This window comes from Tetrao urogallus (genome assembly GCF_951394365.1).
Source record: "Tetrao urogallus genome assembly, chromosome: 6".
NCBI lineage: Eukaryota > Metazoa > Chordata > Aves > Galliformes > Phasianidae > Tetrao > Tetrao urogallus.
In genome coordinates, this window is record NC_136819.1 from 17,106,623 (window position 1) to 17,217,389 (window position 110,767).

General features: G+C 59.7%; 18 protein-coding genes across 19 annotated transcripts; 8 read left to right on the top strand and 10 right to left on the bottom strand.

Moving 5' to 3' along the window:
* Nucleotides 1-17,442: 17,442 nt before the first annotated feature.
* Nucleotides 17,443-18,039, bottom strand: SELENOH (selenoprotein H; the record flags this gene model as incomplete). The annotated part of the gene is made up of 3 exons (XM_079536968.1): nucleotides 17,443-17,587; nucleotides 17,673-17,818; nucleotides 17,897-18,039. The coding sequence occupies 3 exons, from the start codon at nucleotides 18,037-18,039 to the stop codon at nucleotides 17,487-17,489; spliced, it is 390 nt and encodes a 129-aa protein (XP_079393094.1). The 3' UTR covers nucleotides 17,443-17,486.
* Nucleotides 18,040-18,469: 430 nt separating this feature from the next.
* On the bottom strand, nucleotides 18,470-20,497 carry TMX2 (thioredoxin related transmembrane protein 2; the record flags this gene model as incomplete). The annotated part of the gene is given in 8 exon segments (XM_079537309.1): nucleotides 18,470-18,616; nucleotides 18,753-18,944; nucleotides 18,948-19,032; nucleotides 19,119-19,225; nucleotides 19,314-19,390; nucleotides 19,664-19,777; nucleotides 19,922-19,982; nucleotides 20,309-20,497. Coding segments are annotated over 8 exon segments (972 nt in total).
* A 245-nt stretch (nucleotides 20,498-20,742) lies between these two features.
* Nucleotides 20,743-22,033, top strand: MED19 (mediator complex subunit 19). Its single transcript, XM_079536772.1, has 5 exons — nucleotides 20,743-20,950; nucleotides 21,113-21,369; nucleotides 21,438-21,534; nucleotides 21,608-21,702; nucleotides 21,848-22,033. Exons 1-5 carry the CDS (start codon nucleotides 20,755-20,757, stop codon nucleotides 21,914-21,916), a joined length of 714 nt encoding a protein of 237 aa, XP_079392898.1. The 5' UTR covers nucleotides 20,743-20,754; the 3' UTR covers nucleotides 21,917-22,033.
* A 1,951-nt stretch (nucleotides 22,034-23,984) lies between these two features.
* ZDHHC5 (zDHHC palmitoyltransferase 5) lies at nucleotides 23,985-32,833 on the bottom strand (the record flags this gene model as incomplete). 2 transcript variants are annotated; one of them, XM_079537232.1, is made up of 11 exons in its annotated part: nucleotides 23,985-24,150; nucleotides 24,456-25,339; nucleotides 25,498-25,610; nucleotides 26,354-26,477; nucleotides 26,900-27,032; nucleotides 27,136-27,227; nucleotides 27,752-27,854; nucleotides 28,072-28,241; nucleotides 28,364-28,521; nucleotides 28,958-29,079; nucleotides 32,730-32,833. In XM_079537232.1, 11 exons carry the CDS (start codon nucleotides 32,831-32,833, stop codon nucleotides 23,985-23,987), a joined length of 2,169 nt encoding a protein of 722 aa, XP_079393358.1. The 2 variants fall into 2 exon arrangements, with proteins under 2 accessions (XP_079393358.1, XP_079393357.1); XM_079537231.1 differs by having other exon boundaries at nucleotides 26,828-27,032.
* Nucleotides 32,834-40,385: 7,552 nt separating this feature from the next.
* CLP1 (cleavage factor polyribonucleotide kinase subunit 1) lies at nucleotides 40,386-42,226 on the bottom strand (the record flags this gene model as incomplete). The annotated part of the gene is made up of 2 exons (XM_079537202.1): nucleotides 40,386-41,057; nucleotides 41,621-42,226. 2 exons carry the CDS (start codon nucleotides 42,224-42,226, stop codon nucleotides 40,386-40,388), a joined length of 1,278 nt encoding a protein of 425 aa, XP_079393328.1.
* Nucleotides 42,227-43,199: 973 nt separating this feature from the next.
* Nucleotides 43,200-44,373, top strand: YPEL4 (yippee like 4; the record flags this gene model as incomplete). The annotated part of the gene is made up of 4 exons (XM_079537322.1): nucleotides 43,200-43,391; nucleotides 43,748-43,791; nucleotides 43,920-44,028; nucleotides 44,284-44,373. 4 exons carry the CDS (start codon nucleotides 43,200-43,202, stop codon nucleotides 44,371-44,373), a joined length of 435 nt encoding a protein of 144 aa, XP_079393448.1.
* Nucleotides 44,374-45,058: 685 nt separating this feature from the next.
* On the bottom strand, nucleotides 45,059-48,061 carry SERPING1 (serpin family G member 1; the record flags this gene model as incomplete). The annotated part of the gene is made up of 8 exons (XM_079537420.1): nucleotides 45,059-45,309; nucleotides 45,668-45,887; nucleotides 46,062-46,204; nucleotides 46,352-46,555; nucleotides 46,627-46,764; nucleotides 46,850-47,348; nucleotides 47,426-47,495; nucleotides 47,994-48,061. Coding segments are annotated over 8 exons (1,593 nt in total), but the record flags the coding sequence as incomplete, so codon positions are not given.
* A 9-nt stretch (nucleotides 48,062-48,070) lies between these two features.
* Nucleotides 48,071-49,299, top strand: UBE2L6 (ubiquitin conjugating enzyme E2 L6; the record flags this gene model as incomplete). Its single annotated transcript, XM_079537421.1, has 4 exons — nucleotides 48,071-48,199; nucleotides 48,500-48,589; nucleotides 48,880-49,066; nucleotides 49,136-49,299. The coding sequence occupies 4 exons, from the start codon at nucleotides 48,071-48,073 to the stop codon at nucleotides 49,297-49,299; spliced, it is 570 nt and encodes a 189-aa protein (XP_079393547.1).
* A 166-nt stretch (nucleotides 49,300-49,465) lies between these two features.
* SMTNL1 (smoothelin like 1) lies at nucleotides 49,466-52,344 on the bottom strand (the record flags this gene model as incomplete). The annotated part of the gene is made up of 9 exons (XM_079537402.1): nucleotides 49,466-49,610; nucleotides 49,685-49,836; nucleotides 49,918-50,020; nucleotides 50,302-50,418; nucleotides 50,559-50,592; nucleotides 50,860-51,037; nucleotides 51,253-51,405; nucleotides 51,580-51,855; nucleotides 52,063-52,344. 9 exons carry the CDS (start codon nucleotides 52,342-52,344, stop codon nucleotides 49,466-49,468), a joined length of 1,440 nt encoding a protein of 479 aa, XP_079393528.1.
* Nucleotides 52,345-53,700: 1,356 nt separating this feature from the next.
* TIMM10 (translocase of inner mitochondrial membrane 10) lies at nucleotides 53,701-54,162 on the top strand (the record flags this gene model as incomplete). The annotated part of the gene is made up of 2 exons (XM_079536779.1): nucleotides 53,701-53,777; nucleotides 53,961-54,162. Exons 1-2 carry the CDS (start codon nucleotides 53,707-53,709, stop codon nucleotides 54,160-54,162), a joined length of 273 nt encoding a protein of 90 aa, XP_079392905.1. The 5' UTR covers nucleotides 53,701-53,706.
* A 1,170-nt stretch (nucleotides 54,163-55,332) lies between these two features.
* RTN4RL2 (reticulon 4 receptor like 2) lies at nucleotides 55,333-58,713 on the bottom strand (the record flags this gene model as incomplete). Its single annotated transcript, XM_079537422.1, has 3 exons — nucleotides 55,333-56,064; nucleotides 56,714-57,198; nucleotides 58,680-58,713. 3 exons carry the CDS (start codon nucleotides 58,711-58,713, stop codon nucleotides 55,333-55,335), a joined length of 1,251 nt encoding a protein of 416 aa, XP_079393548.1.
* A 3,622-nt stretch (nucleotides 58,714-62,335) lies between these two features.
* SLC43A3 (solute carrier family 43 member 3) lies at nucleotides 62,336-67,020 on the top strand (the record flags this gene model as incomplete). The annotated part of the gene is made up of 12 exons (XM_079537423.1): nucleotides 62,336-62,522; nucleotides 62,813-62,942; nucleotides 63,365-63,411; nucleotides 63,486-63,562; nucleotides 63,655-63,747; nucleotides 63,918-64,057; nucleotides 64,766-64,872; nucleotides 65,134-65,289; nucleotides 65,373-65,486; nucleotides 65,870-66,056; nucleotides 66,281-66,404; nucleotides 66,841-67,020. The coding sequence occupies 12 exons, from the start codon at nucleotides 62,336-62,338 to the stop codon at nucleotides 66,994-66,996; spliced, it is 1,518 nt and encodes a 505-aa protein (XP_079393549.1). The 3' UTR covers nucleotides 66,997-67,020.
* Nucleotides 67,021-67,333: 313 nt separating this feature from the next.
* On the bottom strand, nucleotides 67,334-67,909 carry LOC306947962 (bone marrow proteoglycan-like; the record flags this gene model as incomplete). Its single annotated transcript, XM_079537424.1, is given in 4 exon segments — nucleotides 67,334-67,392; nucleotides 67,569-67,680; nucleotides 67,752-67,801; nucleotides 67,804-67,909. Coding segments are annotated over 4 exon segments (327 nt in total).
* A 2,308-nt stretch (nucleotides 67,910-70,217) lies between these two features.
* P2RX3 (purinergic receptor P2X 3) lies at nucleotides 70,218-73,108 on the bottom strand (the record flags this gene model as incomplete). The annotated part of the gene is made up of 10 exons (XM_079536688.1): nucleotides 70,218-70,442; nucleotides 70,662-70,727; nucleotides 70,810-70,903; nucleotides 70,979-71,115; nucleotides 71,457-71,598; nucleotides 71,668-71,745; nucleotides 71,824-72,053; nucleotides 72,124-72,195; nucleotides 72,321-72,456; nucleotides 72,969-73,108. The coding sequence occupies 10 exons, from the start codon at nucleotides 73,106-73,108 to the stop codon at nucleotides 70,218-70,220; spliced, it is 1,320 nt and encodes a 439-aa protein (XP_079392814.1).
* A 1,538-nt stretch (nucleotides 73,109-74,646) lies between these two features.
* On the top strand, nucleotides 74,647-81,599 carry SSRP1 (structure specific recognition protein 1; the record flags this gene model as incomplete). The annotated part of the gene is made up of 16 exons (XM_079536747.1): nucleotides 74,647-74,700; nucleotides 75,443-75,628; nucleotides 75,917-76,022; nucleotides 76,648-76,838; nucleotides 76,914-77,144; nucleotides 77,228-77,331; nucleotides 77,461-77,589; nucleotides 77,940-78,161; nucleotides 78,372-78,444; nucleotides 78,929-79,067; nucleotides 79,198-79,243; nucleotides 79,791-79,914; nucleotides 80,441-80,611; nucleotides 80,897-80,988; nucleotides 81,160-81,343; nucleotides 81,531-81,599. 16 exons carry the CDS (start codon nucleotides 74,647-74,649, stop codon nucleotides 81,597-81,599), a joined length of 2,121 nt encoding a protein of 706 aa, XP_079392873.1.
* A 2,543-nt stretch (nucleotides 81,600-84,142) lies between these two features.
* Nucleotides 84,143-92,955, top strand: TNKS1BP1 (tankyrase 1 binding protein 1; the record flags this gene model as incomplete). The annotated part of the gene is made up of 10 exons (XM_079536763.1): nucleotides 84,143-84,227; nucleotides 84,339-84,984; nucleotides 85,756-85,828; nucleotides 86,708-87,976; nucleotides 88,437-90,490; nucleotides 90,997-91,330; nucleotides 91,557-91,689; nucleotides 91,778-91,917; nucleotides 92,106-92,272; nucleotides 92,895-92,955. 10 exons carry the CDS (start codon nucleotides 84,143-84,145, stop codon nucleotides 92,953-92,955), a joined length of 4,962 nt encoding a protein of 1,653 aa, XP_079392889.1.
* Nucleotides 92,956-96,153: 3,198 nt separating this feature from the next.
* APLNR (apelin receptor) lies at nucleotides 96,154-97,392 on the top strand (the record flags this gene model as incomplete). The annotated part of the gene is made up of 1 exon (XM_079536864.1): nucleotides 96,154-97,392. The coding sequence occupies one exon, from the start codon at nucleotides 96,154-96,156 to the stop codon at nucleotides 97,264-97,266; it is 1,113 nt and encodes a 370-aa protein (XP_079392990.1). The 3' UTR covers nucleotides 97,267-97,392.
* Nucleotides 97,393-102,904: 5,512 nt separating this feature from the next.
* LRRC55 (leucine rich repeat containing 55) lies at nucleotides 102,905-103,856 on the bottom strand (the record flags this gene model as incomplete). Its single annotated transcript, XM_079537200.1, has 2 exons — nucleotides 102,905-103,140; nucleotides 103,214-103,856. 2 exons carry the CDS (start codon nucleotides 103,854-103,856, stop codon nucleotides 102,905-102,907), a joined length of 879 nt encoding a protein of 292 aa, XP_079393326.1.
* Between the last annotated feature and the right edge of the window lie 6,911 nt (nucleotides 103,857-110,767).

The following is a 110,767-nucleotide window of genomic DNA, read 5'->3' on the forward strand; positions in this document are numbered from 1 at the left end:
ACACCCCTCCATCCATGGTTGGCATCCATCTGAATTGATGGGGGATGCAGCTCCACAGCCTCCAGGGCCACCACACTGGATCTCAGTGACAGCTCCCTCAGTCACAGAACAAGGCTGCAGGACCCAACCCCACAGCCATGCTACAGAGGCTGTAGCAGGACAGTGCTTGCAGTCCCAGGAGACTCAGCCAGCAGGTGCCTAGGCTTCCCCAGGAGCATGGGAAGGTCATATCACACACCCTATGCCTATACAGAGTACCCAAGACCTCAGCCAGAACGACCGCTGGCAGGTGGAAGAGCACTCATTTCCAGCACAGCATCTCACTAAGCTATTTAGAAGGGAGAAACAGCCCCGACAGAAAAAGGTCTCCTGCACAGTACAACCTCCCTCAGGCAACCGTGCCGGAGGAGTTTGCCATTACAGGAAGGTAAGGCCCCACACAGCCAGCAATGCCACTCAGGCCCACGTCCCCACCTCCACACATCCCCTGGGTGCACAGCCAAGAGAATGTGGATGCTAACAATGGAACTCGAAGGGCCATTAAGTGAGCCAGATAAGGGGCTGGAGCAGCCATGAGGCTGTTTCCTTCCTGTCCCTTCCACAGGGAGTAAACACACAGCAGCGGGGGAAGGAACACAGGACTGGTCCCTCACCCACTCTCTTTGCTCCCTTGCACTCACAAACATCCACCCCAGCAGAAGCTACAGCACAGCCCTTCCCCACCACCGGCTGCCACTCACACACCCCAAACAGCAACCCAGCCACACGCCTTCCCAGCTGCTGAGGGTCAGTCCCAGATCTCTGCCTTCCGCCAACTTCCTGCTGACTCCCATACCGCAATCTTGGGGAGCAGCTCCCTGGGCACAGCACAACCCTTTGCTTGCTATCCACGGCAATTCAGGGCTACAGCCATCTTCAGTTTGAGACATGGAGCAGGAGGGAAGAGGAGGAAGCAAGCTGCCTGTGACAGCTCCAAGCTGAGTAAGCTGCATCCCACAAAACAAAGGATGAAATTCCAGGGATTGCTTTGCACCCATCTCCCCCTCCTCATGCCCCGCCTCTGAAGATACAACTACACAGAGCATTTTTCCGAAGCCAGACCATGACCATCTTTGAGGACGGCTGCATGAAAGCCTTTTCATCATGAGAGGCACTTTCTGACACACCCATTACTTAAAAAACCCAGCAAGCCAAAAATATTTCAGCTAGTTTGATTCAGGGCAAAGCTAAAAAGCCTGAAGACAAAGCACATCCCCAAGCAGCTCCTACCCCAGGGCACAAGGAACACCACAGTACTCACCTCACAGCCCCCAGGGACCAATGCATGCACCCAGAAAGCCTGACATCCCGGTCCTTCTGGCCTCGTTTTCCCACTTCCCAGTGCTGGGCCAGATCTGTGCTGCACTCTGAGCTCCTGAAATCAATCTTCAACAGAGATGCACAGTGCTGAAGAGCCCAGTGGAAGAACGCTGGATATTCTTCCTAAACGCTTCTGCTCCCAACTCTTGGGATGGTTACCTGCCCCAAGACCAAATACTTCACCTGTGAAAATAACTCTGAGGGCCCAATCACAGCCATACCCACATGGAGTTCACCTGTATCCTACTCTGCTGGAGGAGGGAGTTCAAGCTTTGAGGGCTCCTCACCAGCAAAGGCTCCTGTCGGCCAGGGAGACTGACCCTGAGCTGGCAGACAGAACAGGACACCACGGGCAGAGCACAGACAAGATCCTACAGATAACACACAGCAGGCTTGACAAGCACCACCTGCTGCAGTGCATAAAGCAACTCAAGCATAAAGCCCCTCTGCTGGGTTTTCACAAGGACCTGTTCCCCCTCTTCCAGGATGGATGCAGTTAAGCCCACTCCCTCAACACTGTGGATTTTTTGGGCAAAGCACAAGCCAGGCACCTGCAAAGCCAGAAGCCACCTGCACCATGTCAGCCCTGCACAGCTCCCTGCTAGGAGGTGCACGTACAGCCCTCATTACAGCACAGAGGGAGTCAGCGTCACAGCAGCTCGGGCTGCCATTCCCCACCCACAGCAGCTTTCCTGGCTGTTGGCGCTCCTCACGCACCTGTTCCACAGGACAAGGTTTGTTCTCATCACACGACACTGCCTGCAGCTTCAGGCAGAAGCAGAGCTGCCTCCCCCTCCAGCAGGACAGTCCCTTGCCCAGTGCTGGGTCACAGGGCTGGAGGAGACGTGGCAGGGACAGCAGGGCTGAGGGCAGGCAGGCCTGCCAGGCACGCTGCCTCAACTACTAGACAAGAAAAATGGCAACATCGCCCCAGTAATTAGCCTTGCCCTATCCATTTGAGGGGCTCAGAGCCAGCTGGCTGCCTGCCCTTCAGCAGGGAACACGGACAACTCTCAGTACCAGGACCCTGCCCTCTCTGGGGAGGAAGAAACAAACTCTCCGGGTTCCATCTACCTATTGCAATGTACCTAGTAAAAACAGAAGCCCCATCAATAATTGAAGCCTGCAATTGCCTGAGCTCTCACAGTGCATTACATTTGATGCTCTGCACTGGTTCACATCCCTACTAATTCACCACAGGCTCCCGGTCAGTCTCAATTAGCTAAAAAATAAATGAACCAATATCTCTGGATTCTTTCCACACCCAGGCTCAGAGAGCCACGTGCAGCCCTCACACTGCACAGGGAGGCAAGCACCAACGCCAGTCAAGGTGCAGTAGGGCAGCACTGTTTGAGGTTCAGCTCATGGCTTCTCTACCTCAAACACGTGGAAGGGGATCACTATCAGGAGAACACAACCTTCTGGATGCACTTCCAAAACCATAATAGCCCATAGCCCACCCTGAGAATAGGCACAGGCAAGCAGTATGGCTGACCTACAGCTCCCACACGTGAGGAGTGCCTCGTCCAAAGCAGATCTTATCCAGCAGCCTGGAGGTTGCAGAGGACACGGAAGGGACTTTGGACAGGCTGCTACCCATGCAAGAAGCCCAGTCACCATCCCAGGAGCTACTTGTGCTGACAGGGCCACTCCCTGCCCCATGGGCAGCCCAGCCCACACCACCAGGCCCTGGCAAGAGTTGGGGAAGGAGGAACCACGACACGAGGAGCAGCCAAGATGAAGAGAGCCACTCAATACTCATAGCACACAGCTTGTCCAACCAGCAGCATGATGGCAGCCCAGACTGCCTCGCTTAACTGCCACAAGGGCTGCAGTCCCTGTTAGGAAAGCTTCCCTTGCAGAGGGAGTTACCTGTAGGGATGCAAGCAGACACAATAGCAGGCCGTATAAGGGAAAGGGCCAGCAGCCAAGGCAGGATGATAAGAGGGGAGAGATAAGAGCAGGGTGGGGCCTGCACACCAGGCTGGAGTGAGGAAGCAGACGTGGCACACACCCCCACTATCACCCCCCCAAAAGAAAAGGGCAGGAATGCACGATATAGATCAAGTTCCAAGGACCAGCCTGGACAAAGAGGTTGGGAAATGCAGTGGGCTACCCTCTGGCAGGAGACAGGCCCCACCAGGAACAGGGCAGACGTTCAGTGACTTCTGCTGCCCAAGGGAGCAAAGAGCTGGGCTCAGCACACACAGGCAAATCAGGGTTGCCCCCGGGGAAGGAGAAAGGAACAGCACGAGACTGGCCACAGAAAGAAAGGGCTGGCCACAGAGAGCAAGGCTTGTTCTGTTGGTATGTCAGCAATCCAGCCCCGGGGCAGCTGTCCGGGGGTGCTCCACAGGGTGGGGGCTGCCACACTCTAAAGCCACTGTCCCACCCAGGCAGGGTAAGACCTTTAGGTAGGCTCAGAAAGGTGGGCCCAGGGAGCCCCTTCCTGTCAGCAACACCCAGCACATCACCCTAAGGGCCCCCCTCCCACACGTCCCCCACGTGCCCAAGGACAGCAGGAAGGCAGGGGCCTGCAGCCCCTGTGCTGAGCTCCCATCCCAGCCCCCCGGCCCAGGGGTTTCACATGTTGGGAGCCCTTTAGCAGCACAAAGGCAGCTCTCTCCTCTCTGTGGGAATTTGCAGCTGAGCGCTCCACAGGGACAAAGGGATTTCACAGGCACATCCACAGCCGGCCAGCCTCCCTCCCCCCGGCGTTCCCGCTTCCTGTCACAGTAGCACCAGACCTCAGGGGCACAGCAACAAACAAACACCAAGTGCCGGATTCTGGGAACGGGGCCAGAGCATTCCTGGGGCAGGCTGCACTCCCGGCGGCCAGCAGGCTCCTGGGCCCCGCAGGGAAGGGGTAGTCCCCAGCTCCCCACCAGGGCAGCTCCCAGGCTCCGTGCCTTGCTCTAGGGACAGCAGCCACCAAGATAAAGGACACAGAAGCCCCCAGACAAGCAGGTTGCTCCCAAACCTCAAGTTCTGCACCCCAGCTCCAGCCACCCTGCTCCATGCCACCACATCTCTGGCCTTCACTCCACCTCTCCCTACACCCACCACCAGGCTGAACTTTCACATTCAGCCGCCTCTCTCCCACAGGCAAAGCAAACACCAGCCTGGCACTGCTCAGATAAGAGCTGTACTACAGAGCTGAGGGAGCAAAGTCCCTTCTCAATTAAATCTGAGGTTGCAGCATGGCAGGAGCTGCCCCCACCAAACCCAAACAGATGGGCAAGGGCACAGCACCCACCTGGGAGCTCACATCTACTGCTGGCTGCCTCCAAGCAGGAAGATGCAGCAGAGAGAGCAGCAGCATCAGGAACCCTCCCATCCAGCTGCAGGCACAAGCATCCACGGTCAGCAAAGCCCAGAGCAAACAGCACACCTCAGTACCAGACCAGCAATTAGACAGGGGGATTTCACTCCTTTCCTAAGGCAGAGCTCTCTCTACAGCCATCCTTTCCCCTTCCCAACAAAGCCACTTGAGATCATTTCCTCTTCCAACACCTGCAGCCTCCACATGGCTTACTCATGCCTGAGGGCTGACCAGGGCACAAAGGCACAGGGGGCTGGGACTAACACAGAACTGCCCTGACAGCACTGCACACCAGAAGGGTACTGCATCTGGCTTGTCCAGAGAGTGCCAGCCCCACCAGGAATTCCAAAGTCACGAAGGAACAAAGAAGATGGAGAAGAACAGGAGCACAAAATCCCCCACCCAGACTCATAAACAGTCTCCCTGTCCACCCTAACAGACACCCAGACGCAAAGGCAGCCTCCTTTCTTTTCTGCCCATCCCACACACAAATCCACAGCCAGGTCGGTCACACACCTCTCCCCACAGAGAGCAAACAAGCAGGCAGTGAGCTCATACTTGGGGAGGGAGCGGCATGCAGGGTATCTCCAAGATGGCCCCATAGCAGCAGCAGGACGTCCTCCCCTCACTCTGAACAGCCTCAGCTCCTGGGCAGGCAGTGGGCTGAGTCACAGCACCCATCAGCCGGGGCTGGGCAGGAGGATGCAGCCAACAAAAGCCCAGCTCCATTCAGCATGACCTCATCAGATGCCCCCGCTCCCTAATTGCATGTATGCATCAACTCCAAGTGAATTTAGAGGACCCTGCCAAGAGAAGTAATAAATGGGTGAAGGAAAACCACGGGGGAAGCATCCTACCCCAGCCCGCAGCTCAAGCTGCTCCCCAGCACTACATTTGGCTGCAGATCCCCTTAGCCCGCTTGCCGAGAGGCAGCATCCCAGGCTCCTGCACCATCCAAGGGGAAGGAAACTTGCATTTCCTGGTCAGACGGGAAATGACATCGTGGCTTCCCTTTCCCGTAAGCTTCTAAACACCACGTCCTGCCAAGGGCTGCTCCCCACTACCCTGACATATCACACAGGCTGGGACAAGGCACGGGCACAGACATCCCAACAGCCAGCTCAGCGTAAACGGGCCCACTCCCCACGGGATGCATCCTACCTCCAGGGACCATGTCCTCACCTATCAAACATAGCGGCTACACACTCCCGCCTGGGGCAGCGAGCATCTCACAAGCAAAAGGCAGCAGGTGCCACGTCCCAGCCTCAAGGATCCTCCCATGGGGACACAACCGTGCCCAGAAGGCTCTGAAGATGGGCTCAGTATTTGCAGAGCTGAGGAGGCAACAGCACCATAACCCTGCAGGACACCTGTTTGCCGAGACTCTGCAGCGCATCCAGGCCGTCCCCTGCTCCCCTAGCAGCTCCTGTGAGCATCAGGCAAGGCCATCTCCCCCCCACCACTCCCCACACGCACACCTTGAAGCAACTCAGCCTGCCTGGAGCCAGGCACGGCAAACAGCTGCGCGTGCAGCAACATGCTTGGAAGAATGCGTTACTCCACTGGGCAAGGGGCCTGCCAGGAACACGCAAACATGGTGACCCACCCTCCTAGGTCGGAAAAACTCGTCTTTGCAGTTCACCACGCTCCCTCCCGCCTGGTGCAGCTACCCACGCTGCCCGGTGAGAGCCAGCACCGCTTCCCTGGCTTGCCAGGCCAGTGCTGGGAGCATTGCTGAGGAGGCAGCCCAGATACAAGAGCAAATCTGAAGCCCAGGCACCGCGTAAAAGGGAGCGAGAAGAACATTCATCATCTGAGGACAGAGAGACACCTTCCTCCTCTTGGCCTGGGTGGAATCAGTTCTCCATATTCATTTCCTCTGAGACTACCGTGCTCGTAGGAGAGATCCTACCTGCCTCACCCCAAATAATTGGTCTCTACCAGCAATTCTGCACTTGCATAAGTGGCATGAGAGCAGCTCATCCCCCAGCTGCTCTCCAGCCCTCGCTCAGAAGCTGACACAGGTGAGGCCCATACCTTCCAGGCTGCCCACACCAGGGCCAGGCCAGTAGCAGGAAGGCAGTGAACTTTGTGCAGTGTTCACTGCAACTGGGGCCAACGCCCATAGGAATAGGAGCCATCAGAGCCAGAACAGAGACATGATAGCAGCTCATGCCCTTGCATAGGAGCCCAGCAAGCTGCTGCTGCCACCAACCCATCCTGAGGTCACCTACATTCTAGAAGAGCACAGAGATCCACAGCAGCACTCAACTAGGCTGCAGGAGAGCCAGTCCAAGGGCTCACTCTTCCATCCTGCTTGCTCAGCTCCCTTCAGCCTCTGACTTCCTTGGCCGAGCTTAGAAAGAAACCTCCAGCCCACATTGCTGAGCTAGGGCACCCACATGCCTCCTGACACAACTCCAGCACCCCACAACCACAGAGCCACCCCCTCCTTCTGCCTCACCAACAGGCCAGGCTGTGGTTTCACAACCTGTTTAGGCCACGCAAGCAGAAGAAATCCTGCTCTCATCAGCACAAGCATCTGAGTAACCAACTGTTTAGAATCACACGTACAGAGGAAAGAAGTGCTCAGCCCAGACCAGACCCCAACCCACACAGCCACAAACATTTCTGCAGTGGATAGAGGCCAGAGTGCTGTGGCATGAGGTCAGCGTGGAGCTGCAGCACACAAGGTAGAGGCCAGAGGACAAACCATCCAGGTGTCAGCCCCTCTGCCTCCAACCCCTGGAGGGTGGCTGGTCTCTCAGAAGGGAAAGGAAGCGTGGAACCTGCTGCCAGCTCACTACCACCTCCCTGAGCCACGTGCACCAGAAGCACATCAGGCATTGCACCACCAGCCTCTACCTTAACAAGAACACAGAGGGAAAAGACAGGCATTCCAGTAAGGGCTGTAGATCCCAGCACCACACCTGGCATCTTGCGGTGCTTAGTCACCAGCTTCCCTCCGCACCCCACCAGCCATCTCACCCCACCGTGCCGGGTGGTTTAGATATGGGCCACAATGAGGAAGTAGTACCACATGCTGGGAAAACTGCTTCCTCTGTAAAGAAATAAAGCAGGGAGATATACTGCACTATACTTCGGTGCAGGAGGACCTCTCCACACCCAGGTGACATAGAAGCATGAGTACAGCAGTCACCCCACATTGGTCCATTCCTATGTACCAGTTAGTGGACAAGGAAGGCAGTGGGACACAGCAGCTCTCCTGACTGGAAGGTGGGCAGCACAGCAATAGACATGAGACACACAGGAGACAGACACACTCATGATCCAACACTCGTCAACCAGCTGCCACGAGCCCCCAGGACAGGAAAAGGCCAAGCCTGAAGAAACAGTGCTGTGTCCTTCCCACCCTCAGCAGCCCCCTGCACAAGAGCAGGAGCCAACAGAAGGCTCAAGTCACCTCGGGGAACTCCAGCACTTTGTTCTGCAGCCTGCAGATCCAGCCCCTTCCCAGCAGCCTCACATCGAGGCACATTCCTGCATGCTGTGCCAGAGGACAACTTCCTCCACCAGCCAAGCCCTGTGTCACATACAGAACTCTGAGGCTGCCTGAATCACTCGACAGGTTTAGATTTTGTCACCACAACCAGGCAACACCTGTTGCTTTTTATGGACCCAAATCAATTCTGCGGTTCTGCTCCTTGTCAGAAACAGAGCTGAGGCAGCGAGAATAGCACAGTGCAGTGACCTGTGTCTGTAGGGAAAGGAGGGAGCTCTGTGCATCCAGCCTGAAAAGGACAGGCAGGCAGCATGATCATTGCAGGGCAGCTGGGGAGAGAAACAGGAATGCTCAAATAGCACTGTCCTCTAAAGTTGCAGATGCCACTCAGAGAACCCAACAACCTTCCAGGCATAGTCCAAGCCAATCCTTCTGGGTGCCCTAAACACACCCCTTGGATCAAGGCCTAATCTCAAGAGCAGAAACAGTAAGAGGCAATCCAGCAACAGAGCTGGGCCTTCCTCCCAACTCCCAGCCCACCCCAGGAAAAAAAGGACCATGAAGACTCTTGAATGCAGTGATGCAGGGTAGCCTTGTTGGATGAGAGGTACTGACCCCACTGTGGCCAAGGCAAACCCAAAGCTACACAGCACTGAGCCTCTCCACCCTCCCACCCTTTCAGGAAGGCAAAACACACAGTCCCAGCAAGGGCTACATACCACAAGACAGTTGTCTGCACACAACACAGGTTCAGTCAAATTCAGTTTAAGAACAGCTTTAAAAAAAAAAAAAAAAAAAAAACCAGCTGCCCCCTTCTTTTTTTTCCCCCTATTAAAGTGTGTGAGTAAATCTGGACAAGCCAGAGAGCCTCTGGGAAATGTGGGTGCTGTCCTTCCCTGTTGTCAACAGCAAGCCCTGTACTGTCAGACAGCAGCGTGCAGCAGGTACCAGGAACAGGAGCAGAACAACAGCAAGGCCCACAGCCAACACAGACCAACCCTCATCCTGTATCACCACGTCCAGGACAAGGCACGGACAAAAGAGGCTGGCACATGAACTGCAGTCCCCGGCCCACTGCAATCCTAGACCAAGTTAGTGCCAAGTTTCAGCTCCTTCCCCACACCAAGCTGAGGACAGTCTTACTTCCAGTTCCACAGTGAGAGAGGACACAAAAGGAACCACCACATCAGCAGCTGTACTCGGCTCCATGCACCAGGTGCTGCCCCTAAATGCCCAGCAGCTGAGCAGGAGAGCCCTCCACAAGGCACAACTGACCCGGGAGGGGATCACCCAGCAGGGCAGGGAAAGGTCTGTCCCCATAGCACCAACCACACAGCCCAGCTAGGCAGCAGGACCTTCCCAGAGCAGGAGCCACCACTCGGAGACCCACCCCTCCTCAACAATCAGAGGAAGCTCAGCCGTTCCCACTCCCTCACTGGAGGCTCAGAGGATACAACAGAACCACTGGCAGTCCTCCCACGGACAAGCACCCGGACTTGAGTGCAGTCACCCCAAGTTCAGACTCCGCTCCGCAGCGCTCCGAGGAGCGGCACCGCGGAAGGTCGGCGGCCTCTCGCACAAAGGCACGAGACGGCCAGCTGACAGGAATCGCGGGGCTGCCCGCAGGGCCCGGACCAGGCTGCAGGAAGGCCGTCCCCGTTCGGCAGCGGCTCGGTGCCACCTGCCAGCCCGCGGCTCCGCCGCACGTCGCTTTTCGTCGTCGGGAGAGCAGAGGCGCGCTGCCGAACGGAGCCGCCTGGAAGAAGGGAACTGCCGCACCCGCCCCGCGCCCTTACCCTCCCCAGCCACCGGAGTCCCCTCCCGCTAGAACAAAGGCGCAGACGAGGAGAAGGACACGGCAAGACTCCGCTGCCAGCACGCGGGGGGGCGGCTCGGGCCCCGCGCCCTGCCCCAGCCCGCCCTCCTCCCGCACAAAGGCAGGGCGAGGGCCGCGGATCTCGTTTGCATCGGCCGCCAACCCGCCGCGCCTGTCGGGCCAGCTCCCCGCGCCGCTGGCACGCCGGCGCCCTTTGTTGTGCGGCCCCGGCATCGGCGACACGCGCGGCTCGGCCCGGCCCCCGGCGGGGCGCGGGGCAGCAGCGCGGGGCCGCGCCGCGACTATCTCCTTCGTCCTCCCCCCGCCGCGCACCTCGGGGCGCTCCCCGGCACCGACGGCGTGGCCCTCGCCCGGCACCGGCCCACGCCCCGCGAGGCACGGCCGGGCCCCACCTCGGTCCCCCTCCCTCAGTAAACGACGGGACGCCGCGAGCGGGACTCACCGTGGCCGGGCTCCTCGGGGACAGGGGGCGGTCCCGCCCCGCGGCCGCCCGGCCCGCTCCGGCGGGAGAGGAGCGGCGGGACGAAGGGCTCGAGACGCGAGGAGCCCCGCCGAGGGGCGACCCGGAGCAGCGGCCGTCCGGGTCGAGAGAACGCAGCGCAAGCGGGGCAGCAGAGGGTCGGGCCGGGCTTCGCCACCGCCGCTCCGTGCGCCCCGCACCGCTCCCGCACCTAAAATGGAAGTTGGTCCGGCGGGGCGGGGGCGGGCCGGGCTCCGGGTACCGCCCCCGGCGTCGGCGCGCCGCGGCCAATGGCGGTAGCGCGGAGCGGCGCCCGGCGCGGTAATGGCGGCCGTGCGAGGGGGGGCGGGACGGAGCGGCACGGAGGAAGCGGCTCGGGGTGGGGGTCCGCGGCACAGCCCCGTGAGCGCGCCGCCTGGGAAGGCTTCCGGAGGCCGATCCTCCCGGTAAAGCTTCCGGCTGCCGCGGGGTCGCGTTCCCCCGGCCTGAGCTCCCGTCCCGGCCGAGCCACGGCTGCGGGGACTCTGCCCCCGCCGTGCCGGGGAGCCGCCCGTCCTCGCTACGGGAGGAAACGCCGCTCACCTGCGAGAAGCCGGGATGGAGACTGGGGGTCCTCTGCCTCGCCTCTGGTCTGGGACCGGCGGGACTGGGGCGCTGGGGAGGATCTGCCCGCTCCCGACTGCCGAATTGCTAAGCGAGATAATGACAAGAGGAAAAGGATTGCCGAATGGTTTGGGTGGGGACAGGTGATTTCAGGGGTAAATATGCACGGCGCGGTTGGGCAAGGAGAGGTGGGGGAGCCGATAACCGCCTGCAGATGTTTGGGGAAGGTAATCCCCCAGCCGGGGGCGGGGTTTGCTCAGAGCAAAAAAAGCATAATGAAGAGCAATGGGATTAAACGAGTGAGAGGGACGCGTTTAGTGAGATTACGGGGCGGCAGACCCCCAGACCCTCCCTGTCGCTGGATCAGTAAACAGATCATTCGGTTCGCTGGCTGCAAGGAGCGCAGCAGGCACGGGACAGCAGCTCCTGCCTCTGCAACGAGCGGGAGGCTCCTCTGCTCCCAGCGCAGACACCTTTGCTCAGCCCGGGCGGGGCCCCTTAGCCGTGTGACTTAAGAACCGAGCCTTTGCCCTCTGGAGGAGCAGGGGAGCCAGGCAGCACGCTCGGCACTGGCCGGGTGGCTGCCATCGCACGGACAGAAGGTAGGTGGTCACCAGTACTACAGCCTGGGGCAGACTTCCGGCGTGCCTGATATGTTGCTGCATTCCAATCCCGTATTCCGATCAGCCCAGAGATTTTACAGCCTTTAAAGTCTTTAGTGAGTTTCTTCAAAGATGAAATGCGCTGCTGCGAACACGCCTATGCCAGCTCTGAATTGGAGCTGGAGTCGTGTCGCTTTGAAGCCGGGTGAGCGCCTCATGTCCCGAGGGCTACGGGGCTGAGCTGGGCAGGGTCTAAAAGCATGCTGTCAGCTCCAGCTCCTCATTCAGCAGTGCCCGGCAGCAGCCAGGACACCCAGTAATGTGTGCTCGCTTCTGAAGGAGGATTGTACCCTGATCCCTGGGCTCGGGCAGCAGACAGTGCTCTTGTTTAAATGTAAGTATTGTGGCGGATGAGTCCGTCCTGCTGCTTCCCGGGAAGAAAGATGGGTTACTAACATGGGTAAATTTGCCCTTTTACAGTAATTGGGCGTAATAACATCTTATGCATCCCCTTTCATCCTACAGTGCTGTTGATGCCTTCTCCAGACAAAACGCCCAAACAAGGCAGCTACCACCGGAACAGAGTAAGACAACTTGTTTATCAGACAGAGGAATGCTCCTCAGCAGCACGGGGCAGGAGGAAGAGGGAGCTGCCGTCTGCAGGCCCAGCGTGGGCAGTTCAGAGATGGTCTGCATTGTTCTACATCAGGATAACAAGGCACTTCCGCAGCCCCTTTCCTGTGGGAATCCCAACAGGTTGTTGTCCTCCCCCTGCAGGAAGGGAAGCGTAGCACCAGGGGGCTGAAACATCCCATCTGTCAGATGTCTGCACTAAGCAGTATGTTCTTCTCTTCACCTTTGGTGCTTTTCCTAGTCTTGGGTGCCAGCCTTCACCTCTTCAGCTTTCCCTTCCATGGTAGATGCAAGCAACATGCAAGATACCTCCTAAGAATAGAGAAATGAGACAGCTCAACGCTGCAATTTAGTAACAGAAGTAAAAGGGGACGTTAATGGAAAACAATTGCAGCTCTGATTAAGACCCAAGATAGGAATTTCCCTTCTCTGTAAGAAATCAGCTCAGAATCTGCTGACTGGGAGACTCGAGAAAGGATATGACTAGCTCAGCGGCAGGATCTCTCTTCCTATAAACTGTGGAGCAAACCAGGATAACCAACTTGCACTTAGACTGTGTCAGACAGGCTGACCTCGCCTTCCTTCTACAGTGAGACCTACAGGGAGATGAACCTTGCCAGACTGATTCACTGAGCCCTTCCAGGTCTGCGCACAGCTATCCACTGGGACAAGCACAGGAGAAGGCAAAGCAAGGGCCAGGCTGGGGCACAACACCGTGCTTTTTAGGACCCTGTTTCTGCAGGTCTCTATCCACAGAGAATAAGGTTTGAGAAGGAAGGAAGGTGCAGGTGCATGCTGGGACCTCATCCTAGTCTGGCTTTGGGCATAAATGGAGTGACTGCTGCCAGTGGTGAAGGTCACTTCTGCACAGATACAGCCCCAGCCAGCAATTTCTGAGCACCTAAAGGAGAGAACCACGCTCTCGCAGTTTGCTGGCAAGATGCAGCCAGCAAATTCTGGCAGTGAATGTGGATGCTGGTATAGAAAGAGAGGATCCTGTCAATGGGACAAAAGGGTGTTGGTGCTTTTTTCCAGTGCGGGCTATTTGGCTTTGAGTACGAGTAAGAATTGCACTAATAAAATGCCTCTTTTGTGTGCAGACTCTATCTGCAGTGGAAGTGTTTGCTGGTATCACCAGATCCAGTATCTATCACCAGTATCAGTAACTTTTCAAGGGCAGACAAGGCCATGGTAGGAGGAGGGGCGGGGGAGGCAGCACTAGGGGCTGCTGGGGCTGAGGAGAGGACTTCTGCATGACAGGGATCAGTGTTGCCCCTGCAAAACACTAAAAATGCCTCAAAGCAAAGGGCCTGCCACCTGGGCCAGGTCCAGGGCTTTGTGTTGCTAGTTCTGTGGGTCTATCAGGACAGAGAATCCTTCTGACACACAGGGAACGAGTGCAACTAAAGAGGCCTGCATCAGCTTTTCCACCACCCAGACCACTCACGTACTCTCCTTTGTTTCCAGGAAATGTGATTTCCACTCTTTCCCAGAGCTGCTGCTGGGCTCCCTGTCTCAGCCACTGTCACAAGACACACAGCAGTTTGTAAGATCGCTGTGGTCTGAACGGGACTGCCTGTTCAAAACATTGGCTTCCCATCTCCCACAGTGGGCCCAAGAGGCAGAGGGCTGTTTGTGCCACGCTCTGCATGAAAAGCACTTTCTGTGGGCTGGAACAGATCACACGGTAAGAGTGGACTTTGCCCTTTAACGCTTTGCTTTCCTCCTCCCTGTCCTGCACCAGTAGTAGAACGCACAAGAGCTGTTTTGCACACTGTAACTAATGCCCGTGAATGCCTCTTTGTCCATCCTGCGTCACCTGCAGCCTGATCCTTGTCAGCTCATGAGCCCGGAGAGCCTTCAAAGCTGTCTGCCAGCCAGCAGAATGCCAGGATGCATTCTTACCTTTCACTTTGAGTGTGTCCAAGGACTGGGACAGATCCAGATCACTTGCCCTTTTATCACTCCTGCTCCTGGGATGGCCTCAGGAGAGGGAAGAGTGCTCCGCACTGAGTGACAGAGAGGGAAGAGCCCAGCTTTGCCTTGGCCACCGCCCTGATGAGCAAGCACCGCAGCACCACCAGCTTGTTCCTCCAGCAAAGGAGACAGGTGATATCAAGTCCTGCCTCTGAGTCAGCAAGAAGCATGCAGTGAAGATACAGCCTTCTCCTGTAACTGGGATTTTGCCTCACCTGCTGATCAGCTGCCTGGTCACAAGAGGAAGTCCTCTGATATCAGCGTCTTGGAATTTTTTAATTTAGCTTTGTCCTGGCTCCATGGCTTTCCTTTGACTTCTGTGCCCCGGTCGGCTCAGCCAGCTGAAAAGCACTTTCCACAGCTGATGTCCTCCCACTTGCAGGCTCTCTCTGCTTACACCTTAGGCTTGCCTGCTGAGGAGTCTCTTTCTCACTGCCACAGCTCTAGCATGGTCCAGGCACAGTACAAAGCATCGCAGAGCAGCAGGGAAGGCTAAGAGCATATTCTAAAATTCATATAGGCCCCTAAATCAATAACCGTATCCATCTGTCCCCAGTGAATTCAAGCTTTTCAAGTTACAGCTTCAATTACTATAATTTCAAAAGATTGCAGTGGGCAGAGGAGTACAGTTCTCTTTTTTCTATTTTTATGAGCATATGATAGCACTCTGATATGAAATTACGTGTTTTACTGTTTCCCTTGGTATGTACAGCTGGACACAAAGCCACCCGAGGTCAGTGGAAAGACTGCCACCAACCTCAGAGCCTCTGGCTTAGACCCATAATTACTTTCTTTTATGGTTTGTTCCAGTTCTGCACCCTTACATGTCGAAACACAGGAAAACCCATCTGTAAAGCCACAGGGGATGATACCACGTTTAACTAGTTGCAGAAAGCTTTGTAGGTTTAAAATCTACAGCACCATTTTGATTCTTGTTCTTCTGCAGCCCTTGAAACTTCCACCCACTTTGGTTGTTTGTGAGGACAGGCAGTATCTCCAGGCTATGGGCTAGGATCATTACAGCTCTTGGTAGCGTGTGTGTGTGGAGTGATTGACGCAGATGTTTTTACAATGGATGCTTTATAAAACAGCAAAAAGCATTTCCAATTCTCTAAGCAGACAGCATCGTTTGCACGAAGGCCACTTTCCAAAACACCCATCCTCAATCCTCCCCTTTCAGCCCAGTGTTTATCTGTACGCCTGTCTCCCCCGGAGGCATCAGCAGGCCGTGCCAGTGCTGTTTCTCACACACACACCCAAAACAAGGCCGTGAGCCGATGGACTCAAGTGTCACCACGACAGTGGCAGCTTCTTTGCAGCCAGCACACATCCTGCTCGCTGACCTGTTGCTTGTGTACCCAAACCCCGCTCTTCCTGGGGAGGCAGGACGGGCTAACTCAGGTAACCAACACCAGTGTGGGAGCGGTACAAGGTGCCACATCGCAGTGGTAGCTTTAAGATGGCGCAGTCTGGGACGGGCGCTTTCCCTGCGTCCAGTCTTCACACCCCGGAATCTCCGCAACCCGTCCCTTCAGCCCCAGCTCGCCCGGAACACAGCCCACCACAGCCCGGCCCCCGCCATTTTCCCCACTCACCCTCAGCGGCCACCAGCACCTCCTGCGCGACCTTCCCGCCTAATTTCCCGCCGCGCTGCGATTGGTCAGGATTGGCCAATAGCGGAGATGTTGCTGGGCAGAACACGGAGGAGCGAAGCGTCAAGGCGGGAGGCGCGCATGTGCGGCAGGACCGAATCGCATGAGTGAGCTGTCGCCCTTACCGTCGCGTGCGGGCGCGCTAGGCCAAGCCCAGCGGCTCCGCACGCGAAGCCTCGCGCCCCGTTCCCTCTCTCCGCGACGCCGGACCCCGGCGACGACCTCCAGCACCCACAGGGGCAGGTAAGCGGCGCAGCGGTCGTCCCGACACCCCGGGCCCGGTTGGGAGAAGGCCGTGCGGCTTCGCCTCAGAGTCGGCGCGGCGGGCGCCCCCTGCCGGCCGAGAGCACGTGGGAGGTGCGGCGCCGTCACCGCCGCCGCAGGGATGCCGTCGGGCTGTTCGCCGGCCGCTCCCAGGCTGCAGTACCGCAGCTCCCGCTTGCTCCGCGCCGCCTTCCTGCGCCTGCACCAGCAGCAGCAGCGAGCGGACGTCTTCTGCGACGTGCTCCTGCGGGCCGAAGGTGAGCGAGCGGCTCCCTCTGTGGCTGCGAGAGCCGCCCCGAGGACTCCCTCGCCGTCCCCGAGGAAGGCCGGGCCGGCCGCAGCCACGCGTTCCTTGCAGGGGAGGTGGTGGCCGCGCACTGCTGCGTGCTGGCGGTGTGGAGCCCGTTCTTCATGGAGCGCCTGGCCCGCCAGCCGCCCCACGCGGGGCGCCGCGTGGTGCTGGAGCTCGGGGGGCTGAAGATCGCGACGCTGCGCAAAGTGGTACGCTTCCTGTACACGGCCGAGCTGGAGGCCTCCCGGGAGGAGGTGCGGGACGTGCTGGCGGCCGCCCGCCGGCTTCGCGTGGCCGTGCTCGAGTCGCTGCAGCTTCGGGAGGACGACCTGGTGCAGCCCGGGCGCCGCTGGCAGCTCGACCGCAGCTGTCTGCGCGGCCTCGGGTCCGGCGGCGTTCCCCTAGGGGACGCTCCCCGAGAACGGCCGCTCCCTCCAGACACTGTGGGTCCGGCCCGCCCCGTGGGGCGGCTGAAACTGAGGAGGATGGAAGGCCGACGCGGCTGGGAGGTGGTGCAGGACGGGCAGTTCTCTCTGGAGCCCCTCACCGTGGAGACCCGAACGGTAACAGAGCCGTGGCTGCCACAGGCTGCCGGTGGGCTGCCGGAAGACAACCTGGAGGAGGTGGATGTGGGGACAGAGCAGCCGTGTTTGCCCCCCGGCACCGCGTATGTCTATCCAAGCCCCTCTTCCGAGTCAGATGGGGAGGTGGATGTCATTGGCTAGGGGAGCTGCTAACGCCTGCCTCCCCCAGACCAAAAGATCGCAGCATCCTGCGTCGGTTGTCGCTGAAATAAAGCACTAGAGCTGCATGACGGAGTCGCAGAGCTTTATTGGGGAAATAGCGCTGGTTAGCGTCTGCGGGCCGCCGGACTCCGGCGTTTCAGCGGAGGAGCTGCGGGGTCGGAGGCGATACTGGGGGCGGTGCCCCCACTTGGTGCCGCCTCTTCATAGGCGCTCGCTCCGTGAGGCCGCTCCCGGCGTGCCGTTGTCCGTGCCGCTCGCGCTCTGTGCCCGCCGCCTCTAGGCCAGGCTGCTCCGCAGAGCCTCCACCACGGCCGCGGGCTCGGGGAACTTCAGCTTGCGGGGCGGCCCCTTCCCGATGCCGCTCCACAGCTGCACGGCTGCGGGTGGACGCGGGCAGGGGTCAGGGCCGCCGGGATGCACCACCACCACCACCACCTCCTCCTCACGGCCCCGCCTACTTACTGCTGCCGTCTTCCTTCACCAGGGACACCTCGAAGCTGTTCCTGCGGGGCTGCCGCGGGTTGATCTCTACGGCCAGGGCGGCCACGGCCCCGCGCAGGGCCTCGCTCAGCGCCGCCGCGTTGCGCCCGTACACGCGTCAGCTACGGCTGCGGGAGGCGGAAATCAGAGGGGCGCGCGAAGCCGCAGTCCCGGGGAGGGGGACTCACCTACCGGCGCTCACCTACCAGTGTTCGATGACGACGCGGGGGCCGCCGGCGTCCCCGGGGCTGCTCTCGGCCTTGCCGCGGGGCCGCTTCTCGGGGGGATCCGCCTGCGCCTCCGGCTCGGCCGGGCGCCGCTTGGCGCGTTTCCTGCCGCCCGGAGCCATTCCGCGTCCCGCTCCCGCCGCCACGTGCCGCTCTCCGCCGCCGCGCTGCGGGGTGCCGCAACGGTGCTGCGCGCGGGCTCCGTTCCCCGGCGCTTCCGCCGAGGGAGCCAATCAGCACACAGGACGCTGGAGGCAGCCCCGCCCCCCGCCTGGTGGCCAACCCGCGGGCAGAGGCACGGAGCGGACACGGGGGCGCGCACAGAACGTTTATTGTCAGCCAAAGAATACGCGCAAAGCGCAGGCCCGGCTCCTGGCTCTACCCTTCCCAGGAACCGGCGGGGCCGAAGACTAGCATGGGCCCCGGCCAGAACGAGCAGAGGGAGCGGCGGCCCCCGGGCTCAGTGCTACGTGCAGGGCCCCCCGCCGGCACTGCCTGGTCCCCAGCCGCAGGGTATGGTGGAGTGGTGACAGGTGAGAATGTGGGCAGTTCCTACTTCTCTTTCTTAGTCTCCCCATTGGCAAGGCCAGCTGCTGCTTGCCCCTCGGGTAGCTCCTCGGAGCCTTCATCCCGTGGCTTTGACTGCTTCTTGGCTTTCTGGTAGAGCTCATTGAGGTTGAACTCCCGGATCACATTCTCCTGCAGCCAGAGCACAGCATTAGTAACAGCAATGACCTCCTGCTAGCCCCCATTTTCCATGGTGCCTGTGAGGAGACGCTGAGCACATCCTTATCCTCTGGGTGTGGGCTGGAACATCCTTCTGCCCCTTACATACCTCAGAGAAGGTCCAGGAAACGGCCCGGCCCTTCTTGTCAATCTGTGGGCGACGCATGATCTCTGTCCCACCCTGGAAGAGGATGAGGGTGGGCAGCTGCTTGGTGAGGGGTGAGGTGCTCACCTTGTACCTGCAGGAGTAGGGCAAGAGGCAGACAATGACACCAATGCATTTGGAAGGCCTGGTGCTACCCTACCATCTCGACCCCACAGACCTGGTGCTGACATCTGTGTATCGGCCGACATCCACCTTCCCAAAATGCAGCCCCGAGCAGTTGTACCTGGGAGGTAGAACACGACTCTGAGTGCCGTGAGTGACTGCTGGGCTGGGGACGACTCACCAAGGCCTCGAACAGGCATCACTCACTTGAGAGAGAGGTCAGCAAAGATGGGGGCAAAGGACTGGCACTCACTGGACCAGTTGGCAAAGAACTCAACAATCCATGTCACCCGCTTGTCCCGTTCCAGCTCCTCCTGCCACAGGGCCGTGTGGATCAACAAGAGATGGTAGGCGGGGAACCCAGCACCCCATGCCAACCCACACTGGGCAGATGATACTCACGTCTATGGTCTTATCACTGAAGTACTTGATATACTCAGGTCCCATGTAAAGGGGCGGCTTGCAGGTCATCAGGAACACTGCAACAACAGCAGCCCTGAGTCCAGTGCCCACTTAGAGAAAGGCTCTGCCCCCCTTTTCCCCACTTCTGAAACATCCAAAAGACCCAGGCCTACTCTGGGGGAGGCTCCTCCTTCCCCAGTACAGTCTGTATGACTACAAAGAGCACCAATAGCACAAGGCAAGATGGTTCCAGCCCCATCTCAGGCAGCTGATGCACAGGATGGGCCAAGACAAGGCCTGCCAGGAGCACTGCTGTATTGTGGATCCCCCCACTTCCCCACAGGTCTCACCAATGCAGAGCGTGAGGTAGAGCAGGCCCATGCGGATGTCAAGACGGAAGAAGAGGATAGCATTGGCTACTTTGCTGAACATGAAGATGTTCCCAATGTGCTGCTCCACAGTGACTGGGAAGGAGGAAAGAAGTCAGAGATGGGGCCGTGTCTCCTTTTTCTCTCTCTCATCCCCTGCCCCCACCCGTTTCCTCTGTTCCTCCACAGTACAAAGTTTGCAGGTTCCCTCCACACCCCCTCAGCGCAGCCCCCACTCACTGGAGCGCCTGTTCTTCATCATCACGATGGCACTGAGGAACATGAGGATCTCCACCTCCCGCTGCACAGGAGAGAAATGCTGTGAGCAGAGTACCCTGAGAACCACGGCCAGCACCCCGGGGACAGCCGATCAGCCCCGCAGCACAGCCAAGGCCGGACTGCCCTCCCCTGTTCGGAGCGCTCTCTGCACAAGGACGAGCAGCCACACCGGGCCGCGCCGGCCTCCAGCCTCCACCTCCCCTCCATAACCGAGCCGGAGCTGCACACAGAGGGGCCGCCGCTGCGCCACCCAGCGCCGGCGACGCCCGAGGAGCCCCGGGCACGGGACGGCCGGGCAGGGCGGTGCCAGGCGGCCGGCAGACCAGCGCCGTCGGCAGGACTGCTCACCCAGTCGAAGTCGCAGGGGTTGCCATCCTCCCGCTGCGAGGGCAGCCCGCGGCACAGCGGCGGGACCTTACGGACGAGCAGGAAGGCAGTAGCGAGCAACGCAGACAGAGGATAGTAGGGCCGCGCCAGCCAGCGGCACAACCCCGGCACCGAGTAGAGCAGCGCCAGCAGCGGGGCCAGCACCGCCATCTTGTCCTCCGGCGACCGTCCGCCGCCTTCTCATTGGGCGGACTGCCCGCACGTCTGCGCGGGGCGGGACGTCCTCCCCGCAGGCCAATCGTGAGCGGCAGCGGCGAGAACTCTCAGCGCCGCGGACCAATGACGGGGAAAGAGAGAAGCGGCCAATTGAAAGGCTGAACCCGCGTCTCCCTTAGCAACGGGGGCGGTGCCCGGCCAATCGGCGCGCGGCGGGGGCGGGGCGGCCCCACGCGGGGCAGGCCGGGAAGATGGAGAACTTCTCGGCGCTGTTCGGCGGGGCCGAGCCGCCGCCCGCCACCGCAGCCGCAGCCCTGGGCTTCGGGCCCGCCAAAGCGGCGGGAGCAGGGGCCGCGCCGCCTCCCGCCGCCGCCGTGCCGCCGCCGGGCGAGGACGCGGCCCGCAAGGCCGCCTCCGGCCCCTTCTATCTGCTGCGGGAGCTGCCAGGTGCGGGCCGGGCCGCGGGAGGGGCGGGCCGCGGCGTGACGGGTGGCGCGCGGGGCCAATGAGAAGAGAGGGTGCGGGCGGGAGGCGCGGAATGACAGCTCGCGGGGCCAATGGGCGCGTGAGGCCGGGGCGCAGGGCGCTGAGGGGCCCGTCCGCCCGCAGGCAGCACGGAGCTGACGGGCAGCACCAACCTGATCACGCACTACAACCTGGAGCACGCCTACAACAAGTTCTGCGGCAAGAAGGTGAAGGAGAAGCTCAGTAACTTCCTCCCTGACTTGCCCGGCATGATCGACCTGCCCGGCTCCCACGACAACAGCAGCCTACGCTCCCTCATCGAGAAGCCGCCCATCTGCGGCAGCTCCTTCACGCCCCTTACCGGCACCATGCTGACCGGCTTCCGCCTGCACGCTGGCCCGGTGAGCGCCTGGGGAGGGCCGGGGGGGTTGGGGGTAAGGTGAGGACCCTCTGACCTCAGCCCCTGCAGCTGCCGGAGCAGTGCCGCCTGATGCACATCCAGCCGCCCAAGAAGAAGAACAAGCACAAGCACAAGCAGAGCCGCACGCAGGACCCCGTCCCTCCAGGTAGGACTCTGCCCTGCAGGCCATATGCCCTGCTAACTCTGCACCACACTCATCCCGCCTCTGCTTCCTGTAGAAACCCCCTCGGACTCAGACCACAAGAAAAAGAAGAAGAAGAAAGAGGAGGATCCAGAGCGGAAAAGGAAGAAGAAGGAAAAAAAGAAAAAAAAGGTAGGTTGGGAGCCGGCGTGCTGCTCCACTCTGCCTGCCCCAGCCCTGTGCCAGGCTGTAGTTGGGCAGCTCCATGCATTTGGCTCCAGCAGTGCTTGGCACCACCGCAGTTTCACAAGGCCTCATGCCTATCCTTCTTCTGCAGAACCGACACAGCCCCGAGCACCCAGGGGTGGGCAGCTCGCAGGCCAGCAGCAGCAGCAGCCTACGGTGAGGCTGCACTGTGCCACTCAATGGAGCTTCCAGCCCCAGCTGCCTGCTGTGGACTCATCCCTCTCACAGAGCGCAGCGGGGAAGTGTGGGCAGTCGTGGCCCCCACTTGCAGAGAGCATGGCCCTACAACCCCCCTGCCTGCACTGTGTGGCCGATGGGGACCTGTTGACACGGACAATGCTGGAATGGGGGTTCCTACCATTGGCCTCTTATACCTAAACAACATGGTGCATTGGGATCTCTCTTTTTTATTCACCTTTTAATTAAAGTCTGCTCTGAGGAAGAGCTGGTGCCAGTGGCGGCTCTGACTGTTGGCCAACGGGGCAGGGCAAGGAGCAGAGGCCTTGGCTCAGCCCCATCATACTCCAGCCCTTGCAGCTTTCTGGGCTGTGAAGAGAAGGGGGCAGGAGGACACAAGTGACCTTGGTACAGCACTGTGTTCCCCAGGGCTGCCCCTGTGGGGCTCCCACAGAAGAGCCAGAGCCTCACTGAGTCCTGGGACATATTCCTGCTTAGTGCCCTGATAGCTCCACTTACCTACACTGCAGTAGGAGCGCTGTGCCCCAAAGTGTCCTGAGGAAGCTCATCCCAGCTGCGAGGCCAAAGGCGCTGTGGCAGCCCTGTGAGGCTGGGCCCAGCTCTCCTCGGCCCCCTTCCTTTCCACTCCAGAGGAGGAAGGTAAAGCAGAAAAATGAAGGACAGGAGCCTTCAGGGAATCCTCCATCCCTGGACACCACACAAAGCACACGCATGCCCGCTGAGGTGGCTCATTAAATATCCTTTTATTCCTCGTTTTTAAAATGGCTAATAATAATAATAATAAAAAAAAAAAACAATGGCATGGCTCTGCGGAGGCCACAGGAGAGATATTGCCATAGAGAAAGAGTCAAGTAGTGCGTGAAGTTGCGTGGGCCCGGTGCAGGGTGGGCTCCCCAGCAGGGTTGGGGGTGGGGGGGCAGCACTGGGCTCCTTGGCTGCATTTTTGGCATGTGATGAGAAAATATTGCTTGACAGGGGATGTGCCTCACTGGCCTTCCTCTTCCCCAAATGGAAATTAAAACAACCACCTGACAGTCAGAAAAACTGATCGCCCATTAAAAAAAAAAAAAAATTAAAAATAATAATAATAAAAAAACAAACCCTGGGGAAAACACTTAAAAAAAAAAAAAAAAAAAAAAAAAAAAAAAAAAAAAAGAACCAAAATATATAGCAAAATCTGCAGGTGCAGAAAGGTGCAGCTCTCACCTGCTCCTGCACACCAGCAGCTCCCCCGGCCATCGCCTGCTTCACACCACCTCTGTAGCCATTGGGGAGAAGCCAGGCACAGTGGCTCCAAATCCAAGCACACAGGAGGGGAGCCTGCGGCCTGATAGATCCTAGCAGGGGGCTTCAGGATCCCCCAAGTCCCAACATGGCATCGGCACCCCATGACCCCCAGGCGCCAGGAGCCCCTGAGTGTATCCCCCTTCTCATCCCTTGAGCACAGGGGCCCTGGCCATGGATCCTGCAAGACGGTGGCTCAGGTGGGGAAGGGGAATGGGTGGTTTCTTCCTCTCTCTGGGTAAGATATATAATTTCTGCTTTTTTTTTTCTTTTTTTTTTTCTTTTTTTTTTTAATATTTATATTTATATATATAGATATTTATATATACACACACCTGGTAACTCAGAAAGAGAAAAAAAATAGAATCCGTAACAATAATAATAAAAAAAAGTTATTCTGGTTTAAAAACAATCCATTCCTACCACGCTAGGCGAGCGATTGATTGCACAAGGCCCACAAGTGGCTGCCCGGCCAACGGTGGCAGGGCGCGAGGCTGCGGGACACGGCCCCCCCATGGCCTCCACACCTGGCCAGGGCAGCATCCCTGCCCCACACAGTCCTGCCGGGGTGTGAGTCAGCTCCTGAGTCCCAGGGAGGGGTGGAAAAAGGGAGAAAAAAGCCCTGGGGCTTCCAGCCCATCTCCTCATCCCCGTCGGCTGGGGGCTGCAGAGCGTCCGTGCCCATGGAGCCCTCTGGTGCCAGCGGGTGCCCAGCCAGGAGGTGAGCGGGCGAGCGGCTCTGCCCCTCATACTGAGATCTCGTACGTGGTGCCCCCCACGCCAGAAACCTTCTTGACTCCTCCACGCGTGGGGCTGCTGACAGGCACGGATCCCGAGCCGGGGGTGGCCGAGCTCAGGCTCTTGGGTTGCCCATTGGACTTGCTGTAGGATGTTCTCATCTGCATCTCGTCTCTGGGGAGGGAAGCAAGCACACGGGGTGAGCAGGTGAGCACAGGGATGGAGTGGCAAAGCACGGGGCACAGGGCAGTGGGAAAGGGGAGAGTAGGATCCCAGCACAGCTGTGCGAAGATGCAGCCCTGCCCTCCCCAAGGATACAAGGCAGACAAGCATCCCTCAAGCCCACCAAGAAGCCCGTGAAGTCTCCTAGGGACAGCACCAGCTCTGTGCCAGCAGGACTCAACCCCCAGCCCTCCCCGCACCCCCCCAGCGAGGAGCTGCAGTGCACGCCCTGTGGGGCAGACAGTGGCAAAACTCACTTTGGTGCCAGTAACGGCTGCAAGGCCACCTCCTCGGTCTCGGGGACGCTGGCCTGAGACGCTGCTGGTTTTTGGCTGCTGTAAGACACAGATTTGCCCAAGTGGGGGGCAGCGGGCTGCTCAGGTGAGCCCAGGGAGCGCACCCGCAGCGCGTGGGAGGGCTCAGGCTTGCCAAAGCGGGGAGGGGCCGGGCGGGTGAGCGGATTCTTGCCCAGAGGCGAGCGCTTCGAATCGTCCGAGGAAGAGCTGGTGCGGGGGGCATGGCTGGAGCCTGGCGTCGACTGGATGCCCGAGTCTGCCAGCCCAGCATCGTCCTCCCTGCCCGCTACGGGAGGCTGCTGAAGCAGTTTCTCCCGCTCCTGGATGGAAGCCACGATGTGGCGGGAGAGATTGTCATAGCGCACGGGTGAGGGCTCGCGGGGTGGCACATGCTTGGGTGAGACGGCGGCAGCAAAGCGGCCGTGCAGGTCGGTCTCTCGCTGCTGGGCGATGCGGGCCGAGAGGAAGGGTGATGTGTAGCCCACCGGTGGGTCGGGCTCGGGGCCGGCCTGCACCGACTCGAAGTCGGGGCTGTCGGAAGGTGTGAGCAGGCTGTCATACGACAGGCTCCCGTTGCGTGTCTGGTTCACCAGGCTCTTGTAGGAGGTGGAGGTGGTGCCCTCGGAGCGGATGGACTGCAGGTGGCCCAGTTCAAAGCCCGTGCCCTGAGCCGACTTGAGGCTGGAGGAGCGGGAGCCACTGGACAGCGGGTCGAAGGGAAAGCCTTTGCCAAAGGTGGGCGAGCGGAAGCTCTCAGGCTCCAGGCTCGGCTCTGAGCGGTAGCTGGGCTTGCGGCCGCCTTCGCCAATGGAGTTGGGCTCCTTCAGGCTGTTTACTCGGCTCAGCTGTGGGACAGGAACAGAGCAGTCACTCCTGGGAACATAGGGGCCCCCAAAACTCTTAACGCCCACCCCGAACCCACCACCCAGAAAGCCACAGCAAAGAGCACAAAAGCAGCCCCGTAAGAGTGCTGCCTGTCAGCCAGCCACGTGCACAGCTTTACCTTGGCGCTGGTGGAATGGGGCAGGGCAGCTGAGCTGCTGCTGCTGCTGTATCCAGGCTGGTAGTTGTACATGGTGGGTGTCGGGGGGCTGTCCTTGCCTAGCAAGCTGCTGTCTGCAGGCAGGGGAAGAGAGAAAGACACTCACACGTGTGGCCACTAATGCAAACGCTGCGCGGAGTCCTCCCTCCCTTCCCCAGAACCGGCTCTGAGCCTTAGGAGGACAGACCGTGGAGGTGGAGGTGAGAGGAACAGGCTGGGGGAGAGCGCTCCAGGAATGGATGAAATGGAGCGGGATGGAAAATGGGTCCCCACAGCACAGTGTTTCAGGCAGGCACTTCTCTGTCCCTGTAGCGGCCCTGTTCACATCCCACCTCTCTTGCAAAGCCAACACAGGTGTTTCTGAGCACCATTTCGCTGGCGCTCAGGGAAGCAGGGCATGCAAGTCACGCAGGCTGCAACAAACAAACTTTGCCACCAAGCCAAGCCTGCCATTCCTTCTCCTCCATCCTGGCTGCGCTCCTGTGCCCATCTACAGCACAACAGCCCTTAAGCCTGCCCACAGCATCTCAGTGGCTCAGGACAAGCACCTTGCTGCCAAGCAGTGGTCTCAGCTTGGCTTCCTGCTCTTTTCCAATAGATTAGAGCCGGCTGGAAGCATCCCACAGGCTTCTCCAATCACAAGGGCTGCGTGTAGCAGCCCGGAGACGTGGGTGCACCCTGCTCCACAATGCGGCGGTGCTGACGTGCTTCAGGTCTACCCTGCAGCCTGTTCCTGCGGCCCTGGCTCCTGGTCTGCCGGGCACAGCCCCGGGCTTCCCTCCCAGCGGCTGGCTGGGACCCTGCATGCCCTCCTTACCCTCGTTGGTGGCCAGGGTTAAGTGTGTCCTCAGGCCCGTGTAGCGGCTGAGGTCTGGCTTAGGTGGGGGTGGCGGTTCGGCATCAGCAGACTGGCTCTCCGTCACCTCCAGGCTTCCTTTGGACTGCAGAGACAAAGCGCAAAGGGTCAGCAGGGCACCGAGGCCTCAGCCCTCCCCTTAGCAGGCAGGGGGCATGCAGTGGTGTCATGTCTCTTGGTGCCCCTGGGCCTGTCCAACATCCTGAGTGCTCGAGGGCAGCACATGCCCTATGTGCTGGGAAGTGCCGTGGAAAGGGAAACCTCCAAACAATGCTGCAAGGGTGAAAAACGGGATAGGGAAGGGCAATGGAGTATGCAAAGCCTCATGTGGTCACTGCCACATGGGAGGGATGTAATTTCTATCCCCAGGGGACACAGAACAGGACAACACGGAGGAGGTGGAACATGACAAGGCTCACTCGGTTCTTTACTCACGGATGCAGGCTTGCACCCCTGGGCTCCACGCAGGACCCCAACGTGGGAAGTGCTAATTCCCCCCTTCCTCACCTTCGTCCTCTTCAGCTCTGTCTGGATACCATTGTCCATGATCTTGACAGTGATTTGGCCATCTGACACATCGGGCCGCAGGAAGGGGGGTCTCACCAGCACCGTCTGCTCAGCCCTTGGGCGCCCCAGGTACCTGCCAGAACCCAGGGAGAGAGGGCAGAGAATGTGGTGAAGGCCCATAGCTGGGGGTGCTTATGTTGGGTATTGGAGGGCTGGAGAGGCACCACCACACTTACCTGGGGGCTGGGGAGCTACACAGGACCCGGCTCACATTCTTACAGCAACCATTAGTGAAGGGGTTGACGCCACCTCGGAACTTGCCTGTCACCTGCGAGGTGGGGAGCATCACATCGGTGTGGGTGGCAGCCACAGGAGGTCTCCGGTCCACCCCCCACCCTCAGCAATGCCAACTGGGTCAGGGCGCTCAGGATGTGACCAGCACAATTGTTGAGTAGTGCCAAGGATGGAGACTCCCCCATTTCCAGGCCCCTGTTCCAGTGTTGGGACTATTCTCATGGAACAGGTGTTTCCCTAATGTCTAATTGGAAACCGCCTTGGTTCAAGCTGCACCATTGCTTCCTGCACTTCCACTGCCCATTCTTAAGGGCCTGCTGGGCTCCTTCTTACCCATGACCACTCCTCAAATAGCAGCAGTGGGATCCCATTTCTCCAGGCTGCACAAATGAGGTCAGCTCAAACTCCTCTCGCACACTGATGGCACTCCTCCCTCAACTATCTTGCCAGAAATCCCTTGCTCAATCCACCCTAGGTCTATCTTGTGGAAGCAATCCCCAGAAGCCATCCCAATGGTCTGACACCAGCTAAGCACCCCACATCAGCTAGTACACATACCTGCTCGTTGGTAGTGCGGCCCCTTGCCACAAGCACCACGTGGAACCCAGTAAGGCCAGCGACAGGAATGAAAAACAAGCTGGCCACACACATCACAGCCATACTGCCGGCGGGCAGCTAAGGAATATGCTGGAGAAACAGGTAGCTGTAAATGTCCCTGTTCGTTGCAGGGAACTAGGACTAGATGACCTCTAAGATCCCTCCCACTTCCAACGACCCTACGAATATCACAGCTCTGCTCCACCACATACACCCCCCAGCCCCACAACACTGTTCCCCCTCCAGCCTCTTCCTGAGCCTTCTGGGAACGCAGAGGATACGTGACGGCCATGCGGACACCAGAGAGCTCTGCCTGGTAGAGGACATAAAGCAGACCAAAGCCGAACACCCCCATGATGTGTGTAGTGAGCGACAGCAGGAAGAGGAAGAAGTAACGGTAATTGCGTCGCCCGATGCAGTTGTTCACCCAGGGGCAGTGATGGTCAAACTCCTGTTGGTGGGGAGAAGACAGTGAGGGGTTTGGCTGGCAGCGCTCTGTGCCTGCACGAGGATTTTTGGGACTGATGGCTCAGCTCTGTGCCAAAATGCAGAGGCACCCCGGCAGCTGCTCACCTCCACACAGTTGTCGCAGACGCTGCAGTGGGAGCAGCGCGGTGGCCGGTAGAAGCGGCAGGTCGCACACCATTTCATGCGCACCTGAATGCCCTTGATCTCCACTGTCTTATAAAGCGGAGCTCGGAAGTCATCTTCCTTATCCTCATCTTCTTCAGCTAGCGGAGAACACAAGCACAGACACATGCTGGGACAGGGGGGAGATGTGTCCTCAAATCCCAGCTGGCCTTCTTCCCTCCCCACCTGGAAATGCCCAGCAAAACCCTCCTCTGTCCCACCACAACCCCCCTAGGCTGTCCCAGGGATCATTAAATAAAGGTAAAAAAGGTCGTGCCCCAAAACCACAGCACCCATCTGAGCCCAAGGCAGCCCATATGAGGTGCTGGGACTTATGCAACTTTCACCACTTGATCCTACCAACCGGCAGGGCCGTGAACCCAGAGCAACCTCCTAGCAGCATCTGTCACCATCTGATCCCATCCAGACAGGGCAAGGAGAGCTCTTCCCAAGTACTCTGGGATCAGGGAATCCTCTTTCCTCCTGAGGAAGGAACTAGTTCTATCTCAGGTGATTCACAAACTGGGTCACACTTACCTCGTGGGAATATGCCTGGGTCCATGAAGGTGGCCATGCTGAAGTTGGCCAGCACGAAGAGGAAGACGACAGCATTGTAGATGGGAATGACTGGGGAGACGTAGAGGCTGAGCCAGGGGCACCTGCAGACACAAAGGCTTTGTGACACCTGTCCTACAGGCAGTTCCTTGGGCACTGCAGGGCCAGGCTTCTCTGCTGCATCTGGCAATGGTCACAACAGCCCTCCAGGAATGGTCACAACAGCCCCCTCCTGCAGGGGGGCTTCCGGAATGGCAAGGCCGTTCTGCCAGCTTTGGGGGCACCCCAAGTGCATCAGCCATCCCCGTGGACCTGCCCAGGGGTATCTATGCAAAAAGTGCTCCAGCAGTCAACCGAGGCACAACACACGTCCCTTCTTAGTGGTGGCAAGAACAGGCAGAGCCAGTCAGACTGGCAGTGCCACGTGGGCTGCAAGAAGCTGCACTGGCATGGGGACACAGGATGGATTTTGCTTCCTTAGTGACACCCTTCCCTTGTCTCATCAGCGAGCATGAGTAGCATTTGGGGATCCCACAAGGGGACACAAAACCAGCAGCCTCGAGCCTGAACCCAGACGGGAGCTGCTGTCTGAGGCGCCCACTGCCCCAGCTGGCACCCAGCTCCTTCACAGGGCTGGGAGCAGGGTAGGAGCACCATCCCCACCGCCCTGCCCAGGCTGGGTGCAGGCTGAGGGCAGTGGGCTTCCCCCTCAGAGGCGCCAGCGTAATTCTCTAATCTGCTTTGCTGCTGGGAGTTTAATCCCGTGGATCTAGGGCAGCATCTGTCCCTCTCTTTCCCCCCACAGTGATAAACACAGATGGATTTAGGCGGTGAGTGCAGAGGGGGCAGAGCGCAGTGCTGGGCGAGCAGGGCGACATATGGTGTCAGCACTGTAATCCAGCACAGCCCTCCAGCAGGGAGCGGCGAAGGTGCACGTGCTGCCCCATCCCTCCTCCGCCACCACGCTGCCACGCAGCTGGGAGAAGCAGTCACACTGTGGGTCCCACTGCACGGCGTGGCTGGTAGGAACGCCGTCTGGGAGCACAGCACTGTGATGGCAGCCTCACCTTGGGCGATGCCTCCATGCCTTGGCCTATCTGCGATGGCATTGCCACTGCAGCTCGAGGAGCTCTCGGGGGCAAGGAGCGGCTCCTGCAGCCACGCAACAGCAGCCACACTGGCCTGGTCTCCTGGGGCAGCTGGCCCTGCTGTGCAGCCTGAGATCCAGTGGGACGGGTCTGTGCAGAGGGCAAGCTGTAGGGCGCATGGGAAGGGAAGGAGCCTCCATTTTGAGCAGCCCCAAGCTCTCGGGCAGGAGCATCATTACTCCAAGGGCAGACCTGCCAGCTCCATGCTGCCCTTCAATGGCAGATTGAATGTCAGCCTTTGGGAAGGAGAAGTGACTGTAGAAGGTGCTGAGCGCCCTGGGACCAGCCCACAACCCCAGGCCTTATCGGGCATTGCTGGATACCCGCAGCACAATGGGAGAGCTGCCAGAGGCTGTGCCCAGTGGACTTTGGGACTGAGCAGCAGGCCCAGGCTGTGCAGCCATCTCAGCACCACGTCCCTGCCTTCTGCTCTCCACAACAGACACGGCAGGAATGCGTGTCCCATCACAGCACAGGGCTGCCCCCTGCTCTACGCATGTCCCAGAGGGCCCAGAGAGCTGGCTCTCAGAGCTCAGGCGTGGAGCACACCCATCTCAAAGAGCTGTTGAGACTTGTCCCTGGCAGCACATGAGAGAACTCAGGGAACCCAGCAGTCTCGGCCTGCCACAACCTGAGTCACAGCCCAACTGAAGCAGGCTGTGCTGCTCCTCCCCTCTGCAGGCTCATCTGTAGCCCCTCACCCCGCAAACACGTCCCCAGCCCCGTGAGTTCTGCACGAGGTCAACTCCTTTAAAACAGAGCGTGCTACGAGGAACCAGACCCAGGCAAGAGAAGAGGCGTGGGATGGACTAACTGATCCCCAGGGGAATTCCAGTCCGGAACCAGCAGTGTCCAAGCCACCGAGCCAGGCTCATCCTTCGAGATGGGAACACCTCTGCCCCTGCCAGATCTCACTCAACAACACAAACCTCAGTCCAACCACTATGCGTTCTAATGAAATTAATGTGCTCATTCCTGGCCCATAGACACCAACCCTACGTCAGGATGGACCAGAAGGAACAAGCCTGGCTGATATACCAGAAACAATGCTAGAGAGAGGCACACAAGAAGAGCCTTTCAGGAGCAGGGCACAGAATACCACCAGTTCCATGAGCTCAAGCTTTGTGCAAACTTTTTCTCCATTCCTTCCTTCCCCGCTCTAGCAGTTTCACAGGAACAGCCCTGTGACTGCTACAAGCACAGAGCAATGCCCTCCCAGCCCTGCCAAACAACCTGTGTGAAAGCATGCTGTGCTTTGCCACTCTGCTGGAGATTTAAATTGGTGTTTTAAAGTAGGTTAAATAACATCCACTGACCTACAATTAACGCGACTCTGCCCAGGTGTTCCTGCTCTGAACAAACCTGCTCGGCAGCACACAGCCTGACCGCAGCTGTTCCTTACACTGATAAGCAGCTCCCAGCAGCCCCATAGCTTGCAGCTGGCACTGCAGGGTGGCAGCAGCCAGGAACAGGTCTGTGGGGCACGGCTGCCCCTGTTCGTTGTGTCCTCATGGCAGTGCAATGAAAGGAGGGCACTCGTCACCCCGAGAGCAGCATCAGGCACACCCGCTCTCTCTTCTCCTCCAGTTCTCTGCATTGGTAGCACAAAACCTGCTGCTTTTTGCAGCCCAAAGTAGCAGAATCTCCCTCGACAGCCTCCAAGCTGCCAAAGCACCGGGCTGATGGATGTCCTGGGTCTTGGCTTGGGTAAACCCTGCTGAATGACAGCACCAGCTGCCTGGAAGGAGTAAATCACATCAGCTCTGTCCTCTGGTCCTCAAATTACTCTTTTATTGCCCAGTTGCTGCCACGTGTTAAAGCTGCAGTGACCTTCCAACCACTAAGAGCTGTGTTTGAGGGAGCGGCAGCAAATCATGGGGCAACAGGATGCCATGCTGGGGTAAAGACACTGCCACAAACACAGGCTTCCCCCGGGTGCTGGCCTCAGGCCCTGCTGGCTCATAGGCAGACCAGCTCCTCCAGGCTCTCTCCAGAAACACCAGACCCTCCCCATTTCCTCAAGCTGACACCAACAGCGGCAAGAGATGCACGCAGGGGTCAGGGTGCTTCTCCTTCAACCTTTCCTTTGTGGCTCAAAAATTGGTTACAAAACTCTGAAGAATAACAGAGACTGCCCTTGTCTGACAAACCACTTCGGAGAGCTCCAAAGGAGAAAATTATCTCTGTCATTTTCCCCATACAGGTCACAAGCTAATTCCCAGCCCAGATGGGGCTGAGAACTGCCAGCGAGACGAGCGAGTTATGCAAACATCCGAAGGCAGCAGTGAAGTGTCTGCCAGGAGCAGAAGCTGAACAGTGGTGAGGTGCCTCGCTGTCCGCCACAGCAGCTCCCGTCTCTGTTTTGCCTCATGGGAAAATCAAGCAAAATTCAGCTGGCATTGAACCACTCCAATGGACTGCTGCAGAGGGTGCTGCAGTGCTTTCACACCCTACATCTGTCCCACAGTGTGACAGCTTACCCGCTATGCTAGCTCTGCCACCAGAAAAACCCTGCTTAGTCCCTGCCCTGCTCCCATCGCCCAGCATCACACCCCCAACACCTCCCCCTGCCCTCGTTGCTCTTTGGCCAAGCGACTGGGACTCACGTGAAGGCAAAGAAGAGGGTGGTGGCTCCCACTAGGAAGATGGCAGCAGCTGAAACCGGAACGTATTTGCTGGGTTTGAACCTCTTTCCAGATGCTGCTGGCATGTTGGAGCTCTGGTGGGGAATCTGCCCTGCAGCATAGCCCAGGCCCAGCTGGAGTCAAAGCAAGGCGAGAAGGGCAGGGGAGACGGAAGGGGCCAAAGCACAACCCAAGCCTCCTGGGTCACTCCTGGAGCAGGCTCTGAGCAGAGCAGGCTGTCTGCAGAAGTCCACTGCGGTCTCCGGAGCAAGAGGCCCTGAGGAGTCCACGCTACTCTCTGCCTTGCGAGAGTTCAGGGGTGCAGGGAGGGAGACTTAAAACCATTAAAAAATTCAGCACAGAGAACTGGATTGGATTTAAAACAGCTGTTGGAGCAGGAATGCTGAGAGCCCTTGAGAGCATGCAAAAAGCAGCTCCCCGTACAGCTTGCAGCAGCCACCAGACACGAAGGTAAGCTTTCCGTGCTGGGACAGGAGCAAGGCAAGAAGCACAATGCGTGAGAGCACCCTGGGAAAGAGCAAGATAGCGGTAAACTTCTTGCAAAAAGCCACTCAGGGAAACCACTTCTCCTTTTCAATCTGATATCCACAGCCCCCTCCGGCCGCTGTCTCACAAGCGATCTGCCCAGCTTCCTTGCAGCGCTGCTGTGCCTCCTCCTCCTCCTCCCCGGAGGCGGTACAGAAGCACTCTCCCTGATTTCACCAGAATCTAGGCTGGCTGCCTGGCGGTGGCCATTTAATTTTATTTATTTCTCTTTGACTGTTAAAGCCGAGGAACAGCTGGTGCAAGGTTGAGCTGTAAATCCTTTCTTTGAGAGGGGGGCTGGAGGGGAAGGTCCAGTGGATTGTGCGTTTTCACCCTCTTCCTACTTGTTCCTTTCTCCTGACCCTCTGGGCCTTTCCACAGGCTTCGCTGCCACTCAGTTGTTGCGAATCAACAGGAATTGCACCAAATCTTCACTGTGGCAACCATTCCTGAGCAGCACAGCAGCAGAGATCTGAAGGAACGCTTTCAGGGAGGGCTTTTATACCCCCAAAAGACAAGTGACGGTGGAAGCAATGCTGAAGAAGTCTGTACCGCCCATGGCCCAAGCAGTGTGGGGGCAGGTCTCAGTACATTCCAAACCACTCCATTTTTACTGAATGGAGGGGAGGTAAAGTTGCTCTTCATTAATCCATTTGTTCGCTCAAAAAACTCAGGAGCATTGAGAATGCCACACCTCACCTAGAAAAAGAGGACAGAAATAAATTAACAAGAAAACGATCATGTAAAAATACTGAAACACCACCAAGCTGTCCAGAACAGTGAGAATGCATTTATGTGAGGAAGGAAACAATCAGGAAGATGCACAACCCTGTTGCGGGTGACTTCCAAGCCCAGCTCTCACAGCCCGATGCCACAGCCCAAGGCCTGTCACATAGCATCGGCGTCCCTCATCACATCTGCAAACCTGCAGTGAGAGGAGGCTGTAATTAGCAAAGATCCAGCCAGCCACCTCACAGCCCAGCCCTGAGGCCCTCTGCACTCCATTCACTGCAGAGAAACCCGAACTAAGCAACATACCCAGGACTGCACAGGAAATCTACGCTGAGCCTGGAACAAGATTAGGGACCATAAGACTGCTTGCCTTGTACCTTTCTACAGTTGTAACTCCAGTTCTAATGCTGCGAAACGCCTGCTGCCTCGAGGAGAAGGGGCTAATCAGAGGCTTACAGAGTCAATATTTGGGTGGAGACAGCAGGAGGAAGAGGCAGCTGGAATCTCATCCTCTTCCCCCTGAGGGCACAAAGCAGAGAAGCCTGTGGAGAACACTAGGGAAGGGATTCTGAGGGCCAGGTTCCCACCTTTGATGGCTTTATGGTGCCCTCAAGAGTGTCACCGGATTGACAGCAAGGGTGTAGGTGGGAGTGTCAGATTGCTGCGAGGCAAAACATAGGGGAGAATGTACCTTCCTGAGAACTGAAGGAGGCACCAACCAGCCCCAAGCACACTTGAACCCGCTGCAGCTCAGGGAAGAGCTGGGCACAGCTTCTATTTCACTGACTGTTACTGCTAGAGCCCCTGCTGGGCCATTTGTCACATACTCAGTGCCTCGGTGTTCCATCATGAGGTCTCCATCACCCCACTGACCCCCAGATACAGAGCCATAATGACCCTCTCCTCCTCCCAAATCTTTTTCTTAGGGCTAGATGGAAATTCCGAATGCTGACCAAGCACTCACGCAGGCTGAGAGAACTGTGGCACAAAATTAAGGACACAAGTAGTTAATGACAAGAACTTACTAGGCTTAGATAACTCAGTCCCGATGCAAGGCGTCAGCCAGCGGGGCTGACTAACCGAGGCACCACTCCCACTGCAAAAGGCCCTTCTTTCGCAGAAACTTTTGAAACCAACTTTTTGGCTTTGTGATCGAGAGAGAGGAAAGCCAGCACAGCACAACAGGAGCGCAGTGCCCCAAATCTGCTGGCTGAAAGCCCTGCTCTCACCTCCGGGCAGCCGGCCGCAGCGGCTCTGCGGGTGGGCGGGCAGCAGTCCTGGAGATAGGCTACCCCCAAGTTGAAAGATGACATCACTGCTAATTGCTTTAGCAGAAACCATCTGTTAACGTGCTCCTCAGCTGTAACAGGACACCCCAGCCCTTTGAAAGGCTCCGCCATGAGAACAGCCACACCTCAAATCCAAACAGATACTCGCAGATTTAAGTTTGCCCCCATGCTACTCCTCACCTCTCCATCCCATTCCTTACGCAGAGCCATCTCCTTGTCCAAAACACTGTCCACAAACATTCCCCTTGAAGCCTGCCCCAGTTCAAGGTCCTGCTCAGCTCCAACCCTTTCCAAGGCACCTCCTAATGACAGGTGCATACATTAAAGGGCTCCAACTCCTCTCACAGGGAGAGTCGGCACACGGTGGCATTTGCAAAGGTCCACGTGAGAGCTCAGCTCAGTGCAGAAAGGAACATCAGGCAGCGCTGGAGCGAGCTCCCCACATCAGTGCAAGAGTAAAGACAGAAATACAGAACATCCCGAGTTGAAAGGGACCCAAAAGAATCACTGAGTCCAACTCCTAGCTCCAAAACTCAAGCCCTATGTTTGAAAGTATTGTCCAAAGGCTCCTTGAGTTCTGGCAGCTTGGGTCTATGAGCACTGCCACGGGGAGTCTGTTCCAGTGCCCAGACACACACTGGTGAAGAATCTTCTCTTTATGTGCAAACTACAGCTTGGGCACCTGCATGTCCTGACCACCAGGCAAGAGGTCCAACCCTCCTGCAGCCTGGAATATTTGGTTGACATCTGAAATGCTGTGTGGCATGGCACTGCAGGCTGGTATCTCAGCTGTGTAATTTTAAAGTATCTTCTTCTCTTTTCTCGGGGCTAAACGATAGCAACACTTGACCGTTTCTGTCACTTACCCTGATATCCTGGAGTAACACAAACCTGTTTGCAGGATCCACCCTGCCTTTCCACAAATTATACCGATTCAGACCACATTCACACCAACTTCCCCAAACAGACAATCTCTTACTATACCTCTTCTCCAGCAGTCCTGCAATCTGCCCACTCCCAACCTCTCCTTTCCCCTTCCAAACCTTTTATCCTCACTGCAACTCACCTGAGGAACGTATGTGCTCTACTCCCATCCTGATCCTTTCTCTGCCGCTTCCAGCCCAGCAGCTCCTCCCTTCCACACTTCTCAGGACCTGCCCTACTCCTTCCTCCTCCCAGTCAAGCTTTACTAGGCTTGTGTGTCACAGATTACTCCATTTTCCCTCTCCTCTGGTGTTTCTACCTGTTTTCCCAACCCTAGCACCTCTTCCTCTGCCGTGCTGTTTTTCCCCCGGTTCCTCTTATCCAGCACAACCCCAGGCTTCCCACTCCCAAAGGAGAGTCTAGGGTTCACAAGTCAGCCACTGCCTTACTGATACTCCCGTCCCACAGATGGCTTTACTGCCTGGCAAGGGCTCAGCTGCTCCCTGAGCTTGTCCCATTGCCCCAGTTTCCCCGCACCCGTATTCTCATTCCCCATTTACGTACTTCCATTCACTTGAGGGGCTAACTTCCATCTCCCCACGCCTCAGTTTCTGAGGACTTTACTTAATCCTCCTTTCCTTTCCTCAGGATATTTCTAAATGCCACCACTGCCACCTTCCACTTCTTTTTCAGTGCACACTGCCTTTTCTTCAGCTGAGAACCTGAAGAGTCTGACTCCGGTTTCCACTTCTGCCAGCACTCACTCCTTGAAGCGCTGTGCTCTTCCTGTCCTTCCCACCATTTCCCCATCTCATCGCTTTCCAGAAACCCATCCACATACAGCCTGAACAGTCTGTGTTGCTTTGGGGCTTGATCTTTCCAAAGAATCAGATGGGACAAGGAAACACTCCTCACCATGCTCCACGCTGCCAACAAGCAGTTCCTCTAAGCTCTCCCAGCCCCGAAGAAGGAAGCGCACACCTCAACGTGACAAGGTTCCCCGACACTGCCTTTCGTCACCACGCAGGGAAAGGAGCTGGCACAGAGCAGAGAGAGTTCACTCTCAGTTATGAGCTCCAGCGGTGCGTCAGCTGCCTCCCTGCCCCAAACCAGTCCTGTTGAGTTTCCCCTGCACGGGTCAAACAGACAAACAATTCCTTCCGAGTGATGCAAGTCCCAGTCAGGGCAGATCTGGGACGACACAAAGACAAGATGTACTCTACCCGTTCCCACCTTGTTTTCACTGCCTGCACCCAAGACCTGCACGGAGCAGGTGGCCCCAGGGCTGGCTCTGTAGTCCGGAGCCTTGGCACCTTCTATTCACGGGATGAGAAACATGTCCCAGCCAGCTCCCCTCAGCACTGGGCTCACTGCACAAACCCCACACAGCAAGAAGCCAAGAGGTATTCGTGAAACACAGACAACAGCCCAGGCAGCAGTTGCTGAGATGCAGGCAACAAGGGAAAGCAAAACCATCAGAGCAGGCAGCCAGCACGGCTGGCAGCCCCTCAGTGCTTATCTCTGGCCTTGCTTACATTGCTCCTGTTCCTCCCCTGCCCATCTCAGCGGTTTACACGGGATTAGCCCCATTTTGCGGACAAAGCAGGGAAGAACAGCATCTCATCCAATGTGTCCGCACCTTCCTGGATGCACAAACCCAGCCCTCCCACCACCAGTGCCCACAGGCAGCAGCGAGCAGAAGAAACAAGGGGTGCAGCAGGAGAAGGGTGAACGCCCCAAAAAGCCTTGTCTAAAATCTCCCGTTGGAGACCTTTACTCCACCCAGTTACCTCCTGCCTGACCTCAGGAACCATGAGAACAAAGTCCTCTGCTAAGGAACAACGCCTCGCTGGAGGTGATGATTAGATTAAGCCCGCTAAGTTGATCAACCTCCTCACTTCGATCTAGACAAGGCTGTAGTCATGTTTTATAGCCTAGAAAAGATCAGTGCAGGAAGGATGATCCCACAAACAACCCAATTCAGATATGTAGCAGATCAAAACGTGGAAGCTGGGGAGAAATCACATCCTCGGGAGCCACCAGCAAACGACACCAGGAAGGCAGAATCTCTCCCCCTAAACCAGCGAGACGAGCAGGGTACAACGGTGAGATTTTGCTCTCATCTCAAGGAGATGCAACAGAATCCTCAGCTGCAATAACTTGGGATTAACACATTTCACATTGATAATTTGGAGCTGCTTAGCAGTAGCCAGGCTGAACACCTGCCAGCACAGCCCATTACATCACCAACACCGGAGAACGTTGTGTGGAAGTGTGTTTCGAGGAGGAATTTCACTCTGGATAAGGCAGCAGCACATGGGCCAGGGCTCTGAACCCAGAGAGCAGCCTTCAACTTCTGCTCACTGACAGGCCACAAGAACCAAACCCCGACACAGGCTTTTTAAAACTGAAGTTGACGAGATGTTCTCAGAAGTACCGTCAGCACAAGGAGAGCCCCAGCTCCAGATGAGAGCCTGCAGGAAGGCTCTGTGCTGCAGGCCGCCGCTGTGCTGGTGTCCACTCCTCAAACACAAACCCTGCCCACCCTCACAGCACTCAGGAGCATGAATGCATTCTGTTATCCCACCGTCCAGCCTCCGTGCCTGCCTAAATTCCCCAGCAGCACCATCCAGCCCTCCAAAGCAGCTCTGGGCTCCCAGCACCAGAAGGACATGGGGCTGTCAGAGGGAAAGCCTCACGGATGCTGAAAGCTACGAGGAGATGGGCTCAGTCAGCCTGGAGAAGAGAAAGCTCTGGGGGAGCTCGCCGTGGCTTTCCAGCACACAAAAAGGCTACGGGAAAGCTGGGGAGGGGCTTTCACAAGGACAGAGAGTGAATGAACGGTAATAGCTTTAAATTAAAAGAGGGGGGCTCTGAATTAAGTATAAGGAGGAAAATCTTTACTCACAGGGCAGTGATGCACCGGCACAGCTACCCAGAGAGCTGTGGGTGCCCCATCCCTGGAGGCGCCCCAGGCCGGGCCGGATGGGCCCCGGGCAGTCTCACCAGGCTGCTACCGAGCGTCCCTGCCTATGAAGGGGGTGGAACCGGATGGGCCGTAAGGCCCGCTGCCCCCGGCCGTGCTATCGCTCCGCGGCCCCACGGGCACGGAAGGACGCGGCGAACTCACGGAGACGCCGCGCGGAGCCGGATCGGCGCTGCGCCCGGGCCCAGGAGGAAGCGGCTCCCGCCTCGCCTCGCCATGCCGCACCACCGGCGGGGCGGAGGCCGCGGGCCGGCGGGGCTCCGGGCGCCGCGGAGAGGCCGCGCTGCCAGGCGGCGGGCGGGGGCTCGGAGGCGGTCCCGGGGCAGAACGCAGCCGGGGCTCCGGGGCCCTACGGCTACCGGGGGCGGGGAAGGGCCAGCAGCCCTGGGAGGAGGCGGGCGCGACGGGAGAGGGAGCGAGGAGGCCCCGCGGTACTCACCGGCACGCTACGGCGCGGCCCGGGCGGCGCCCAACGCTACCGGGCACGAAGCGGCGGCGGCGCTCGGCGGCTGGGCACGACGTCAGAGCTGCGCCTGCGCGCCCCGCCCCGTCGGCCGCGCGTCCCGCCCGCCGCTCCTCATTGGTCGCCGTCTGGGGAACAGCCTGGAAGGAGCGAGGAAGGGCGCGGCGCGCATGCGTGAAACGGGAAGTGGCCGTGCGCATGCGTCATCAGGAGGGTGGGCGCACGTGCACCGCAGACCGCATGCGCGGCGCTTCCTGCGCCCGGAGGGGATCTGAGCGCTGTGTGCTGCGGGGCGAACCCGTGGGACGAGACAGGAGCCCAGCCCAGCCCGTGCGTGTCCGCGGAGCGGAGGAAAAGGAGCGTCTTCCGCCCTGCTTCGCTTTGACCGATGGTCTTCCTGTGATAGGCCTGGGGTTCCTGTTCAGCATCCACGGGGGTGGGTGGTCGGCACCCGGGGCCAATCCCTCCATCCTGCAGCCGAGACAAAAAGCAGGAAGCACCACGGAGCCAAAGGGCAGTGAGATTTAATAACAAACTTTACAAAAAGATAAAAACGAGAGGCAGCCTCCTGTGCCGCTGGCACAAGGGCACAAACCCAGGGCCTGAAAGCTGCTGGGCAAAGCAAGCGCTGGGCTACACGCATGGACATCCCCATGTGTCCCCTCTGCCCAGGACTCCCTGCCCCATCCCTGCTGGAACTACTTCAGGTCCATGAAGCGGATGTCCATGATGAGAAGGAAGTTCTTTGGCAGTGGGCGAGGGGCAGGTGAGAGCACAGTGAACACCTGGCGTTCCAGGTCTACCCCAGTGACCACAATGAAGCCAGCCACACTGGTCTCTGAGATGTTGTCATCGGGGCTGTCGGCCATGCTGACGCTCAGCAGGTGGTGCACCATGTCCCGCCCTGGCGTCACCGGCACCAGCTTCAACTGGTTGTCCTCCTGCGACATGCCCAGTGGCAGGCAGGAGTCAGGGATGGTGGGAGCCCCTACCTTGTAGATCTTAACATCAGAGAATTTGACGTCAAAGGCGTGGGGGTAGAAGCAGCCCCGGAAGCCATAGAAATATTCCCTGATGCGGTCATCTCGGCACTCCCGCCGGAAGTCCTTGGAGCGCTCCACCACCCCGCCAGATTTGGGGAGCAAAACAGTGCGCACAAAGTGGGGCAGGTCCCTCTTAAGCTCATTGTAGAGCCGCTCCTGGTCCAGCACCACCACCACATCTACCTCAAAAGCTGAGGCAGCATGCACCAGAGCCTGGTAGCCCGAGCCCTTCACCCAGCCGCATGTGTTGATGACGCAGCCACTGACCGATGCACGGCGGTTCACTTCACATCGCTGGTTGAAGACATCAGCCAGGCGGGATGTGATCTGCAGGCAGATATTGGAACATGAGGATAAAGTACATGGAGTTGAGAGGGATGTTTCTGTTCCCAAAAGACATCAACACAGCTGGAGGCCATGTGATGAGGACCTGTCCAATGACAGGCAATGCTCCTAACTCACTCAGCAGGTTTATTTAGTGCTAAGAGGCAGAGGCAATGCCTGGGCCATGGGAAGCCACTTTGGCTGAAATCCTTCCTTGCCCACCCTTCAGTGATAGCCATAAAGGGGCAGCAGCCACATTCAGTGCTGAAGCTGTCCATAAAGCACGTTAAATGAGTGCATCGGGGCTGAGGGCAACCTTCAGCCAAAAAAGGGGCTTCTAGCCATCACCAAACTGCAGGCAGAGGACACGAGGCATTTGGGCCAGCTTTTTACCCTTCATGTTTTTTTGGACCTCAGTGCTTAACTCAGTACTGCACCATGGTTTTATAGAACAATAGGACTAGCTGGGCAATCCCTAACTTACAGGGGCAGGCAGGACTCCTTGGAGGCTCCACCCTGCTCCAAGCAAGGCCAACCACAAGATGATAGGGACTCCATGCACTCACCTTGTTGTAAAGTTTGATGTTTGTGCCAGGTGTGGTGGAGCCAAAGTGGTAGACCAGCGGAGCTTGCAGGGAGAAGCCCTCCTCCACATCAGCCGGCCGCTCGATGTAGAGGGCACCCATGGTGCCAGGGATGGAGACAGAGCCCTGCCCCACGTCCAGCTCCACAAAGGTGGGCCGGCGCCCCAGGCGTACAGCATAATTCAGCAGCAGGCGGCACACAGTCGACTTGCCCACATCAGTGGGGCCCACCACCATGACACGGGGCCCCCGCTCGTCCTCGCGCTCTGCCTGCCTCCGCATCTGCTCCAGGGCCGTGTGAGTGTTGAGGTAGAGCAGCATAGGCGTGTCCTTGGAGACGTATGCCACCTCGGTGCGCCCACTGAGCTGCACGGTGCAGCCGTGCCAGGTGAAGACGGCCACCTTTGCACCAGCGTCAAAGGTGAACTTCTTGTTGCGGGTCAGCTCGGTGCCAAACACCTCAGCCATGCCGGTGAGCAGCTCCATCTGCACCGTCTGCGAGGCCTCCACTTCGAAACGCAGCTCTGTCTCCCGCTCCAGCTCGAACTTCGCCACCTGCTTCTTCTCATCACCGCCATCGTCCGCCATCGCGGGCCCGGCCCGATCCTACCGCCCACCGCGGTAGGGCTGGACCCTGAGCCCGGGGCCTGGCAACCGTCAGTACCTGACAGCGCCTACAGCTGTTCCGCGCGCCTACCGGGACTCCGGCAGGGCTGTCGCGTTTCCGTTACGTCACGGAGCGCGACGGAAGTAACGTCAGGCAAACGCCGGAGGTGAGGTCAGAGCGCTGCCCGCACGCCCGCTCCATCAGCGGGAGCGCGTGGGGCGTTGCCGTGGCAGCCGCGCGGGGCGTGCTGGGAGATGCAGTCGGGGCCTGCTGCGGTGTGCCGCTCCCCGGGCTCCCCGGTGTTCGTCCGCGTCTCATCTGCACAGCAGCTACTGGGGCACCGTGGCCACGGCCTCTCCCCCTTTCACTGCCCCCGGCCCCGCTACGTGCCACGGGCACGCCGCGAGCTGCGCTCCCCTCCCGCCCCGGACTCGCTGCAGCCGCCCCGGGGTCCCTCGGCAGCGCGCGGGAGCCGGTAGAGCGCCCGCAGCTTGGTCCCGGGGGCAGCGGTGACGTAGTGCTGCCGGGCGGTGACGTCTCGGCGCGGGGTGCGGGCGGTGACGTCGAGCAATGAGTCACGGCGCCGTGATGCAGTCTCCGGGCGTGCGGCGCTCCCCTCCCTTCCCCCCCACCCCCTCCGCGGCCGCCTGGTGCCCCCGCCCCGCACCGGCACCGGCACCGGGGACAGCGGCAGCGGGGACAACGGCAGGCGGTGAGCGGAGGGACGCGGGGGGAGGGGGGGGGGGAACTACGGCGGTGCCGGGAGGCACGGCGCTGCCCCCTCCTCACCCCATCCCGCTTAACCATTCGCAGGCCGCCCCCCCTTACCGCCCGCTTCTCGTCCGGGGGACCCTTGGGCAGCCGCGCTCCACCCCCCGTCCCGGAGGGACAACGGCTCTCAGCACGCTGCTGCGCTGCTTCTTCCCCTGCGAGCGGCTGTGCGGGGGCTGCACCATGCCCCCCGCACCCCCGCGGCCCCCCGGGGCCCTGCCACCGGCCGTACTCCCCGCCCGCCGCCACCGGGTCCCTGCCACCACTCGTCTGCCTCCCCGGACCTTTCACAGCTACCTACCGCGCTCCCACCGCACCTACAGCTGCGTACACTGCCGTGCACACCTGGCCAGGCACGAGGAGCTCATCTCCAAGGTGCCCCCTCTGCGCCCGCGTCACCTCCCCGGGGCCCTGGTGTGGCCATCTTCCCCTCTGCGGTGTCCCTGGGAAATAGTGAGGGTCTCCCCAGGGTGTCCCCAGGGTAGTTGTGTCTGTCCTTTCTGCGTTGTCCCCTCTATGCTGTCCCCCCATGCTGTCTCCTCCTCCACAGCATCCCCTCTGCAGTGTCCCCTCCATGGTGTCCTGAGAGTGCCAGGTATCCCCCTGTGCCCATACTCCCCACAGTGTCCCCATGACAGAAAGTCTTTCCCTGCGCTGGCATGGTGGTGATGGAGGAGGGGAGTAAGGGAGGCACAGAGGACGCTGGGTTGAGTCATGCTGTGTCCCTGCAGTCCTTCCAGGGCAGCCATGGCCGTGCCTACCTGTTCAACTCTGTGTGAGTACTGCGGTGGGGGATGGGATGCTGGGAGGGGGGAGTGGGGTGAGCTATCATCACTATCACTTGTCCTGGAGAAGGTTGAAGGAACATCCCCAGACGTGCCCACAGCACCCTGTCTGGTGCAGGGTTAATGTGGGCTGTGGCCCGGCCGAACAGCGCCTGCTGCTCACCGGGCTTCACTCTGTGGCTGACATCTTCTGCGAGAACTGCAAAACCACCCTGGGCTGGAAATACGTGAGTGCCCCTGGCACCCCCAACCTGGGATTGGGCATCACACTGGCACCCCAATCCCTTGGCCTGGGCATCCCAAAGACATAATATGGGCACTCTGAGCCCACGGCACCGCAAATCCCACTTGGTTACCCAAAGCCCTGCTGCAGCCCACTGTGCAGGCACCCCAAACCCACAATAGTTGCCCTGGGACCCCAAATCCGTAGCACATGTCCTGTGACCTGGGCCCTGAGGGGGCTCAGGCTGCTATCCCCACAGGAGCAGGCGTTCGAGAGCAGCCAGAAGTACAAGGAGGGGAAGTTCATCATCGAGATGTCGCACATGGTCAAGGAGAACGGCTGGGATTGAGCAGCATGGGAGGGACACCACAATGGCACCTACCCTGGCAGGCACCTGGCATTGGACAACTGACATGGGCCCTCCCCACTTTGCTCTCCAGGGAGGGCACTCCATGCCAGCCTGTGCCACCTGCTGGGGTGAGGGCATGGGGCCCGTCACCAGCACACAGAGGCTGCGGGCAGCTTTTCTAGTGGAATAAAAGATTTTTGTAGGAAGGCGTCAAGTGTCACTTTGGAGTGCCAGGGGGAGGTGGCAACGCCAGGGGGACAGCAGCTGGCACACCAGCAGCAATAGTGTTCCCCCTCCAACAGGAGCCAGTCAGTGACTCAGAGCTTTTATTGGGGCCTCAGACCAAGAGCTGATGGAGGAAACAGAGGCACAGGAGCTGCTGGGGCGCCAGGAGCACCCAATGCTCCAATGCCCCAATGGGGGCAGAGGATTTGGGAGGTGTGGGAGGATTTGGGCAGAGGTGTGGGAGGGAGAAGGGAGAAAAAGATGTGGATGAATGGTTGTTGGAAGAGGGAAAGATGGTGTGAAGAGGGAAGGAAGGGGGGAGAAGAGGCTGAGAAGATATAGAGAAGCAGGGAGGGAGGAATGGGAAGAGGGAGAGAGAAGTGGAAGGAGGAAGAAGAGAATGCAGATAGGGACAAGAGAAGGAGGGAGGGAAGAAATGGAGTGAAGGAAGGGGCAGGCATCAGGCCTGGGGGTCACTAAGGCGTCCCATGAAGAGGGGGATGGCGTTGCCTTCATCCCAGAGCACGAAGAGGAAGGGCTGCAAAGCCTCTAGCTGCAGAGCCGTGCGGGCCACCGAGGTGGCCATGGCACCCGCTGCCTCCACGCCTTTCTCGTCCAGCGTCAGCACAGCCCGGTGTTGCACTGCATCCACTGCCACCTCCGGGCCCCGTGCCAGCCCACACAGCTCCGCATCCAGGAACAGCCCAAAGTCTGCAGCAACCAGACACAGTGCCATTGCCGTGGCATGGAGACAGCAGGGGGTGGGAGCATTGGGAACAAGGGGAAACCAAAAGACACCAGGAACAAATGGGGAATGGCAAACAGCAGGGGATACAAAGGGATGTAGGGGACATGGAGGATACTGGAGCCACTGGGGCCACCAGAGAACCAATGGACACAGGTATACGAAAACACCAGAAACACGGGGGACACTGATGTCACTGGGGGCACTGAAGTTGCAGGGGAAAGGTGCAGGTGACTTACTGCAGGGAGTGATGTCATCATCTGTCAACTTATGTGCAGTAGGTGACATCACTCCAGCACAGGCAGGGATGGGGGGACGCCTTACCCATGTCATGCACGTTGGCCACCACATCCATGGCGAGGTCGAGGTGCAGGCGTGGCAGGGCCACGGTAGTAGGGCGTGTGGGGGTGTTGGCTGCCCTCTGCAGCAGTGCCAGGAAGGTGGGGGGGTCCAGCGCTCGCTCCACAGCCCCCAGGGCCTCCGGAGGTCCCCGTGGCACCAGTACCACCAAGCTCAGCCCCCCACTAAGCTCCAGCCGCCCCACCTGCAGTGTGACATCATAGCCTGGCGTCCTCATTCAGTGCCATGGGAGCGATGCCATAGCCTGGCTTCCCATCAGTGCTCCAGGGATGACATCATCACCTGACACGTCCCTTCCATGCCACAGCAATGACATCATGCTGTGACATCATGCTCCACAAGCACAGGGATGCAGTACCTGGACCTGCAGGTGGGAGTCTGTGAAGGATGCCACAGGGTACTTCTTGCTGGTCATGGTGAGCACGTCCACTGGCAGGTGCCCATGGCGCATGAAGGGCAGCAGCATCGTATGCTTGGTCTTGAATGGCTTTTGCCACCGGGCTGCAGGGACACAGTGCCCATGGGGTGGGGTGTTGTGGGGCTGAGGGCCACCAGGGGATGGAGAAATGGAGGTTGGTAGATCCCAAGGTGGCTCCCAAGGTGGATCTCAGGGCAGATCCTGGATACACCCTGGGAACTGTGCCATACCCTGGAAGTGGACAGCACTGAGCAGCACTAGGCGAGGCTCATCAGGCAGCTGAGACAGCAGATGGGGCACAAGCCCGCGTGTGGCCTTGTGCACCCATTCATTGATGCGTTGCAAGTCCAGGCTCTCGTTACCACTCAGCTCCCGTGGCCTGGCCTCGTAGAATTGCCATGACTCATTCAAGAAGCGGGGTCGGAGGTGGAGGTCTGCATGGTAGTATGGATGATGTCACCCCCTTGCCCACCCCACTGTTCCTCCCTGCTAGTGTCTGTCTTACCTGGGTGGTGGAAGATCTCTGTGGCAGAGAGCAGCCCTGGCACGTTGGCAAGCTGCCGCAGGGCGCCGTGCACGCAGGTCAGCCCTGGCCGGTACCCCAGGATGGCAGCCAGGCGCTGCTGGGTCTCACCGCGGGCACCTGAGGACAATGGTGAGGCTTAGAGGGGCCTGGCAGCCGGGAAGGCTGTGGGTGTATGGGCTACACCCCATGGAGAGCCCCTCACCCAGCAGGAGGTGTGACAGCCCTAGGGCCACGTTGAGGGGGGAGAAGAGCAGGTTGGTGTCGGGTTTGGCAGACTCCGCCATGTGCTTGTAGAAGCGTAGGGCAAAGGTGCCCAGCGCCTTGGCCACCTCCTCCTTCTGCTCCCTCGTTGGTGCTCTGCAGGTCTCACTTGGCTCTTCGTCCCCAGGGCATGGTGGGGTGACTGTGCCTGGAGAGCTGCTGGGAGGACCCGTGGTGGTCCCAGGCTCAGATGTGGTCGTGCTTCCGCCAGCAGCAGTGTCAGGCTCCTCGGGTGCTGCCACAAATTCCGCAGGGCCCAGAGGCTGCAAGGCCTCCAACACAGCATTCAGGCTGGGTTCCGATGTGGAACTGGACACAGGCTGGGTTGGTGTCCCTGTGTCCCCTGATGGGCTTGTGGTAGGACGTAGGATCACCATGCGTGCTGGCTGCAGTCTGATTGGCTTCATCCTTCTGGAAGGAGTGGTATCCAGCATGGACACCTGGGCAGGGGGACACCGGTGAGGGTGGGCAGGGGGCACCTGGCTGCAGGGAGTCCACGTCCCCGTGCCACGCTTACCGGGGTGACAGTGGCTGTGACCGTGGCCACCAGGCACACCAGCAGCAGGCAGAGCTTCATGGTGAGCAACCTGGTGGGCAAGCATTGGTCAAACCATCAGCTGGACACCCAGTAACCCCCATTCACTCCCAACACCCCTTGGCACTCAGCATCCCTTTCCCCACACACACAAACTACACACCCTCAGCACCAGGAGCTCCCTGCACGACACCCCCACCCGCCCCGTGGGATAGAGGGGCAGCACCCCGGGCCCACCTGGTGCCCGTCTGGTCGCTCCCCAAGAGTCCGGCCGGCCGCAGGGGGGAACTGGCCGGAGCCAGGCCTGCCTGGTTAAAGATTAAGGAGGGCGGGAGGCCATAGAGGCTTCCCGTAAATCAGCCGGAAGGTGCCTGGGGGCCAGGCTTGGCGGGGGCCCCCGGCTGAAGCGCGGCTCCCGGCACCATACGGCCCAGCCCTGCGACCCGCCCCGCGCTGGAGGGCCTGCCCCCCCCCCATCGCCACGGCTCTCACCGCCCAACCTGCCCCCGCCCACCCGCTCTGCCCTCGGGGAGGGGCCGCAGCCTCTCGCCCCGCCCCTCCCAGAAAGAGCGGCCCCGGGGCGTCCCAACCAGCAGCGGCGGCACCGGGCCCCGGACATCGGTGACCATGAGCAGGCGGCTCGCTATGGTGCGTGGGGCGCGGGGTCAGCGGAGGGGACACCCCGCTGTCGGCACCCAGCCCGGGGGGCCGGACCGGGACAGCGGAGTCGTGAGCGTGTCGGGGCGCGGAGACCCGGTGGGGGCGGCAGTACTCGGGGCGGGGGGCGCGTGCACGTGCACGGGTAGCGCCGTGCGACGGGAACGGATGCCAACAGCGGGGCGCGCAGCACCCTGTGCGGCGGTTCCGCTTTCGTTTCCTCGACGGGGACCGCGCGGCGAGGCGGCGTGTAGCGGAGGGTGAGACCGGCCGTTTGGGGGCGGGGCCGGGTGGTTGACACAGCCCATTGGAGGGGACCACGGACCGCCCCGCCCCGGGGCTGAGCCTGGAGGCGTGTCCTCACTGAGGCTCCGCCCCCTAACCGGAGCCCGCCCACAGGAGCTGGAGGAGGTGCGGCGCTGGGGCGGCGTCAGCGACCTGCACTTGGTGGACCGTGACGTGCTGCGCTGGAGGGGACTGCTGCTGCCTGTGGGCACGAGGGGGCTGGGGCACGGGGCTATGGGGCGTCCTTGGGGGAAGGGGGATGGGAGGGGTACAGGGGCACAGGGAGGTCCCAGGGGTCGTGGGGGGGTGCCCTGGGGGACATGGAGGGAGTCCTTGCTGGGGCAAGCTTGGGGGCCTTCCCTAGGAGGCATCGTGCAGGGTGGGACAGGGACGTGGAGGGACTCACTCTGGGGGAGGGCATGGGGCAGGGCAGCCAGGGAGGGTGTGCCCCTGTAGGGCAGCTGGAGGCTGAAGCACTCTCAATGCCGCTGCAGAACAATCCCCCCTACAACGCCGGTGCCTTTCGTTTCGAGCTGGCCTTCTCCCCACATCACCCCCTTGTGCCTCCTCGTGTCAAGCTTCTCACCAGCATCCACCACCCCGGTGTGGGCCGTGATGGCACCGTGTGCCAGCCCCTCACTTCCCCCGAGAAGTGGAAGCCCATCACCTGTGCCACGCATGGTGGGTGCTGGGGGCTGGGGTGGGGGGCACAGCAAGCACCGTTGCTGATGCCTCCCCTGTGTCCCACAGTGCTGCAGGACCTGCTGCTGCTGCTCGACAACCCCAGCACCGAGCGGGTGCTGCGCCCTGAGCTGGCCCGTGAGCTGAGCGAGAGGCCTGAGGCCTTCCTGCACCAGGCAGAGGAGCACACCCGTCGCTATGCCGAGCCGCGCCCTGACACCCCCGGGCCCTGAGCCCTCACCTCAGTGCCACTTGTCCTGTACATAAAGCTCCCACCTCAATCCCGTGATCCCTCTGCATGATGCTGTCCACACGAGAGATGAGGCACCACGGCATGGCACTGCAAACCTTTACTCCTAGGGGCTGGGGGACAAAGTGGGGAATGGGTCTGGCGGGGCCTCAGCGCTTCTTGGTCTTCACTAGCCCCTTGGCCACCAAGCTGCGGTACAGCTCCTGCACGTAGGTATAGATGCACTTGGCGTCCGGCACCGTCAGCCGCAGCATGTCTTCCACCTCCAGCAGCTGGGCACAGTCGACACGCTCCCTGCAGGACTGGCATCACCAGGGCTGCCCCACAGGTGGACATGGGCATAGGGATGAGGACAGGAACACACTCACTCTGCGGTGCTGAAGGCCAGGGTGAAGTTACGCCGGCGGTCCTGGGGCTCCAGGCTGCCATAGTCAAAGGCATCGGGGAAGAAGCTGTGGATGAGGGCGCAGAAGGCCAGGCCGCTGCTCCAGCTCCCTGAGAAGTTCTGGATGTCCACATGCTGTGTGGGTGGATAAGCAGGAAGGGGGAGGGATCAGGACACTGCTGGCCCTCTGCCAGCCTCCAGTCCCCCACTACTCACCTGGTAGCCACGTGTCCTGGCACGGCACCACTCCAGCAGCATGGCCTTCACCGAGCCCGTGGCCCCCACACGCTTCAGGTGTGGGGCTGGGCCTGTGGCTGCCCTGTAGCCAAGTCAGTGATCCCATTGGTGCATATTCCCCAGGGGCTCACCACTGGGCAGCGCTATCCTCAGTGTCCCATCTCCCTCTCAATGTCTCCCCATCGCCCCATGCCCCCAGCTGTCCACTGTCCCATATCTCTCATTGTCCCTTGGCTTTCCCATTCCCCCCAGCACCCCATGCCCTCCAGCCACCCCACTGACCATGTTCCTCCACTGCCTCCCGTTGTCCCCTGGCCTCCCCACTGTCCTCATCGCACCCTGACCTCCCCAGGCCCCACTCACCCCCCAAACTTCTCCAGGATGGCACTCCGTCCATATGCCCGGCTGCTCACTCGTGGCCGCCCCACAGATGCCACCCGGGGGGGCACCCGTCCTCGTGGCCCCACTGCAGACACACCACTGGGAACACAGGGGTGGTGGCTGTGAGCAGGGATAGGGTCACCACTGTGGATATCACCTATGAGAACAGGGTATGGGGATGCCAGCAGCGGGGCAGGGCTATGGGGCAGCCCCGGTGCTGGTTGCTCTTCTGTTCTCACCTCTCAGTACCTCTTGAGCCCTCAGTGCTACCAGCTGCAGGGGAGAACAGAGGAGTCAGTAGGATGAAAGGGGGCATCCAGAATAAAACTACCTCCCTGGGGCAGCCATAGTGCCTGGGGGCACTGCAGAGAGTCCCAAATGGGGCAGATGGGACTGAGAACAGAGGGACTCTACAGAGTATATGGGGATCTGTAAGGGGACTCTGGGAGAGAGCCCACCTTGCCCCCTGTTCCTCATCCCATTCCCTTTCCTGCCTCCCCTGCCCTGGAAGGGGATTCCTGTGCCCACTGTAGCCCTTACCTGTGGGGGATGTGGGGGACACAGGAGGCGAAGGAGATGTGGGAGATACGGGGAACGTGGGAGACACAGGGGAGGCAGGGGAGAGTGGGGTGGTGGGGCTGGCGGCCCCCTCCGTGGGCGAGCAGGGGGAGAACTCAGGCCACAGCTCATCATCCTCATCCTGCAGCCAGGTGGGCTCCTGTGGACACAGGCATGGTGGCTGCACAGCTGTACCACCATCTCACTGCTGCCATCCATCCCGCTGCCGCCACTTTACACTCCAACCCACCCGTACCCTGTGCCACCCCCAGCCCCAACTGTGCCACTCAACCCACAGCGGTGCCACCCCCACCCCACCAGTGCCACCCAGTACCCAGCCCCTGGCAGTGTCACCCCAGTCGTGCCCCCTCTCACCTGCCGGCCTTGGGTGCTGCCCGCTGCCTCCGGCCTGGGCCCGGGCTCGGCCTCCTCCTGTGGCACTGCACTGCCTCTGGCCTGCCCTTCAGCCTCGTGCTCAGCAGCCTGCCCTGCTGCGGGCTCCTTGCCAGCATCCTCTGCAATCTCAGCCTCACTCCCAGAAACCCCTGCTGCCTTGGCTTCATTCCCAGCATCCTTTGCAGCCTCCCCCTTAGCCTCGCTCCCAGCATCCTTTGCAGCCTCCCCCTTAGCCTCGCTCCCAGCATCCTTTGCAGCCTCCCCCTTAGCCTCGCTCCCAGCATCCTTTGCAGCCTCCCCCTTAGCCTCGCTCCCAGCATCCTTTGCAGCCTCCCCCTTAACCTCGCTCCCAGCATCCTTTGCAGCCTCCCCCTTAGCCTCACTCCCAGCATCCTTTGCAGCCTCCCCTTTAACCTCGCTCCCAGCATCCTTTGCAGCCTCCCCCTTAGCCTCGCTCCCAGCATCCTTTGCAGCCTCCCCCTTAGCCTCGCTCCCAGCATCCTTTGCAGCCTCCCCCTTAGCTTCGCTCCCAGCATCCTTTGCAGCCTCCCCCTTAACCTCGCTCCCAGCATCCTTTGCAACCTCCTCCTTATCCTTGCTCCCAGCATCCTTTGCAGCCTCCTCCTTAGCTTTGCTCTCAGCATCTTTTGCAGCCTCCTCAGCCTCACTCCCAGCATCCTTTGCAGCCTCCCCCTTAACCTCACTCCCAGCATCCCTTGCATCCTCCTCTTTAGCCTCACTACCAGCATCTCCCATTATGTTGGCCTCACTCCCAGCATTCCCTGTTACCTCCCCCTTAGCATCACTCCCATAATCCTTCGCTGCTTCTACCTTAGCCTCACTCCCAGCATTCTCTGCTGCCTCCCCCTTGCCCTCACTCCCCACATCCCCTGCAGCTTCCCCTCCAGCCCCTCCTTCAGCTCTGCCAGCCTCTCCCTGCCCCTCTTGTGCCACGCTTTCCCTGCTGTCCCCCCCCACCATCCCCTCTGTGGGCCCTGTTGATGTCTGTGCGACGTCACCCAGGGCTGTGTCACTCGGGGCGGGGGCTCCACCACTTGCTGGGGACTCCATGCTCCTACTGTGGGCTGCAGGGCTGTCACTGAGGTGTCCACTGTGCCTTCATCCCGTGCCTCCACCCCATGCAATCTCATTGCCCTTCCTTTGCCCCCCAGTGTTCCTCCTGCCTGCCCACCCCAGCCACCCCAACACAGCCCCCAGTCCCCATCCCATCCCTATTATGTATCCCAGACCCCTCTCTGCCACCCCTCAGCCCATCCCATTCACCCCAAGCCACTCCCCACACCCCTGTCCCATCCCCAGCCCCTCCTGCCCCCCTGCACACCCCAACCCAACCCATTCCCCATCCTGATTTCTCTTCTGCCCCGTCCCAGCTTCTCCAGCTCAGTCCCAATTCCACAACCCGCTCCCTATTCCCAACTCCGAGCCTCCTCCCTCCCCCCCATCCCGTCCTATCCTCGTTTCCCACCCCCAAACCCCGACGCCCCCCACACCCCTCCGGCGCCCCGCAGCCCGGCTCACCGCGCTCCGCTCGCCCCGCGGCCGTGTGACTGCCGCAGGTGCCGCCTTCAGTCAGATTTGACGGGGCGGGCCGGGGGCCGGAGGGGGGCACCGCAGGGAGGGGAGGGGACGGGAGGGGGGGGGCGTGGGAGGCCGGGCGGGGCCTGGGGACGGGGGACTGCAGGATGGCACGGGCACAAGGGGGACACAGGGACATGGGGGAAGGTGAGACCTCGGGTACACGTAGGACACGGGGGGACACGTGCACATGGGGGCACGGGGGGACTTGGAGGCGTCACAGGTGGGGGGGATGTGAGAAACACAAGCGCACAAGGGGACATGGAGGGACACAAGGGGGGGGACACGAGAGACAGGCACATGGAGGAGATGGGTGACACGCGTGAGACACGAAGGAACACGAGGGACACTTATATATGGTAGAGAAGGGTGACATGAGGAACACAAGGTGCACTGATCCAGGGGAGACACTTGGGGGAAAATAAGAGACGCGATCACACAGAGGGGCACGGGAACACAGACGCATAGCAGGCACCGACACACGAGGGCAGAGACGTGCCGGCAGATCCACGGGGACACGCGGAGGTCACGCGTGGGCCGGGCCGGACCCGCTACAGGCCGTGCCCCCAGCTCGGCTGTCCCCGCCCATTGCCGCTGCTGCTCCCACCCCTTTGGGGCGAATTGCGGCCAAAGCGCGCGGCCGCTCCACTCTGCGCCGCGCTCCTCGCCGCCCCGCCCCCTCCCCCCCCCGCGTCCTATCAGCGCCGGGGACTCGCTGCTGTCCCGCCCCCACCCGTCTCCGATTGGTCGAGACCGGCGGCGGGGCGGAGCGGCTGAGCGTGTGGGCGGAAGCGCGCGTCCCACGTGCATCCTGCGGGAGCCCGGTCCGGGAGCGCCATGGACCCGCTGCGGGCCCAGCAGCTGGCGGCCGAGCTGGAGGTGGACATGATGGCCGACATGTACAACCGGTGCGCGGCGTGAGGGGCCGGGGCGGGGCCCGGGGGAGTGCCCGTGGGCGGGAGGTGCTGGGAGTGCGAGAGGCGGGGGGGTGTCGCGGGTGGAGGCGGCGGGGGCTTTGCGGATGCTGGGGATGGGGAGGGTACTGTGGGTGCCGGGCAGAACTGTTGGGGTGTGACAGTGTTGCCCTGCAGGATGACGCAGGCGTGCCACCTCAAATGCGTGCCCCCCCACTACAAGGAGGCGGAGCTGTCGAAGGGCGAGAGCGTGTGCCTGGACCGCTGCGTGGCCAAGTACCTGGATGTCCACGAGCGGATGGGCAAGAAGCTGACGGAGTTGTCGCTGCAGGACGAGGAGCTCCTCAAGCGCATGCAGCAGGGCACTGGCACCGCCTGAGCCCTTCCTTTCAGACCCCCCCTTCCCACCACACCAATAAACTGGAGGAGGCTCTGGGCCAGTTGTCTGTTTCCCTGGGTCCCCCAAACCCATTTGTGGTGCTGTGTCAGGGGCTGCCCCGCTAACCTGCTCGTGTTCCCCAACACTGGATGTGCTGCTGGGACAACCTTGCATGGGGCCCGGCTGCCATATGCACCTCCTGGAGGGGGGGCACCCCGGGCTGCCTGCCATGCCCACGTCAGCCTCAGAGATAGGCTGGGACCTTCCTTATCCCTTATGGGGTGGGGACAGGGCTGTGCCCCTCAGAGAGAGCTTGCTGGGAGGACATTGGGGAATACCTGGAGAAATGGCCACAAAGGAACACTTGCAGATGGGACAGTGAGAAAACACCACACCTCTATAGGGACTGTTACTGGGACAGTCACATAAGGATATCTGGTATGGACAGCTGGAGAGGGACAATGCCCTTTCCACCCCTGGAAAGGGACCACACAGAGACACCCACACGGGGACACGTAGGGGGAGACACATGGATGGAGGCAACCCTGGAGCTGTGCATACAGATACGCACGCGTGCAGGGACACCGGGCAAGGAAGACCTGCACAGGGTTGCTAAATAGGAACACCCAGAGAGACCCCAGCCTGGGGGTGGGCACTGTGTGTCCATCCATCTGTACACATGCAGTGCGCCTGTGCCGGCACGTCCCTGGGGCTGGCTGGAAGTGGGTCAGGCTGTGCGCACACTCGCTGTCCTCACAGCTCGTGGGTCGCATTACGCCCCACCGTGTGCCTGTCGTGCAAACAGGGGGTGTGTGAGGTGCTGCAGGCGTGACAACGGGGTGGCGTTGCCGGGTGTAACGTCGGTGTGTCCGTCCATCGGTGCCGCAGCGAGCGGTGCGTGCGCCCTGGGGCCCTGCAGCCAGCAGCAGCGGTGCCGGGGCCATCAATATTTCACGAGGAAAAAGCGCCGTGACCTGGAAAGCCAGCTCCGCAGCCGCCGGGCCCCACGCTCCCAAAATAAGACCATTTTTAATAAAGAATTCCCAACCGCGCGGTGCCTGCGTGGGTTCTTTTCACTCGGGACGGGTGGGAGCAGAGTCCTGGGGACACCTCCTGTCCCCGAGCACCTCGGGAGGACCTGAGAGGGGTCCAGAGGCCCCCCGGTCGGGCTCAGAGATGGGGTAGGAGCAGGCCCAGCAGGGACAGTAGGGTGGGGGCCGGGCGGGGGGCCGCAGCCACAGGGGTGTCCCCGGGGGGGCCGCGGGAGTCACGGGATGGAGGGGGTGGCCGGGGCTGGGAGCCCCGCAGGTCGTGAGGCGGCAGCCCGTCGCGGTAGAAGGCGGAAGGCGGTGCGGCAGGCAGGGTGCCGGGGCGGCCTAGCGCCCGCCCCGGGGTGCCCACCACGGCCACGGCCCCACCACCACCACCACCCCCGTCGCTGTCATCCTCATCTTTGCCTTCATCCTCCTCCTCATCCTCCTCGGGGCAGCCATCGAAGTCACGGGGCCGCAGGTGCCGCAGGTCGGTGCCGCGGCGGTGAGGGGGGCTGGCGCAGGGCACGGGCGAGCTGGAGACGCGAGTGCGGCGAAACCAGGCCCAGAGCGGGCGCGCACGGCAGTCGCAGGCCCAGGGGTTGGCGTTGAGGCGGAGGAACTGCAGGGCGGGCAGCGCGGCCAGCGGGTCCCCGGGCAGAGCCACCAGGCTGTTGTTGAACAGGTAGAGGATGGTGAGGCGGGCCAGGCCGTGGAAGGCGCGGCGGTGCACGGTGGCCAGGCGGTTGGCGTGCAGCAGCAGGCGGTCCAGGCTGGGCAGCCCACGGAAAACGCCCTCGGACAGAGCTCGCAGCCGGTTGCCGTGCAGGAAGAGATGGCTCAGGTTGGCCAAATCGGCAAAGAGATCGTCCTGTGGGGAGCAGGTAAGGGACCGGGTGGGTGATCCCATCCCTGCAGGCATAACCCAGCACCTTGATCGCCATCCCAACTCCATATTGCCACCTAACGCCCTGTATCACGTCTGTAACTCATGGATGTCACCCTGACCTCTGCCCTAAGGCCGTCACTGTCCATCGCTCTGTTGGACAGACAGTGCCAAGAGTCCTCCGCCATGCCCCCGTCTTTCTGGTGCCACCCATCACCCTGCCCCATATCCTGACCTCAAGGGTATCATCACCAAGAGCTCTTCTGTATGACAGGTATCACCACCTTGCCTCATGCCCCTGCTCCACAGGCAGCATACATCTCCCTGCCTCACGGTCCTGCTCCACAGTATCATCCTTTCCTTGCCCCATGGGCATCACCCATCACCTCTTCCATGGGTATAACCAGAGCTCTCTTTCATGTCTCTGCCTCATGGCCACCGCACTGCCCTGTGTCTCTGCACCTTGAATATCACCCACCACCCTGCACTGTTACTGTCTGAGATGTGTCCCACGCCCATGCCTGCAAGCACTGCCCACCACACCCTCAGTGGCATCCCCCATATTCTCCCCAGGGACACCCCATAGCCCTGCCACACAGGGCTGTCTTAGGACCCAGTCCAGCCCATGTCAGACCTGGAGGTAGAGCAGCCCGTTCTCCTGCAGGTAGAGGTACTGGAGGCTGTGGAGGCCACGGAAGATGGCGCTGGGAAGGCTGGCCAGCTGGCACCGGTAGAGGTGCAGGGCCTGGAGGCGCCGGAGGCCATGGAAGGTATCAGGTGCCAAGACACGGAGGTGCGGGTTGTCACCCAGGTCGAGCTCCTCGAGGGCGGGCAGGTGGCGGAAAGTGCCCGGCTGGATGGAGGAGATGTTGTTGGAGTAGAGCCAGAGGGTGACAGTGCTGGGCCCGAAGGTGCCCGCCCGCAGCGCCCTGATGACGTTGTTCTGCAGGAAGAGGCGGCGGGCGCCAGGCGGGAGCCCCGCGGGCACTGAGGAGAAGTTGTTGGCCTGGCAGCTGACGGTGGGCGGCGAGACGTAGCAGGTGCAGAGCGCAGGGCAGGCGGGCGACCCACCGGGCACCCACGCCAGCGCTGCCAGCAGCAGGGCCGCCAGGTGCCCGCCTGCGGGCACAGCGGGGCGTCAGCCCGAGGCTCGACCTGGGGCATTGCCCCTGCATCCCTGGCCCAGCCCCATGCACCCACCGCCCCACACAGGCCCTCCCCAGCAACCCCATGGAGAACACCCCAAGGGGTACTGGCTGCCACCAGGCTCTAGGAACCCCCCCCAGAACCATCCTCATCCCACCTGGCTGTTCCCATGGAGCCAGGAGCTCTGGGAGCTCTACAGGGCTATGTCCACCCCATATGGTCATGGCCATGGCCATCCCTTAAGGTCAGGCATTCCAAGAGCTCTACAGGGTCACATACATCCCATGTAGTCACGCTCTCCTAGGGACCCCTAGGGCTACGACATAAGGTCAAAGATCCCGTAAGAAGCCAGTAGGGGAATGCACCATTCAACACGGCCATGCCTATCCTATAAGGCCAGGATCCCATGGTAGCCCTCGGGGGACACACACACCCCACATGACACTACCCACCCCGTTGGGTCCAGCACCTCACGGGGATTTGCGCTCCAAAGAGCTTCCATGGCTTTGCCCCTTGTGATCTCCCCGTGTTCCCCTGGGGCCGTACTCCCATGGGACCCCCTCAAGGGAGGGAGGGGGAAGGCTGCGCCCCCCACGCGCGTCCCCGACAGCGGGGCGGGGCGGAGCCACGTGCGCGCGTGCAGCGGCCACGTGCGGGGCGGTGCGCGCGTGGGCGCGGGCTGACGCGCTCCCCGGTGACACGCGCCGCCGCCGCTCCGGGTGTTCGCGCCCCCGCCCCCCCCTTCTTTCTTCCTCATCTCTTCCCCCCCCCCCCCCCCCTCCGCCTTCCCAGTGCCCTGCGCTGCAACCCGAGCGCCTCATCCATAATTCAGCCCGGCCTGGCTCGGGCTCCACGGCCCGCTGCGGAGGGAGGGAGGCGGCCCCCCCCGATGCTCGGCGGCGGGGATGGGGATGGGGGGGGGGACGCACGGAGGCGTCCGGCGCAGCTGCTCGGCGCCGCCCCCCTCCCCCGGCGCCCCGTGCCGGCGTGCGCCCCCCGGCGCCCCCCTCCCGCGCCCCATCTGTCACTCCCCCCTCGCCGCGGGCTGACTCAGTTCGGAGCTGAAGTCACCGGCTCCCGGGCTCCGCTCCCCGCGCAACCGCCCCCCCACTCGCAGGGTCCCGCTGCCGGCTCCACCCCTCCCCCCCCCCCCCCCCCACCTCCTACAGCGCCCCGCACCGTCCCCGCTTCCCCTTTGCCCCGCTGCAGCGACCCTAAGGAGCATCCACCCGCGGGGCTTTGTGGCACCGCGCACCCTTTGCGCCGCACTGTGCGCCCCGAGGGCAGCGCGCACCCCGCACCGCGCGCCCCGTTAACCCCGCAGCGCTCTGTGCGCTGCCCCGGGGCAGCCGCTGCGTCCCGAAGGCAGCGCCGCGGGTGCCGGGACCCCCGCCCCGCCCCGTCCCGCCGCGGGGGGGTCTCGGGGCCGTGCCCCCGGCCCGCCCCACGCCTACCTCGGGGCAGGTCCCGAGCCGTCGGGGGCCGCATGGCGGGACCGGGCCGGGCGCTCAGGCGCTGCCCGCTGCACGTCGGCTCATGGCCGGTGCCGGGGTTGGGGGGGGTGCGCGCCCCTTACCCCCCGCTGCGCCGCCGGGAGGAGGAGCGGCAGCCGCCGCCCCGGGGCATGGCACGGGTGGGCTCGGCTCGGCTCTACCCGCGGCTCCCGGAGGGGCTGAGCCCTGCCCGGCGCCGCGCCTTATCCCGGGGCGGCCGCGCTCCGCCCCTCGCCGCCGGTCCCGCCGCTTAACCCTTCCTCGGCCGGGCCGGGCCGTCCCGCTCCGCGCGTGGGGGAACTCCACGGAGGATCGCGGCGCTCCTGCGGAATGTGTGGGAACGAGGTCTACCCACGGGGACGCCCCGCAGCGCGTCCCCAGGGACCGGCGGAGCGTCTCGCAGAGGACGCGAGACCTCCTAGCAGCTCCCACTTGGGACGCGGGGACTCGCGCGTGGGGCCGTGAGCCCGGGGGAGCGAGCTGCGGGGAAGCCCTCCTTGCATGTCTGGACCCTCGCGGGGTTGCTGTGTCCTCGCGGGTGGCGGACACCTCGGCAGGGGCGTTCGTGCCCGTGGATGGGACAGAGGGGCGATCGCGAGTGGGCGCCGAGGCGGCACCCCTCGCCCCTCACCCACGCGGGACCGCGACGCTGTCCGCGGTGCCGGAGCGGGCGCTGTCCGCGGTGCTGGGCTCGGGGCGGGGGGCGGGGGGTCTCCGCGGAGGGAGCGGCGGCGCGGGGAGCCCACGGAGCGCGGGTGGGGAGGGGCTCGCGTGGCCGTGCCAGGCTGCGGCGGCACAATCTGGCACCCGCCGTGTTTGCGGTGCCGTCTCCGGCGCGGCTCCCGGCGAGCGAAATATCACAAGCTGGAGAGACAGACGCTGGCGGGGAGCGGTGGGCGTTGCGGGCGGCACGGGGCTGACTCAGGGGCCGCCATCCGCTCGCTGTCCCCCGCGATGTTCCTCGGTCCCACTGTGCCATAGCTGTCCCTATTCTATGGGTCCAATGGGTCTGGGCAAAGTGACAGAGGTGCTGGGGCCTGCGGCGCTGGGCACCTCCAGCGTTGGTCCTTTACTTGCATCCACCCACCCGGGGTATGGCATGGGGGTGTGGGATAGACCCTTAAGCCCCTGGCAGGTCCTAGGAAGGCAATGGCACCAAGATGCGGGTGGAAAGAGATGGGCGATGAGATGGGAGCAAGGATGGTGGAGGGTGGTGGAAAAGAGATGGATGGATGGAAAAAAAGGAATGATGGATGGGGAGGTGGGGGTGAAGGCATGGGTTATGTGAGGGTGGCAGTGAAAGAGTGAAGGCCAGATGATGAGCAGATGTTGAGCAGGTGTAGGGTTGGGTGGGTGAGGAGCAGGATGGAAGGATGGATGGATGGATGGATGGATGGATGGATGGATGGATGGATGGATGGATGGATGGATGGATGGATGGATGGATGGAATGGGACAGATGGGCAGGAGGCAGGCAGATGGATGGGTGGATGGCTGTGCAGCTGAGTGGCAGGTTGCAGGGTGGCCAGCGCCTGCCAGCAGGGATGAATGGACGGGTGAAGGGATGAATGGGGCCGTGGGGGTGGTGGTACCGGGGGAGGACGGACAGACGGATGGGAGGGAGGGTAGCGAAGGACACGGGGCTGGCGGGTCGGTCACGCGACTAAGGATGGACCCCAAGTTCGGGGGTCGTAGTCCCGGTGACCCCCCGGCAGTTCCTGGCCCGCCCCGCCCCCGCCGACGCCCCGGAGGCCGCGTAGTTTTCTCCGCTCCGCCTCCCGCCTAGAAGGACGAGCGGGCGCTGCCGAGGTGACGGTAAGCGTGCAGTCCTCGGAACGAGCCGAGCCGGGCCGGGCCACGGGGCTCAGCCTCATCCGGGCTGGTCGCATCCCCGCCCCGCCGGGCCGAACAAGGGCGGAGCCGCTGCGATGCCACTCCCGGCGGATGCGGGCGGGCGGCTCCGCGCCCAGCAGGGCCGAACCGGGCCGGGCCAGGAGAGCGGCGGCCGGGATGCTCGAGAGGGCGGTGGGGCGTGCCGGTAGCGGGTGCCCCGAGCCCGACAGCGACCCTGAGCGGCGGGGCGGGGCGGGGCGGTCCCGGGGATCCAGGAAGACTGCGGGTCGCGGTGGAAGCAGAGGTGCTCGGGCCGGAGCGTGAGATGCTCGCGGCGGTGTCGGGACTGCGTGGGGCCGAACCTGGGGGCTACGTGTGCTCCCTCCACCACGTGCGTGCCTCACCATGTGCGCGCCCGCATGGCTGCGGGAAGTTCCAGTCGCGGGGGCTGTCAGGGCCGCCTGCTGCGTCATGGGGCTGCGTCTTCGCCCAGTCCTGGGCACCCGCACCCCTCCCCGGAAGCTGACGGGGCCGGGAGGGCTCCAGGTCCACTGGATGGGGCAGGAGTGCGCTCAGCATCCTGCAGCCCAGCCATACAGCAGCTCCTACAGAAGCTCCGTCTCCTTCCTGGGGAGACCGGTGGCACACAGCGGTGGCGCCAGGCAGGCAGCATTCCTCTTTGCCACAGATCTCCTGTGCCACCCCGGCTCGCGCCCCCCAGCCCGCAACCTCTGCTGGGACAGCTATATATAGTGCAACCCCCCCCCCCCCCCCACCCCCCGACCTCGGGGCTGAGCCATTGCCATCTGCCCAGGTTAATCTTTAGCCATCCGCCCGTCCCCTGTCCAACTAATGAGGCCTCATTAGCAGCCATTACAGTGGCTGCAGGGCTGCTGGTGTCACCAGCAGGACCTGGTGTTATGGTGATGCTGTGGTGCAGGTGTGGGTGGTGGCAAGTGCTGGGGCTTCAGTGTGGTGTGTGGGGACATGACCTTGGTGCCTGTGGCAGCCAGCTGCAGGTCCCTTGTTTGACACTGGTAGAATGTGCTGGGTTCCCCACCAGTGTCTCACTGCACCCAGGGCCTGTGATTGGGTTCCCAGGGAGGTGCCAGTGTCCCCAAAGGGTGTGTCAGCATGCCTGGCACCGTTGGAGGTTCCCTGGGGATATGTTGTTGTCGCCAGGGGGTATGTGCCATTGTTCCCAAGGTGCGTGCCGGGGTGCCTCGTAGGATGCAGGTGTGTGCATCAGGCCCCTGGGGGTGTGTCATTGTCCCCAGGTGCTGTGGTCCTAGCAACAGTGCCAGCACCCCCAGGGCTGTGCCTCCACGCTGCGAGTTGTACAGCATTCTCAGAAATGCACCAGATCGGTGTGCCAGGCCCCGGGGGGTCACGCTTACGGAGGTTGCAGGTCCCCAGGACTGAGTGCTGCAGGGAGATAAGGAGGTGGGAGGGAGAACAGTTCTTTGCCTATCTGGCGCCAGCAGCCCTGCCCTCCCCCCCCAGTGATCCCAGCAGAAAGTGCACATTGCAGCCGTGTGCCTCAGGCACCCCACACAGGGATTCAGACCAGGGTCCAAACTCTGCTGCTGCAGTGGCACCAGGGTAACAGGTGGGTGTCAGTGGGGGGGGGCTGCCCAGGGGACAAGGGATGGAGTAGGGGCCCGGGTTGGCCTTTGTCCAGGTGGTTGGTCACATGCGAAAATGAGGGACTGTGTGGAGAGGGAGGGCTGTGACTTCCCCAACTTGTCCCCCCGCAGAAGCAGCAGAGCCCCGTGCCTGACAGCATGGCGAGGGGTGCGGGGCGAGCCAAGAAGCTGGGCACTCTGCTCTCAGGGCTGCTGGAGTGCGGTGCTTTCTGCGGCATCATCTTTGGCTGGGCCTCCCTCGTCTACGTCCTCAAGAACCTGGGCTACTTTAGGCAGTGGTGCGAGTCCTCGGCCAGCCTCAACCCCAATGGGACGCTGCATCCCGGTACGGCCCCGGTGTCACCATCCCTATCAGTGCTGAGTCCTTGTCCCTGGTGTCCTGGGGGGGCCCTGTTCCTACTGGTGTCCTGGGGGTGCCTCCCATGTTCCTACTGTGTGGTGCACTTCGGTGCCCTGGGTTCCTGCTGTCATTCCTGTATCCCCACTGCCCCAGTGCCCATTATTCCCACTGGCTCCCTGCTTTTCCTGTCCCCAGTGCTGCCCCTTTTCCCCACTCCCCCCATGCCCATGTCCCCTGTGCTGGTGCTCCTGTCCCCACCGATGGCTGCCTTGCAGACTGCAGCGGGCAGGATGAGCAGTTCTCCTTGGTCTTCACTATCGGCTCCTTCATGAACAACTTCATGACTCTCCCCATGGGCTACGTCTTCGACCGCTTTGGCACTGCTGTTGCCCGCCTCATCGCCATGTGAGTGCTGTGGGGGGTGGCAGAGGAACACGTGTGGGTGCTGGGGATGGAGGACCCTTTAGTTGGGTGCTGACGCAGGGCTGGGGGAGTGTTATCGGGAGCAGGGTGGTTATCGGGGCTCCCAGGTAGGGTGGGACTGGTGGAGCCCTGCTCACACGGGGGGGAGGGAGGTGGGGGGCAGCAGTGTTTGTTTCCCAGTGCCACCAAATGTCCCCAGTGTGTCCTTCGTTGCCTACAACCCCCTGGATGCTCTTATTCCCCACTGATGTCCCCAGGGCACCCCTGCAACTGTAGAGCCAGCCTCTTCCCCACATTCCTCCACCTCAGAGGTGCCACATGAGGCCAGTGGTGGGATGCTGGGGTGTTGGAGCACAGGGGTGGGGATCCTGTGCCCCCTTGTGAACACTGTCCCCATGTTTCAGCACCCTCTACACTGGTGGGACCCTGCTCGTTGCCTTCTCCACGCCAGGTGAGACCCACACAGATGTGGGGTGCCCCTACCCCACCCATGTCCCTTGAACCCACTGACACCTGTGTCCCCAGACCTAGCAGTGCTGCTCTTCCCGGCTATGTCAATGCTGTCGGTGGGCGGCATTCTCCTCATCCTCACCAACATGCAGGTGGGAGGCGTCTGAACCCTCACCCCACAGCTTGGGCACCCTGCCTGGCGATGGGGACACTGACAGCATTATGGGGGGGTTCTGTGTGCCAGGTGGGGAACCTCTTTGGGAAGTACCGCTCCATCATCATCACCCTCTACAACGGGGCCTTTGACTCCTCGTCTGCCATATTCCTCATTATCAAGGTGGGCATGGGGTGGGGAACACTGCAGGCACCAGAGTTGCCTGTTCACAGCACAGGCACTGAGGTGGGCTGAGGACAGACAGGGGCACAGCTGGGGTCTGACATCTGTGGTGGCCCTGTGCAGAGACCAGTGGCCAGCATGGCATAGTGGCAACCTGTATATATCCCCAGGTGCTGCATGAGCACGGACTGTCCCTGCGGACCATGTTTCTCTTCATGGCAGCCTGCAGCGCCTGGCACCTGCTGCGCACCATCTTCCTCATGCCCCGCATGCACATCCCTTACCCGCTGCCACCTGCCTACAACTATGGGTAAGGGAGGCCCTGCCCTGCCTGTGCTCCCAGGATGGCAAAACCCATCCCTTAGGAGGTGGTGGTGCCCATCCTGTGGGTGATGGTCATGGGGTCCATTCCACAGGTGGTGGTGGTGGTCATGGCTCCCATCTCTTGGGTGGTGGTCATGGCACCCATCCCGTGGGTGGTGATGGTAGTCATGGTGTCCATCTTTTGGGTGGTGGTGGTCATGGTGTCCATCTTTTGGGTGGTGGTGGTCATGGTGCCCATCTTTTGGGTGGTGGTTGTGGTTATGGCACCCATCTCTTGGGTGGTGGTGGTCATGGTGCCTATCCTGTGGGTGGTGGTCATGGCGCCCATCCTATGGGTTGTGGTGGTGGTTATGGCACCCATCTCTTGGGTGGTGGTGGTCATGGTGCCTATCCTGTGGGTGGTGGTCATGGCGCCCATCCTATGGGTTGTGGTGGTGGTTATGGCACCCATCTCTTGGGTGGTGGTGGTCATGGTGCCTATCCTGTGGGTGGTGGTCATGGCGCCCATCCTATGGGTTGTGGTGGTGGTTATGGCACCCATCTCTTGGGTGGTGGTGGTCATGGTGCCTATCCTGTGGGTGGTGGTCATGGCGCCCATCCCATGGGTTGTGGTGGTCACGGTGCCCATCCTGCGAGTGGAGGTGGTGGTAGCACTGGGATGCTGTGGTGGTTGACAAGGCGAGTGGTGCTGTAGGCTGTCATGCCCGGGGCGCTCCCAGTCGTACCGCACCTACGAGGAGAAGCGCCCGCCGGAGGATGATGGGCCGGAGGAAGTGCCCCTGGAACCCAGTGCCCCAAAAGGTGGGGGAGAACTAGGGCTGGGACTATTGGCAAAGGCATGGGTGGGCGTGGCCATGCGTGTGATGGGTGCTGGGAAGTGGGGTGCTGGGATGTGGGTGGTACACAATCATCTGAGCTGTTGGCGCATGGGTTGGGTGGGGGTTCTTGGTACCACGAGACCCAGTGGATGGATGTGTCAACTGTGGTGGGGACATTTGGGAAATACGCGTGGCCACGTGTTGTAGGCGTAGTCAGCCTGATGGATGCATTTGTTCTGTGCAGGCAATGCAGCTGTGGAGCCCTTCTGGCCCTGTGTGCTCTCATGGCTCTTCATGTGGCACGTGGTGTGGCTCTCAGTCATGCAGCTGCGCCACTACCTCTTCATTGGTACCCTCAACCCACTGCTCGACCACCTGGCCTTTGGCAATGAACACCTGGGTAGGGCATGGTGGCTGGGGGGCACAGTGAGCCAGGCAGGGGGCTGGGAATCGGCCCTCTGCACTGACCCTGCCTCTTCACAGTGAGCATCTACACCAACGCCTTCGCCTTCACCCAGCTCTGTGGGGTGCTCTGCGCTCCCTGGAACGGCCTCATTCTCGACTGCCACAAGCGGAACAAGGCCCACCGTGCTGAGGGTAACTGTCCCTATCCCCCCATCCCTCTCTTGGCGCACTGGAGCTGCAAATGTCCCCAACCCCGCTCTGCCTGGGACATGCTACCACCATGCTCTGACCCTGCTATGCCTGTAGTTGTGCCCCCATAAAGCTCTGACCCCCCGCTGTGCCAATGGATGTGTCGCTACAATGGCTGGATCCCACCACATCCATGAACATGTCCCCACCACGCTTTGACCCCGTGAACAGGTCCCCACAATGTCCTTATCCCACCGTTTCCACAAAAGTGTCCCCATGATGCCCCAACCCCACCGTGCCCATGCATCTGACCGTAGCAGTCCCTGTTCTTCCCGCTCTACCTGGGGACATGTCCCCACTGTGCCCTAATCTTGCCATGCCTGCAGGAGCCCAGGGGGCACTGGCTGACCTACGGGCATCCGTGCCATCACTGGTGTTGACGGTGACGCAGTGCGTGCTATTCTCCATCTGTGCTGCCGTGCCTATCCTGCCTGTGCAGTTTGTCACATTCGTGCTCCAGGTGATCAGCCGCTCCTTCCTCTACGGGGGCAACGCCGCCTTCCTGGCCATCGCGTGAGTCCTGTGCACCTTGATGTTGGTGGTGGCAGGGGACAGAGTGGTGATGGCAGGGGAGGGAGCAGTGGGGACGTTAGTGGGTAATAAAGCAATAGTGAGGTCAGGGTGGAGGGGGACAGTACAACGGTGACAGGGGATGGTGGTAAAGGAGGGGGTGGTGGCGTGAGGGTGGAGGTGGCATGGTGATGGGCACAGTGGTGACACGCAGGTTGTTCTGGCAGGTTTCCTCCACAGCACTTTGGGAAGCTCTATGGGCTGGCCATGGCCCTGTCAGCGCTGGTGGCCCTGCTGCAGTATCCCTGCATTGCTCTGGTGCATGGAGTGCTGCAGGGGGACCCTTTCTATGTGAGTGCTCCCCACAGCCTATGGATACCCCATAGCCCAGGGGGGACAGTTCCATGGTGGGGTGGTGGTCAGGGTCCGTGGGTGAAAGGAGGTCCCAGTGCCAGTTTGGATGGGACTCCTCCCCCACGTGGGGTTGGAAACAGCAGACAATGAGAAGATGGAGTATATAGTCCATGGCAGGATGGGGCTTATGCTATGGGGGGATGGAGGGCCTGATCTAAGTTTGGGTGGGGATGCTGGCCTATGAAGGGCAGGAGGTTCTGCCCCGTGGTAGCCTGGGGGCACGCTGTGCTGGGGAGAGATGCTAGTCTGTAGTACCATGGTGTGGTTTGCTACTCCAGCACAGGCAGCCTTTAGGGGGCTGAGGAGCTGGCCCCTTGTCTGTTTGGGATCAGCCCCTGGTCCCATGCCCTCAACACCCATCACTCCACCACAGATGAACGTGGGGCTCATCGCTGTGGTGCTGCTGGCCTACGTCAGTCCTGTGGTGGTGGCCCGTGAATGCCGGCGGCGTGCCAAGGATCTGGAGGCTGCCTCAAGTCCCCTGGAGGCTTCCGCAAGTGCCGAGACCCCTGCCCAGACACCCCATTGAGCCCTGCACTACCATCCAGCTTTTTTCTACTGGACTTTGGGGGAGGGATGGGACTGTGCCGGGGGGCACACTGAGGGGTGGGTGTGCTTGGGATAGAATAAATATTCCAAAGCCTCTGCCTGTGGTGCTGCTCCCACCCAGTGCCCCACACCCTTGGAGCTTCTCCAGTATCTGCTGTGGGGTTGAGCCCCATTCTGCCTCCAGTCTCCCCCCGGCCCTAAAACACATGGACATGGGGCCTCAAGGCAGTTTGTGAGGCACTTTACTGGGACAGTGACATGGGCCACTGTGAGTCCATGGGCACTGGGGAGCCATGGCAGGGCCCCCGGGCACTCTCTCAGTGCTGACAGAGGAACAAGTGCAGCAGGAAGCAGGCTCTACTTCTCCAGAGCCCATCTATGGACAGGACCCATTGTCAGGGACACAGGGAGACCCACAGACTCCCTGTCCCCATGCCCCATCTCAGTGTCCCATGTCTGGTGACACACTCCCAGTACCTGTCCCCACTAAATGCCCCCCCACCCATTGCTCTCAGCACCAGAGCCTGTGCCCTGGTGCAGGGCTGTGCTTACCTTTGGGGTTGAACACGGTGCAGGTTCTGTACCATTGGCAGGGCTGCCTGCTGGCCCAGTTTGCATAGTTCCAGGAGCTCAGGTCCTGCCAGGATGTCTTCCATGACCCACCCTGTGGCAGCGGGGCTCAGCATCCTGCACCCACCCCTGGCCAAGCCCTGGATGCCTGCTGAGTCCTGTTACCTTGCAACTGGTGACAGCCCTGATCCAGAGGTAGGTGTAAGTGGCTGCAGCTTCCTCAGCAGTTCGCTAGTGGCTGTGATGTGCAACGAGGCCAGCTGTCCCTTGTATATGTCCTGGCAGTAGGTCTGAAGGGCACAGATGACACTGGCAGTGCCCATGGAAGCCTGGCATCCTGCTGACCTCCCCATCCCTCTCAGCTGGGCACGCTTGTAGGTGCGCAGTGCCTTCACCACCACAAAGCACCTCTTCTCTGCCTGCAGGTACCTCCACAGTGTGCCAGGAGGCTGAGGGTAGGGACAGGCTGGAGTGTCCCCTCTGGCCCCTCACCAACCCCAGTGCCCCGAGACTGGGGACAGGGGTGTCCTTGAGCTGTTCCCATTGTGTCCCTAGTGGTCCCCGAGCTACTCACTGGGGCAGAGGGCAGAAGCCATGCCCAGCAGGATCAGGACAAGGAGCAGGGCAGGCTACATTGTGGGGAGCTGTGGGGACATGGCAGGCCTGGAGGATCTCTTGCCCCATGGACCTGCGTTCCCTGGGATCATCTCAGGAGAGCCCTTGGCCAGCCCTGATGGTCCTCATGGCACCTGGTCTCCCATGCTACTCCATGTCCTTTGTCTCCTCTGGTGTCTCCAGCACCAGCCCTACCCCTCCCTCCCAGCCCTCAGTCCCATCACTCCTGAGTCTCTGACCCCCATCATCCTCAGTGCCACCCATTCCCCATGTCCCTCCTGCCACCCCCAGCCCTCAGCCACCCCTATGTCCCTCATGCTCTGCAGCCTCTTGCCATTCCTGGGGCCACATGTGGTTCTGTGCCACCCATGCCATCATGCACCTCCCACCACATCCCCAGGGCATCACAGAACTGCATATACCAGATTCAGGGCTGTCTTTCCCCTGTTCCCCAGCTCCAGCCCAGCAGCACAGGGCTGTGTCCCCAGTGCCATCCCTGTTCCTGTCCCTGCTCCTCACCTTGGGGCTCAGAGCTTCTGCCTGCCTTGGCCCTTATAGGGATGCTGGAGTCACATGTCCCCTGCAGCCTTGCACCACCCCAGCCCTGGCCCAAGCCACCAACTGCCATAGGGTGGCCTGGAGGTACACAAGGGGTCAGGGGGCCCAGATGCCATTATCCTTTAGGGTGGTCCTGTGCCCATTATTCAGCCACCTCATCTCCTACCATGACCCCTTTCCAATGCTGCCTGTTCCCTGCCACCCCATCCCCAAGCACTGCCACCCTGCCCCACAACCCCGCTACTCCTTGGGGCACAGGACCATCACAGAATGGTCAGGAAAGTGGTTGTGCCCCTTTAGAAGGGGGCAGTGGTTTGCCCAACAGCCCAAAGTACCAATTTGCCATTGCAGTAAGGATGCTGCTGTCTTGTGCCCAAGTTAGGGGCATGGAGGGTCTGCATTCCCAGGCACAGCAGCATCTGGTGCATGTTAGTGACATCTCCCTGTGGGCTCAGGGCATGGCAAGACACAGAAACAGAGGCACAGGGCTGCCCCAGTGGATGGTGGCATCTGGAGCCAATAGCAGCCATGGGCTGCCATGGGCTCCAAAACTGCAGAGGGAGGAAGTGACCTTGGACAAGCTGCCAAACTGTACCTGGTTTCCCTCAGGCCACCCCATGGCAGTTAGTGGCTTGGGGTTGCAGTGGAACTGGGGCAGTGCACAGTGATAGGGGACATGTGGTTCCAGCATGTGTTCGGAGGCAAAGGGAAGATGCTGGGGGCTGCAGTGGGATCTTGTGGTGGTAGAGACTGCTTCCCCCATCCCAGGTCACCTCATGTCTCCTGCACCCATTAGAGCCCCCCACCCATTAACTACACACACAGAGGGCACAGGCGTGGGGCTGCACACCAAGGCTTTATTGGGGTGAAGGTTCTCTGCATCCCCTCGGCCGGTTCTGAGGTGAGCCTGAAGGTACTGCTCTTCTCTGCCACTCCTGTGCTGCCTCCATGGCTCCCAGCTCCCTGTGCCACCCTATGTCCCTCACGTCCCTGCATCCCCACCATCGCTCCTGACTCTCACCCCCAGCCCTTGACCCCTTTGTCACCCCTAGGCCCCTGGTGCCCATCCCCACTGCTACCCATTCCTGGTGTTCCCACAGCTACCCCCTGGTCCTCACCCACCCCCATGCCAATCTCAGCAGCTTGGGGCTGTGTCCCCCCACTGTCCCCATTCCTGCTCCTCACCTTGGGGCGGGGGGCTTTGCATGCTGTGGCCTTATAGAAGCACGGGAACACGTTACACTCACACCCCATACACCTCCCCTGTCCCGTCCAAGTGACAGTGTGGGTAAGGAGTAGGACTGGGGGGCTCTGGAGAGGAGAGATCATGGGGCCAAATGCAGACAGGGACTGCGCCATGGCACCCAGAGCTAGAGGCCCAGGGAGAAGGTGCCTGAGTCAGTGGACTGCTTCTCCCGGCTCTGGTCCCCCAGGGCTCCTGGCACACAGCCTGTGGGGCTAGCAGGGGCTGGGGGCACACTGGCTTCTGGCACCTGTGGGACAGGGGATGGACATGAGGTCACTCCCTGTTCCATAGCCGTGGAACCCAGGGTGCTTAGGGGCTCTGGGATTGTCCCTCCATAGGGTACCCAGCAGCCAACTGACCTCCTCAAACTTGCGGGCCTTGTAGTGCTCGGCGCCCTTCAGGAAGTTGAGCAGGATGATATCGCACAGCACCGTGCCCTAGGGGGCAACAGTAATGGGGAAGGGGCTGCGGGGTGCCTCCAACACCCCACAGACCTCCAGGAATTAGGCTGCCATCACCTTTTCCATCACCCTGCTTTGTGGCAGTGGGATTTCCCTCCATCCTCCTTCCCACCGCTTTTGGGCATCACCATGGCCCTCAGCCCTACGGCTGTGGGTTACCTGCTTGCCCCAGGGCTGAGGACTGCCTCAACTCACCACGCCGATGGAGGTGAAGGCAGCTACCGTGTTGATGAGGGTGGGCACAATGCCAAATTTCCCAGCCTGCGGGAAGGCAGAGGGCTGAGTCGGCACGGCCTCCACCTATGGCACCCATAGGTCCCTGGGATGCTGTGTCCATACGCACGTTGCCATACACCAACACGTCGAAGCGGATGCCGAAGGCCTTGGTGAGGGTGCGCAGCTCGGTGCCGTTGTGCCCACGATAGTACCGTGCGTGCCTGCGTGGGACACGGCCGCCTGGCACCCCATGCTCTGCAGCTGTCCCCACGGCAGGCAGCCACACGTGGCCCTACCTGAAGTTGTAGCCAGGGGAGCCGGGGCTGTGCTGGGTGACACTGTCCAAGCGAGTGAAGGAGTAGCGGGGCAGGCACAGCTCCCAGGCGCGGTCCAGGTCGCACACCCAGCCGATCTTGATGCCCAGCACCCCGCCCTGCCCAGCCGGCCGTGAGGGCAATGCGTCCTGTGCCACGTGGCCCCGTGTCCCTCCATCCATGTCCCACGTCCCCGTGTCCTTGTAATACTATTTTCCCATGTCCTACATCCCTGCATCCCCACGGCTCACATTGCCACATCCCCACATCGCAAGCCACCATACTATGTTCCCACACCCCATGTCCCCCATTCCCACATTCATGAACACCACATCCCAGGTGCCCTAAAACTCAAGTCACTACATCCCTTACCCTGTTGTCCTCACATCCCCTGTCCCCGTGTCCCGCATCCCCTTGTTCTCATGCCCTGCATCCCACATCCTTTGTGTCCCCAGCTCACAGTGGCAGCCAGCGAGGCGAAGTCCTGTCCGGCAAAGCGTGCCACGTCGCCCAGCCGCAGGATGGGGCACAGCGGCTGCTGCTCGGGATGGAAGCGGCAGCGCTGCAGCTCTCCCGCACTGACCTGGGGGGGCAGGTTGGCCCTGGGGGGGCACATGGCTGTGAGCCTCCAGCAGTGAGAACCCACCCTGCGTCCCCGCAGTGCCACTCACTTCTCGAAGCCAAACAGCGGGAAGCGGATGCTGTTCTTGATGAAGAGGGTGAAGTTTTCAGCCTCCAGCATCACAGGGCTGTGGGGAAAGAGGTGGTGGTCCTGAACGGGGCAGGGGGCACAGTGTTTTTCCCCCCTCCCGCTGCTGCACACTCACACATCGACGGTGTCCACCTCGGGTGGGCACCAGCCCCGGATCTCACAGGTGTGCAGGGTCACATTGTAGGGGACGCAGCGTCCCGTCAGCACCCCTGTGGCAGTAATGCGGGTGGGCTCAAACTCCATGGTTTTTGGGATCCCCATCCCCCTCCAAAACTCACCACTGCCTGTGGTGCGGCCCTTCCCCTGACAGTCACGGTTGGATGCACACCGGTATGCGGCTTCACTCTGCGGAGAGGGGGGGTCAGTGGGTCAGAGGACACCGGTGCCCCCCATGCCACCCCCTGTGTCCCCATACCTCCGGGCAGATGCCCTGCTCCTGATTCTCCGTCAGGATCTGCTTGGTGACCACCACGAACACCGAAGTGCCCTGCGGTGATGGGGACACTATGTCACCACCACACCCCCACTCCCAACCCCGTGCCACTTGGGGATTATCGGGTTTATTTGAGATGAGGCTAGGAGGGCTCGGAGGGGTTTCCCACTGTCTCCTGCCTGTGGGGGGGTGACGTAGTCAGCTGTGTCCAGGACGCGGTTGCCATACTTCCCGATGCCCTTCACTTTGGTCACCACCGAGGACTCGATGACAGTGTCCCGCACCTGGTAGGCCTTCTCATGCAGGAACACCCAGCTGGTGGGTGGAGGGGTCAGCTGTGGGGACAGCCGGCTGGCTCCCTGCCACCTGCAGCCAGTCCTCCTGCCACCAGTCCTCTGACAGCCACTTGTCACCCGTCTGTGTCACTCCCTGGGGTTTAGCATGCTCCTCAGCACCCATCCCTACCTCTCCTCTCCATCATCCATGCCAACAGCCACCCTCCCATCGCCTGCCCCTTGTGTCAGCCTGATGTCCCCATCACAGACATGCTGCCAGCCACTTGCTGTCACCTGTCTCTCTCTGCCTGTAGCTGTCATCACTTCTCACAGCCCGGTTCCCACCCCCACTCCAGCGGGCAGCTGCCATTCCCATGACACCCTCCTGACCCCACATCATGCACCCACCCAGTGTCCCCTCTTGGTGTCACCCTCCCGGTCCCCAGCTTGTCACCATAGCATCAGGGATGCTATGTAGACTGGGAGCATGTTCTGCCGAGGGGTGGGGAACACCAGCAGAGGAGCGGGGTCCCGTTGGGGGGGGTCTCTCACCCGATGAAGTAGGAGAGGATGAGGAGCTGCACGACCCGGTTGACGACGCCCACCACCCAGCTCTTCACCACCACCGACTTGGTGGTCTCGTAGGAGAAGAAATCGGCCAGGCAGCGGGGCTGGAGGCGCGGGGGGGGCATGGGCAGCCGGACGGGGGCACGAGCAGGGGCTCTGCAAGGATACGGGCAGGGATAGAGGCAGTGGGAAGGGATAGAGGCAGGGAGCAGGTCAGGGATACAGGCAGCGGGCAGGGATGCGGGCAGATAGAGGCAGGGATGCGGGGATGTGGGCAGGGATGCGGGCGGGGTGGTGCAGAGGCAGAGGGGTGGGCACAGGACGGAGGGAGGGGGAGGGGGTGCAGGGGGAGATGGAGGGAGGGGGCATGGCTGGAAGGAGGAGGGAGGGGAGGGAAGACGTGGATGGGGGGAGGGGTGCGAGAGGCGACCTCGAGGAGGGCCCCCGGGCGGCGATCCTGCATGGGGTAGCCCCTCTCTGGGGCGCCCTGGGGGATGCTTTGGGCCCTCGGCACTTGGGGTGCTTCCATTTTGGGAGCGGGCCGCGCTGGGGGCGCAGTATGTGTGACTCTCGATTTTAGGGGTGCCCCACACTCGGGGTGCTCCCATTCTGGGCGTCCTCTGTGCTTGCGGACCCCGTGTTTGCCACCTCACGGTGTTTGGAGGTGTCCCATACCGGTGTGCTCTTTTTGAGGGTTCCCCTTGACGAGGGGTGTCCCATTTTGGGATGCGCCCCACTTCGGAGTGCCTTTTTTGGGGCGTACCCCACGTCGGGGCGCCATGTGCTGGGCAGAGCCGCCCTAACCCCCCGCCGCGGTGACGTCATGGGGATCACCCAGCGTCGGCCAATGGGGAGCAGCCCCCCCACTTCCCGGCTGGAGGCCTCCCGCCTCTCTGTGGTGCCAGGTGAGAGAGACCGTCGCTTCGGGGAGCGGCCGCTCTAGCCTGCCCACTTTCCACTCCGCTGCCTCTATGCCGAGGAAAGCGCCGCTCGCCTTTAGCCTCAGTCCTCCACGGCGCTCCATCGCGAGGCTCGTGCCGACGCGGCCGGGTCCTCCCTCCCCCCGCGATGGCTCCCAGAGAGGCCGGGCGGCGGCGCTTCTCTATGGCGGAAGTGGGGGCGGGTTCCGGCGGCGGCGCGGGAGGCGGTTGGGGGGGGGGAGGCGGCTTCGCGCGAGGTTCGTGTTGCGCAGGCGGGAAAAGCGGTGGCGGTGCGGGGGGGGGGGGGGGCGGGAGCGAATTTGGGGGGCTGGAGGGGGGACAGAGAAAGGGGGGTTTTGGGGGGGTGATTTCGGGGGGGGTGATGTGGGGGTTGGGGGTAGCTGGTGGGAGCGTGGGGGTGACGGATGGGGGCGTGGGGCCTAGGGAGAGGGGTGGTGGAGACTGTGGGGGGCTGCCAGGGCCTCGTTGTACCCCTTCCCACCGGGACGTGGCAGCCCGGGAAGCGGCGACCCCGGGGAGCCCCGGGAGAGGCTTGATGGGGGGACGTGTTCTTGTGGGATCACGTTCCTCAGGGGGGGTTCACCTCCCCGTGCTCACTCTCGTTCCCCCTTCTCCCTATCCCCCAGCACCTCGCTGCTTGGTGGCAGCAGGGCATGCCGGCCTCGGTGGGGAGCTGAACTCCGGCCTCCTCCTGCCTGCCTGCGAGCCCAGCCCCCTTCGTCATGGCTGACACACTGGAGTTCAACGAGATCTACCAGGAGGTGAAGGGATCCATGGTGAGCAGCACCAGGGGCAGCTCAGTGCTGGGGGCAGCTATCTGGGGTGCTGCCCGATGCCAGAAGTGCTCACCCCCATCTCATGGGCTGGAGGCACGCGGTGCTGTGCGGCTCTGAGGCCTGGTCTCAGCTGTACGCCCAGGGGTGCTGCAGTATGCCCCCCCATCCCTGCAGCTCTTCCACTGCCTCATCCTGGCAGAGCATGTTTTGCTGAGCTCAACTGGAAATGGGAGCTGAGGCGCCTTGTTTCCAGAGCTGAAGCATTTTGGAGCATCAACAGGGGCTTTTAGTAGCAGCCTGTTGCGGAGCTAGCGAGGTTGTGGTTGGGAACGTGTCCAGGGGAAGGAATGCCAGCTGCAAGCGTTCACCCTTTTATGCAGTAGCTACTGCTGGGCAGCTGGGTGCTGTAAATCAGCCTGTTCCGGTGCTTGGGGGTGGGCAGTGTCATGCTGCAGTGATGTTGAGGATTTCTGGGTCACCCTGTGGCATTTGGGAGATTGTTCCTAAATGCCCAATGGAGCTCTGGTACCGGGGCTGCTGGCAACCTGGCTGCCCGAATCCCAGCGGAGGGTGATAAGGAGTGCATGGAGAACAGAAACTGTTGGGTGGTTGGGGAGTTCACTTCGTGTCCCCTGGGAGAGCTTAGCAGCTGTCTGTGCTGTGTGGAAGTTCCCCACCTTGGGCTGCTCCCCTCCATGTGCGTGGGGTGAGCTGCCTGTACCTCACACCTACCTCCCACCAGAATGATGGCCGGCTGCGGCTGAGCCGCCAGGGCGTCATCTTCAAGAACAGCAAGACGGGGAAGGTGGACAACATCCAGGCCTCAGAGTTGGCAGAGGGTGTGTGGCGGCGTGTGGCACTCGGTCACGGCCTCAAGCTTCTCACCAAGAACGGCCATGTCTACAAATATGATGGTTTCCGGGAATCGGTGAGTCCGTGCCATCTCTGACTGTTGCCTGAGCCATGTTGACCATCCTTTTTTCAGGTAGCTTGTGCTACAGTCTCTTTGCTTGTCCTGTATCAGGCCATGCTGCCTGCAGGATCTGCCAGATCTCACAAAGCTGATCTCCTTGCCTTTAACAGCAGCCGTTGTCTGTTTTTCTCATCATGTACTGCGGGCAAGGTCCCAGTTACGGGCTCTGGGCCGTGCTGATGTATACATGGCAGTCTCTGATGAGCATTCTCTGTTTCTCTGTTCCTTCCCACCTCATCGCAGGAGTTTGATAAGCTCTCAGATTTCTTCAAGGCACACTATCGTCTGGAGCTGGCCGAGAAGGACCTGTGTGTGAAGGGTTGGAACTGGGGCACGGTGAGGTTCGGAGGTGAGTTGCGGTAAGACAGGAACAGGCCAGTGGTGCTGCTGCTTGGGCAAGGGAATCTGTGCTGTGTGTAGGCCAAGGTGGTGGGGCTGGGTGGGAATCTGATGGCTGGGTCAGTGTCGTTATCCCACCAGCACCCAGCTGCTGACAGCTTTAGATGCTCCTCTGGGAAACTGCCCCGTTTTTAGTGCTGATACAACATGGATGTTGGTCATCCTAGGAAAGCAGGAGATACTTGCAGGCAGCACAGCATGTTCAGCGGGGTAGGCAGAAAATGTTCAACATAAAAGAGAAGTCTGCATGGGAGGTGTGAGCATCTAATAGAGCCTTCCAAATTCCTCAGGGAGCCAGAAGAGCTGGTGGATGTTCCTCCCTGGTCTGAGAGAGAAGGAAGAGCGGAATAAACAGCCTTTTTGTTTTTGATCAATATAATTCTCTGGAACTATAGCTGAGAGGAGAAAGCCTAGAGATTTGTGTGGAGAACATGGGAAGGGAGGGAGAGGGGAGGCATTTCTGGGTTTTGAGAGAAGAGCGATGATGCTGCTGGAGCGTGGATCTAGGATGGAACTCACTGTGGGTCTGCGCAGCAGGGTGGACCTCAGGTTTTTATCCCTTCCACCTGCTGTAGGGCAGCTTCTCTCCTTTGACATCGGGGAGCAGCCGGTGTTTGAGATCCCCCTCAGCAATGTCTCCCAGTGCACGACGGGCAAGAACGAAGTGACGCTGGAGTTCCACCAGAATGATGACGCTGAGGTCTCACTCATGGAGGTTCGCTTCTACGTGCCCCCTACCCAGGAGGATGGTGTTGACCCTGTGGAGGTGAGTGAGGCACAGTGAGGCACACTAGTTGGGTGCCCTCACCTAGTGCCTGACCACAACTCCCTCTCCTTGTAGGCCTTTGCTCAGAATGTCCTCTCCAAGGCGGATGTGATCCAGGCAACTGGTGATGCCATCTGCATCTTCCGGGAGCTGCAGTGTTTGACGCCTCGTGGGCGATACGACATCCGCATCTACCCCACCTTCCTGCACCTCCATGGCAAAACCTTTGACTACAAAATCCCCTATACTACCGTGCTGCGCCTCTTCCTGCTCCCACACAAGGACCAACGGCAAATGTTCTTTGTGGTGAGGAGGGGTGGAGTTGTCCTCCCTTTCTCAGGAAATTGTTTCGAAGGATTTTGGGTCCTCACCTCCTCTTCTGTTTTCAGATTAGCCTGGATCCACCGATAAAGCAGGGCCAGACCCGCTACCACTTCCTTATCCTGCTTTTCTCCAAGGATGAAGACATCTCACTGACCCTCAACATGAATGAGTGAGTTCTTCTCGCCAGCCAACTTCCTTGACTCCTTCCCTGGACCTGGGTGTTGCGGGGAGAACTAGTGCATGTATTGAATCTCTTTGGTCCTTGTTCTTGTCATTATCCTCTATTTCTGCCACGCAGGGAAGAGGTGGAGAAACGCTTCGAGGGGCGGCTCACTAAGAACATGTCAGGCTCCCTCTATGAGATGGTCAGCCGAGTTATGAAGGCACTGGTGAACCGCAAGATCACTGTGCCTGGCAACTTCCAGGGGTGAGGCATTGTTGTTGCTTCTGGCTGGGTGAGGAAGTGTGGGACCTTCCTACACTAAGGGTGCGCGTGGAGGTAGGGGGAGAGGTAAAGTGAGCCTTGTCATCCCTAGGACAGGAGATTCTTCTTGTTTTTATGGTCTCAGGCCAGCTGCTTGAGATCCCCTCTTGCCTTGGATAGCAGGACCAACATCTCTTTTTCTATAGTCAGGGTGAGGGGGTTTTGCAAGAATTTTACCCCATGCAAGCAGGAGCAGTTGGTGGACTTATCTAAGCTGCTATCTCACTGGGGATGTGCAGAGGGAGGGGTGTTTGCTCCCCACTGGTGTAACATAGCAGTGTTTGCCCTCACAGACACTCTGGAGCCCAGTGCATCACCTGCTCCTACAAGGCCAGCTCAGGACTTCTCTACCCACTGGAGCGTGGTTTCATCTATGTTCACAAGCCGCCGGTGCACATCCGCTTTGATGAGATCTCCTTTGTCAACTTTGCCCGTGGGACCACCACCACCCGCTCCTTCGACTTCGAGATCGAGACCAAGCAGGGCACACAGTACACCTTCAGCAGTATAGAGAGGTGGGCACAGAGTGAGCTCTTACTGTAACGTTGGGCTGTTCTCTGTCCTGCAGTGCAGCTCCATTGCCCCTGTGTCCTCTGTGTTGGTCACACACGGTGGATCTTTACTGATGTAACAAGGTGATCGTTCTGCTCGCTGTGTTGAGAATGCACAGTGGGTGCCAGCAAGCTGGATCCCACCTGTCCCTGACCACCCCATCTCTCCTGCAGGGAGGAGTACGGGAAGCTCTTTGATTTTGTCAATGCCAAGAAGCTGAACATCAAGAACCGAGGCCTCAAGGAGGTATCTGCTGCACAGGGCTGGTTCTCTGTGCCCTGCTGGAATTACTGGCCTGCAGGCTGGGGTGGGGAGATGACTGGGACCTTTTTTCTTCTCTCCAAAATTTTGCTGCTTTTTTTCCTTTTATTTTTTTTCACCTTTCTTTTCTTTCCTTACCGTTGTAGAGGAAAAAGGTCCGTGCGATACCCCTTCCTCTTTCTCTTCTTCCTCCTCCTGGTGCAGGTTTCCTCTGCATGGCTGTGTTGGTCTCTGACTAAACCTAGTAATTGCAGCATGATTTGCAAGAGGGGCCCCCACCTAACTCAAGTAACATCTTTGGGGAACCTTTCCTGCCCCTCTCTCTGCATCCCTGATGAGGAGACAGGGAGACAGATGGGACACTGTGTGTTTCCCAGGCTGGCCATGCATGCGTGTAGTTTCTAGAGAATGGACTGTATGCAGATGTGGGGAGCATGGAGAGCAGCTCTTACTCTGGTCCCTCCTGCAGGGTATGAAGCAGAGCTACGATGAATATGCTGACTCTGATGAGGACCAGCACGACGCCTACCTGGAGAGGATGAAGGAGGAGGGCAAGATCCGGGAGGAGAACGCCAATGATAGCAGCGATGGGTCTGGAGAGGAGACAGGTTCGTGCTGGGGCTGCATCTGAGCCCCCACTGCCTGAGGGGCTGCCTGGTACGCTCAGGCTACTTCCTCGGGTTGAATCCTGCTGCGTTCCTTGGTTGTCCATCTTCACCTCACACTCTGTCCTTGCAGATGAGTCATTCAACCCCGGGGAAGAGGATGATGATGTGGCTGAAGAGTGAGTAGGGGCTGGGACCGGACTCTTAACTATGGGCAGCTTTTGGAAGATGCCATGTGTGGGCACTGTGTGGGGTGGGATGGGGCTGTGAGAATGCTGAGGAGTGCATCTGATGCAGACAGTATCGTTGTGAATGGCCTTGTAAGTGGGTGCACTTCTGGTCTGTCTCTCGAGTTCTCTTGATGAGAACTGCAGTCTGAACAAGTGCTCAGGGGCGTCATGTGTGCTGATGGGAGTCAGGTTCAGCACAAGAGGAGGGGTGGATCTTGGTGCAGTTCAGCAGTGAGGCGTTGCAAATGCCTAAAGTTTACGGGAACTCAAAACGATCAGCCATGTTCGTGGAAGGAGAGTCCCCTGAGGGCTGTTAAGCGCGAACAGAGCGGTTTCAGCTCAGGAAGTCTCCGAACTGCAGGTTGCTGGAGGATGGGAGAGTTCAGGGGCAAGTCCTGCTATGTGCTTGTCACTGCCACAACTCCCCTCACCTCCTGCTTCATCTTGCTGGAGTAGAGATCTTGAGCTTTCCCTGAAACCAGGTCACTTCACACAGGTTTGACAGCAATGCCTCGGCCAGCTCCTCCAGTGGGGACGGTGACAGTGACCGAGGTGAGAAGAAGCCAGCCAAGAAGGCCAAGATAGTCAAAGACCGCAAGCCCCGCAAGAAGCAGGTGGAGGTGAGAAGTTGCTGCTGGTAGAGTTGTGGAGATCAGGGCTCACTGCCCTTGGAATGTGCATTGCTTTTCCCTTGTTTGGAGCAATACCACAGGAGATCCTGGTCACAGCACATCAGCTGAGCTGCTTCCCATTAGCCTTCTGCTGTGGTCTGATCCGATCCTACCACTTCACAGTGCTTTGCCCAGTTTGGGTTTGTCCAAGCCTGGCTCTTCTGCTTCCTGCAGGCTTTTCTTCATCCTGCAAATGAGTCTAGATTGAAACTCTTCCAAAGGATATAGTGGTGTCTGAGCCTGGCAGTACCTTCTGATTGTTGGAGGACTTGCCCCCCACAGGTCCTCCATGTCCTCTCCACCTACTCTATGGGTGCTTTCACTTTTTTATGTGTGTGAGCTGACAACCCATCTCCCTCATTAAGTAGCTGAATAATTACTTATGGGATGCAGGAGGCATCATCTTGGGGTAACCCTAAGTCTTCAGTGTGTGGGGTATTTCAAGTCTTGGTTCTTTCTGTTCCCTGCTTTCTAGAGCAAGAAAGGCAAAGACCCCAATGCTCCCAAGAGACCCATGTCGGCTTACATGCTTTGGCTGAATGCCAACCGAGAGAAGATCAAGTCAGACCATCCTGGTATCAGCATCACAGACCTGTCCAAGAAGGCTGGGGAGCTCTGGAAAGCCATGTCTAAGGAGAAGAAAGAGGTGGGTTGCTCTGCTAGTGAGGACTGCTAAGCCAGATTTAGGAAGGAAAGGTGGATGTCAGGAGGCCTGGGATGCTCTTGCTTGGATCTTGCTGCTCCATTAACAGATCAGGAAAGGAGGTTGGCAGTGGGGAGCTGTCACCTCTGAGCTGGTGAGCTGTTGTGTGAGCATGGTCTCCAGGTGGTCAGGGACATGGGTGGAGATGGTGTTGGACTCAGGTGATGCAGAGGCTCATGTTGGCGGATGGTGCGGGAACAAAGCGCCACTAACCTGCTTTTGCTGCAGGAATGGGATCGCAAGGCAGAAGATGCCAAGAGGGATTATGAGAAGGCCATGAAAGAGTACAGCGTGGGCAACAAGTCAGAGAGCTCCAAGATGTGAGTGTGCTACGTGGACAAGGGGACGTGGCACGGCTTCACTGGAATCTGTCTGTCCTTAGCTGTTGTGGTGGCTGGGCCTCTCCAGGGCTGGGGGGTTGTGAGATGGGACCAGTGCACTGTCAGCAAGGTAATGCTTCTGTCTCTTCCACCCTCCCAACACATGCATAGGGAGAGGTCTAAAAAGAAGAAGAAGAAGCAGGAGAAACAGATGAAAGGGAAAATGGAGAAGAAGGGTGCTGCCTCCAAGTCTTCGTCCTCCACCAAGTCCTCTGCCAAGAATATGAGTGAGAGCTTCAAGAGCAAGGAATTTGTCTCCAGCGATGAGAGCTCCTCTGCAGAGAGCAAGAAGGAGGTAGTAGGGCTGTTTGGTGGTGGGCTTCACTCATTTACCTCATCCTTACAGGCATGTGCTCCTCTTGATAGTATGCACATCCAGTCTTGCAGTGGAGGACTGAGTTTAGTCTTTGCTATAGGTACAGGAGTAGGTGGAGATGAGCTGCTCTGCCTCTACTGTCCTGACTTCCTGTTTCTTTCCACAGGACTCAGACGATGAGAGAGGCGCCAGCCCGGCCCAAAGCTCAGAGGATTCTGCGTCTGGCTCGGATTAGTGCTGTCCCCGCTGGCTCCAGGCTGGTTCCCAGATCAGCGTGAGGACCGGGTGGGCCGGCCCGCAGGAGGGGGCCTGGTCTTGGGCTCTGGCTGGCTCCGAACCTGCTTGGCCGCCCTTCCTTCTACCCCTGCTGCCAGGTGAGGGGAGGCACTGGAGTGGGGCAGGAGGGTGCCCAGACTCACTGCCTGAGCCCTTCCCCTCAATGCCTGGCTACAGAGCGAGGCCCCGTGGAGGGGAGGCCCAGGAGGAGCCTCAGTCCCACCTCTGCCCTGTTTCTCATCAATTTATTTTTTTTAAATACTCGGGTTTGTTTTGGTCTCTTTTTTTCTTTTTGTATTTTGGGTCCGTTCACATGGCAACTCGGATTGAATAAAAAACACCCGCGGCGGGAGTGAGTGTGGGTGCGGAGGCAGGGGGTGGACTGGGCTCCCCTTCCCCCGAGGCACACGGGGTGCTGGGATGCCTTCCTCCCAGCATTGCCTTTCTCCCGGCATCGCCTCGGCCTCCTTGAACCACAGCCAGGGGCTGAGCTCACTCGCAGCCCATCCATTAGCAGCCCGAGCCCCTCCTGCGGGCTCCCTAATCCTGTTACAGCTCCATCAGCCTCCTAATGGAGGCCCGGCGGTCGATCCTGATGCCGTGCGGATGTTCTCTGCTCCCTGGAGTGTTGCACCGTGGCTGGGGGTGTCAGGTGGGGGGGGGGGGCAGGCGGCCCCAATCCCCATTCCATCAGCGTTCCCGCTTGACCCCGGCACGGCGGCCTGGCTGCGAGTCAATCGCCGCAGGGGAAGGGGAGAGGGGCGAGGGGCGAGGCCTGGCTGCTCGCTCCAGAGCGTAGGGCCACACGTAGGTCAGCGCGGGTTTGTGGGGCCGCCGCACCCCGGGGGCGCCACAGGCCGGGGGTCCCCTCTAGCAACCTCACAGTGGCGCACGTGGGGCCCGAGCGGCCCGCAGCTCGATGGTAGGTGGAGGTGCCACGCGGCGCCGCTCTAGTTCGCCGCTCTCGCTGGTCGGCGGAGGCGGTGGCTCGGCCACGTGGGGTGGGCGCGGCCCGTGGGGGGCGCGGTCGGTGGGGAGGGGGGCGAGGCCAGCGCTCATGAATATGCAGCGGCAGCGGCGGCGGGTGAGCGCGGGTAGGGCGCGGGGTCACGGCGGGAGCGCTCCACGGGGTACGGTACCGGAGCCGGGGGGGAGGGGCGACGGGCGCGTGGGTGGGGTTATCCGAGCACGCGGGTAGCGGTGGGGCTCGGGGTCCTTGAGGCCGCCGAGGCCGTCCTGCTCGCCGGGGCCGAAGCTTGGGCTGCGGAGTGCACAACGGCCGCCTCGGCCTCCCTGCGGCCCCTCGTCGTAAATCGAGCGGGGGGCTCCGTTGCCATGGCAGCGCGCCTAGGCCCGCCCGGCCACTCGAGCGGGGGCTGCGTTACCGTGGCAACGCGCGCAGGCCCCGGAGGATGGAAGGGGGGAGGGGGCACCCCTCTCTCCCTTCCCCCTTCCAGCCCCGTTCCACTCCCCTCTCCCCCCCCAACCCCCCCGCTTCCCTTCGCCTCGTCACCGAGCGGGGCCTCGTCAGCATCCCGGGGCTGCCAAGGGGTTGGGAAACAGCCTCGGCGGGGGGAGGAGGGGCGGGGGTGGGGGGGGATGGCTTCCAGATGTGCCCCCTCCGGTGCTGTTTGGCCGGGGCGGGGAGTCCAGAGGGAGAGGGGGCCGAATGGGGGGGGTGGGGGGGAAACGAAAGGGGGACCCCGCGCCGCGAGTGGGAAGGGAGGGAGCGGGGAGGAGGCGAGGGGAAGGCAGGGCAGGGCCGCGAGGAGGAGGAGGAGGCACGAGCGAGTTTTTCCTGTCCCCGCAGCGCCAGTGAGTCACGGGAGCCGTGCGGCCACGCCAAACCGGGCCTGGGGATCGCGGCCCGCGCCCCTCCAGCCCCCCGTCCCGGCCATGAGGCGGCTGCGGGGCAGGTGAGGGGGAAGATGACCCTGTAGGGCCCGACGGGGCTGGGGATTGGGGCGTGGGAGCGGGCTGCTGCTGGCAGACTGGGACGGTGAGGGCTGACGTGGTGTGTTGAGGACTTCCGTGAGGCAACGGGCAGCTGGTGGTGGGGGCCGGCTCAGGTGTTGGACGCGGGGTCGGTGAGGGTCTGGCACGGCCTTTTGGGAGGCTCGCTGCATGCGGAAGCCAGCCCGGGTAAATGGGGCTGGGATACACGTGTCTACTGAGGTGTGCAAGGGACCTGCACGGTGTGTGCTGTGGCCGGGCGCTGCCGGCGGGCTGGGGCAGTGTACAAAGGGTGGTGCGGCCACACGGAGGCTTGGCGGTGAGATAGTGGGTTGGCACGGTGTGTAACGCTGGTATGAGCGAGTGGGAAGCCAGCACCACGATGCAGCACGCTGCATGTACGGCAGAGACTGAGGGTGTGAGGGTGAATGGGGCGGTGGGTCCCAGAGGACAGGGTGGACTAATGTTTTTCAGTGACAGTTCTCCCCTCTCTCTTCCGCAGGGGCTGACTGCACGCTGAGTCTGCTGAGCGTTAGCTCCAGCTTCACCATGGCCTCCCAGCCCCAGTCCCTGCACCCTCCGTTGCCCTGTGCCTCTGGGGGGGCCGGACTGGTGGCTGGAAGCCCTGAGAAAGGTGAGAACTCCCCAGACCTGTTCACGTGTGTTTTTACCCCAGAGTGAGACGTCTCCAGGGGCTGTTGCGTTTCTCCAACTCTCCATGTTTCTCCTCATCTCTCTCCCACAGGCAGTCCTCGCCCCAAGCCTCCTGTCCGGCCCAAGCCCCGTGTGCTGCCCAAGCCGGCCGTGCCTGCCAAACCCTGCCTGCCTCACCCTCCACCAGCACCGCGACACTCTCGTCCCGAGCTGCCCTCAGCAGAGAAGATAAACCGCCTGGCAGGACCCCAGCCATACAGTGGGGGCGGCTCTGGGGTGGCCCTCAGACGCCCCTCTTTCACCATCAAGTCACCTGAGACCCCTAACGGGAAGGGGCTCCCATGCCCACCAGTTTTGAGTCCTGAAGACTCGTGTTCAGCTGCCAGTGATGAGGTGCCCCTGGCCCCATCGACACCGTCCCGCAAAGGTCCGGCTCCCTTTAAGGTGACGCCAGTGCCTGTGGCAACCAAGATGGAGCGATTTCCAGGCACCACCGTGGAGGAGATTCTGGCCAAAATGGACAGCAAGGAGGGTCCGGGAAGCCCTGACCGGGCCCGCCTCTCTCCCTTTTGCCCCGATTCTTCCTCTCGCTTTGGCTCCAAGACCTTCACTGCCTTCCGGAGACGCCCTAGTGGGGAGGCAGATGGAGACTCCCCTGGTGAAGCCCGCCAACTGCTCCAGCAGGCTGAGGGAGAGCTGGGGACAGGGGGTGACAGATACCCGATGGTAGAGACGAGGTGAGGAGCAGAAGATCGATCCCAAGGATGGGGACTCATGTGGAAGGCATTAGTGGGCAGTTCTAGGGATGGAAATTAATGGAGCTGGAGGGGACCTGAGGTCTGGTCACCAGCACAAGGCTGCTGTTCCTCCTAACCAACAGTGCCTTGAGCTGCCTTCGTGGGAAGGCTTGGTCACCCGCGACAGCTCTGGTGGTTTATTAAAACCACAAGAATGGGCTGGCCCAGCTGAGGAACTGCCTCCATGCTTGCAGCCGTCTGGGGCTGGAACCTTGCCAGGCAGCACTCCACTGCCCAAGCACGGAATAACAGGGGGTTACTGCCCCTGGGAAATGTTCCCCCCTTTTCCCCACTCTCTCTATTTTATTTTTACTAGTCTGCTCCAGAGCAGAGAGGCCTCAGATCTGTGGGACTCCCGGCTGCAGGATGGGCTGGTTGAAAGCCAGCACTTGGCTGTGCTCCCTAAAGCTGGGCACCTCTGGGAGCGGGGCAGGGGCTATTTTAAACCAGAGTGTGAGAAACTTGCACTCCAAAGGATGAAAAACTTTCCAGAAAAGGGGTTGTAGCTGATTTGCCTTTGCAATCCTAACCTACCTGATAATTCAGGGCCTGTTTCGAATGCCCCTTACAGAGAGTTAAGGGCTGATTGTGGTCCTCGTCCAAATCCTTCTGCGGCCAGAGCCGGATGGTCTGGGGTTGGGAGGTGCGTGCTTGTGGGAGGAAGAACGGGGCGCACACCATGTTTACCCCCTGCCTGTTTTTCTCTGGCAGCAGCTCCTCCCCAGCCGGCCCGAGCTGTGCCGGGGACCCCTGTGGACTCCGGAGGCCACCATCTCCCCCTGACGTGAGTTCTCGCCGCACCCTCCTGCGTCGCGGCCGCTCCACTCCTGGGCTCTCTCCTTCGGGGCTCTCCTGTCTCCTCCGGGGCTCCCTCTCTGCGGGGTGCGTGTCTCTCCTCTCTCCTTCGGGTGCCAACTGCTCTGGGGAAGGCGGGTGACTCCACTGCAACCCCATCTCCCTCACTGGGTGCCCAGGTGCTGGGCTGGGCTCTTGGAACAAGAAGCTGAGTTTCAGTTCTGGTGCCGAGGTGGGGACAGGGAGAAGCCGTGAGTCACCAGCTGAGATTTGGTGACGGGCAGGTATGTGGTAGGCGGGCCCATTCCACTTCCCTGCCATGCCCCCTCCCCATGCTCTGGAGTGATGACAGAGACACTAAAGGTGGCAGGACTGCTGTGGAGAATTAACCCTTAACAGCTCTAGTTAGGGTTCGGCCCACCCTTGTCAGGGTGATGCTGGTATGTCTTGAGGGTGCCCAGGCCCATGCGGAGAAGATTATTAGGGTGGTGGTATTTTTATTTCTTCTTGCTTCAGTTCTTCCTCTCCATATCTGTCTCTGCACGTTGATGGTTGGCGGGCACCAACAGGGCTGCTGAGGTAGAGGAGCAGGGCTCTGGGCACTGCTTGGCCTTGCCCCGAAGGGCATGCAGCTGGAATGGGAACTTCTGGGAGCTGCCGAGGCTGCGTCACACAGGAAGCAGCTCTGGTGCTGGCAGGATGTGCGGGCACCTCTTGTCCACAGGGCTTAGGGGAGATGGGGCTAGGGACTATGATTGTCACCGTACGTTGGAGCTGTGCTGGCAGAGAGGGGCTGAGAACTGTGGCTGGGTGATGCCTGGGAGGTTCCCCTTGAGTGACATGACTCTCCTCCCTGTTCTTTTTCCAGCTCTCCTCTCTCCAGCTTGGACCTCCCGGCTCCCCAAGATCCCCTGCTTGCCCACCTCCAGGAGCTCCTTTCCAGCCTGCTGAGCCTTCTGCCTCAGCCCCTGGTTCCCCTGATGCCCCCCCAGAGCTGCTGGCCCCTGGATCCCCGACCATGGCCCCTGAATCCCCTGAATCTCCAGCTCAGCCTCCGACTGAGGAGCTCTTGGCCACCTCCATCCAGGCTCCAGGTGCTCCCTCATCTGTGGTTGAGCCTTGGCTTGGTGCCTCCCGCTCCCCAGGCTCCCCACACACCCCCAGCGAGGGATCCCCCACTCCTGCCAGCCCCTCCACATTGGGCACACCCCAGCTACCCCCTAGAGCCACCTGCCCCCCTGGCTCTCCCGAGTCTGCCACCGAGCCTGAGCCCTCACCTCCCCCGAGCCCACCCCCTGAGCTCCCTGCTAGAGCTTCTCGCCCTCCAGGCTCCCCTGGGGGTCCCGATGACTCCCCTGTGTCCTCTCGGACTCCTGAAGGTCCTGATTTCAGCCTTTCTCCCTCAAGCAGAGACTCAGGGCTGCGACGCTCATCAGAGGGGGTGCTGCGGCCCCCTCCCAGTGAAGGGCAGGGCATGGGGTTGCTGGGGGGTTCACTGGGTGCCCTGCCCCAGCCTGGAGACCTGCCAGCAGAGCACTTGCTGAGCGGCGAGTCCAGTTGGAGCCTTTCCCAGTCCTTTGAGTGGACGTTCCCCACACGGGGGGTGAGGGGGCTGCCATCCCCACCCAGGTCCCCCATCCAGGAGGCAGCTGACTCGGGGCTGTCTGAAGAGGATGAGTCAGACAGGGAGGGTGCAGCCACTGGATCCCATGGGGACAGCGGGAACACAGATGGGCCTGGCCCTGCAATGACCGTCGGCTGGGGAGCAGAGGGGGCTCCATGCCCGGGGGGTCCTGTGGCTCAACAAGAGGCTGAGAGCTCGGAAGAGGAGGAGGGAGAAGAGGCAGATCTGAACAGCACCGAGCTCCACATAGTGGAGCCTAGCTTGGACCCAGCTGAGCCTGAGCCCCCTGTCAAGGCTGCCCCATCAGATCCAGCCCCCACCGAAGCTGACGCCTCCTGGGAGCCAGCGGGCGACTCTCCTGCAAGCCTGCAGGGCCTCGGTGGGCCGGGCCAGGATGAAGGCTCCTCAAAGGGCCCTGATGCCCACACCGACCCACGCTGGCTGACCGAGCTGCTGGCATCACCTAGGGCCCGCACATCAGGACGTGACCCTCTGAAGGCCGAGGAGCAGGAGGTGAGGGAGCGCGAGGCTCCGTGGCACCAAGGGTTAACGGCACGTTGCGTGCAGCGGTGCGGTTGCGCGCCTTTCGGTGCAGCAGAGCTGTCTGACGAGTTGGGTGGAGGCTGAGCAGGAGCGTGCGGTGCCTACGGGGAGAACTGGGGTGGGGCGGGGAGCTGTGTGCGCACTGGAGAACCATGGCTGGTGAGTCGGGGACCACGGCCATCCTCCGGAGGCTGCTGGCCAACCTGGAGCTGCGGGATGAGCTGGAGAGGGCTCAAAGTGCTGCGGGGTCAGAAGGACCCTGGGCAGGCACAGTGGCTGTGAGTACAGGCAGCTCACGAGGCTGGGGGGTGAGCAGTGGGACCTGACTTCCCTTTGGAGAGGATTATCCTTGGATATTCCCCAATCCTTTTCAGACTATCCTCTGCAGTGTTTCTCTAACCCTTTCTCCTCTTTGACTCTCTTTCTCCAGGGCTTGCTTGGCTGGTCACGGAAGGACCTGTGCAGTGAATTTGGCATTGGGAGATCTCAGCAGGCCGGTGCTTTTGACTGGAGCCATAAGGCTGTGGCCAGACAGGGGGACTGGCCTGGTGAGATGGAGCAGGATCAAAAGTTTAGGACCAACTCAAGCAGGAACAACAGCTGCAGTATCAGTGATATGAACCAGCAGGATAGAGCCTTTGCTGCTGCTGAAAGGGACTGGAGCAGCAATTACAAAGGGACAGAGCTGATGGGGGATACGAGGCTTGGCAGCAGTGACTGGCCCAAATCTCATGGTCCGGGGGAAAGCTGCCTGCAGGATCAAGACTTCAGCAAACCCACATGGGGCACTGGGTATGGCTTGGACAGCGCAGGCAACAGAGAGGAGGTCAGCTCCGGGAAGGCTGAATGGAGCAGTCCCTACAGCGTGGGACATGGCCAGCAGCAGGACAAGGAGCTGAGCTCCAGGCAGCCCGGCTGGGCTGGCAAATACGGCTCTGGGGACCTGGAGACTCACAGTGGGGATTCTGCACCTGTGTGGTCTAGTGAATATGGCACTGGTGATGCTGGCATCAAGGACAGGGAGGTCACCTCGGACTGGACCAGTAAATACAGTAGCAGGGATGCTGAGACCAAGGACAAGGATTTTACTCTAGGCTGGGCTGGCAGATCCAGCACAGGGGAAGCTGAGACCCCGGACAAAGAGTTTTGCTCCAGCAGGTCGGCTTGGGATGGCAAATACAGTACCAGAGACATGGAGAGCCAAGACAGGGAGTTCAGCCCCAGCAGACCAGCCTGGTCTGGTGAATACAGCACCCACGACATGGAGAGCCAAGACAGAGAATTCAGCCCCAGCAGATTGGCTGAGGCCAGCGAATACAGCAGCAGGGACATGGAGATCCAGGACAGGGAGTTTAGCCCCAGCAGGCCAGCCTGTGCTGAAGAGCACAGCACCAGTGATGTGGAGAGCCAGGACAGAGAGTTCACCAGCAGCAGACCCACCTGGCACAGTGAGTACACCAGCAGGGACATGGAGAGCCAGGACAGAGAGTTCAGCCCCAGCAGACCAGCCTGCACCAATGAATACAGCACCAGCGACACGGAGATCCAAGACAGGGAGTTCAATCCCAGCAGACCCACCTGGCACAGTGAGTACAGCAGCAGGGACATGGAGAGCCAGGATAGGGAGTTCAGCCCCAACAGACCAGCTGAAGCCAGTGAGAACAGCGCCAGGGATGTGGAGACCAAAGACAGGGAGCTCAAATCCAAAAAACCGGCCTGGGATGATGAATACATCACCAAGAACATGGAGAGCCAGGACAGGGAGTTTGGCCCCAGCAGGTCTGTCTGGGCCAGTGATTACGACTCCATGAACACCACCAGAAAGGGAGAATTTAGTTCTAGCAGGCTGAGCTGGGCTGGTGAATGCAGCATTGGCCAAAACGAACTGGCTAACGCTTTTGGCGTCAGAAAAGAAGACTTGCCTGGCTTGTGTGCCCCCAGTTGCCCAGGCCAGGAATCCAGCTGGGGGAGCACTGACCAGCAGGAGAGCGGCACCAGGGACTGGGCTGAAGAGCTGCGCCTTGGAGGAGCTGAACACCAAAATCAGTTTGGTATCATTGGGACAGAGCGAGGGTCCGATCTCTCCAGCACTGCAGCGTCAGCAGACAGCCCGATGTCCTGGGCAAACAAAATGAGGTCTGAGGTCCCACAGGAGCCCCGGCAGCCCCTGGCAGACTGGCACAGCGATCTCTCCTTCAGCACCTCAGGTTTTTCTGATAAAGTTGATGAGGGTGAACCAGGCCAAATGGCCTGGGATGAGGGCCTGGCACCTGTGAGCAGTTCTGCCCAGCCCCAGCAAGCCAAGGTGGAGGAACCAGGCTGGAGCCAGGACCTGGAGGAAGCTGGCTGGAGCGAGAAGCTGCGTGAGGCTGAGGCCAGGCACCAAGAGTGGGCCAGTGCCTTTGGGGCCCGCTGTGCTGCCAGGAGCCAGGACTTCAGTGCTGGGGAGCCGAGCCTGGGAGGTGATGGCGGTTCAGCAGATGGGTAAGGAGGGTACGGCTGGTGGGGATGGAGTCTGGGAGGTGCTGTTGTTCCCTTGGCCTCCTGAGAAATTGGCAGAATGAGCCCCATGCCTTTATCTTACTGAGATCTGGGGAACCCCACGCTCTAATTTCAGCCATGCTTGAGCTGGGGATTTCCAAAACGATAAATTCCCACAAGCTCCCAGAATGCAAGGATGCCAGGAGGAAAAAGGCAAAACTCCTGCTGGCCTGAAGAAGGCCCCAGCCTGGTTAACATGTTGTGGGTGATTCCCTGCCAGTCTTAAGGGGAATTTCCCAGAATTGCCACCCCCTTGGTGTGGATCTCACTTGGCCTTTCGCAGTGGAGAGGGAGAGTCCCAGACACCTGAGTTCTGTCTCTGACTCACCCACATTCACAGGAACAGTGTTTGGCCTTCCCTGTGCCTTAGTTTCCCCTGAGGGCTGTCAGAGGGAAATTAGGAGAGATTTGGGGCTGGACAAACTTTGTCCTCTTGTCTTCCCCACCAGAAGCCCTGAAAACATCCATCTCTCAGACTCCAGCCCACCACTGAGTGATGATGTTGTGGCCGAGCCTGCAGCTGCTCAGTCCCCCTGGGGTGAATCAGCTGACCCACTGCTGAGAACAGACCCCATGGAGCAGCAGGACCTGCCTGAGCTGGCTGCTGCCCCTCTGCCACCAGAGGCTGCTGGTGAGACCCCAGAAACGGAGACCGAAGAGATCCCTTCAGACCACCCAGATGGGAAGAGAACAGTGAGCTGGGAGGAAAAGAGGCTCTCTGCGAGTGTCTCGCAGCCCGAGGGACTTCTGGACCTCTCTGGTCAGGATTTCACCTTTCTCGAGGTGAGTGGGGAGGATGGAGCTTCTGACTTCCTCCTTCTGTACTGAGGGAGCCCAATGGTCGGGGGAATGCAGACAGAGGCTGCAGATGCAAGGCCACCCTGTACTACAGGAAGGTAGCCACCATGAGAGATCCATAGAAAACAGTGGAATGAATGAGTGGGTGGATGGATTGGGGACCCTGAAACTCCCCTTTGCTGGGCACTGAGCTGTCCCCTGGGCTTTGCAGGACACAGAGGTTCTGGACAGTACCATGTACCGCAGCAAGGCCAACCTGGGCCGCAAACGAAGGCACCGGGCACCTGTTCTCCGCCCCGGGGCCACTTCAGAGGGGGACAGCTGGATCTTCCAGGATTCCACAGGTGAGAGCCTGCAGGACAGTGACAACAGGATAGTGGGGTGGGGTGGTGTGCTCTTAGAGATGTCTCATAGTGATGCTGTCCCCCACAGAGCCTCGTCCAGCCCGCGCAGCAGCATCCTCCGATGAGGAGGCAGCAGAAGAACCCAAGAGCCGGCGGGTGCGAGCGTCCCCGTCGGGCAAGGGTGTCAAGGTGCCACTCTTCCCTGGCCTTACCACGTCTGCCCTCAAGGTAGGGCCTACTGGAACCCCAGGCAAGCAGATGGAAGGGACGTGATTTCTAAAGGGTGGGGAGGAACAGGCAGGTTGAAGGACAGTCCAAGGCAGGCAGCATGGAGAGGGAGGGAGAGGATGCAGTGGAAGGATTTGAGGATGGTGGGGGGTGAGAGCACTGTGTGCCCATCTGACTTCACCTCCCAGGCCAAGCTGAGGGGCCGAAACCGCTCTGCTGAGGAAGGGGCATCGCCAGTGGACAGCAAGGCAACCCCCACAAAGGATCCCCATGTGCAGCGCTCCAAGTCCTGCAAGATCCCTGGCCTGAGTGGGAAACCCCTGGCGCTGCCCCCTAAGCCTGAGAAGTCTTCAGGGTGAGTGCTGGGCTCAAGGAACAGTTGTGATGATGCTGGGTGGATATGCCGGGTTGGGGGTTGGTGTAGGACTACGGACATGCTGGGGACACTGGGGTGCTTGTGGGTTGTGAAGGAGTGGGCAGAATTGAAGTCTCAGAGGCACTGTGAACAGCGATGCAATGTTGGTGGGATGGTTGGAAGTACTGGGGGCTGTGCTCAAGTTCTGCAGCTGCTGGCTCTGAGGAACCATGTGCTCCAGGCTGGTATTTCTGGTGCTGGCAGTTAGCCGGAGGCTGGGCTGGACCTTGAGACTGGAGCTGGGAGCTGGAAGTGAGGCTTACTGGGACCGGCATTCCCAAGCCCTGTTGCCTGGGAGAGCCGGGCTGCTCCACCCTAAACAGTGCTTGGGCCGAAGCCCTTAAAGCCACAGCTAACTCAGCTGCAGCTCAGTTCCCTTCGCACTCTCCTTGCCTTTCTTGGGCTGCATGGTCCCTCTGGGGAATGCAGCCCTCTCCAGGAGGATCATCTTGGCTTGATCTGGATCTGAGCCCCCAGAGCATTGGGAGAAGCCCTTGGGGCAATGGGTGTATTTCTGGGGGCTTTGGCACTGTGGTGTCAGCGCCTGTTTGGATCTGTGCAGGTCAGACGCCTCCCCACCCCACTGGCTGCAAGCGCTGAAGCTGAAAAAGAAGAAATCGTGAGCTGATCTCATGGGGTGAGTGCCAGCAGTTATGCTGCAGCTGGGATGAGGGCTCAAGGGGATGTTCCTCCAGCTCTGGATCACCCCTAGAGCTGACACTTCCTCCCTGGCCCTCACCATACCTTCTCCTTCCCCATGTCTCTTTCAGGCTCGCTCTCCTGTCCACACGTTCTAGGAGGCTGATGGCTGGCATCCCCAGGATCAGGCTCCCTCTTCCCTCTAGCAGGACACACACACACATCTATGCACTTTGTATGATGCTCGCAGGGTTCCCACCCCACTCTTGTCCCTCCCCACTCCCATTTCCCCAGAGTTCCTCTTCCTCAGCGTCCCCCCTCTTCCTCATGTCCCCTGGGGGCTGGAGGTGGTCACAAAGGCCCCTCCCTTCCCTGACCTCCCCCTGCTCTCCTATCACCCTCCAGACAAAGAGCAGCAGGTCATTATTTTGGTGCCACTTGACAGGACAATAAAACTTTGTTGGTTGGTTTGGTGGGGTCTTGGTTCTTCTGTAAGATCCTTGGTTCTAAGTCCCCCACCCCCTCCCCCTCCGAAAGGAGGTGTACCCATGGAACATTGGGGGAACCTGGTGTAAGGACTGCCACCAGGAGGAGCTCTCTGCTCTCTGTCCGCAGCTGGAATATAGGTAGGTTGCAATTGTGCTTGTGGGATGCATGGTGCCACCCTTGCTTTGTTCACTGTCCCCATGTCCCTGCTGCTTGCCTGGATAACAGAAATGCAGTGGGAGTACAAAAGCATTCCTGCACACGGGGACTGTGCACAGGGCCAAGGTAGATGTGCTCATGCAAAGCAGTTGCAGCACCCGCCCCGCTGGTGATGTGCACTCATCCCTGGCTCCTGTGCTCGCCCTTTCTCCAAACTGTGCCCCAAGGCCCTTCTGCCTCTTCCATGTCTGCCTCCCTGCTGTGGGAGCTGGTGCTGGGTGTTGTGGTTACTCTGAGGAGGAGTGGGGACAGCTCCTGGTCCCAAACCTTCCTGGCAAGCTGAGCAACCCCAGGCAAGCCTGTGCCAGACTCCACCCAACCTGGGAGCTGAGCTGGCTGATTCCACGTTCTGCCATAGGGCTGGGCTTTCTTTCCTTTCTTCCTGACACAATCTGAGCAGCATCACCCACCAAATGCTGGCTGCCCCTGCGGTCCTTCCCCAAGATCTCTTCAACACCTGGCTGTGCCCCAAGCCCTTTCCCAGCCCTGTGATGGGAACTCCAAGCTGTTTATTCTGAGCTGAACCAAGCGGAAAGAGGGGGAGACAGATGGAAAGATGGAACCAAGGAGTTGTTTCTTCCCTGGTAGGATATGAGTAACTCCAGCTGACTAGAGAGGAAGTCACCAAATCCCACGTTGAGGTGGTTAAGCTCTGCCCTTCTTGGCGCAGGGATTTTGGGCGCTGTGAGAGTGCGTCCTTTCGGCCATGCATTCACAGGGCTTTGGAACAAGCAAGACCCACATTGGATGTGGACAGTGTCCCAACCACAGTGAGAGGGACGGCTCTGGGTACCCGCAGTGCTCCTGGGAAGGCGCCAAGCCGTTAGCTGATCTGAGATCTCCTGATGAGCCTTATCAGGGTGGTGGGGCTGGTGGATGCTTTGCCCCCCCGCTGAAGCTACAGAGGAATCTCAGTCTCTTATCTCTGACTGCGTCCAGTGGCTGCTGCAACCCCCTGAGCCTCCGTGTGCTGCATTCCTGCTGTCTCACAGAGCGCAGTGGGGGCATCGCCCACCCTCATCCCCAGCTGCTTTTGGGGCACACGTTGCTGTCAGCAGGCTGGAAAGGGTTACCTGTTCCCCGCTACCCACAGGAGCCAAAAATAGCGGGGATCGTTATTAATAGTGATCCTCATTCCCCACGCTGAAACATCTCCCTTTGTAGCAATTTCAGGCGATACCAAGGGTCTAATTAACATTTTTTTTTATTTCCCTGTTTTATTCAATTTATTGTCTGTCTTAACTAACAGCTTTATCTGCCTTTGGGTTTTGAGCAGTTCTGTCTCTTCTTCTTCTTCAAAAAAACCCGTATTACTTTAATCTGAGTCAGCAGCCATCACACTTCTGCACTGAGTTTTAACATCTTTGTCTCTAATTCCTCCGAGCACCACAGCCTTTAGTGGTGCTGCAATCTGCCTACCTCAGAGGGTTAACTTTGGCTTCCGAAGTTGATTATGTCCCAGGTAATTGGAATATTTCATTATTCATTATCTCCCTCTCCAGCCTGATTATGCCCCATTTGTTCTTGTGGGGCTGAGTCAGATTTTGGTCCTTTCCTCCCTAACTTCAGAGAGCACTCGGGTCTGCCCTGTGTTTCAGCAGTCCAACAGATTTGCCTCTACTCTTGGCTGCACAGATCCCTCTGTTAATTCATCAGTTCTAAGGGCAAAAGGCACATCGTGGCTCTGTTTTTCAGGCTCTGAGCTCCAACCTTTTGCTTCTCTCAGCCCAGCAGAGGCTGGAGACTTATCAGCCACAGACCTTGGCATCCCTTCAGCAGCTTCCCAACCAAAAGCTGCGATTGTGAGAGTGAAGCCGCAGTGGGACAGTGCTGTCCTGCAGCCTGGCAGTGCTTTCCTCTTGCTCCCTCCCCGTGGTTCTTTCTTTGGAGGTGACTTTCCAGCTTTGTTCACTCATGGGAAGGTGTCAGTGCACAACAGGCTCCCAAACACGCTGTGCTCAGCGTGTGGCCCTGGCAATTTGGGCCCCCTCTGTGCCACGCATGACTGCAAAATGCCAAACCTCAAATGCAAAATGCAAGATGCTGAGTGCGAAGCAACGAGTGCCAGGTCCCAAGTGCAAAGTCACAAATGCAAAATGCAGCCATCCCAGGTGCAGCAGCCCCAGTGCAAAATGCCAAATGTGAAATCCAATTTCCAGGTCCCTGCAGGGCAGCAGACCTACGCCTGGCTGTGGGGCTGCAGCACCGAGCCCCTGTGCGGGGGGGAGCGGGGTTATCTGTTGGGCTGATGTGTTGACACCTGGGTGAGAGCCAGATGGGAGGCGGGGGGGGGAGCTGTGAAATTTCCCACGGGGCTCCCCCATCCTGTCCATCCTACTGAGGAGGAGGAGGGGGGCGGAGGGCGGGGAGGAAGGGGAGGTAACGCGGTGGGATTCGCTGGGCTGGGCTCAGAGGGCCGGAGGAGGTCGGCGGTGAGCCTGGGGATGAGCTGAGCTGCACCCAGCCCGGCTGGCGGCATGGAGGAGACGGGATACATCTACACCGAAGGGGACAACGAGACCGATTGCGAGTATGAGGAGTGGGGCTTGTCGCTGGCCCTGCTGCCCACCATCTACCTGCTGGTCTTCCTGCTGGGCACGGCGGGCAACGGCCTGGTGCTCTGGACCATCTTCAAGGGCGGGCGGGAGCGGCGGCGCTCAGCTGACACCTTCATCGCCAACCTGGCCGCCGCCGACCTCACCTTCGTGGTCACGCTGCCGCTGTGGGCCGCCTACGCCTGGCTGGGCTACCACTGGCCCTTCGGCACGGCCGCCTGCAAGGTCAGCAGCTACCTGGTCTTCGTCAACATGTACGCCAGCGTCTTCTGCCTGACGGGTCTCAGCTTCGACCGCTACCTGGCCATCGTGCGGCCGCTGGCCACGGCCAAGCTGCGCTCAAGGGTGAGCGGGCTGCTGGCCACCGTGGCCCTGTGGGTGCTGGCAGCCCTGCTGGCCCTGCCGGCCCTGGTGCTGCGGCAGGCGGCCGCGCTGGGGGGGGACACCAAGGTCACCTGCTACATGGACTACGGGGGCCTGGCGGCGCCGGGGACCGAGGCTGCCTGGGAGGTGGGGCTGGGGCTCTCCTCCACGCTGCTGGGCTTCGTGGCCCCCTTCGCTGTCATGCTGACCTGCTACTTCTTCATCGCCCGCACCGTGGCCACCCACTTTCGCCGTGAGCGGGCAGAGGGGCCCCGCAAGCGCAAGCGGCTGCTGACCATCATCGCCGTGCTGGTGGCTGCATTCGGCGGCTGCTGGCTGCCCTTCCACCTGGTCAAGACCCTCTACGTCCTGATGGACCTGGAGGTGCTGCCCTGGTCCTGCGGCCTGCACGCCTTCCTCAACAATTTCCATCCCTACTGCACCGGCATCGCCTACATCAACAGTTGCCTCAACCCTTTCCTCTACGCCTTCTTCGACCCCCATTTCCGCCGTGCCTGTGCCGCGCTGCTCTGCTGCCATCCCCCCGGGCCCGGGGCCGAGCGCTCGGGCAGCTTCTCCTCGGGGCACAGCCACCCTCCTGGAGGCAAGGGGGCCCTGGCTATGGGGGGCAAGCTGGACCCTGCCACCCAGGAGACGCTCTTCCGTGCCTGAACCCCCCCCTCCCTGGCAGCCCCCCGAGCTGGTCTCCTTGGGGGCGGCCCCTGAATACTTAGGGCCCCCCCCTTCCCTTCCTCTTGGTGCCCCAGAGCCTGGCTTGCTTTGGGGAGCCCTGTCTCTGCTTGCGGGATGTGTGGGAGGAAATTGAGGCACGGGCTGGGTGGGCTCCCCTCGTCCCCTGGGGGGTTTGGGCAGGGGCACGGCCAAGCTGTGGGATTTGTGACAAATAAATGAATTTTGGTTACAAAAAACAAAAAGGAGTAGGGTGTGTGATTCCTAGGGGGTGGGGGGGAAGGAGGAAGGGTTGATGGAGAAGGGTGGGGGCTATTCTGGTCCATGGAAGGGTTGGGGGGTGTGTGCACACAGAGGCATTTCTGTGCACCTCAGAACCCAGGGAACACCAGATGAAGTCCCCACCTCCTCAGATCACCCTGCTCACAGGGTGGGAACTGATTGAGAGCCTGATTGCATCAGGTCCTTTCCTACCAAATCCCTTTTTTAGGTTTTTACCTTTATCTGAGGCCAAATCCACCCTGGGTGACTCACTCCAGGGCTGCAATGCTCACAGAGCCAGGAGACATTGCCCCAGCCCGGCCACCACTGCCTCCAGTTCAGCATGGGATGGGGCTGCCATGGGGCTGCACCTTCCCTGTCCTCAGCCCTGTCCTTCCTCACTCTCCCCTGGCGCCAGGCAGGACAATGGCCCACGATAGCCTGGGATTTTGATGAGCCACCAAAACATGGTCCTCTCGTTTCCATCTCCAGCCCCAGACGCTTCCTGAGCCTTCGCTTTAAATAAATCTTCACCCTATTTGCTATTTGCATCCTTCATTTACTCACGATTAACTATCCTGTCTCCTCAGCTTTTGTTCCCACTTGGAAAGGATGCAGGATCATTACTGAGTTCCTTGTAGAGCTTCCCGTTGTTTGGCGGTGGGGCTGTGGGGTTTGTGTTGACCTTCCTATTGCCACGGCATCATTTTGGGCTCCAGCCCAGCCAAGCATATCACCCCTTGGGGAAGGCCCTTTGTCTTAGCAAAGTTAATAGAGGAGGTGGCCTTGGAGCTGTGGTTTGGATAAAGGGGGGTGCAAAGTGGGTGCAAGCCAAGAGGGCAGCCTATGGCAGCTCTTTGAACCCTGGCTGGTGCTGATTGGGGTTTCCCCTTGGCTTCTCTCTTGGGCTTAAAGCCAGGGGGATTGGGGTGGTGGAAATGCAGCATCTGAGGCCACAGCCCAAAGAAAAATTTGGGGGAGAAGTGTGTTTACATTCAAGATTTCTTTCAGCCTCACTTTTTTGGAAAAAGCAAGAAAAAGAGATCCCCGGTTCCTGCTCATTCACTCTTCCATCCCTCCCTCCTTCCCTCCCTCCGTCCATCCATCCCTCCATCCAAATCCTCAACCCCCCATCCTCCATCCATCCATCCATCCATCCATCCATCCATCCATCCATCCATCCATCCATCCATCCATCCATCCCTAGCTCCTGCCACCAGCCCTAAATAAACTGGCAAGGAAGGGGGGGACTGGGGCTCTGTTTCGGAGCCCAGCAGGGGCAGCTTCCTCCCGGGCAGGGTGTCCGGGTGCGGAAATCGATGCAGGGCGTCCTGCCAGCGGAGACGGGAACTGTGGACTTTCTATCCGGCTTTTGGAGATTTCCCTTTCCCTTGGAGGAGGGAAATGTTCAGTTGAGGAGTCTCTGGGGGGAAATGCAGGGACACTTCAGAAAAACAAGGCCGGAGAGGGGGAAGGGGCAGCGGGCTCGGACCAACCGTCGGAAGGAGATAAGGAAGGTGTTGCCTTCCTGCAGCAGTGCTGGGGGAAAAGCAGTGTAGGAAAGATGAGGAGGGAAGATAGAGGGGGATGGAGGGACACACAGTGAGGGGGATGGGAGCTCCTGCTGGATCCCTGTGCAGCCAGGAGCGTTCTTTGGAAGTGCCAGGGAGTGGAGTGGGTTTGGGTCAGACGCACACCCCAAAATGTGATGCTGTGACTCGCTGCAGCCCACTCCTGCAGTGGAGGTGCTGGCATGGGGGGCTGGTTGACCCCAAGTCATGCACGGTATGGATGAGGCTTTGGCAAAAAGGTTATTCCACATGGGGTTGAGCCAAATGTGTGCACAGGCTGCAGCGGTGAGATAGGGCTGATGGATTAAGCAGTAGGGATGGGAGGGGATGGGGACAGCAGCCCCAGGAGCCTCTCAGCTCATTCCAACTGGGAGGCTCAGCCCCACGTCCCGCCGGGGGTGCAAAAATAATCTCACAGCGCGCTAAGCTGGCTGATGTCCCCAGGTGTCCTGGTTTGCCTTTGAAGTCACCTCCTTGTTGACGCTTTCACGCTTTCCTCCCCAAAGCAAACGGTGGAACAGAGGGGATTCTGCTTTGCCTGCAGCCCCAGGTGGGGGGCCCAGCACTGTGGTGGGGTGGGGGCAGCCCTGATTTGTGCTGGAAATGTGGATTTGTCAGAAGTGCGCTTACTCACCGAGCAGAGGAGGTTTCAACAGAACTCGGAACTTAGAAATAGCCAAGAAAATAATTATCAGGTGAGAAATGTCTGCTTTCCTCTGCTCTGCCCTAGAGGAGACAGCAAGGGGGAAATTTTGGTCATTGTTTGCCCTGTTTTGTCCCTGTCACATAACGTTGCAAGCCACTACACAAAATTTGTGCCTGCATTGGGCAGCCCTTCGGGGTCTGTGTTAGGAGAAAAAAGGGCTTGGGAAGACCTACAGGCTTTGAAAGGGCATATTTTAGAAGTAATGGGGGTATGAGTTTGAAGGAGTGGGAATAGGTTGGAATGAGAGAGTTGGAAAGACAGATTCACTGCTAGGAGGATGGGAGGAGTGAGGGAATGATGCAAGGATGGACAAACAGATGGCTGGAGGGATGGATGGATGAGTGGAGGGATCGAGGGAGGGACAGACGGATGGAAGGAGGGATAGAGAGGTTGGTACATGGGCAGGGGGACTAGAGGCATGGATGGAAGGATGGATGGACAGTGGCTGGTTGGCAGGTGATATTAGTGGCAGGCTGGCTGGGCACAGCAGGGCAGGAGGGCCCACAGAGGAGCACTCGGCACCCTGCAGTGGCTGAGCTGGGTGCTGCCAGTCCCCAACACATAAGGTGGTCCTGTCCAGAGTCCCCCCCCCTACCAGATGCATAGCCGTGGGGCGGGCAGTGGGAAGGTATGCCAGCACTGGGGCTGCCACCATTCAGCAGCGTTGTCCCCAGAGCAATGTGTACCGACAGGACGTGGCACAGCTGCTGCCCGACCTTTGGGCCCCCAGCACATAGGAACAGACCTGTGGTCCCTGTCTGAGGGGCCCAGCTGTCCCAGGGAGCTGGGTGACACTGCGGTGACCTGATCACTGACAGCTGGGCCCTGCACGCTGGGAGGTGCTGTCGGAGGAATAACAGGAAGCACAGGGAGGGGAAAACAAGGCTGATGCCTTCTGCAGGTTGTTTTCCACCTCCTTCCCGGCTGGCCCTGCGTGCCCCCGCTGCCGCACGCCCATGTGCCCACCCTGGCCTTGACTCAGGCTGCACTGGTGTTCTTTATTGTTGAGGTTCAGCTCTGAAAAAGTGCTCACTGTTACAAAAGTACACGTTTATAAAATGTGCTCTGTACAAAGTCCGGGGGACTCAAACTCGGCATTTCCCCCCTCTCCTTCCCCGTCTGGCAGTGCTTGGCATAGCGTGGGGAAGGGGAGAGGAGAGGGAAAAGGAGGAAAGAGAGAGGGATAGAAAGAGGAGAAGAAAAGAGAGAAGGGAAGAGGAGAGGGAATGGAAGGGAAAAAGATGAAGGACAAAGAGGACAGGAGGAGGCCCCCACGCCCTGCAATCCCCAGGCTGCAGGACAGGACATGGCCATGACACAGGGACAGTGGTGTGGGGACCCAGCACCCAGGGTCATGCACCAGCACCGACTGCTGTTGGACAGAAGTGGCAGATCATCAACGTCCTCGGTCCCCTGCCCACCGTGCAGGAAGGCGAAGTGTGAAGGTAGGCCCTTTTGCTTCAGAAAGGCAGAAAATGGGTCTGGTTGAATTCATGGATATTGGGAGCTTAGCATTTACACTTTCTCCTCTATCGCCCAGAAGTGGGGTCTGGAACTGCTGGAGGAAATGCACGTTTTGTCCATGATCTTCAGAGGCTGCTTTGGCAGGGAGAGAGAAGACTTAGCAAAAAGAAAAGAAGGAAAAAAGGGATTCCAAGTGCCCCTATCCCAGGAAACAACATGGGAGGGTTCTACTCTCCTACAGGCATGGGGTTTGTGGGGTGCAGCCTGGAGCTACAGCACTGCCAGAGGTTCAGTCTCGCCATGGATCCATGGCACAGGGACTGCTGTGATGTGCACCCAGCCTTCTCTCCACGCTGCAGTCAGGGCTCCCGGTTCAGCATGGGAATGGGGTCACCAAGCCAGAAGTTGCCTTATTTTTCCCCATTTTTCTTGTGGTTTTGTTTTGGTTTTGTTTTGGTCGGTTTGTTTATAAATGGCACATCTACACTCCAGCTACACGCACGGTAAACACAGTGAGAAAACTGAACAGCTCACGGGAAGCCCCTCCTTGAGATGTGTCTGGCAGGAGGAATGGCTCCAGGGAGGGTGTAAGGGGTGGGGTGGGGGGGCTGTCCCAAGCAGAGTCCCCCAGAGGGCAAGGATGGGAGCAAATATATCTTGGCAGCAAAGTGCTACGTGACTGCGGGAGTTTTACAGCTGGAGTGGAAGTGTCAGTCTTCAGCCCTACGCTCTGCAGGGATGGCCATGAAGACAGCGTAAAACACACACTAGGGCAGTGGCCATCCTGCTTGAACAGAGAGGCCAGTAGCTTTGTGGGTTTTTCTTCTTTTTTTTCATTTCTTTGGAGTTCCTTTTGCCTCCCAACAATGGTTCCCCAAGCTGTCTGACCAGGCTGGGTACCAGGTATGGCCCAAAACCTGCACAAAACTTGAGAGGAGAAGGGGAAGGAGCAGGAAGTGGCTGGTAAAAGGAAATGCTTGCGGGGCTTCAATGCTTGTGGCTCTGGTGCTGTCTGCATGTCCAAGTTGTGGCAAGTGTCACCAGCACCTGGGGCTGTCCCCAGTGAGCGCCATGTCCTGGGCTTGGCCCTTAGCTGCAGAGAACAAGCTGGATTTGGGGAACAGGAGGCTGCTGGCTCTTGCTCTACCAGTGCTGTTTTTGGGCTGAAAGCGGCAATTTCCGTGGTTTTCTCCCCAGGCAGTGGGCATCAGTATCCCCCAAGGCACGTGCTGCTTTTGGGGTTCTTTCTCACATGGGGTTTGCTCCGGCTGCAGACCCTGCTCTGTCTCCCCAAGCTCCTGGTCTGGGGTCTCCCCTGCACCCCCCTGCTGCCGCCTCCACTGTCCCAGCAGCTGGGGCTTCAAGCTCAGCTCAGCTTCATGGCGGTGACAGTGGTCCTGGGGGGCACCAGCCAGAGTGAAAATCCCCCATTTTGGGGCAAAAGAAGAGGAACTGTTCCCCGGTCTCCCCACAACAACCAGGCACAGGGGACAGTGGGAGGGGACAAGGACAAGGCACAGTGTCCCCGCCACGTAGTGGGGCTGGGGCGGGGAGCAGGGGAGGCTGGGTTGGCTGGGGGCAGAGGGGTGAGCCCCTGTCCCAGCCTCCCCGGCCATACCTAAACCTCCTCGTCCTCGCTGGCTTTGCTCCAGCGGTGACAGCAGTTGGCCGTGATGCCCAGCAGGAAGTTGGTGGCCACCGACGCGATGGAGACCACGAAGCCCACGAAGGCGATGAAGAGATAGTCATCCAGGGTCAGGGTGAGGTGGCACGCCTTGAAGCTCTCCTCCGTCAGAGAGAAGAGGGGCACCTCCTTCACCTCGGGGGGAGCCTGGCACTTGGCCAGCTGCGAATCTGCCGGGAGAGTGACATTAGCAGCTGGCAACACCACCGGTGGGGACGCGGAGAGGATGCCGGGGCCACCTACCTGACATGCAGAGCTGGATGCGGCTCTTCAGCCACTTGAGGAAGGGCTCCATCGCGCAGCCGCACACCCAGGGGTTGCCGCCGATCCGGAGGGTCACCAACCCCGTCAGCCCCTCCAGCGCGTCCAGGCTGAGGGCCGACAGCCCCCCGTAGCTGAGGTCCAGCTCCCGCAGCTGCACCAGCCCGCGGAAGGCCCTGGGGTGCACCGTGCACAGCCAGGGGTTGTGGCTGAGGTCGAGGCGCAGCAGCTCGCTGGCCTCCAGGAACATGTCGGCCGTCACCAGGCTGAAGTTGTTGTAGCTGAGGTCCAGGTGGGTGAGGCGGCGGGCGCCCAGGAACAGCCTGGCGGGCAGTGCGGCCAGCGAGTTGTTGCGCAGGTCGAGGACGCGCAGCTGGGCGTAGCAGGCCAGGTAGCCCAGCGGGATGCTGGCGATGCGGTTGTGGGCCAGGCTGAGGTTGCCAGTGTCCAAGGGCAGCTCGGCGGGCACCGAGAAGAGCCGCTGCCCGCTGCAGTCCACCGCCTGCCCGCGGCATGTACACAGCACCGGGCAGCCTGCACCGGCGCCCGCCGTCACCACCGCCACCACCGCCACCAGCCAGGGGCCCAGCAGCATGGTGGGCCGGCGGCCTGCCCCCAGGCCCATCTCAGAGCCTGCAGTGTGCCATGCCAGCCGGCCTCAGTGCGGGGACAGCCTGCCGGCTGCACCACGACAGCATCCTCTGCCGTCACAGTGCGTTGGCCATCCCAGCCGGGGAAAGGCTCACCCAACAAAGTCTACTGGCAGTGGTGGAGGAAGCACTTGGGACCGCACCCAGGCTCTGAGTTAGCAAAGCAACACTTGGGGCACCCCAGAGACATTCGGGGCCCACTGAGCCTCCCCACAGGGCCGGTGCGGGCTGCTTGCAGCTGCCTGCAGAAAAGAGGGGTGAGAGAAACCCAAGCTAGCAGCAAGCCCTGCTGGAGCTGTGTGGCTCATGGGGCATCCACACCATCCCCATGAACCCGTGCCCCTCCTCATCCAGCCCCCGTGCTTTTAGCCAAACAGAGGGCCCAGCCCCACCGACTCAGCTTGGCTCGTCCTAGCAGAGCCAGGGGGGTCCCCACCTTCAATGCTCTGCCTGCTGCCAGGGATGCCTTCTTTGCCAGCCCCCACAGGGATAGCCCCCTCCCAGCGCACGGCATCCCTTGCCCCAGCGGCCCCACTGCCGGCCTGCTCTGCCACCGCTGCCTGGCCATCTTAGCTCCTTCCTCCCTCACCCAGCACGCCCATGCCCTCCCCAGCTCCATTCTTTCCCCATCTCACCCACTGTGCAGGGGAAACCACCGCCCCTGCTGCCCTCCTTCCCTGCCACGGCCGCCAATCCCTCCAATAGTGCCGGGGGACTGCGGGATCCCCGGGTACTCACGCTGCCTGGAGACAAGAGGGGCTCAGCTCAGCAGCCGCTGGGCTCGGGCAGTGAGACGGGGGTCCGTCAAGTTGGGTGCGTGGCTCCTGCAGCCAAGGCTGCTGCCGAGCCTGGCAATCAGAGCAGGTCTTTCCCCACCTCCTTCCTCCCCTCCTCCTCCTCGTCCTCCCTTGTCTCTCTCTTTCTCTTTTTTTTTTTTTTCCTTGAGGGCCAGATACTGACGTTTCGGTGTCTCTTAGCAACTGCCTCCACATCTCTGAGCAACAGGAGAGCAGGATGCAGAGCTGCAGAGCGATGGAGACGGCAGAGGGGAGCAATGCCCCCGCGACTGGGACATCCTGCTTGGGACGACTGTGTGGGATGGAGGATGACAGGTGGCACCTGGCCGCGCAGTGACCCCAGCTGGTCCCTAGCCGCCCTCCTTGCACCCCTAGCCCCAGGGAGCACCCCTGTAGGATGGGGTGAACCAGGGCTTCCCAGGTCTTAAAACAGAAGCAAAATACGTGTCACTAGAAGAGAAAATAAGAGCAAATTAGTGATCTCAGCCAGCTGCCTTCACCCCAATGAACCCAGGCTGCACAGACCTGGTGGCCTGGGGGAGGGGTGGTGGTGTGAGGGCTGCGTTCCCATTTAAAAACTGTTACTCTGCTCATTTCATATGGTATTTTGTGTCCCCCCCCCACCACCACACACTTGCAGTCAGCTTCTTTAAATGCAAATAGCTCTTTCAGGAAAAAAAAAAAAAAAAAAAAAAAAAAAAAAAAAAAAAAGGATGCTCTGGAAACATTGCAACAACACTGGTATGACATTTTTTAAAGGAGGCACTTTCAAAATCTAGCCTGCTTGTGTATTTTCCCCATTTCTTTCAATTTTCTCCTACTGTTCTCACACAGCTGCCTCCCTCCCAGCCCCACCGACCCCATTTCTGTATCCCTGTGGATGCCCGGCGTTGCTGCTCCCCACGGGACGACTCCCCCTCGCCTACAGCTCGCAGCCAGACGGCGCGGCTGCCTCTCCCTGTGGTGGGTATTAATTGGCACTGCTCTCAGCCCGGGGTCCCAGTGGGTTTCAAGAGAAGCTCCAGGAGCCAAATACAACCAGACATCCCCGGAGCCAGATGCAGCTCAGCCAGACACGTAATTAGAGATAAGACCGTGCATGGCTGCAAATCTCTTCCAGAGCAACTATTAGTACGGAGATTTCCACCATTTAGGGCTGCATTTGCAGCAAATTAATGAATAAATAACCCTGACTAAGGCTGGTTGTTAATGGCCCTCAAGGCCAACTGGCAGAACTGAGCTCAGAGCCTCTTTGTCTTCCACAATGCAGGAGAGGTTGCTGACAACGAAGCAGCCTCACTGCAACATCACGGAAGCACCACGAACCACTGAGGTGGCCACGAGCATCCCTGGGGTGCTCAAGGCTGGGTTGGGTGGGGCCCTGGGCAGCTTGAGCTGGTGGTGGCAGCTGTAGCCATGGCAGGGAGGCTGGAGCTCAATGACCTTTGAGATCCCTTCCAACATCAGGAATTCTATGAGATGCAACCTGCTTTTAGAGACAGGCATCAGTCTTTATCCTCCTGCTCTTTGCCAGGTCAACCAACGAAAGCAACCAGAGTCCCCTTGCAAGAGCCCAGTCCCATAAAACATGCACGCATGGCATAAAAACACAAGCAGAAGAGCGCTGCCTTTTCAGATCACTGCTCCAAGTTTGCTTTCTCCCTTTGCTTTTTTGGGAAGGCACTGGCAGTGCTCCCAATTGTGGGCTGCCTCAATGCACCCACAGCCCCCAGCCAGGCTCATCCTTCAGAGCCTGCAGAGGCTTTGGGAGCTCAGCTCGTTGACTTCACCTTATGCTCAGGTTGGGCTTCATCTCTTTTATGGGAATCACCTGGTAGCCTGCTTCATTCAGTATACGTGTTCAAGCTGTGAAGAGGAGGAGGAAAGTATATCAGTAATAAAATGCATATTGGTCCAGTTTCCTCAATATCAAACTCAGTGCTCTAGTCTAGTTCTTATTTTACTTTTTTAATTATTTTATTTAAGTACTCTACAGCCATTAATAAGCTTACACCAGCCCAGAATGCCATTAGGACTCAAGGAACTAGGATCTTGCCAGGATCCGGACAGCAATACTTACAAAGGGCTTTGTTTGACTTTGTTTTGGGTCTCTTTCCATCCAAGAGACATTTTTAGTTTGGCTGACACTCTTTGCAATTACGAGATGATGGCAGAAAGCCAGAACCCAAATCTGCTTTCTGAGCCCAACACAGCGCATTTGTGCCAAGGTAGGATTTTACAACTTCTAAATGCTTTGTAATCAGCTAAGCAGGTTTTGCTCCTGTCGGATTTGCTTTGTAGTTTTAGTAAGGAAGTAGATGGTTTTCCTTCCTGCGATGCCTTTATCTACAAATGGCATCAAAACTGAAGGCTGTTGTGCAGACAAGAGCTGCAGGTGGGGTACTGCTGCTCTCCTTTTCATGCCCTGTGTGTCATTACCTCATTTTTGCAGGTTCAGTCCCAGAAAAGCTATGCTTGCTTACAGCTGTTCCTCATTGCCAGGAGGGTGCCAATTGCTGGGAGGAGCCTGAATTTCAGCCCCAGGGCTGCTCCCCATCCTGCCCCTTCCCCTGACAGCAGTACTGGCAGTCTGCTATGTTTTGAGTCCTTTGCCCTGAGACTGCCTGAGCTCGTGAAGATTTTTGCTTGAGCCAGACTTGGGACTTTCAGGTGGAGCAGCCCCTTACCCAGTGGTAGGATGCTATGCTGTCCTTATGGGGATGTGGCTCAGGTAGTGACACGTGTCACACAGGGCTGGGGCTCTCCCCCTGGCACTGCTGCTCTGGGTACTTGAAGCCTTTTCATAGCTGGATTTTAAGAATGGGGGGATGCATGGAGAGCTGCAGGGAAGGAGGCTTGTTCCTTCAAGGCAGCTGGAGAAGGCCAACTGGACAGACACCAAAAACCTTGTGTTGGACTGCTGTGTCGAGGGCTCTGCCCTGGACACCATGAATGATAGTGGTGTTGGAGCACAGTTAGCTCTGCAACGTGGCTGCTTTGCTCAGGGAAAGCAGAGGGCCCAAGGCTAGACCCCAAGTTCATAGAAAATCCCAAGTTGGAAGGGACCCAACAAGGATCCCTGGCTCTACCCAGGACCACCCCAAAAAAAAATCAAACCCTGTATCTGAGAGCATTGATGTGCTCCCAGAAGGCACAGACACATGGGTAAGATGGTGGGCATCAGACAAGGAATTTGTGGGATTTGAAAACAGCACCTTCACCTATTGCTGGAAGCTTTATGAAAACACAGAGCAGGAGGCTGCTGGAGGGCAACAGGAGGAAGCAAAGCAGGGGCTGGAGCATGTGCAAGTGCCTGGCCCAGGTCACTGTTCCTCCCATCCCTGCTGGCACAGGAAGGATGCTCTGCACACCATCTGAAAGGCTGCAGGAATGTATTTTGAGTCTTCTGCTGAGCCTACATTTGGGAGAAAAAAATGGGAAAAAAATGAGGCCTATTTATGGATACTGAAGATAGCTTGAGGCATCACTGACTGTAAGTCAAAGGGGCCTGCCCTTTATTATTGCACTCTCCCTAGATATAATTTGGTACCACATTTTTACATTAATGAGTCTCCACTACAACACTGTAAGAGAGAAAACTCATTTTCAGATGGAAGAGTCACAGTACTCTTGGGAAGGGATAGAGCCATCCCATAGCAGGAGCTATATTTTTCACCAGGGTACTCTGACAACGAGCTTAGAAAGAGGGAATCTCTCAGAGGTGGATTCAACTCATCCTTTCACACAACATCAGCTCTTTGTCCTGGGCCTTACTATGTAGTTGAGTGGATGCTGCTCGGTCGCCCTGGCTTCCTGTTCACGTGCTACAGCACTGTGCCATTACTGCTGGATACTGCCCTGCAGCTGCACTTTGGCATCTTATCACTAACAGCTTGGAGATTTGCATTGCATTTTGTCACTTACAGCTGGGAGGTTTTTATTTTTCACTCTGGAATGAGCTGGAGCTGCTCTCAGCATCGTTGCCCCCATGGACACGCCAACAAGGAAATTCAACAACAAACAGAAAACCAAATACAGCTGTTACAGATACCGTGCACATCAGATTTGGAAGAGATCCTTGGAATGCTAAAAGTACCTTCCAACATGCATTGCCAGCCTCTGGTTGCATAGGCTCAGGGCTGATCCTCCTGAGGAGCACAGGAATTACTACCTGGAGCTGAGATACGCATCATAGATCCAGATAGGACCTCCTCCTCTGTGAATGGGAAGGAACAGAGCTGAAGGTGCAGAAAACTAGGGTGAATCAATGGAAAAAGTATGTGAAACCTCTGTGTTTGCTCCCTGGGATTGGGAGCACACCAAAACACACCTTAGATCCTTAGATGCCAAGAATTTTCTTCACTATCTATAGTTTTTTCATCATGGTTTGTATTTTGATGAAGCTTCTAATATTTCCATTCATTCCTAGGGTCAGTAGCAATGCTCTGTGACCCTCCCACGATCAAGGCATCGCCCCCAGGGATGGTACCAGGCCCACGGGTCTGATTTCTCTCCCATTACTAGAAGTACCACTACACAAACAGCTAGCTTGATTAAGGACAACTCACTTAAATTTTCCAGTCACCCTGCCCATCACAGCTTTCATCATAGGAAAGAATGATGAATGGCACCAGCACGATGCCTAAATCAGGGCTGCACTAGGAAGCAGACCTCCCAGGTTTCCTCAGGGCCTGGCAGGACTCAGCCACCTTCTTGGCCCAGCCACTTCCTCTGAAATTGCTTCATGTCTTTTAGTGACTACCTGTCTCAGAGTTGAAATGCTCTGACAGCAGCTGTGGTTTTGGCAAAGGCACTCCTGTGAACTTCCTGCTCAACATCAGAAAGTCAAGTTTGTGGTTTGATGTATGCTGCTTGCTCTGGCACAGAGTTTGGGCTGAAATGAAACCAATTCCTCCCCAAGCCTGATGTCAAATCACAGCCCGTTTCATCCTGCCAGGAAACCTCATTCCTCCTCCACACAGGCACCTTTGGCCAACCCCAAATGAGAGCTTGACCTCCAGATTCTTCCTCTACCAGGATCCTGAAGTGGCTGCCTTCTTGGCTGTATGTAATGAGGTAATCTGTGGAGTCAGTTACATGGAAAAACATACATCACTGGTCCAGCACTAGGGCAGTGCAGGGCTGCACTGGAATAGGAGTGGGGATGTTCTTAATCTCTAGGCACTCGAGCAACAATCACCCAGAAATACGTAAGCCCCAGCTCTGCACCTGCTGGCCTGAGATATGAGATCCCAGAGCACCACCCTGTATCACCTAAGGTGTGATATACTCTCTGCTGTACTCATGAACACAGCCCAAGAGAGGAGAACTGAAGAGAAGGGAAGGAACGGTTACTATGGCCAACGTGGGACCTGGCTGTCACACAGAGACTTTGCTTTTTCATATATTCTTCATCACTACATTCTGCAGGGCTTAACTGGTTTACCTGCTCTTTGAGCATCATTGTCATTACCGAGCCACGGCATGGACTTGCCCTCCAGGGGCAGTAAGGACAGTGAGATGCATAACATGGAGCTACAGCCAACCCTGTGCAGCTCTGCGGGAGCTTAGGATGCTCTGCAGCTTCCCCAGCATGCAAGACCAGTCCCTAGGCAACCTGCACCAGAGCCACCGGATGCACTGCAGGGAGTCTGCTGCCACTCAGCACAGCCCTGGGCGTGCACAGGCAGGGGGCACTGAGCAGATGATCTCAATTCAGTCCTAAGAAAATCACTGCTTACCTTTTCTAAGTCACAGCTTTAAAACAAATCTGACTGCGGCCTAAAAGCAAGACTGTATCCTCAAGCCTCCTAGGAAAACAGCACAAAGAATTTAGCTTTGGTTCCATTTTTCCATGAGAAAAGCCAAACCAATTACACGACACTTTGAAATTCTTTAAAGAGTCTGAACAGAGTTTTCTAGATGAAGAAAAAGATTCTGGTTCAGTAACAAAAGATCAGAAGAATGCACGGTTGAAAGAAAGATACTGCTGGATAAAAGCATTGTTAAACACAACTGTTGTACAGAATGGGTTATGAAAACATTACAAACCCTCCCCCCCCATCTTGATTTTTAAAAACTTATCCCCA

Bases quoted from the DNA above. Each gene is read 5' to 3' on its own strand.
- MED19 (XM_079536772.1), top strand. From the start codon at position 20,755: ATGGAGAACTTCTCGGCGCTGTTCGGCGGGGCCGAGCCGCCGCCCGCC. The intron at 20,951-21,112 runs GTGCGGGCCGGG...GTCCGCCCGCAG, and splicing joins TCTGCTGCGGGAGCTGCCAG to GCAGCACGGAGCTGACGGGC. The intron at 21,370-21,437 runs GTGAGCGCCTGG...CAGCCCCTGCAG, and splicing joins TCCGCCTGCACGCTGGCCCG to CTGCCGGAGCAGTGCCGCCT.